Source organism: Bos grunniens, chromosome 4 (genome assembly GCF_055505025.1).
Source record: "Bos grunniens cultivar Pamir isolate PY7600 chromosome 4, Bosgru_T2T1.0, whole genome shotgun sequence".
NCBI lineage: Eukaryota > Metazoa > Chordata > Mammalia > Artiodactyla > Bovidae > Bos > Bos grunniens.
Window position 1 is genome coordinate 49,968,524 of NC_141168.1, and position 144,179 is coordinate 50,112,702.

At 41.5% G+C, this 144,179-nt stretch overlaps 1 long non-coding RNA gene and 1 other non-coding gene across 3 annotated transcripts; both read left to right on the plus strand.

Moving 5' to 3' along the window:
* The first annotated feature begins 15,100 nt into the window (after positions 1-15,100).
* Positions 15,101-87,372, plus strand: LOC147374089 (uncharacterized). 2 transcript variants are annotated; one of them, XR_015163183.1, is made up of 6 exons: positions 15,101-15,233; positions 71,970-72,079; positions 84,288-84,394; positions 84,570-84,611; positions 86,045-86,123; positions 86,965-87,372. It is a non-coding gene; the product is annotated as an uncharacterized LOC147374089 (long non-coding RNA). The 2 variants fall into 2 exon arrangements; XR_015163184.1 differs by lacking the exon at positions 15,101-15,233 and adding an exon at positions 71,679-71,809.
* Positions 87,373-142,571: 55,199 nt separating this feature from the next.
* Positions 142,572-142,678, plus strand: LOC147374090 (U6 spliceosomal RNA). The gene has a single exon (XR_015163333.1). It is a non-coding gene; the product is annotated as a U6 spliceosomal RNA (small nuclear RNA).
* The last annotated feature ends 1,501 nt before the right edge of the window (positions 142,679-144,179 follow it).

A 144,179-nucleotide genomic window follows, 5' to 3' on the forward strand; every position in this document is an offset into this window, starting at 1 on the left:
CCACATTGTAAGTTACTCAACGTGATTAGATACAATTTTCACTGAAAAGGGAAGGTTTTTTTAAAATTGGCATATAGTTGATTTACAATAGTAAATTAGTATGAGGCATTCTGCATAGTGATTCAGTATTTTTATAGATAATACTCCCTTAAAAGTTATTTCAAGATAATGGCTATAATTATCTATACTATATAATTTATCTTAGCTGCTTATCTATTTTATATGAAGTAGTTTGTGTCTCTTAATCCTATACCCATGTCTTGCCCCTCTATCCTTCTCTGTCCCCACTAGTAACCCCTAGTTTGTCTTCTATTTCTGAGTTTGTTTCTGTTTGGCTATGTACTTTCGTTTGTTTTATTTTTTAAAAGCCACATATATCACATATCATATGATATTTACCTTTCTCTGATTTACTTCACTTAGTATAATAATCTCTAGGTCCATCCATGTTGCTGCAAATGGCAATATCTCATTCTTTTTTATAGTTAAGTAGTCTTCCATTTCAGAGAAGGCAATGGCACCCCACTCCAGTACTCTTGCCTGGAAAATCCCATGGACAGAGGAGCCTGGTAGGCAGCAGTCCATGAGGTTGCGAAGAGTCGGACACGACTGAGTGACTTCACTTTCACTTTTCACTTTCATGCATTGGAGAAGGAAATGGCAACCCACTCCAGTGTTCTTGCCTGGAGAATCCCAGGGACGGGGGAGCCTGGTGGGCTGCCGTCTGTGAGATCACACAGAGTCAGACACGACTGAAGCGACTTAGCAGCAGCAGCAGTCTTCCATTTGGAGAAGGGACTGGCTGCCCACTGCAGTATTCTTGCCTGGGGATTTCTATAGGCAGAGGAGCCTGGCAGCCTACACAGGGGGTCACACAGAGTTGGACACGACTGAGCAACTAACACTACTAGATTTCATTGTATATATACCACATCTTCTTTATTCATTCATGTATCGATGTACACTTGCATTGCTTCCACATCTTGGGTATTGCAGATAGTGCTGCTATGAACGTTGGGGTACATGTACCTTTTCAAATTAGCGTTCTTATTTTTTCTGAATATATACCTAAGAGTAGAATTGCTGGGTCATATGATAGCTCTATTTTTAGCTTTTTGAGGAAGCTCCATACTGTTTTCCACAGTGGTTGTACCAGTTTAAATTCAAACACATGTAAAAGATCTACGTTTTTTTACTCTCCCCCCCTCCCATTTTGTGTTTTTTGATGTGCTATTTTACAATTTCATGTTTATCTCTTACTTATTTATTATAGTTGCTTTTATAATTTGCTTGTCATTTAATCTTCATGCTGGCTTAATTAAGTAATTGATCCTCAGTCCTTACTATCTAATTGCTTTTTCTAGTGGAATTCTCCCTTTCCTAGGATTCTAACTTCTTTTCCACTTAGAGAAGACCTATTAACATTTCTTTTAGGTTAGAAACAGTATTGCAGAACTTGCTTACTTTTTGCTTGTCTGAGAAATTCTTTATCTTTCCTTTGATTCTAAATGATGATATTGCTGGATATTGCATCCTAGATTTCAGGGTTTTCCCTTTCAGTACTTTGACTATATCACACCATTTGTTTCTGGCCTGCAGAGTTTCTGCAGAGAAATCAGCTGATAAGCTTATGGGAATTCCCTTGTATACTACTCTGTTCTTCTCTTGCTCCCTTTAGAATTCCTTCTTTAACTTCTGCCATTTTAATTATGATATGCCTTGGTGTGAGTCTGTTTGTGTTCATTTTGTTTGGGAACTTCTGTGTTTTCTGTACCTGGCTATCTGTTTTCTTCTTCAGGTTTGGGAAGTATCCAGTCATAATTTCCTCAACCACTTTTGATCCCATTCTCTCACTCTTCTCTTTCTGGGACCTCTATAATGTGAACATTTGTATGCTTAATGTTAGCCCAGAGATCTCTCAAACTGTTCGCATTTTTTTTTTAATTTGTTTTTCTTTTTGCTGTTATGATTGGGTGATTTTCTTTATTCTGTCTTCCAGATGACTTATGCATTCTTCTTTCTGTATCATTTAGTCTGCTATTCATTCCTTCTAGTATTTATTTTTTCCCAGCCATTGAATTCTTCATTTCCAATTGGGTCTTTTTTTATATATTCTGGTTCCTTGTTAAAAATTTCAGTGTGTATATTTATTCTTTTCTGTAATTCAGTTGACATTTTTATTATCAATGCTTTGAATTCTTTATCTGGTAAATTGTTTATTTCTGTTTTATTTTTTTTTCCCCAGGGTTTTTCTCTTGCTGTTTCAATTGAGAGCAGGTCCTCTGCTTTTTCATTTTGCTTAGCTTTCTCTGCCTCTATGAATTTAGGTTAAATAGTTAGCTATTGCACACTTAAAGAGGTGTTCTTATATGAGAGTGTTGTGGATTTGATGTGGATGCAAGTCACATTTTTTCCTCAGGGTGTGCTGGCAGCTATCACGATGGTAAGGGGTGGGGCTGGAACTAGTGGCTGGAGCAAGAGTTGGGTGTGAGTGGAACATCCCCTTTGCTCAGTGGTCATCACCACTGTATCAGGGCAGGGTCTGATCCCAAGTTGCTGGATCAGGTCCAAGCTGGCTCTGTTCCCTTTCAGTGTGTGTTTCTCCCTCTTCCCACAAGGGGACACTGCCCCATGGCAGGCAGTGCTGAAGCAAGGGGGCTCTTGTGTACAAATCTCCTGTGTCCTTCGTAGTCAATCACTGCCCCTAACCTCCACCGCCCCCATCCTGTTGTGGAGTTACAACACAGGGCAGGCAGGGGCCATATAGACTCAACATGTATTGGGGATGAACTAGTTTTGTGGCTGCTGCCAAAGATCTGCGCTGCTTTTGATAAGTTGACTTACTAAGTGGCAACACTGGTCACCACCACCCCCCACACACATTCCATCCAGGACCAGGTCATGTCTGCATCCCACAGTGGAGTTTTCTCCCTAGAGGTGGCAATCCTAGATGGGGTAAGCAGGGCTGGAGTGTTGGCTCGCTGGGGCTGGGGTGTCCATAAAGGTGGCTGTGGGCAAGCTAGAAGCCCTCTCTAGAACATAATGTTTCCACCCTGGCTCAGGTGCAAACCAACACAGATGCATTCCTGGATGAAATCCAGTCTTGCTAGTCTTTCCTGTTAGTCCCGCTGGCCCACTCACCAGCCAAGGGGGCTCATCTCCCCACATAAAGCCCCAGGACTGAGGCATCACATCTGTGGCTCTCACCACTTCCTCCCAGGTTGGGGCTCCCTTTTCCTCTGAGTCCTCTCCCAGGGGTCTAGGTCCCGATTCCGTTGCTTCTTCCCTTCCTACCCAATTATATGTGTAACTTTCTTACAGCCTTAATTGTACAGGAGTCCTTCTACCAGTGTCCAGTTAATTTTCTGTGAGAACTGTTCCACGTATAAATGTATTTTTGATGTATTCATGGGGCGAGTTGAGCTCCACATCCTCTTGCGCCACCATTTTAATTGATCTTCTGGAAGAGAATATCTTTAAAGGTGCTTGTGCATGCATGTTCAGTCTCTTAAGTCATGTCAGCTCTTTGTGACTCTATGAAATGCAGCCTGCCAGGCTCCTCTGTCTATAGGATTCTCCAGGCAAGAATACTGGAGTGGGTTGCCATGCCCTCCTCCAGGGGATCTTCCTGACCAGGGATTGAAGCAGAGTGTCTCCTACATTGCAGGCAGATTATTTACCCGCTGAGCCACCTGGGAAGCTCAAATGGTCAGTAGGCAATGTGAATATACTTAATGCCACTGAACAATATGCTTAAAAATGGTTTAAATGGCAATTTTTTAATGTTATGTGTATTTTACCACAATTTAGGGGAGGAAAAAAAGGTCATAAATTTCCAGGATTTTGGTCAGCAGAAGAGCCTACAAACATTACTAATCAACAGCTTTGGGCAGGAGTGGAGGATTCCACTCAATTAGACCTCAAGAAAAATCTGTTGATTGATTGGAATGGGAGAATTGCTTAAATACTGCCTCAAGGGGAAGAGAGAGAGGATTTTATAAAGGTGTTGAAAACCTGAAACAAAGCCAAAGTCCTGTAAACACCCTAGAGAATGGAGCAGACAGCCCTGTCTGGCTCATGAAGGAACAAGACCCATACGAGACCAGTTCCCATGAAAGATGGACAAGACTTTCACCAGGGAAAATTGGTAGATGTGCAAGTAGTGAGAAGTCCCTTTGGCTGAAACCTTGGGCTGGACCAGCTTATAAATGTTGGAGTTTGGGGATTGATTGTTTCAAACATAGGAGCCTAAACTACTGGACAAACTCGTCTTTATCAGAAATGGACTTTACCTTCATCCCACCACTACTCTCCATAGGTTGGGAACCATAATATAAGTAATTAACCTGAATTCATAGTCACTGGACACGGTCAATGGACATTAGCTGATTTCATTATCACATTTGTTAAAGTTCTAGTTAAAGAGCTTAATTATCTAGACTTTATTTTTATTGATATACAAATGATTTATATTATTTATTTCAGGTGTATGATATAGTAATTCAGTATTTTTATAGATTATACTCCATTGAAAGTTGTTACAAAACAATGGCTATATTTCTGATAATCCAGGTTTTAATAGGCTGCATTCTTTTTTTTTTTTCCTTTTGAACTTTTTATTTTGTATTGGGGTATAGCCGATTAACAATGTTGTGATAGGTTCAGGTGAACAGCAAAGGGACTCAGCCGTACATGGGGGAGAACGGATATACGTGTATATCCGTTCTCCCCCAAACTCTGCTCCCATTCAGGCTGCTGCTGCTGCTGTTGCTGCTGCTAAGTCGCTTCAGTCGTGTCCGACTCTGTGCAACCCCATAGACAGCAGCCCACCAGGCTTTGCCATCCCTGGGATTCTCCAGGCAAGAACACTGGAGTGGGCTGCCATTTCCTTCTCCAATGCATGAAAGTGAAAAGTGAAAGTGAAGTTGCTCAGTCGTGTCCCATTCTTAGTGACCCCAGGGCCTGCAGCACACCCAGGCTGAATGGTCTGCATTTCTTTACCTCTAAAGAAATGAAACTGAAGAAAAATTGAAAATACTACTGAAGAGTTTGATAATTTTTAATCCACATAAATTTAAGATAACTCAGGTGATTGTTGTATAGCTCTCTGATAGGAGAATGTGAAATCAGGAACACACAAAACCAGGCAATTCTCCCCGCCTTCATGAAACTTTCTTCTAAGTCTTCATCTTTATTTATTTCTTAATGGAAAAATGTTCTCCCTTAAGGCTTATTTGTAGTTCCTATTAATCACTGTAGAGTTTGAGAGTTTGGGAAAGTTGGAATTCAGGTTCCAGCACAGTTTATAACACCAACTGATACTGCATCAGCTCCTGTTCTCTTAGGTCCTTAAGTCTCCTAAGATCAAGAAGACTTTTACTCCTTCAATTCCTCTTCTTGTCATTACGAAAGTGCTTCTCTTGTTGTTGTTGTTGTTTTCTAAATTAAATCCCAAAGTGGGCTTTCCAAATATGTAATTAGTAATAACCGTAACAGCAATTTTAAAAAAGTTTACAAAAGGGTAGAAAATACAAGAAATCACACCAATGCAAAAAATAATGCCCCTCCCAATATAAATGCATAGGAAAAAAATACTCAAACATTTAAAGCAATTTTCCTAGGTCATGGGAGATTTTACAGTTTTCTCTCTATAGCAAATCAAAGTGAAATGCCACTTAAATTCACAGAGAGGGATAAATTTTTTTCCCATTATGAAAGCAAAGAATGGAAATTAATTAGAACAGAATTCTATTGAATTTAACTTTTCTACATGTGAGCATCAGTTCTTTTTATAACAAAAATTATTTTATAATTTACACATTTTAAATTCATGGGCATGCTTGTCACCTGGCCCAGTCATCTGTAGGAGAAAAGGGGACAGGATGTTATAAATGGAGTGTCCCCATGGTCCCTGATGCTCAGAGTCCAGGGAGACACTGGCGCTGGACACTGTGGCTCAACGTCAGCATTGAGCTACATAGTCTCAGAGGACTGAGTGATAAGAATTTTTTCTCTACCGTTTTTAAAAAGCCAAGTTCCTGATTTACACAAGGTGGGGGGTGGGTTGGGGGACGTTTACCACATTACATTTCACATTTTCATCTATCATAATTTAGATCTTTACATTTCTTGAGTTGGTGATTGATAGCCTCCAAACACATAAACACTCTCCACCTGTACAAAATGCACCAGGGGCTTCTGTCTCATAAAGGCAGGATCAAGGTGGAAGTGAATCAAATTCTAAAACCCAAGCCTTAGCAGAAGTAAGTCCCAGGACTGACTGTGGCCACAGAAGGTGACAGTTTCTGGATGCTGTTAGTATGTAGCAAATTGAAGTTTTGTAGTCTTATCTATTACCAGAAAAACCCTCAAAAAAAAAAAAAAAATGTAGCCGGTGGGGGAGAAAGCAGGAGCCCCACCGTCTCATTTTTAACTAGGACCAGCTGAAAAATGAAGGCAAGCACCACACAGACCATCTTATGTCTGCCAATTCATTTCCTGGCCCCAAAAGAAAAAAAAAGGGGAAAAAAAAAAAAAAAAAAACCTCGTGTTTCCTCTCATGCAGGCCAAACATGGCAAAGCACCAGGGGAATTCTGAATGGAATCAATTGCACTTGTTACTAACTGAGTTTTCTTTTATTCTTATATTACCAAGGGCTGGATACTCAGCTGCAAGCAATTATAACGAAGAGTTACTGAGTAATGGTTTCCAGATTGCTCCATGATGGGGCATTAATTGAAAGGGACAATTTAAGAGCTTAGGCCATGTAAATGCATTTCTTATTCTGTCAGATTGAGAACTTTCTGGATGCAAAAGGCTGAAATGCTCAAAACTGATAAAGACTTAATAATGCCCATTTAAACCAACATTTTCAAAATGAGTTTCATGTTTTTAAAAGAACAAATATAAAATGGTGAACCTGTGAGCTTGTTCATTCAATCAGAAAAATATTTGAAATAGCACATTTGCATGCAGCACTTATAGGCATGTATCTTATAAAAAATGTTACTTGATTAGTTGGATGCATTGCAAAGTTAAGCTTTCAGGTAAACTTATATTTTTCAGGTTGCATGCTGATATAATCTACACTAAGTGCTCTGTGCATGTGTGTATAAACTTAAAATTTTTAAATAGTATTTAAAACACACAAATGAGTTTTATATACACACACACACACACACACAGTTTAGCCTTTAAAACAGAATTTTAAACAGAATTGCATGCCTATGAAAGTGGACAAGCCATATCACAAAGCTTCATTTTATCCTTTTAAAGAGCTTTTATTTCCCTGGGTCCCATTAAACAGAAACATTTACAAAGAGGTTCCTTGATACATCATATTAAGGACAAGTATCAGAATAGAGAGAGTTAAAGCCAAACAAGGGAAAAAAACCTCACTCCTCTGAAATAAGAGTAGTACTAGCTTTTAAAGTCTAATTTCAGACTTCTGCGATAGTATGAGTTTTATTGCTGAAAAGGAAAGAAAGAAGGAGGAAGAGAAAGGGAGGAAGAGATAAGAAAATAGATGATAGGTTTGATAGATGACAGAAATAAATGCAGATACATTTTAAGAGTTAAATTCAAAGTTGAAGGTGAAAGAAGTCGTGAGATGGCTACCACCACTCTTTTTCATTCTGTTTTCTAAATCTGAACTGCCATCTGAGAATTGAACTTTTACCCTTGCTTCTGCCTAAGCATCTCTCTTTCTCTTGTCTGGATTCGTGCCTTGGATCTGTGGTGCTGATGGTGGACTTCCCTGGAGCCTTGACACAAACCATGACATGGAAGGTAAAGTAGGCAGAAGAGAGAAGTTGTCAACCTATGTAAATTGAGAACATCCTATCGAAAAGACTGACAAGGGAAGGCCTTGAAACTACTGCTATTATTATATTGCCCACTTTCCTCATTCATTCTACAAGCTATGGTGTAACTTTTCCCCATCTATCACTTCAAGTGCTACCTAAGCAAAAAACCAGAATGAGGATATCTTATGAATAAGGATCTTACCCATTTGTTGGCATCTCTTGGCCTGTTAAGGTAATTCCTTGTCTATAGCTGGGGTCAAAATCTTCTTTCTTATTGGATTAGTCATTCAAAGAATGAAAACATTAGATTAGTATCTGACTCTTCATTTTGGACTGTTATTTATTTGGTGGAAGTGAAAGGAAGTTCAGTCACTGGTAAAAAATCTAGTTCTGTTTCCTCTAAAGTCAAGTTCAAGCCCCATCAGAATGTCCCACAGAGCAATCGTACACTAAGATGCCTGAAATCAAATACAAAACCACTTGAAAAGGGGATGGTCAATTTAGGTCAGGGTTGAGTACTTTTATAAGTAACAAAGTCATCTAAATTAATTATTCAAACAGACTATCAAGAATCCAAGATGAGAAAGAGGAGAGCATTCTTTTCCACAAGATAAAATAGGAGTGTCTCGTGACTGTTACCAAATAACGTTGTCCAATATGGTCCCATTTTAGCCAAAAACATCTATACTATGTATCTGTCCTTTATTTTGCTTTGCTTTCCTCTTAAGTTTTTCTCAGTCTTTGTGAAATCTGAAGTTTTAACTACAAGTTTCAAAAATCCCATTATTTATTTCTAAGATTTGAGGGGAAAAGATTTCTTTTTAAACATCCTGAATTTAAAAATAAATAAACTTAACAGGAAGACATGGACAGTTTATTTCAATCGCTTTTGTGATTTTTCATTTTGTGGCGGGTACTGATAAATTATCCAAAGTCACATCATAATTTTGCCTAAGAAATGTAAGCATCGTGGGATGTTTCTAAAATATAAGGGGGGCAATCTTTCATCCAGCCAGTTACTGGCCTGCTGCTCTTCCTAATAGCAGCCAAACACCTGAACAAACCCATTGAATTCCGGGCCAAATGGTTCTGATAACAGCAGATCTGGGACAGGATTGATTGGTAAAATAAGTCTTTTAAAATACTGTTTAATAAGTGTCCTTATTTTCAGTACTTGTCTTAGCTCAGGTAAATAAAGTAAGGATACATTCTCTTTTCAAAAACAGTTTAGGCTGGAAAAAAGTTTGAGCAAGTACATACATGCATAATTGAATAATACAGACTCAAAAGACAATCATTTTAACCTTGGATCCTGAATATATACTTAATTTCTGCAGTTTACAGAAAAGAATTAAAACTGCATTTGTAGGTGTGCAGTGAAAGATGTAGAAACTGAATTAGAGTGTTTGATTTTTGTTAACAGTGTTAAAGTTGCTGAAATATAGATAGTATTCAGAAGGGACCAAGATTTTCTACAATGACCGAAAATTCAGTGTCAGCCACTTCATGCTTACGCTAAGCAGCTTTGCTTGAATCAGTACCTGGAAAAACTAAGATAATTCCTGTTTTACGTACTCCTTTCAAGCAGGCCAGGAGCAACATTTGAAAGGGATTAGCAATCAAAAATTGAGAATCTACCATCACTACACAAGCTTGCCTTTTGATTTTTGAACAGATCATAAAACACATAACACCATCCAGACTCTAGTCCAGCAAACGGTTTGAATGTTAATTTTTAAAAATAGCTTTTATATGCAATTGTGCTCTTTTCAATAAAACAAAGATTTGTTTATAGCTACAATTTAATTAAGAGCCTTTTCGAAGAGGAATATCTGGAAAACAGGGATTTTTTTTTTTTTCCACCAGGGTTGTTTGTTTATTGGTTTAATTTTCCCTGAAGTAAAAATACACTTTGAAATGTAACATGTCATTATGTAATTTGTAGTAACAAAGTGCAGGCCCTTGCACACGACAGCAAACAGGGCCGCTCCAGCTCACAGACAGTCCCCACATCCATTCCCCTCTCCTCATCTGATTAACAGGCTGTGTAAACATTCAGCCAACCAGAACCCCCGGCCAGTGCAGTTTGGTCAGCCATAAAACTGCCAGCCAAACACAGACACGGGGGTTTTATGCAGAAATCTTAATTTGAGGGAAATGATCAAAACCAAGACAACATGGCCCCAGTGGAGATGGAGAAGGGCTGACCTATATTTTCATTAATCCCTCCCTCCCTCCCCCCTGAACCAGTCAAGGATGAGATCACCACCAAGGGTGAAATGTTGAATATCATACCCCTAAATGCAGGCTTGTGGAGGGAGTTGAGTCAGAAACAAAACCCCCTAACAGGACATCTAGGAGAGAAACATAAGCTTCTGTTGCAAGGAGAAATTTTAAATTGTCTGAGTTGTTTGGAAAAGGTCCGATTTTGACATACCCAGGATGGGTTCGCTCCATCAACATGCTTTCTGTTGGTACAAGAACAGCTAGTATGTGTTCTGATTACATAGATATTAATGAAATTTATACAAAGGAGAGGGGAGGTTGACTTTTTTCTTCCCACGATTCTCATTGCTCTTGGCAAAAGACTTTAGACCCTTCACAAAATGGAAAATTTTAAATGTTCAATGTAAATAATAGTAATAATTAGCAAGAAAATTATTCAAGTTTTTAGAAGAATACTCTCACAAGATGGCTAACTTTTCTTTTTCTTTTTGGCTTAGGAAAGTATTTCATATCTCACTTTTGAAGTTGTATGACACTCTTTTTATAGAATTTTTGAGTTTTTTTAAAAATCTTGAAAAATACGCTGGTAGCAATGGGAGTGATAGAATTAACTACAACTAAGATCATGCCATCTGGTCCCATCACTTCATGGCAAATGGATGGGGAAACAGTGGAAACAGTGTCAGATTTTATTTTTGGGGGGCTCCAAAATCACTGCAGATGGTGATTGCAGCCATGAAATTAAAAGGCACTTACTCCTTGCAAGAAAAGTTTATGACCAACCTAGATAGCATATTGAAAAGCAGAGATATTACTTTGCCAACAAAGGTCCGTCTAGTCAAGGTTTTTCCAATGGTCATGTATGGATGCAAGAGTTGGACTGTGAAGAAAGCTGAGCACCGAAGAATTGATGCTTTTGAACTGTGGTGTTGGAGAAGACTCTTGAGAGTCCCTTGGACTGCAAGGAGATCCAACCAGTCCATCCTAAAGGAAATCAGTCCTGGGTGTTCATTGGAGGGACTGATGCTGAAGCTGAAAGTCCAATACTTTGGCCACCTCATGTGAAGAGCTGACTCATTGGAAAAGACCCTGATGCTGGGAGGGATTGGGGGCAGGAGGAGAAGGGGACGACAGAGGATGAGATGACTGGATGGCATCACCGACTCGATGGACATGAGTTCAAGTGAACTCCAGGAGTTGGTGATGGACAGGGAGGCCTGGCATGCTGCAATTCATGGGGTCGCAAAGAGTCGGACATGACTGAGCGACTGAACTGAACTGAACTGAAGACACATGGGCTTCCCAGGTAGCTCAGTGGTAAAAATCTGCCTACAATTACAAGAGACATATAGGAGATGTGGGTTCTATCCCTGGGTTGGGAAGATCCCCTGGAGGAGGAAATGGCAACTCACTCAAATGTTCTTGCTGGAAAATCCCACGGACAGAGGAGCCTGGCAGGCTACAGTCTGTGGGCCCTGGAGAGTAGGACACGACAGCACACATGGGACAGCAAGGCACGTGACTTAGTCCAGCTCCTCTCCTTAGAAGCGCTTCACTAACTGGTTACTAACAGGATACTGGGCTTCACGGCAATTGCTTATAATGTTCACCTTTGTTCTAGGCTCATTTCTTAATTTTTAACCTCTATTTTGTTTGAAAAAAATATGGTCAGCCATGTCATGATGCTCTCTAGGATTACCCATATCTTCTTTGTTGTATCTAATCATGCTCACAGATGTTCATTTTGCCTTTCATAAGAATCTCCGTGTTTTATTCTGGCAGGCATTATGCTAAAGAAATAACTAAACACAATTTAAGTTCCAAGTAGAATGAGGAAAGTTATACACATGTTGAACTTTTTTTCCCAGGCCCTGGGCAGACCCTTTCTATTTCACTTAATGCTCACGAAACCCTATGAATTGGGCATAAGTATTATACCCTTTATTAAGGAATCAGAAAAGTGATATCCAAAGAGCCCCAGTAATTTGTCCCAAGGCACACAGCTAGTAAACAGCAGGGCTGGAGTCCTAGTAGTCCAGGTAGCCTAATTCTAGACCCAGTTGACTTTGCCTCCTTGTTGTATCGTCATTGCCTTAGTCAGGAGGCAGCTTTGTCTCAGATCCTTAGAGGCATTGGCAAGAGGCAGATTGGAAACTTTCCATGATGATTGCTCCTAGGTAATGAGTAAGGTGCATGCTAAGTCGCTTCAGTCGTGTCCAACTCTATGTGACCCTAAGGACTGTAACCTACCAGGCTCCTCTGTCCATGGGATTCTCCAGGTATGAATACTTGAGTGGGTTGCCATGTGCTACTCCAGGGGGATCTTCCAAATCCAGGGATCAAACCCTCAGCTCTTATGTCTCCTGCACTTGCAGGTGGGTTCTTTACCACTAGCGCCACCTGGGAAGCCCAAGTAAGTGAGGTAGCCTGGTGAATTGGAAGAGCATTAGTTTCAAAGTTTGAAAGCCGTGATTCCATTTCAAGTTCACCACTGATTAGTTGTATCTTAGAAATGTTTACTCACATCTCTAAGCCTCTATTTCCTCGCCTATAAAAAGGAGAAAATTCTGTAAGATCTAAATGAAAGAACATTTTGTAAGGCTTAACACATTTCTATATGTTCCAGGTCTTCTTTTCTCCCTCCCAAGCTAATCTGTTTACATCACCTTGTGATAGGTTTTCATCTCTATAACTTTACTAAACAATGTCTAAAATTCTGTCATCTGGGTATAGTTTGATGGAAGGAGTTAAGTATCTTAAAAAATTTTTTAAGTTTAAAACTCCTTGGGTCACACTGAATTGCATGTGCTCTAATTCAGAAAAACAAGTTAGGTCTTCCATTCTAAGTACTGTTAAAAGGTAGGCACTTCTGTCTTTGCAAACCAGTAAGATAATTTCTAACATTCAGAATTCAAGCATATTCATTTCAAAAGCATGTAGTCACTGCATCTGGGCAACTGTTTAATCAAAAAGTTGAAGAGCAGAGATGTCAAAGACACTTTCTCTGATGGAACATTTACAACTTGTGGTTGTTGGGCCTTCATTATCATAGTCTGCCTTCGACCAATTCTCTTTCCTTTTTGGAATAAGGGCAAATGAGCATAAACTCTGACATGAAATACATCAGATAGCTACCCAAAATACTCTTCCGAATCTGTGAGTTATTTAACCTTAATCTATCTTGAAAACCACAATAGATTTCCATCTTCTTGAGAAGAAAGAAAGCAAGTGGATATTCTAAATGATCTTTTCAGGCTTACATATCTCTTTCAAAACATTTCACAGTTTTCCCCACTTCATTCCTAACCCCACCTCCATCTGCCCCGTGAGTACTTGCATAGAGTAGGGCCTTAAATGCTTTTGATGATAAATGAGTTGTCAGTGCACAGACAAATCCCCTTTTCCAAAGCCTCCTGGAGTAGGAGCATATTCTACTTCCTCCCAAAGACCCCAGAACTACCTGTGCACTGGCAGGCACAGAAGAAAACTTTTATTCACAAATTTAAGCTACATTAATCTGCTGAAAGGAGGATAGATACTTAAATGGAGTTTCAAATAACCCTCGCCTTTGAGATCATCTGTGCTCACAGCCCAATATTTGTACAAGATGAAATGATTTACAGAATCAAGCCTGGAAAAATTGGAGGGCAACTCCAAAAGGCAAGAACATGCTGCCGAGTCCATCACTCATCCTGCCAGGGAAACTTTTTGTAGTCTCCAAACTGTTATGAGACACTGCTCTCTCTCCAGGACAGAGAAATCATCGAAAAGGTGGGAGGTGTGTTGGCTGCACAGCCAGAGTAAAGAACTGGAGTTCTTGGCAGGGCACTTCCACCTCAAAAGCAGACAGAGTCCTGGAAGGACTCTCACGTAAACAAGGCAGGGAGACAGCTTCAGCTCTGCAGCGAGGCTCATCCTTTCCCAGATCAAAGCCTGCGCCAGAGAGACAGCCCTACAGAACACAGTGTCCTTTTTGGAACATCCAGCTCCAGGGGGAGGCTTGAACTGGAGCCACAACCTTGCCACCTGTATCCAATGGCTTAGATGCAAAGGCTTTCACAGGTTGGGGAGCCCACAGCTGCTCCAATGACACGATCAATGGAAAGATAAGACAAGGCAAGCAAGAGAAGCTCCTACCTTGCAAGCTCAGATCAGCTACTCTGAGAAAAATAAAATGCGTCAAGCCAACCCCGGCTCTCTCTACAGGGTCGAAAGCGGGTGGCAATCAGTACAGGCTCGTGGCCGAGCTGTTTGCCTGGCTCTCTGCCACTTACTTGCTAACTGGGTGAGCTAGGCAGGCTACTGGATGTTTCTATGCCTTGGTTTCCTCACCTGCAAAAGGAACCTAATAGTACCTGCTCCACAGGCTTTAATGAATGACTGGTACAGAAGAAAGCTCTAAAAATGTTGCAATGATCATTTGAAAGTCCCACTGTCCTGCATTTGAACAAGTTCTGCTAATTGGCAGTTTTGTGAACTTGGGGAAACAACAATATGGGATGACTTCCCCATCTGTAAAATGGAATTTCACCCAACCCTGGTGGGGTTGCCAGGGACATTTGACTTTATTTAGCACAGAGTAGGAATTCAGTAAATGCCACCTCTGTTTATTATCATTTTTCCTGACTTCGAAAGGAGAAAGCCCACAGGACTGGTAAGATGGGAAGAGATATAGCTAGTAAAACTGAGAATCCTCTTAAACCCCCAAACCTTCATCCATATGCAAAAGAGATACATCCCTGGGGATGATTGGGTCCTGGTGTTTTAAATACACAGCTAATTATATTTTAAGAGAGAAGAGGGAACCTGGAAGTATTCCCAAATTTAACATCTGCAAGCAGAGAGGATGACGAAATGCATTAGTACTGAGGAATAACTTTCTCCCATCTTCTCAGAAAACATCTGGGGTATTACCCTCCCCTCTACTCATTCCCTCACCTCCCACCCCAAAGCTGACTCTTGGCTGACAGTTTATCAGAGATAAATGGAAACACCTGGGAACCAGATAAGGCCAACTGAGCGTGCTCAGCTGAGGAGACCTTGGGAACTCATGCCACTCAATATTTCTCTTTCCACACCAGGCAGGGCTAGGAGTACCATCTAGCCTGTGATGGATGGCAAGGCTCACTTTCATATCCACTCTTTTCTTCATTCATTCCAAACAACCTCAAGAGGTCAGCTGGCCCAGGTTCCTGCCTGAGGTAGGTCAACACTGAAACCATCATGTAATTTAGATGGTTATTGACCCCGCTTTTAACCATGTCCACCAAAAGACTTTCAGGACTAACTGTATTTGTTCAAAATTTTAATCACCTTTTCCTTTTTCAAACCAAACCCATTCCAGCTAAAATTTCTCATCCCTAAGGAAATATAAGACCTAAGATTGTCTTTTGTACCCTGTGGTCAGGCAAAAAAAAAAATATATATATATATATATATTGCCATTACACTGTAATAACCTCCTCAACTTGAAAACTTTAAATTTCCTTTTCTTCCCATGTCCATTGCATTATCCCAAACTATTCTGTCTCTTTTAACCTTTCTTCAAAGGCCTTACTTGCCTTTCCTTTAATTAGCATGTTCCTTTTCTCTCAACTCACTCCAGCTTCTACACATTATTTAGAGACCAGAATTTAATAGCAGATCTAGCTGTTATTATAGTGAGATAATTCCAGTGTGTGTTTCAGCACACCTACTACCTGGATGCATGATCCCCATACAAGTTATATAACATTCCTGGGCATCAGTTTCCTTAGCTACAGAGTTGTTTCAACCATAAAGAACAAGAACTGTGAGCAGGTCAATAGGAAGACGTACCAGCAGCCAATTAGAGAGACATCACAATTAGATAATTCTAACCATCAGAATTAGCTAGTTGAAGAGGAGAAAAGAGCAATCCTACCAGATGGAACTGCATGTGCAAAGGTCCTAGGGCCCAGACTCCTGGACCAGTATAGCTAGATCTCAGAGAACAAGGGGAAGAGGATTGGAAATGAGGCTGGTGAGGGAGGTATGGGCCAGTAACATTATAATCCTTACAAGCCATGGTGAGGACTTTAGTCTTTATTCTAAAGGCATTGGGAAGGTGATACAGTTATAAACAGATTGGTTTATTTTTATGGAATACTGACCACAGAATGGATTGGACACGGAGTAGACCTGGGGAGAATAGAAGGCTTTGGAGGTAATCCAGGGATGGGACTGTGAGAACCTGGACGGTGGTGGCAGCTGTGAAGATGAATAGACATGGATAGAGTCGGAAATGAGAGTCAGCAACACTTCCTGACCCAATGAACCTGGTGGGAATGGAGAAAGAGGTGTCAGGGATGGCTGCCAACTGTCTGGCTCACTCGTCTTTGGATGTAGGTGCTATTTATTGAGGGGATGCTGGAGGAGGAAGGAGTTTGAGGGGAAAGCTATGAGTTCAGTTTTGGGACATGCAGAGTTTGAAGCACTGTGAGATGGCCAAGTTGAGATGTTGAAGAGGCAACTGGATTTATGATTGGGAGCTCTGAGGAGAGTCTAGCCTAGAGATATAAATTTAAGAGTCATCAACGTATAGATAATAATTAAAACCATAAGCATGGACGACATCACAGACGCAGGGTGTAGAATGTGAAGGAGAAGAGAGCCTTGCAATTTTCCAATATTTAATAGCTCAGAGAAAGAAGATGAGCCAGGAAAAAGACTGAAGAGAAGCCCCAGAGGTAGAAGAAAATTAGGAGAGTGTTAGGTCATGGAATTCAAAGGAGGAGGTGTTTTGAAAAGAGAATGTCAACAGCGAGGCTGTTACATATGCTTATCCTAATGACCTAGTCCAAGTGACATTCCTAGTGAATTTTCATGTTTGTGTGCAGTCCTGGGTTTTTCCAGCTTGGAATTTTGCCGTCTTCCTATGCACACAATGGCTTACTGATGGTTGTTGTAACCAAACTTTCTATCTAACGTGATTAGTATAAGAATACTGGGTTACGTCTCATTTGTCCAGATGCCTTGGCAATCCAGAATGCAGTCAAGAATTAAGTAGGAAAAAATAATCTGAAAAACTCAATGATTATTCAAAAGTCTGGTTACTAGTATTTATGTATTTACTAATACAAGCCCTTGTTTAGCTCTCATGGGTAAAACCTTTCTTTTGTAAGTTTTTAAAAAGTTGATATTTGGTTTCTCAATCCACAATACAATGGAAAAAGCCTTGAGGGGAGGGGCTAGGGTGGAGGAAGATCTCAGAGGCTACAGAAGCTGTTACAGTATTATTACTGGTTATTAGAAAGTAGATTAAAACCTACCCAAAGTAGGCAATGGAACAAAAACATAGAAATCAGAATCTATTTAGCAGGATATCCTATACCTTAGTCATCTTCGGGGAAAATATCACAGTATATCGCCTGACAAAAACATAGTAACCAAACAAATTTTAAATAAATGTTTGCTATATTAAAATAGAACAAAAAGGCTTAGCATGTGATTTTTCATGTTTTTCTGTCCCTTGTATTTTCTATACACTGGTAGCGAGAGCTGGGGGCTTAGGGGACTCCAGTATAATTTTTTGGTAGGAGTATATGATAGGAAGTGATGTGAATGTCAGATTATTCTGTTAGGACATATTGGTGGCTTCAAGTCCCATCAGTTTTTTCATCTATTATAAAGTTTCTAATTGGCCTTTAACCCAGTGGGTTCACAGCCATTGATTATCATTGCCTAGATTTATTATATCATTGTTGTTGTTTTTCAGTCACTAAGTTGTGTCAGACACTCTGTGACCCCATGGATTGCAGCATGCCAGGCTTCCCTGTCCTTCACTATCTCCCTGAGTTTGCTTAAACTCATGCCCATTGAGTTAGTGATACCATTCAATCATCTCATCCTCTGTTGCCCCCTTCTTCTCTTGTCCTCAATCTTTCCCAGCATCAGGGTCTTTTTCAATGAGTTGGCTCTTCACATCAAGTGGCCAAAGTATTGGAGCTTCAGCTTCAGCATCAGTCTTACCAATGAGTATTTAAAGTTGGTTTCCTTCACTGGTTTGATCTCCTTGCTGTCCAAGGGACTCGCAAGAGTCTTCTCCAGCACCACCATTTCAGAAGCATCAATTCTTCAGCACTCAGCCTTCTTTATGGGCTTCCCAGGTGATGGTAGTGGTAAAGAACCCTCCTGCCGGTGCAGGAGACATCAGAGATGTGGGTTCGATCTCTGGGTTGGGAAGATCCCCTGGAGGAGGGCGTGGCAACCCACTCCAATATTCTTGCCTGGAGAGTCCCAAGGACTGAGGAGCCTGGTAGGCTACAGTCCATAGGGTCACACAGATTTGGACACAACTGAAGTGACTTAGCATGAAATTATTTCATTAGGAGCTGGAAAACCAACTGGTGAACTCTACAGCAGAAACAACAGTTTCTTCAACAAATTGCTAGGAGAAAAGGCAAGGGGGAGCCCGCAGAATACAAGAGACTTATGACAAACAATAACCAAATGCAGTGTGGAGGCTTTGTCCTGTTTTTTTGTTTGTTGTGCTGAGTCACTCAGTCATATCTGGCTGTTTGTAACCCCACGGACTGTAGTCTGCCAGGCTTCCCTGGTAGCTCAGCTGGTAAAGAATCTGCCTGCAACGCAGGAGACTCTGGTTCAATTCCTGGGTCAGGAAGATCCCCTGGAGAAGGGAGGCTTTGTCCTACTTATTAGCAAAGAAACATTTATGAGTCAACTAGGGAAGTTTTAGCACTGACCCAAAACATGATTCAGTTAAGGAATTGTTATTTTCAGGTATGACAATGGGATTGTAATGGCATATTTTTAAAAGCCCTTATCTTACTGAGATAGTACTGAAATATTTGTGGATGAAATGATACGATGTCTGGGATTTGCTTCAAAATAATCCTGGAGATGGGGCCGTGGGCCATGGAGATGCTGAGGAAGTTCTGCCTGGGGAGAGATGAGACAAGACGTTATTACAGCAGGATGGTGAGAGCCTGAGGTTCATGTGCCATGTACTCTACTCTCTGTAAATGCTTGAAATGTTCCTTTTAAAGAGCTTTAAAATAGAGAGAAAAAAAAGTCATTTCTTTTCACCTTGTTGTTTTGGAAGAGAATACTTCTAAAATGCTTGCTGTATCAATGTGGACAAAGCAGATTATTTGGAAATTCTGACAGTGAACACAAAGGGAAATCAGAAGAGAGGTGTCACCAAGTCTGAGGGCATGACTTTTGGTGCCTGAGTTTTTGAAACACCAAACTGAAGCCAGAATCAGGGAGGAAATCACTCCCCATCAGACGGTCAGAACTTCAGCGCCTCAGCTAGAAACTAATTTCTAACTGAAGACACTCCTAGACTTCAGTTCAAGCTGCAAAACCCTATGAGCCTCAAACTCAGCTCCCTGTCTGAAGGAGGGCTTCTGGCCACCAGGTCTCCTAGTTTGAAACCTGAGGCTCTTATCCTTCTTCCTCCTTTGCTTCGTATTTCTCTGCTCCAGAGAACTCACTCGTTCATTTGCTAGCTCAGTGGTAGCCATGAGGATCTGGGACAGCTGGGTGTGGCCAGTTCAGGGAATCCCCAGCATCTGCTGAGGCTTTTGCACCCTCCTTATCTGTATTTTCACTCATGCTCTTCCCTGAGTTCAAGAAGCTGATCCACCAAAATCTTACTCATCTTTTAAAGGCCATTTTAAATGTCACCAAATACACAGGTCTTTTCCCAACCTGCTCCTCAGAGCTAAGGGACCCTTCCTCAAATTCCCCTCAATTCTTTGCTTGTAGACCTTTTATAAAATAGTTGAGTTCCTAGAGCCTCAACTGGGCAGTTCATCCCTTGAGGGCCGTATGTCTCTACCTCTGTGACCATCCCCTGAGCCACACACCCTTTCCTCGGCCTTCCCTTCCTGTGCAGAGCGGCCCTTGACCTTGCAACCCTCTTTGACCACTTGTCTCTGCCTTCCTATCCCCTCTGCCTCCTTCCTGCTACCTCGCCTTTTCCATATGGCCCATTCCCACACTGCCTCTGTCTCCCTCTAAGCCGAGAAGTGCATGCATCAGGGAAGAGAAGGGTCAGTTTCATGCCAGGGTCTCAGCCCTATCTTCGGGTTTTTCTGCAACAGGCCATTTGGCTGGTGACTGCTGAACTGGATGAGAAATCTCAGCCTGACACAGGAGTCCTCAGGCTCCCACTGCCTCGTGTGCCAATCACAGATTTCTGGATCAACAAACCCCTCCTTCAGTCAATAGAAGCTTTGTGAGCTGAACAACAGATGCCACAGGGCCTAGAAGGCAAATAAATATGGTTATTCAACATTCTATCGCACTGTGTATAATTCAGGAAATTCAATTATGGTTTCCCCAGCAACAGTAACTGAACTTCAGGCCTGGCACACAAGGGGTTGACCCTCACGCCTCCACATGTCAGGGACAGTGCAAATCTGGCAGACTTACAATTGCCATTGGAAATCTAACTGGAGCCTCCAAAAGCCTGGGCTTCCAAACTTAAAGCTGTTTTTCAGCAACTGGTATAAAGACTTGGGGGGAAAAAGTACTAACATGATCTCAGTCATGAATAGGTATGGGATGATTAAGCAGCATGGGCACAATTCCAGCATCAGGATACATTTGAGGCATAGAATGGCAGATCAGGACTTTATAATAGAATGTGAACTGTCAGGATGAGACCTACAAACTGCCTGGAGCAGGGTTTATAACCTGGAGTCTGTGAAGTCTGTAAAGAGACCTATGCCATGGATTTGGAGCATGGATTCTGAGGCCGGACTTTGCAGGTTCAAATCCTAGGTCTTCTGCATGACCTCAGGCAAGGTACTTTTCCGTGCCTTAGTTTCCCATCCATAAAATGGAGATGATGCCGTTGGTACATGATAGGGTTATTTGGTTAGTTTGCCTTTGAAGCAGAGAGTATTATTAGACCTCTTGGCGGGATTTACTCATGACAGCTCTGAGCTATTTTTCATGACCCCACTTGTGATTCTGTGCCTGAGCCAAGATCGCAATTGGGACATGTTGCATGTGTACTACCTTGAGTTGATTTTTTTTTATTTTCTTAGCAAACCATATTTCTTCTTGCACTCCTCACTCCTCCGTGAACTCAAATTAAGCCCTCTCCCATCTAGAGAGCAAGGCAAGGGTTAGGTTTTGTTTTTGAAAAGACTCACAAGCTCGCACGGCAGCAGGTTTTTCCACAGTTTGACAGTTCCAGTTCAGCTCAATGCTGCTGATTTATAAGACACTGAGCTCGCTGCCTTTCTCCCCTCTTCTCCCCCAGTCATTTCTCAATCGAGCTGCACTGGCTGGAAACATCTGAGAAAGAAATTTACTGAGAGATGCACAGCCAGCCTATTCACATTCCAGAATTTCCAGGAGCCTTCCCCAGAGGACCCAGTGGTAAACTGTTAACTCATGCACATCCCCTGGCCAGTGTCCCTGCCCCTCATCACCCGGCTGGCTGGTGCAGACAGCACCCAGGCTTCCTGCTTCCAAACTCGGCTTCCTCAACTCTAAGGCTACATGATGTAGCTAACACAGCACACACTGCTCTCAAGCCTTGCCCAGCCTTGCCTATGACAGCAAGATTAGACAGGAAACTGAGGACAGAAGGTACCCAATGGATTTAGTGAGTTAGTTGTCTGAGCACTTAAAAATTCTAAATTAATGCCACTGTACGTACGTGTGGTTGCTTCTTTCTCATTAGTGGGACTCTGCTTAAAATAACTCATTTGAATAAAGGCTTAATGGAGGCTCAGAACAATGTCCTTGCTTAACTCATGTACTTCCTCTTTCTTTCCCCTCTCCCCTAGCCAGCCTCTCTTCCACACCAATTTGGTCTTAACATAGAAAGTTCTAATCTGAAACTGGTGTTTCCCACTAAGCTCTCCATTTCTGCTTGAAGTAATTTTCAAGGGCCACTTTCTGCATCTTGTTCTCAGACGTGTCTTGGTCAATTAGTGCAATGTCTCAGCCGTGTATAGTTATTGTAACTCCAGCTGCGAGCTGTTAATAATAAATTTACCCACAGGACAATTGTGCCATATGGTCGATGGTCAATCAAGACTAAAATATGCATTAGGAAGAAAAAAACTGCTGTCAACAGTGAGATGGTGTAGGTCATTGATTAGGATGCTGGTTCCATAGAACGGAATTTGGGGTAGCAGCGTACAGGGGTATCTCTGCCTTGCCAGGGCCCTACCGTGTTTGTCCTGGGACACAAAAGCATGATAACAAAAGTGACACAGCTGGAACCAGAAGACAAGCAGACAAAACATGCTGCAATGTGTAATATGGGTTGGGGAATAGGGATTTGTTGAAAAGAAACATAGCTCAGATTCTTTGCTAGGAAAAGGAGACAGATCTACATTGTGGTCATGGGAAATGACTTGTGTGCTACTCGACGAATTTCATTTAATGGGAGTTTTGAGGCAAATAAAAATAAACTGATTTGTGGCTAATGAGTGAAGGAGGAGCTGTAACCCACTCAGGCAGTTTCAATTAACTTCTTGCCCAGGATCAAAGGACTTTTGGATTATTTTTATTTCCTTTTGAATTTTGAATGGGAGGTGGTGATTTGGGTGGAGGTGGGGCTCCTCTTCAAAGTAGGCTCTTCAAGCTACTTACTGCTCCTGGCAAGTAGCTGAAACTTGACTTTTGTTCCTAGTCATAGCTGCCCTGGTAGAAAAGCAAAAGGCAGGGCCAACAAAGCATCTACGCATTTCAGAGGCAAAACTAATGGTTCTACGTCAGTTTTACCGGAAATAGTAAAGAACCAGTGCAGAATGGTGTCCTGTAAAGTAAAAAAACCATGACAAATGTTTCATTCAGCCTGTGCTTTTTTGTCTGTTTTCTTGTTTGTTTAAATGACAAGTTCTTTATACAACATCTATCACGGATCTCTCTCAATCACACACCAGGGTCCAGACCCTCCGCACCATAGCAGTTATCTGTCAACATTTTCTAATTGGAAGTGGCAAGTTAAATTCCTTCCTGCAAACTTTCCTTTGAATTTAAATACTCCCTCCCACCTCCTAGGAAAGATCCTCTCTTTCTTTTTTTTCTACTTTTTTTTTTCCCTCCTGGTCAAAAAAAGGAATGATTCCATTCTTGCTGAGATTTCTTTTCCATCGAAATATTTTTTCTCCACTGAAAACAAAAGACCTTTTTCAGTGCCATTTAAAGGGTGATCACACAATAAAGGCCTTATTAAAAGCCCAGAGCCCTGTTTACTTGCTGTGGAACTTGACTTGATTACCTGATAATGAAAGTGCTCTGCTAACCATGGGACCAACCACAGGGTCGGCTATCCTGGGGTTGTGCACCCTTCAGAAGAAGTGGTATTTGTGATTACACTTTTGTCTTTGAGAAGGCAGACTATTCTCAGCCCTCCATGGAAGTCTCAGGAAGACTGCTGTACTGTCAGGAAACATGTACACACACACACGCGCACACACACACAAACTTCTCCTCTGTGCCAGTTAGTTGGTTGTTAAGGGTTTGCTGAATTTCCTATCATTCTGACTGTTTCACTAACTCAGTGGTCCTCAGCTAGGGGTCCACTTTGCCACCAGCAGACATCAGTAATGTCTGAAGAAGGTTTTGGGTGTCACAATATCACAACTGGGGTAGAAGAGGGCTCCCTCTGGCATCCAGTGTATGCTGCTAAAGATCCTACAATGCACAGGGCACCCTCCTACCCCCCACCCTCCCCACACACACACAAAGAATTATTTGGCCCAAAATGTCAGTAGTGCCAAGGTTGAGAAATACTACACTGACTTAACCAACATAATTTGAGGTGACTGGATAGATCGATGGATTTAGGCTCAGATTAACAGCAATGAGACAAAGGGCTACCAGATTCCTCTTTCACCATCGCCACTTTGCCCCACCAAAGAGCTAGGTAGGCCTGATCACATCAGTTCCGACTAAGTCAGTTTTCTTTGTGATGTAACAAAGCAGGGGTAAGCAAAACACAGTCTGATAGGGCTGCCATCTGTTTTTGTATAGACAACTGTCTTTTACATTTTTAAATGGTTGATTTAAAAAAAAAGAATAATAATATCTTATGACATGAAAATTATATGAAATTTATATTTCAGTGCACCCTGGCTCTGCTCATTTGTTTACAAGTTGTCCATGGCTGTTTTTACAAATACGGCAGCAGAGTAATTGCCACAGACAATATGGGCCTAAAGCCTAGAATATTTACTATCTGGCCCTTTACAAAAATAGTTTACTGATCCATAATATAAAACTTAAGACCAATTATATGGCCTTCACAGCAGAGTCAATGATTTCATGGAGGGAGTGGATCCCACAAGTCACTGAAATATGTACATAAATAATGATACATCATTTCTACACATTGTACACTCAGATATCATCAGGTTGGTAAGGGGCCACTTATATACAAGTTATTTTTCCAATTTTTCCATCCATAACTTTCTTACTCCTAATAAAACTTTCATCAATTGTGGCTTCAGAACTAGGCTCTCTTCTTAGTCTCTTTCCTCAGCTTTAACCTGAATTGGGGATAGGAAGCCAACAGGAGAAGACCAGAGGGTGTGGTTTATCCTCCAAGGGGATCCTTAGCCATGAGTGATGGAGAGAAAAACATATGAGCATGCCAACCACAAACTCCCATCGCTCCCCACTGAGACTGACATCCTCTTTCTCTGTCAAAAATGTTTCGGTGCCCAAACAACGCTATCCTGCTGCAACTCCAGCAAAAACGGGTCTTTAGGAGCGTTTGCATATACTCACACAGACATGAAGAGGTTAGCTGGGACAGGACTCCGCAGACAAAGGAGTTGTTGCTGCTTTTTTTTTTTTTTAAACTTTACAATATTGTATTAGTTTTGCCAAATATCGAAATGAATCCGCCACAGGTATACCCGCGTTCCCCATCCTGAACCCTCCTCCCTCCTCCCTCCCCTACCCTCCCTCTGGGTCGTCCCAGTGCACCAGCCCCAAGCATCCAGTACCGTGCATCGAACCTGAACTGGCGACTTGTGTCATACATGATATTATACATGTTTCAATGCTATTCTCCCAAATCTCCCCACCCTCTCCCTCTCCCACAGAGTCCATAAGACTGATCGGTGTTTCTTTTGCTGTCTCGTACACAGGGTTATTGTTATCATCTTTCTAAATTCCGTATATATGCGTTAGTATACTGTATTGGTGTTTTTCTTTCTGGCTTACTTCACTCTGTATAATAGGTTCCAGTTTCATCCATCTCATTAGAACTGATTCAAATGTATTCTTTTTAATGGCTGAGTAATACTCCATTGTGTATATGTACCACAGCTTTCTTATCCATTCATCTGCTGATGGGCATCTAGGTTGCTTCCATGTCCTGGCTATTATAAACAGTGCTGCGATGAACATTGGGGTACACGTGTCTCTTTCCCTTCTGGTTTCCTCAGTGTGTATGCCCAGCAGTGGGATTGCTGGATCATAAGGCAGTTCTATTTCCAGTTTTTTAAGGAATCTCCACACTGTTCTCCATAGTGGCTGTACTAGATTGCATTCCCACCAACAGTGTAAGAGAGTTCCCTTTTCTCCACACCCTCTCTAACATTTATTGCTTGTAGACTTTTGGATCACAGCCATTCTGACTGGCGTGAAATGGTACCTCATAGTGGTTTTGATTTGCATTTCTCTGATAATGAGTGATGTTGAGCATCTTTTCATGTGTTTGTTAGCCATCTGTATGTCTTCTTTGGAGAAATGTCTATTTAGTTCTTTGGCCCATTTTTTGATTGGGTCGTTTATTTTTCTGGAGTTGAGCTGTAGGAGTTGCTTGTATATTTTTGAGATTAGTTGTTTGTCAGTTGCTTCATTTGCTATTATTTTCTCCCATTCTGAAGGCTGTCTTTTCACCTTGCTAATAGTTTCCTTTGATGTGCAGAAGCTTTTAAGTTTAATTAGGTTCCATTTGTTTATTTTTGCTTTTATTTCCAATATTCTGGGAGGTGGGTCATAGAGGATCCTGCTGTGATGTATGTCAGAGAGTGTTTTGCCTATGTTCTCCTCTAGGAGTTTTATAGTTTCTGGTCTTACATTTAGATCTTTAATCCATTTTGAGTTTATTTTTGTGTATGGTGTTAGAAAGTGTTCTAGTTTCATTCTTTTACAAGTGGTTGACCAGATTTCCCAGCACCACTCATTAAAGAGATTGTCTTTAATCCATTGTATATTCTTGCCTCCTTTGTCAAAGATAAGGTGTCCATATGTGCGTGGATTTATCTCTGGGCTTTCTATTTTGTTCCATTGATCTATATTTCTGTCTTTGTGCCAGTACCATACTGTCTTGATGACTGTTGCTGCTTAAACTCACCAATTAAATATCAGAAAAGTGTGGTAGGGAGGAGGGATAGAGACTTACTGTTTCAAGGGACAGAGTTTCAGTTTAGGAAAGCGAAAAATTTGGGAAATGGATGATGGTGACAGTTGCACAGCAAGGAGCATGTAGTTAGTGCCACTGAACTGTACAGTTAAATATGGTTAAAGTAGTATGTTTTATAATATATGGTTTTTACCACAATTAAAAAAAATTAAAAAGAAATTCCTGTCCCTGCTCAAAGGGTTAAGTACTACCCCTCCTACCCACCGCTGCCCCCCACCCCCACCACCACATACACACACACTAGCTTGGAGACACGACATGCACACAAAAAGGAGGCTATGAGAACACAGAAGGATAAACCATTTTTGGATTTGGAGGTGATGATGTCAGTGATAAGAAGGAGAGGGAAGGCACCGTCATTTATTGATGTGTCAGGAAATATTCCAAGCACTTTACTTAAAACCTGAAATGTTGATAGTATTCAGTCCATTTTACAGATAGGAAAACTGAACTGTGAGAAGGTGAGTAACTTGCCTAAGGGCACATAGCTAGTAAGGTAGAAGAGCAGGATCCAAACCACTTCTCTCTGACTGCTCTTTTCTCCACGTCCAGGGAATATCTCATTGAAAAGGTAGGATGTGAAGGGGACTGCAAGGGTGAGTAAGATTCAGATTGTCAGACTGGAGGGAAGAAAGCACTCTAAATAGAATAAAGACATGGGAGGAAAAAAATAGACACTGGAATGGGCACATTATATTAAGGGTGCTTCAGAGATGGAAAAGACAGGTCTCTTGGAGGTACAGAGTTTGTACACAGCAGGTACTCCTGGAAGGGTCTGATTGGGCTTAAACATTGTCAAATGCAATCAATTTTAGGAATAGATCTTTCGAAGTCTTGACATTTGATGTTGAGTCCATATGGAAGAAATGTGCTGTAGTAAAAAGGTTGCTAATAGGACAGCTTTATTCATAACTGCCCAAACTTGCAGGCAACCAAGATGTCCTTCAATAAGTAAATGAATAAATAAACTTTGGTACATCTAGACAATGGAATATTTCAGCAATAAAGTGAACTATCAAGTCACCAAAAGAAATGGAGAACCCTTAAATGCATATTGCTAAGTGAAAGAAATAGATCTGAAAAGGCTACTACTCTATGATTCCAACTAGATGACATTCTCGAAAAGGCAAAACTATGGAAACAGGAAAAGGAAAGGGGTCTGGAGACAGGGAGGGAGGAATGAGTAGATGAAGCACAGGGGAACTTTGGGGCAGTGAAACTGTTCTGTATGATCCTATTAATATAATGCTGGCTACATGCCATTTTACATTTGTCAAAACCCATAGAATGTACAACACCAAGAACGAACCATAATATAAGCTATGGACATTCATTTCAGTTCAGTTGCTCAGTCGTGTCCAACTCTTTGTGACCCCATGGACTGCAGCACGCCAGGCCTCCCTGTCTATCGCCAACCCTAGAGTTTACTCAAACTCATGTCCATTGAGTCCGTGATGTTATCTAACCATCTCATCCTCTGTTATCCCCTTCTCCTCCTGCCTTCAATTTTTCCCAGCATCAGGGTCTTTTCAAATGAGTCAGTTCTTCGCATCAGGCAGCCAAAGTATTAGAGTTTCAGCTTCAACATCACTCCTTCCAATGAATATTCAGGGCTGATTTCCTTTAGGATGGACTGGTTGGATCTCCTTGCAGTCTAAGGGACTCTCAAGAGTCTTCTCCAACACCACAGTTCAAAAGCATCAATTCTTCAGTGATCAGTTTTCTTTATAGTCCAACTCTCACATCTATACATGACTAATGGAAAAACCATAGCTTTGACTAGATGGTCCTTTGTTGGCAAAGTTATGTCTCTGCTTTTTTAATATGCTGTGTAGGTTGGTCATAACTTTTCTTCCAAGGAGCAAGTGTCTTTTAATTTCATAGCTGCAGTCACCATCTGCAGTGATTTGGAGTCCAAAAAAATAAAGTCTGCCACTATTTCCCCATCTATTTGCTATGTGGGACCAGATGCCATGATCTTCGTTTTCTGAATGTTGAGCTTTAAGCCAACTTTTTCGCTCTCCACTTTCACTTTCATCAAGAGGCTCTTTAGTTCCTCTTCACTTTCTGCCATAAGGGTGGTATCATCTGCATATCTGAGGTTATTGATATTTCTCATGGCAATCTTGATTCCAGCTTGTGCTTCATCCATCCCAGTGTTTCTCATGATGTACTCTGCATATAAGTTAAATAAGCAGTGTGACAATATGCAGCCTTGATGTACTCCTTTACCTATTTGGAACCAGTCTGTTGTTCATGTCCAATTCTGATTGTTGCTTCTTGACCTGCATACAGATTTCTCAAGAGGCAGGTCAGGTGGTCTGCTAATCCCATCTCTTGAAGAATTTTCCACAGTTTGTTGTGGTCCACACAGTCAAAGGCTTTGGCATAGTCAATAAAGCAGAAGTAGATATTTTTTCTGGAACTCTCTTGCTTTTTTGATGATTCAACGGATGTTGGCAATTTGATCTCTGGTTTCTCTGCCCTTTCTACATCCAGCTTGAACATCTGGAAGTTCACGGTTCATGTACTATTGACCTGGCTTGGAGGATTTTGAGCATTACTTTACTAGCATGTGAGATGAGTGCAATTGTGCAGTAGTTCGAACATTCTTTGACATTGCCTTCCTTAGAAATTATAATGAAAACTGACCTTTTCCAGGCCTGTGGCCACTACTGAGTTTTCCAAATTTGCTGGCATATTGAGTGCAGCACTTTAAAAGCATCATCTTTTAGGATCTGAAATAGCTCAACTGGAATTCCATCACCTCCACTAGCTTTGTTTGCAGTGATGCTTCCTAAGTCCATTAGTTAATAATAATACATCAGTGTTGGCTCATTAATTGTAACAATTGTAGTACATTAATGCAAGATGGTAAAAAACTGAGGAAATAGGGGTGCACTTAGTTTCTTTTTGGTAAAACTAAAACTATTTGAAAAAAGTATTAAAAAAAAAAATGATTGCGGACTAGACCCAGATTCAAACCAGCACTTTGAGCAAATTGCAGCCTCTCTGAATCTTACAAACCAAGAAGTCACTACATGGCCCACCACCAGGGGACATCCCCTGATTCTGAGATAATGTACATGGGCTGGATTTTGTCCCTTTGTTGAAGAGTGAGAGAGAGATCCAATGTGCCTGGGCCTCAGGTTCATGAATGTTGGCCCTGAGAGGGTTTGGATATTTGAAGCCAGGGATCAGACTCATGACATCACTTCCCTCTTGCACATGAGGTCATCTTGCATTTATGGGCCCCAATTACCTAGATGGTTGTGGTTGTGATTGTTGTTTGTTTAGAGTAGTTACCAAATCCCAACTTCTTCAAGCGTTAAAAGAAGTGTGTTTTTCAATGCTAATTATTTTGCAGCATGATAGAAACTGGCACCCACAAAAGGCATTGACTTCAAAGGAGTAGACTGAGAATTAGAATGTCTTCCTTCTCCACCCAGCTTCTGACTTGTGCACTGCACTCTCTGACAGAAAGTTGGCCTGTGCCAGCCCCCCAGCTGCCGTGTGAATGACAGCACGATTGGCACCCCCCGGTGGCCTCTGAAGATGGACTAATATTTATAGGCAGCGGCACCCTTTAGTGGCACTGAATCATCACTCACCTCATTTCACCGGGGCGTCCCTGCCCACTTCACAGAGCTGCCCCAGGGTGAGGAGGGTAGAAGCCTGAGCTTCTATCACAGGTCTGGGTTTACTTTAATCCCTCAGTCATAATTATCAGCAGCAGGTTCCAGCAGGCACCATAGAAATAATAAAACCATCCTTTCAGAATACTACTCACGAAGGAGCTGAATGCAGGTGCCAAGTCGGATGGGTAATTTGATTTTATACAAAAATACATGTTGGAAATCTGTATTGTTTTTAGACTGTGCCTAATTTTTCTGCTCACATACACAGACATTTGTCTAACAGTTTGGCTAGAGTAAATAATATTACTAACTTTTACTCGTGTGTCAGCTTTGCATATACACAGCTTAAACAGATGTGCATGTTTATAATTTTAAAGACGCACATATGTAAAACATTTGATAGTGTATTTATTCATGTCGTTGATTTAACTGAAAGACCCTGTATTTACATCTTTTAATTGTGTTATGTGGGATAGTGCCACATACGTTGTTTACATATGTGACATGTGTGATGGAAAACCAATTGGCTAGTGGAAGTTCGTTCTTCATGGGTTTGGAGGGTATTCCAGACCTAAAAAATTTAGTGCCACTGAGCAAGGGGTGAGGAATGAGGTGGAGGCAGGGGGCAATGAACGTAGATTGATTCCAAAATATTTAAAGAGGGTAAAAAAATAAAAATAAAAAGTACCCCCCCCCCCGCACCTCGCGCTTCATATACATCACAAAATTTGAGACTATTTTTCCCAGCCAGGGAAAGAAAGAAGCTCTCTGTTTCTGGTGCCTGCCATGTGTGATGTTTGAAAGAGGGAGCAGCTTGGGCAGGGGAGGGGGGCTAGGCAGTCCTGTACGAGCCTCCATCCAATACTTCTCAACGAGGATTCCAGAAGGCCCGGCCTGTAAATGCCTATATTGTCTCCCTGCTCTGCAGCCTCCGGCAGCTGAACATTTTGCTCAGTCAGTCCACAAAAGTTTTCTTCTTGCATCCAAGATTTCAGGCTTTCATACCCACTGTTTGGAAAAATTCAAAAATCAAAAAGGATGTGGTCTGAAGTGTTGAAGTGTTGAGCCACATATGGAAGGCAAAACTCAGGGAAATGAAGAGGTACATTTATCAGGTCTCAATGGGAGATTCTCAGGTTTAGAGTCTGGGATACAGTTATTTAAGCTACACTGGCCAGAGTTTCCTGAACTTCCTCATCCCACTGACATGCATACATTGTGTTCTTTCTCCACCTTCTTGAGTATGTAGGTGCCTCTCCCCTTTGGCATAGATTATAAATGTCATTCTCAATTCTGCTATTTTTCCTCCTCCTTATCAGTAATTTAGGCTTGTGAATCTAGGAAAGAGCCACCTAGACTTAAATTATATATTGATGGATTCTCTTGTCTTTCTCTCTGCTAGTTTTCCACAGCTCTATGGCAAATGATCGGAGAAGGCAATGGCACCCCACTCCAGTACTCTTGCCTGGAAAATCCCATGGACGGAGGAGCCTGGTGGGCTGCAGTCCATGGGGTCGCAAAGAGTCAGACATGACTGAGCGACTTCACTTTCACTTTTCACTTTCATGCATTGGAGAAGGAAATGGCAACCCACTCCAGTGTTCTTGCCTGGAGAATCTCAGGGATGGGGGAGCCTGGTGAGCTGCCGTCTGTGGGGTCGCACAGAGTCGGACACAACTGAAATGACTTAGCAGCAGCAGCAGCAGCAGGGCAAATGATCTTCCCAAGTGAGACATGCTTGTACACAGAACAGTGTTCCTAGAGCAGTGCTGGTAACATTTCTTAGGTCGTATCAAGTCCTTCTAGAAATGCGTTTTGTAGGACTAATCTCCAAATATAGAAAGTAGAGACTCTCCAAAACTTACAGGTGCTCTCTACTCTAAACTCCAATGGACATGGAAACAAACAAGACTAGGGATGTTTCTGCTCCACGCTGCAGAGCAGCACCAAGTGACCGAACCAGCATGATGGGCAGAGGAAAGGAAGACTGTGTGACTTTGCCTTCACCTCTGACTTCCACATAGAACATACTTATTCCAATAAAATCAGGTTAAAATCATCATCAAGGGCAGCTTTCAGAAGCTTTGAGATAACTGGGAATGTTCCTATGCACAGGAACTTCATGCCTTGGCTGGTACCTCCTCCTCTTCTGGTCCTTCACCCTGACAAAAATGGGATTTGCAAAGAAAGAGACCTGCAGAAAATGTAGAGAAGTCCACACAGAGAAAAGAGGAAAACAGAAGAGACCAGTCCCTCTTCTCCATCACTTATATCACCACCACCACTAAATCACTACTATGGAAGCTTATTTTCCCTACACCTTTCAAGGGAAAAAGAAAGTTTTATGCAAATGTAAACTTTTTAATCTGGGGGAAAGATAATCCTATATATTTCTGGAGGACTACATTTCAGCTTATAAACTGTGTTGATGATGAGCCCTCATCAGAATAGCTAAGGCTTGTGGAAAGATGTGGCTAATGGTACTCTGTCTCCATCAGGCAGTTTTTTCCTCGTGCTTGTTATAGACGGAGTGAGCCCACTCTTGCAGGTTTGAACACGCTGCTGATCTTTGTTGAGGTGGGAACAATCAAGCCCTCTCTCTCTCTGCCATCCTGGAAAAACGATCAGGGTTCTTTCCACACCATTTTATCTGAGAGTTTCCACTTTAAAACTCATGCCTTTGCTACCTCATCCAGATTTCAAATAACTTTCTCCTTTTTCAACTTGAGCCTCAGCATCTTCTGGTCTTTGCTGCTGCACCAGATCTCCCCCTGTAGCACCAATCTGCTGCCACTCATGTTGTCAGGGATGGTGCCAGGAGATTCAGATGCAGGGTCCCTTGTCCTGCCTATCTCTGGGAATTTCACAGGCCAAGCTCCCCAGGATCCTGGAGATGCGCAGTGGGAAATGCTGTGTGGCTTCTTCTCTCGGAGTTCTACAGTATCATTAGTCCACACTACAGGTCTTGAGACGCCTCACTATAAAGAAGCCTGCTTAGTGTCTATAAATAAGCATTGATAAGCTTATTTTAGAACCCCATCTTTTGAATCATGCCTCTACCATTTTTCAGACTTGTTATTCTGAGGAGCATGTGTCAGGAGATATCGCTGATCCACATGGAGAGTCTACCCAGGATCCAACTGCTTGTTATGTGTCGTGCCTCAGAAAACAAGCTCGCTCGCGTGTGCTCGCTCTCTCTCTCTCTCTCTCTCTCTCTCTCTCTACCTTCTTTGCCTTCTCTTCAGCCCACAAGGAGACAACAGCTTCTGGTAATGCTTAAGATGCAGACCTAGGATAACCAGTCCCGAGACCTCAGCCTCAACTACTCATAGAACTCCAAGAAGTTCCTCCTATTTGCCTTAAAGTGTCAGAGACTGATAGCTGTCCTCCAAAATTACTTCTCCCTTTCTTCTGTAATAAAATTTTGGCTGGACATAAAGTCACTCTGAGTAAAACCACAGTTCTCAGCCTTCCTTGCAGCTAGGTATACAACTACAGATCAGATCAGATCAGTTGCTCAGTCGTGTCCGACTCTTTGCGACCCCATGAATCACAGCACGCCAGGCCTCACTGTCCATCACCAACTCCCGGAGTTCACTCAGACTCACGTCCATCGAGTCAGTGATGCCATCCAGCCATCTCATCCTCTGTCGTCCCCTCTTCCTCCTGTCCCCAATCCCTCCCAGCATCAGAGTCTTTTCCAATGAGTCAACTCTTCGCATGAGGTGGCCAAAGGACTGGAGTTTCAGCTTTAGCATCATTCCTTCCAAAGAAATCCCAGGGCTGATCTTCAGAATGGACTGGTTGGATCTCCTTGCAGTCCAAGGGACTCTCAAGAGTCTTCTCCAACACCACAGTTCAAAAGCATCAATTCTTCGGTGCTCAGCCTTCTTCACAGTCCAACTCTCACATCCATACATGACCACAGGAAAAACCATAGCCTTGACTAGACGAACCTTTGTTGGCAAAGTAATGTCTCTGCTTTTGAATATGCTATCTAGGTAGGTCATAACTTTCCTTCCAAGGAGTAAGCGTCTTTTAATTTCACGGTTGCAGTCACCATCTGTAGTGATTTTGGAGCCCAGAAAAATAAAGTCTGACACTGTTTCCACTGTTTCCCCATCTATTTCCCATGAAGTGGTGGGACCGGATGCCATGATCTTTGTTTTCTGAATGTTGAGCTTTAAGCCAACTTTTTCACTCTCCACTTTCACTTTCATCAAGAGGCTTTTGAGTTCCTCTTCACTTTCTGCCGTAAGGGTGGTGCCATCTGCATATCTGAGGTTATCGATATTTCTCCCGGCAATCTTGATTCCAGCTTGTGCTTCTTCCAGTCCAACATTTCTCATGATGTACTCTACATATAAGTTAAATAAGCAGGGTGACAATATACAGCCTTGACGTACTCCTTTTCCTATTTGGAACCAGTCTGTTGTTCCATGTCCAGTTCTAACTGTTGCTTCCTGACCTGCATACAAATTTCTCAAGAGGAAGGCCAGGTGGTCTGGTATTCCCATCTCTTTCAGAATTTTCCACAGTTTACTGTGATCCACACAGTCAAAGGCTTTGGCATAGTCAAGAAAGCAGAAATAGATGTTTTTCTGGAACTCTCTTGCTTTTTCCATGATCCAGTGGATGTTGGCAATTTGATCTCTGGTTCCTCTGCCTTTTCTAAAACCAGCTTGGACATCAGGAAGTTCACGGTTCACATATTGCTGAAGCCTGGCTTGGAGAATTTTGAGCATGACTTCATTAGCATGTGAGATGAGTGCAATTGTGTGGTAGTTTGAGCATTCTTTGGCATTGCCTTTATTTGTGATTGGAATGAAAACTGACCTTTTCCAGTCCTGTGGCCACTGCTGAGTTTTCCAAATTTGCTGGCATACTGAGTGCAGCACTTTCACAGCCTCATCTTTCAGGATTTGAAATAGCTCAACTGGAATTCCATCACCTCCACTAGCTTTGTTCGTAGTGATGCTTTCTAAGGCCCACTTGACTTCACATTCCAGGATGTCTGGCTTTAGGTCAGTGATCACACCATCATGATTATCTGGGTCATGAAGATCTTTTTTGTACAGTTCTTCTGTGTATTCTTGCCACCTCTTCTTAATATCTTCTGCTTCTGTTAGGTCCATACCATTTCTGTCCTTTATCAAGCTCATCTTTGCATGAAATGTTCCTTTGGTATCTCTGATTTTCTTGAAGAGATCCCTAGTCTTTCCCATTCTGTTGTTTTCCTCTATTTCTTTGCATTGATTGCTGAAGAAGGCTTTCTTATCTCTTCTTGCTATTCTTTGGAACTCTGCATTCAGATGTTTATATCTTTCCTTTTCTCCTTTGCTTTTTGCTTCTCTTCTTTTCACAGCTATTTGTAAGGCCTCCCCAGACAGCCATTTTGCTTTTTTGCATTTCTTTTCTATGGGAATGGTCTTGATCCCTGTCTCCTGTACAATGTCACGAACCTCAGTCCATAGTTCATCAGGCAATCTATCTATCAGATCTAGGCCCTTAAATCTATTTCTCACTTCCACTGTATAATCATAAGGGATTTGATTTAGGTCATACCTGAATGGTCTAGTGGTTTTCCCCACTTTCTTCAATTTAAGTCTGAATTTGGCAATAAGGAGTTCATGGTCTGAGCCACAGTCAGCTCCTGGTCTTGTTTTTGCTGACTGTATAGAGCTTCTCCATCTTTGGCTGCAAAGAATATAATCAATCTGATTTCGGTGTTGACCATCTGGTGATGTCCATGTGTAGAGTCTTCTCTTGTGTTGTTGGAAGAGGGTGTTTGTTATGACCAGTGCATTTTCTTGGCAAAACTCTATTAGTCTTTGAACAACTACAGGCAGTGCTATATGTAGCACCTAGAAACTGTGCTTACAATAAGCATGTCTTCTTCCCCCTTTTCTCCTCTCTCCTTCAGGAATAAGAATGTGATGGCAGGAGCTTGAGCAGCCACCTTGGGTCATGTAGTATAAGTCACATGTTCAGAAGAAGACTGGGTCCCTGACATTGTAGAATAAGATATCAGGTCAAGAATGGCACATCTGGGTTTCTTTGATGTGAAATAGTAATAGAGTTTGGCTTTTTTTTTTTTTTAGTCACTGTTATTTTGGGGGTTTTGCCACTTCATCAGAATGTAATTCTAATTCCTTGTCTCCTCTCTTCAGCCAACCCCTCAGAGCTCTCAAGGATAAACTAAAAGCCCAGATTATTTCCTAGAACAACCTCTCAGAAAGTCATCTTGACTGGGAACAAGTTAGCATCAGGCTCACCCCACTGGAGTGTCTCTCCTGATGGCTCTGTCTGGAGATAGAATCTCTCTGCCCCCTCTATCTGGACCCTCTCCCACCCAAGACTTTTTATAAGGAGAGCAGGAGGTGGGAGTTGGCTAGGCAAACATCCACACCACAGTGATTAGCACATCAGCCAACCCAGCCTGGGTGGTCTAGTCTAAGTGGCCATATGTTTCCCCATTCCTTGCCCCAAATAACCATTCCCAGAGTTTGCCAAACTTTTTGTTCTCATGTGTTCACTTGGCTAAATTCCCATTCACCCTTCATGCCTTTCCCACATGAACCATCTAGTTTACTTGTTTGAATATACACATCATCTATTCTGATGGGCTACAGCATGGTTTGGTTCAGATTTAACCTTAAACAACTTCTAAATTAACACACATACTACAATCCACCCACCACCGTGACCCCACCAGTCTACTCGAGGTTAAAATCTGTAATGCTAAAGGTAGTAATTCAAACAAAGGCAAAATTGGAAGTGTCACTCACAGACATTCCCTGAGCTGGGTGAGCCATATGCCAGTGATCATTGATTAGAATTTGGTTCACTGAGAGAAACCAAAATATGATAATGTGCGTGCAACCCAATGTATACACATGAAGTTGCAATAAGTCTATTTTCATGTCTGTTTATAAGATACATGGACAATAGAGGCTAATTATTCATATATTGAAAGGATAAAACTTTGAGTATACCCAAGTGTTGGTTATAAATCTTTTCATTTATACTTTTATTAGAGCAGTTATTCAACACCTGGGATTAGCCAGAGTTGAAGGTGCATGCTTATCCTTGGCCACTAGCCTGCAAATGCTTGCAGCATTGTTTGCATCCCCCGGATTCCCAGCTTAGTGCAGCAGTTCAGAAATTGCCACTGTTTTAGAGTCAGACAGCCTTGGTTTTGAACCTTGAGTAGTAGCTGTGCAACTCCAAAAGAATTTCTTAATCTCGCTGAGATTCAATTTCTGATTCAAAAAAAAGGGATAATAGTACATACCTCTTACATTGTGCTAAGGATTAGATAGTACACAAAACTGTCAGAAAATAGGATCTATGATTAAATCACAGTGACACACCATTAAGTGTTCAGGAAATATCTCATCAATGGAGTTTTTGAGAAGCAAAACCCAGTCTTCCTAGTCTATAAATTCTTCTGTATATCACTAGGTCCCCTCTCTAAGACATTCATAGATTTGTTATGTATTTAGCCTGAAAACATAAGCTCATACTCTCTACCAGGCACTGAAAGAGAAGCTAGGGATCCTGAGATATGTTTGACACGGCCTTTGTCCTCAAGGTGCTCGGAATCTAGTAAGGGGATGGACAGGGAAAACAAAGTGTTACAGAGTTATAGATGCCAGGCTAGAAGTGCTACAGAGTTCAATGAGTGCCCAAAGATGGGAGCATCAGCTCTACCTGGAGATCAGGATATGAAGATAGCAAAGACACAAAAGGTTTCAAGCAACAAGGGATTTCTGAATTGGACTTTGAGAAATAAGTCAGCATTTATCAGGCAGACCATCCTCAACACAAGCAGCAGAGGGAGCAAAGGCTTGGGGGAAAGTACATCAGTTTGGTTTTTGGAGGAAATAACAATAATTCCCCCCTGGCTGAGGGATGGTGGAGAAACAGAGACCAGGATGAGAATTGGAAATGGAGCACAGGCCAGTAGGGGAGCTTAGTCCTAATCCTATAAACAGGAAGGAACTCAATCCACAAACACTGTTCATCACCCAAGAGAAGGGCAGAGATACCCAGAGAAGGGACTGTAGCCCCAACAGCACCAGGTTACCTAGGGACAACAGAGCAGTTGTGCTCACGCACCCAGGTTGTAGGGTCCTTGCCTGGCACATCCTCTCAAATCCCCAGCAATATCCCGTCTTCTGGTCCAGCCTATCCCTCATCAAACATCACCCACTTGGGTTTCTGTTTCCTCAAGAGTCAGTTCTCTGTTAGATGATCGTTAGTGATCTAATTTTTTAATCCCAGATAGCATATCAGGACCTATAAGTTTGTTATTTATTCAAAGTTATATATTTACATTTAAACAGGGACTTTGTGGGTAATGCTTTAAACCAAATGAATAAAAACTCTAGTTGATTGCCAACAAAAAGGTTTTTGGGAAAAAAAAAATTGCCCATACAAAGGCTGAAAAAACACACGGTGATACTTATAAGCTCAATTACATATGCTTTTGTCTCTATCCCAGTGATTGGCAGGTGATAGCTGATTAATATATAATGAAAGGGAAGGAGGCAGAGAGGAAGTAAAGGGAAAAAGAAAGAGAAGAGATCTAATCCATAATCCTTTTTTACATGGCTTCTAGAATGGAATTTAGCTACTAAAAAGAGACACTTTTCTACTCCTAAGGGGGCAAAACAAGAAACATAAATATCAACTTTATTGCCACTAACCCTTTTATCCTAAAATCTGAAATATTTGAGCCTACCAAAAGCTTCATTTTTGATGCTCTTATTGGATGCATGGATCTATGTTTATAGAAAGTTTTAATGGTTGCAAAGTCAAATTGCAAAAATGATTTTTTTTTCAGAGATCTTGATATATCATGCTGCATTCTAATAAAATTTTCAATACTGGCTGTAATGCAGATTATAATACTAATGTTTCCCATGGGATTGAGTAATCAGAACTCCTCTGGTAAATGTCCTAGAGTTAAGGTTAGTGCATCAAAGAGCTGTAACTCACTGACATTTAATACTGGCTGATGCAACATGAAAAATTCAGTAGCAAAAACAGACTGCTGAGAAACTTTTCTTTAAGTTTTGGAGCCCAAGCAATTCACAGAATATTTCCTCCTCATTCTCTGAGATCAATGTGGTTCTGACACCTTCCTCACAGATACACCATGATTTTGAAAAGACAACCAAAACCAGTCATGGGAATAATAGTATTATTGTTTAATGGGTCCTTTGGATGGTAATGTTATAACAAGAAATGAAACTTGAACTCTTTGAACTGACTTTTTCAGGAAAGCACTTTCAAACCCTTGAAAAGGAAACATCAAAGTTTGAAGGGCAGATATTAAAAAGACTCCCCCTCTTACACCAGTGTGACACAAATTCAACCTGACATACATTTATAGTGAGTTTTGTGCACCAACGAAGATGAAAAGGGAAAAGACACATGCTTGTCCTCAAGGAACTTATTACATAAAAGTATCTTTCAGCTGATTGAGAACTTTGTTTCTGAATTATTATTCCCTTCCAGCCTCTGCCTATTCCAAGAGGGACTGGATGGTACATGATTTTTAGAGGTATTCTCTTAAGATACCTCTTTCAGGATAATAGGAAACATAAATTGTAGATATCATGAGAAAACATTTTTTTACCAATCAGTTTGGCAAACACCAAGAAGTTTAAAAACAGAATGTGTTGGTAAGAACATGGCACCCTCATACATTTCTAGTGCCAATGCAATGCAAAGAGGTATGACCTTTATAGAAAGAAACTTGCTAGTATTTACCTGAATTTCAATGAATATACAAGTTGATGAAACGGACATCTTTTTTGGGTGTTAGTTCTAGAAGGTTTTGTAGGTCTTCACAGAGCCATTCAACTTCAGCTTCTTTAGCATTACTGGTCAGGGCGTAGACTTGGATTACTGTGATATTGAATGGTTTGCCTTGGAAATGAACAGAGATTATTCTGTCGTTTTTGAGATTGCATCCAAGTACTACAATTCAGACTCTTTTGTTGACTGTGATTGTGACTCCACTTCTTCTAAGGGATTCTTGCCCACAGTAGTAGATATAATGGTCATCTGAGTTAAATTCACCCATTCCAGTCCATTTTAGTTCACTGATTCCTAAAATGTTGATATTCACTCTTGCCATCTCCTATTTGACTACTTCCAATTTTCCTTGATTTATGGACCTAACAATATTGCTCTTTACAGCATCAGACTTTACTTCCATCACCAGTCACATCCACAACTGGTTGTTGTGTTTGCTTTGGCTCTGTTTCTTTATTCTTTCTGGAGCTATTTCTCCACTTTTCTCCAGTAGCATATTGGGCACCTTCCAACCTAGGGAGTTCATCTTTCAGTGTCCTATCTTTTTGCATTTTCATGCTATTCATGAGATTCTCAAGGCAAGAATACTGAAGTGGTTTGCCATTCCATTCTCCAGTAGACCACGTTTTGTCAGAACTCTCCACCATGACCCGTCTGTCCTGGGTGACCTACATGGCATGGCTCATAGTTTCATTGAGTTAGACAAGGCTGTGGTCCATGTGATCTGTTTGGTTAGTTTTCTGCGATTGTGGTTTTCATTCTGTCTACCCTCTGATGGAGAAGGATAAGAGGCTTATGGAAGCTTCCTGGTGGGAGAGACTGACTGAGGGGGAAACTGGGTCTTGTTTTGATCAGCAGGGCCATGCTCAGTAAATCTTTAATTAAATTTTCTGTTGATGGCGGGGGTGAAGGGGGGTTTGGGGGGCTGGTGGGCTGTGTTCCCTCCCTGTTGTTTGACCTGAGGCCAAACTATGGTGGAGGTAATGAAGATAATGGCGACCTCTTTCAAAAGGTCACATGCGCACACTGCTGCATTCAGTGTCCCTGACCCTGCAGCAGACCACCATCAGCTCATGCCTCCACCAGAGACTCCTGGACACTTACAGGCAAGTCTGGGTCAGTCTCTTGTGCAGTCACTGCTCCTTTCTCCTGAGTCCTGGTGCACACAAGGTTATGTTTGTGCCCTCTAAGAGTCTGTTTTCCCAGTCCTATGTAAGTTCTGGTGGCTCTATAGTGGGGTTAACGGTGACCACCTCCAAGAGGGCTTATGCCATACCCAGGTCTGCTGCACCCAGAGCCCCTGCCCCTGCGGCAGGCCGCTGCTGACCTGTACCTCTGCAGGAGACACTCAAACACAGTTCTGGCTCAGTCTCTGACTCTGTGGGGTCTCTGGGTCCCGGTGCATACAAGGTTTGTTTGAGCCCTCCAAGCATCTCTGGCAGGTATGGGGTTTTATTCTAAATGTGGTTTCACCACTCCTACCATCTTGCTGGGGCTACTCCTTTGCTCTTGGATATGGGGTATCTTTTTTTGGTGGGATCCAACATTCCCCTGTCAATGGTTGTTCAGCAGCGAGTTATAATTTTGGAGTTCTCACAGAAGATGAGCACAGGTCCTTCTACTCTGCCACCTTGTTGTCCAAAAAAAGATGTCCTTTTCATTATAGGGGACTGGAATGTAAAAGTAGGAAGTCAAGAGATACCTGGAGTAACAGGCAAATTTGGCCTTGGAGTACAGAATGAAGCAGGACAAAGGCTAACAGAATTTTGTCAAGAGAACACACTGGTCATAGAAAACACTCTCTTCCAACAACACAGGAAAAGACTCTACAAACGGACATCACCAGATGGCCAACACCGAAATCAGATTGATTATATCCTTTGCAGCCAAAAATGGAGAAGCTCGATACAGTCAGCAAAAGCATAACCAGGAGCTGACTGTAGCTCAGATCATGAACACCTTATTGCCAAATTCAGACTTAAATTGACGAAAGTATGGAAAACCGCTAAACCATTCAGGTATGACCTAAATCAAATCTCTTACAGTTATACAGTGGAAGTGACAAATAGATTCAAGGGATTAGATCTGATAGACAGAGTACCTGAAGAACTCTGGATGGAGGTTCATGACATTGTATAGGAGGCAGTGATCAAGACCATCCCCAAGAAAAAGAAATGCAAAAAGGCAAAATGGTTGTCTGAGGAGGCCTTACAAATAGCTGAGAAAAGAAGAGAAGCTAAAAGCAAAGGAGAAAAGGAAAGATATACCAATTTGAAAGCAGAGTTCCAAAGAATAGCAAGGAGAGATAAGAAAGCCTTCCTCAATGATCAATGCAAAGAAATAGAGGAAAACAATAGAACAGGAAAGACTAGGTATCTCTTCAAGAAAATGGGAGATACCAAGGGAACATTTCATGCAAAGATGGGCTCAATAAAGGACAGAAATAGTATGGACCTAACAGAAGCAGAAGATATTAAGAAAGGTGGTGAGAATACACAGAAAACTATACAAAAAAGATGACCCAGATAACCACGATGGTGTGATCACTCACCTAGAGCCAGACATCCTGGAATGTGAAGTCAAGTGGGCCTTAGGAAGCATCACTACAAACAAAGCTAGTGGAGGTGATAGAATTCCAGTTGAGCTATTTCAAATCCTAAAAGATGGTGCTGTGAAAGTGCTTCACTCAATATGCCAGCAAATTTGGAAAACTCACCAGTGGCCACAGGACTGGGAAAGGTCAGTTTGCATTCCAATCTCAAAGGAAGGCAATGCCAAAGAACATTCAAACTACTGCACAATTGAGCTCAACTCACACACTAGTAAAGTAATGTTCAAAATTCTCCAAGCCAGGCTTCAACAGTTCATGAACCGTGAACTTCCAGACATTCAAGCCAGATTTAGAAAAGGCAGAGGAATCAGAGATCAAATTGCAAACATTCGTTGGATCATCAAAAAAGCAAGAGAGTTCTAGAAAAACATCTACTTCTTTATTGACTACGCCAAAGCCTTTGACTGTGTAGATCAAAACAAACTGGAAAATTCTTAAAGAGATAGGAATACCAGACCATCTGACCTGCCTCCTGAGAAATCTGTATGAAGGTCAAGAAGCAACAATCAGAATTGGACATGAACAACAGACTGGTTCCAAATAGGGAAAGGAGTACATCAAGGCTGCATATTGTCACCCTGCTTATTTAACTTATATGCAGAGTACATCATGAGAAACGCTGGGCTGGATGAAGCACAAGCTGGAATCAAGATTGCCATGAGAAATAACAATAACCTCAGATATGCAGATGACACCACCCTTATGGCAGAAAGTGCAGAAGACCTAAAGAGCCTCTTGATGAAAGTGAAAGAGGAGAGTGAAAAAGTTGGCTTAAAGCTCAGCATTCAGAAAACGAAGATCATGGCATCCGGTCCCATCACTTCATGGCAAATAGAAGGAGAAACAGTGGAAACAGTGACAGACTTTATTTTTGGGGGGAGGTGGGCTCCAAAATCACTGCAGATGGTGACTGCAGCCATGAAATTAAAAGACACTTGCTCCTTGGAAGAAAAGTTATGACCAACCTAGACAGCATATTAAAAAGCAGAGACATTACTTTGCCAACAAAGGTCCATCTAGTCAAGGTTATGGTTTTTCCTGTGGTCATGTATGGATGTGAGAGTTGGACTATAAAGAAAGCTAAGCACTAAAGAATTGATGCTTTTGAACTGTGGTGTTGGAGAAGACTCTTGAGAGTCCCTTGGACTGCAAGGAGATCCAACCAGTCCATCCTAAAGGAAATCAGCCCTGAATATTCATTGGAAGGACTGATGTTGAAGCGGAAACTCCAATACTTTGGCCACCTGATGCAAAGAACTGATTTATTTGAAAAAACCCTGATGCTGGGAAAGATCGAAGGTAGGAGAAGAAGGGGATGACAGAGGATGAGGTGGTTGGACGGCATCACCGACTCAATAGACATGAGTCTGAGTGAACTCTGGGAGTTGGTGGTGGACAGGGAGGCCTGGCATGCTGCAGTCCATGGGGTCACAAAGAGTCGGACACAACTGAGTGACTGAACTGAACTGAACAAACATCAACATGAATCAGCTATAGGTTTACTTACATATAATTTTTGATTGAAGTATAGTTGATTTACAATGTTTCAGGTATACAGTAAAGTATTTCAGTTACATATATATATATATATATATATATATATATATTCTTTTTCAGATTCTTTTCATTTTAAGTTATTATAAGATACTGAATATGGTTCCCTGGGATACATAGTAGGTCCTTGTTGCTTATCTATCCTAATCAGAGCAGTGCATATCTATTATTAATATTCCCAAATTCCAAATTTATCCCTCCCCACCCCACTGCATCCAGTAACCATAAGCTTGTCTTCTATGTCTGTGAAAATATTTCTATGAAACTAGAAATATTTACAGAGAGTATTGGGGTGGCTTTACCCAGGGGTCTTCAGGACTTAGCTCTCATGTCAATGTTTTGGTGAGCACATGTCTCACCCCTGCCTTAACCGTGGCCCACTTTGAAACAAGACTCTTGCTTTGGATTCCTGCTTCCATCAGCACTCTTAGCAATGCTTCCTGCTCACTAGGCATTTGCGTGCCCCACTGCTTTTCCTCACCCATGCTTTGTCCCTTTTCCACATACTCAACTCCCTCATCCACCCAGAGGATCCTCAGGCCAGCATCACTGCCTGGCCACTCAGAATGTTGTTACTTTCTGTCTCCTGCTACTGCGGCTGCTGAATGTCTCTCTGTGTTATAGGATATCTCAGCTGTAGCATTTTCAACACCTTTATTGAGATATGGTTGATATACAAAAAAACAATGCACACTTAATGTATATTATTCAACAAACGTGGACATATACACCCCCATGACACTGTCATCACAATCAAGTTACCTCCCAAAGTTTCCTTGTGTTCCTCTTTTGTCATAAGAATGCTTATCAGCATGAGAACTACCCTCTTAACAAAATGCACAACACCATGTTGCTAGCTATAGGCACTGTGGTGGACAGATCTCTAGAACATGCTTATCTTGTATAATTGACACCTTTTACCCACAGAACAACTCCCTACCCCCTCCCCCAGCCCTGGCAACCACCATTCCATTTTCTGCTTCAGTCAATTTGACCACTTTTGATCCCTCATATACAGAGTCGTTCAGAATCAGTCCTTCTGAGACTGGCTTATTTCACTTGGTACAATGTCTTCCAGGTTCATCCATGTTGTTGTAAATTCCGTCAGAAGATGAATGGGATAAAGAAAATGTGGTATATGTATTCAATGGCATATAACACAGGAACCTTTAAAAAAGAAGGAAATTCTATCACAGTAATGTTTAATTGCAGTTATTTACATGTTTGTCTCAAGTGGAGTATGAGCTCTGTGGAGAGAGATCTGTTTATCTTTGTTTCTCCACAAATGGCCATTCAGTAGAGGTGTTTAATAACTAACCATTGGTTGAAGAGCCCCTTCAGAGCAGGTGCTCCTGAGTCCACAGGTCCAAACCATCAGCTCCCACTGCTCAGCAGGGCTCAATCTTCACCTTTTGTTTGGAGAGCTTAATCTAATTACATTTAAAATAATTAGTATAAGGAAGGACTTCTGCCTTTTTATTTGTGTTCTTTATACCTTCTACCTTTCTGGTCTCTAGTTTTCTCTATTACTGCCTTCTTTAGTGTTAAGTTGATTTTTTGTAGTGAATCATTTTGATTTCCTTCTCATTTTCTTTTGTGTGTATTAAATATTTTATGGTTACTATGGGAATTACATTTAACATCCTAAATTTATAACAATCTTGTTTGAATGGATACCAGCTTAACTTCCATAGCATACAAAATCACTACTTCTGTAAAACTCTGTTCTCCCTTTATGTTATTAATACCACAAATTATATCTTTATATATTGTGTGCCCAATAACATAGATTTATAATTATTCTGGGTCTATTTGTTTTTTAAATCATGTAGGACAGGTTGAAGGCAGGAGAAGGGGACAACAGAGGATGAGATGGTTGGATGGCATCACTGACTCAACAGACATGAGTCTGAGCAAGCTCTGGGAGATAGTGAAGGACAGGAAAGCCTGGCTTGCTGCAGTCTGTGGGGTCTCAAAGAGTTGGATGTGACTGAGCGACTGAACAACAACAACAGGAAGTAAAAAGGTGAAATTACAAACCAAAAAACAAAACAAAAACTCTCTTTTCAAGCTGCTGTCTCTCTCTCTCCCTGCCACATGAGGACACAGCAAGAGGCAGCCGTCTGCAAGGCAGGAGGAGAGCAGGGACCAGGACCTGGCCATGCTAGCACCCTGATCTCAGATGCCCAACTTCAAAAACTGTATGAAAATACGTTCCTGTTGTTTAAGCCACTCAGTCTATGATACTTTGTTCTGCCAGCTGGAGCTGGTGAAGACAGAGTTACGTGGTCCTCTGAACTAGCCTTCTAATTTTACATAGAGATCCAAAGGGCCACAGAGCAGGCAGGCATCAAAAACCCAGCCAGTCCCCGAACCCACAGCCATCAACTGTAGCAAGTGTAACAAGCTTGCCAAATATTGCAGAATGAAAGAAAAGGCCCAAAGCAACGGGCGCATTTTTCTAAAACATACCTGTACATTTAAACTCTTTTTATCCCAGCTTTGAAATAACAAAATAAAGGTCCAAGGGGACCACTAGCAAGGTATGAAATTGAAAATTTGGCTTCAAAGCCTTCCAGAGATGAGGAGAGAAAGAGGGGTCCACCTATTTGGTTATAACAATGCCATAATGACAGAGTTGTGAATTACACAAAAGAGAATGGACAGCAGGATTCACAATTTTACGAGATTTCTAGGACCTGTACCCAAAACTGCACGAACTAAAGCATTTCAGAGCTTCTTTTTAAAATACTGTTTTACACTGGTCTGGGGTTTTACACCTCAGAATGGGTTTCCATATACATGTAGTTCTTCTTGTTGTTTAGTTGCCAAGTTGTATCTGACTCTTTGGCAGCCTGCCCGGTTCCTCTGTCCATGGTATTTTCTAGGCAAGAATACCAGAGAGTTGCAATTTCCTTTTCCAGAGGATCTTCCTGACCCAGGGATCAAACCTGCCTCTTCTGCATTAGCAGGTGGATTTTTTTTTATCACTGAGCCACCTGGGAAACCCTCCACATAACATGCTCTCATCAAATCTGTTCAACAGCACAGGAATTAGGATCTCTGTGGAGCCCATTGCCCACCCCTTCCCCCCGACCCCCCGAGTCTTAGATTCCATAAGTGGTCCACTGCTGAGTCACAAGTCTGCTAAGTGTTGGAGAAAAACTTGAATTGTGTGTGTATATGTGTGATAGACATAGACAGACAGATAGACCAAAGAGAGACAGAGACTGAATGAGTTGGGGTAGGGTTGATCCTACTTCACTATATGTTCCAAGACCACTCGAAGAAGTTCTGCAAATATTCTCCATTAACTGGTAGCTGAATGAGAACTAAACTGTTAATGAGAGACCTGAGTTTTTAGCTCTGTCACTAATTCACGGTTGACTTGGGTATGTCACTTAGCCTCTAGTTCTCTGTTTCTTCAACTATGAAAGTAGTGTAGATAGTCTTGTCTTTGATTTTCTTTCTATTCAGACAATCTATGATTTTTCATAATTAATCATGGCTGGATAAAAGATCAAGCTAAGTCAAGTACAAAAAAATTCTGATACCTGAATTAGATCCCCAGGAAGAGGGCATTATTCATAATGAATCTTCTCCAGCCTCTTCAGTGGGGAGGCAGACGCAAGACCCATATCTGGTCTGAATGCTGCAGGAACTTAAGCCTGTCCTGTCCTTCTTGTTGAGACTCAGTTTAGTTGTACACCAAAGCTGTCAACACAGCTCCAGAGGTAAATCAAAACCAATTATGCAGACGATCAAAAGCTTTACTCCATGGAGACCCACAAAAGCACATTTCCCAGACTCTCTTCCCTAGGGAATTTAAGATCTGAAATCCTGCCTAGTTTAGACCCCAAGCAATAGTAAATTCAGGCTGGTGACTGCCCCTAGATTAATAAATATCCAAATCACAGTAAATCAGAAAACAACATTTACAGCACTGAAGATCCCTTTATCATGGCAACATCTATATTTATTAACATTATTTATTACTAATAAAATATGGAGAGTGTGAGAGGATTAATGTGTCATTCCATGAGTTTTTGTCTTTAACACAAACAATTTTTAATCAAGCTCAAAAAATTTCCTCAATGGCTCTTTTGTCTTTAAAGAAACTAAGAACATCCATCAGAAGAAAGATTTTAAAGCATGTTTTCAACAAGTGAGAAATTAACTGATTGTCAAAAACAGATGAGGTTTTAAAAAACAGTTATTAGGATATATTAGCACTGGTTTTCAAGCCCCATATTATTTAATTCTTATATTCTATATCAATTCGTATTTGAATATAATATGGAAATTTCAAGGACTCTCAGCCAATAGTCTTCTCCTTATCAGGAGATGTACAAAAGGAGGAAAGCAGGAAAATTTACTTGTCAGTGGAAATGCAATTTGAGACTAAAATAAAACTTTCCAATTTTAGCATTAAAGTACCACCATCACAGTTTTTGCCTTTCCAATATACTCACTGCAATATTATTTACTTAACATTTACTTGATGCTCATACTAAACCATGAAATCTGTGAGATGACAAGTTCAATGTGTAGGTTATTTCTTCCCAAACATATTAACTATAGAACAGCTATTAAAAACACCCATTTCAGAGCCCCTTAAAATTATACATTATGCACTTACACAATGAGTTAATCTGTAACTTTCTAAGTTTGTTGTCTACCATCTGGGTTTTACTCATCATCCACTTAATAAATACCAAGTTGATATAGATACAAAATTAACATATATACACACGTATACACATACACTACTACTACTACTACTAAGTAGCTTCAGTCGTGTCCGACTCTGTGTAACCCCATAGATGGCAGCCCACCAGGCTCCCCCGTCCCTGGGATTCTCCAGGCAAGAACACTGGAGTGGGTTGCTATTTCCTTCTCTAATGCGTGAAAGTGAAAAGTGAAAGTGAAGTCGCTCAGTCGTGTCCAACTCCTAGCGACCCCATGGACTGCAGCCTATCAGGCTCCTCCATCCATGGGATTTTCCAGGCAAAAGTACTGGAGTGGGGTGCCATTGCCTTCTCCGATAAACACACATGTATACAAAATGAGTGTTACACAGTTCCTTCCTATCGTAAGAGAGGAAGGCAAACATTAGAATTAAATATTATCATAATGCAGTTAGTGACACAATAGAGATACGTATAAAGCACTAAGTGGAGTGGAAGAGAAAGCATTTACTTCTTTTAGGGAAGCTTCCAGGAAGAGATGGCACCTGAGTTCTGTTACTCGTTAGCTGCAGAATGTTGAAAAAAATCACTCAACCTCTCTGAACCATACAGAGTGATGTGTTCAGTGATTCAGTGTATCTAGAACAGGGGCCCTCAAATGTTTTGGTTTCAGGGCCCCTTTATATTCTGAAAAATTATTGAAAATCCCAAAGAGTTATGTGGGTTAGATCTATCTGTCTTTATTGTGTTGGAATTTATTTCTTGTTCATTAAAATATCAGTAATATATACATGCTAACATAAATTACAACTCTATGAAAATGACTATATTTCCCCCCCAAGACAAAGTTTATTAAGTGAAATAAGCCAATCATATTAAAAAAAATACTGTATAATCCCACTTATGTAAGGCACCTAGAGTAGTTAAATTCATAGAGAAGAAAGTAGAATGGTGGTGGCTGGGGCTAGGGAGGAGGAGGGGAGTGGGGGTTTTTGTATACAGTTTTAGTTATGCAAGATGAAAAGAGTTCTAGAGATTGATTGCACAAAAATGTCAGTGTACTTAACACTACTGAACTGTACACTTAAAAAAAGTGATGATGGTAAATTTTTATTTTGTATATTTTATCACAATTAATTTTTTTTACTTCTAAATTTATGAATTTATAAATTTACAGTTCTGCACATCTATTTTTTTTGTTCTAATTTAATAGAACACAGCTGGGTTTTCATATCTACTCCTACATTCAGTCTGTTGCAGTATGTTGCTTTGATTGAAGTATGTAAAGAATACCCAGCATCATGGTTAAATGTTAGAAGAATAAAGAGCATTTTGATAACTTTACCAAATAATTTTGGATCTTCTTTGATATTACACCAAAACTCAATAAGTGGTAGTTTCTTAAAGGTTCATTGTGATGTGGAATCTGCAACTATAAAAATTAACTTTATTCTGTTACATTAAAATCCATTTTCTAATTGCACTTTGAATGAATCTTTTACTCATAACTTTTTTAACATCAAGCATAGGGTATTAGGGAAATATGGGTTTACTAAGTTATACCCTCTTGCAAATGTTGATACATTTAATTTTACAATATGTAAAATTACATGTTATTAACACCTCTGATATTGTCAGAAAAGTCTTTAAGTATTCTGAAGCTATTGAGCTGAGAGTGGTGAATATTTTCCAAAATTCTAATTTTCTCTTGAAAGCTCAAGTTCAGTATTAGCGATAAATACTATCATTTGATTCTTCAACACAATAAGCTTACCTTGCTTATTCTTGTAAAAAAATCTACTAAATATGCCAATGCGAAATATCCATAATGTGTCTATTATTCTTTCAAGTGAAAATGGGGCTTTGTGAAAGTAGTACCTCTTCAACTCACTTCTCAAACTAGAGTGCAAGAGCTTTTCCTCAAGACAGTCGCTGTCATCTGGCATGCAAGAGAGCTTTATGTGCATGTCCCTGTCTGTCCTACAGAATATTAGAGAGATGTGTACTTAAAGCTCAAGGTTTAATAAAGGTAATAATTTTTTTACTTCTTCATTAAGGATGTTCTTAAGTGAAACTGGCTTTTTCCCCCTGGGAGTGTGTGGCACTGAAGAACAAATGACCACCAGTACCAGTTTGATGCCAAAGTCTTGATTCTTGCTAAGGAGGTTGTAGGCTGACCTGCCATTGTTTTTGCACCTTCAGTGTAAATGTCAGGACAGTGAAAAAAGGCAAATAACATCTTACTGTTAACATGAAAAACCTTTCATCTTGTGGGTCCCCAAAAAACAATCTGTGAATCATGTTTTGAGGGCATCTGATCTGTGGGTCTCCACTGAAAAAGCGCTGAAATGATGGCTTTAGAACAGATTTTCTGGGATTGTGTCTTGGCTTTGTCACTGACTATGTGGTGGTAAGCAAATTACTAAACTTAGGGAACATCTGTTTCTTCTTCTCTATATGGGAATAGTATGATACCTACCTCAAAAGAGGGCTTGAGGAAGAAATAAGCCAAAATAAGCATGTTTACACTAGTGCCTGGCCCACTGCATGCAACAAATGTTAGCTCTCAGAGTTAACATATATGAAATGTACGTATGAAGTAAGTCTGTTGTTGTAATTAATGTTGTTATTAACTTCTGCACCTTTGCAAAATATTATACATATTGTGTCCAATAAGTGCTTCTAAAAGAGGAGTTCAGTTCAGTTCAGTCGCTCAGTCATGTCCGACTCTTTGCGACCCCATGAATCACAGCACGCCAGGCCTCCCTGTCCATCACCAACTCCCGGAGTTCACTCAGACTCACGTCCATCAAGTCAGTGATGCCATCCAGCCATCTCATCCTCTCTCGTCCCCTTCTCCTCCTGCCCCCAATCCCTCCCAGCATCAGAGTCTTTTCCAATGAGTCAACTCTTCACATGAGGTGGCCAAAGTACTGGAGTTTCAGCTTTAGCATCATTCCTTCCAAAGAAATCCCAGGGCTGATCTCCTTCAGAATGGACTGGTTGGATCTCCTTGCAGTCCAAGGGACTCTCAAGAGTCTTCTCCAACACCACAGTTCAAAAGCATCAATTCTTCGGTGCTCAGCCTTCTTCACAGTCCAACTCTCACATCCATACATGACCACAGGAAAAACCATAGCCTTGACTGGACGGACCTTTGTTGGCAAAGTAATGTCTCTGCTTTTGAATATGTTATCTAGGTTGGTCATAACTTTCCTTCCAAGGAGTAAGCATCTTTTAATTTCATGGCTGCAGTCACCATCTGCAGTGATTTTGGAGCCCAGAAAAATAAAGTCTGACACTGTTTCCACTGTTTCCCCATCTATTTCCCATGAAGTGATGGGACCGGATGCCATGATCTTCGTTTTCTGAATGTTGAGCTTTAGCCAACTTTTTCACTCTCCACTTTCACCTTCATCAAGAGGCTTTTTAGTTCCTCTTCACTTTCTGCCATAAGGGTGGTGTCATCTGCATATCTGAGGTTATTGATATTTCTCCCGGCAATTCCAACCCAGCATTCCTCATGATGTACTCTGCATATAAGTTAAATAAGCAGGGTGACGATATACAGCCTTGACGTACTCCTTTTCCTATTTGGAACCAGTCTGTTGTTCCATGTCTAGTTCTAACTGTTGCTTCCTGACCTGCATACAAATTTCTCAAGAGGCAGGTCAGGTGGTCTGGTATTCCCATCTCTTTCAGAATTTCCCACAGTTTATTGTGATCCACAGTCAAAGGCTTTGGCATAGTCAATAAAGCAGAAATAGAAGTTTTTCTGGAACTCTCTTGCTTTTTCCATGATCCAGCAGATGTTGGCAAGTTGATCTCTGATTCCTCTGCCTTTTCTAAAACCAGCTTGAACATCAGGAAGTTCACAATTCACGTATTGCTGAAGCCTGGCTTGGAGAATTTTGAGCATTACTTTACTAGCATATGAGATGAGTGCAATTGCGCGGTAGTTTGAGCATTCTTTGACATTGCCTTTCTTTGGGATTGGAATGCAAACTGACCTTTTCCAGTCCTGTGGCCACTGCTGAGTTTTCCAAATTTGCTGGCATATTGAGTGCAGCACTTTCATGGCATCATCTTTCAGGATTTGGAATAGCTCAACTGGAATTCCATCACCTCCACTAGCTTTGTTCATAGTGATGCTTTCTAAGGCCCACTTGACTTCACATTCCAGGATGTCTGGCTCTAGGTGAGTGATCACATCATCATAATTATCTTGGTCATGAAGATCTTTTTTGTACAGTTCTTCTGTGTATTCTTGCCACCTCTTCTTAATATCTTCTGCTTCTGTTAGGTCCATACCATTTCTGTCCTTTATCGAGCCCATCTTTGCATGAAATGTTCCCTTGGTATCTCTGATTTTCTTGAAGAGATCTCTAGTCTTTCCCATTCTGTTGTTTTCCTCTATTTCTCAGGTGATAAATTTCTGTTTTTGAAAGCTCTAAGTTAACAACCAATCAGCAAAGACACCTTCAATAAATGCTTGTTGACTGAAGAGTGAGGTATAGAAAGAGATCACTGCATATGTGTCTCTATTTTTAGATTATCATAAAAGAAACGCTTCTGCCACTAAGTATAAATGAAGATTATAAAAATAAAGACCAGAGTGTTTTAATGCTTGAATGTAACTATTCTGAAAGGGATTCTAGACCTGAGACAAACCTAGCATAGAACCTTCAGTACTAAAGAGAAAATTAAAGCAGGTGGCATATCAGACATAGAACAATAAAACAAATATTATCCAGGCTGGTTACTGGGCATCTCTAAGAGAGTGTTGCAGTTTTTAAATATTCAAAGAAGGAAATTTTTGTCAAGAAAAATGTTATCTATAGGAATGAATCCCAGGTTGTTATTCATATTATTTCTTAATTTGGGTAAGAGTCATGACCTTCACAACCAACCACAACAAAAATTTTTATTCAAATAGCACAGAATTTTCAACTTCCAAATCTATAAGGACTGTTAGATTTCAAGGAACAGAATCATTGGAAAGTTACTACTTTTATCATATTTCAAGCTAAGCATGTAAATAATAAAGGCTGAACTCAGAAATAAGGCTGATAATTTCATGGTGACCAGCCAGACTCCTGTTCCCATCATTTATTCCTCTGTTGATAGACTTCCCCAGGAAGCCTGGGAAAATAACAGAAAGGAACTCAACTTCCCCCAAGAGAAAAGGCTTCATTTTTTTCTTGGCAGATTCATTCCTAATCACATAGCAGGGAACCATTATTAACATCTGGTTATTCAAAAAGAGCCACTGAATTATTATAAAAATGTTTCAAATCATCAGCTGAAAACTCAGATGATCTACAATGTGTATGATGCTTTTTTTCTCCCTTTAGTCAAGAAGATAAATGGAGAATTTTTTATATTTCAACTTCTATTACACATTTGTTTCTAATCTGGGAAAATTCTTGTCTGCCTACTGTACTTCCATATCAAAGACCGATATGTCAGCCTTTGCTTCTGTTCCTCTTACCCTGGGTTTCTTTTAAGAGGAAAATTTTATAAAGAGTGAGATTACTGCAAAAATGAGTTGCAAAAATGGTCACAAGTCAGGTGCTGAGTTCAATTCTCATTTAGTGAAGTCACATGCTTGTTAGATTGACAGCAATTCAGTTCAGTTCAGTTCAGTCACTCAGTCGTGTCCGACTCTTTGCAACCCCATGAATCGCAGCACACCAGGCCTCCCTGTCCATCACCAACTCCCGGAGTTCACTCAGACTCACGTCCATCGAGTCAGTGATGCCATCCAGCCATCTCATCCTCTGTCGTCCCCTTCTCCTCCTGCCCCCAATCCCTCCCAGCATCAGAGTCTTTTCCAATGAGTCAACTCTTCGCATGAGGTGGCCAAAGTACTGGAGTTTCAGCTTTAGCATCATTCCTTCCAAAGAAATCCCAGGGCTGATCTCCTTCAGAATGGACTGGTTGGATCTCCTTGCAGTCCAAGGGACTCTCAAGAGTCTTCTCCAACACCACAGTTCAAAAGCATCAATTCTTCGGTGCTCAGCCTTCTTCACAGTCCAACTCTCACATCCTACATGACCACAGGAAAAACCATAGCCTTGACTAGACAGCAATTAGGCAGATCTAATGTCTTCATGCTTAACTAGCCTCTTTATCCTTTAAACAGTTTCTAAAACTTAACTGTCATGATTTGTTACAAACACACCCCCACCTGAGATCTCAACATTAGGAGAGACCACTTACTCTATTGGCTTAAGACAGTAGTTTAGCTGGTGGCATTTAATAAACAGAAGGCACTTCTCTGTCTAAACCCTTCTTGTGGCTTCCAACTGCTTGCTCTCAGGACATAATATAGAGTCTCATCATAGCCCACGAAGCTTTGCTTGCTCACCCCAGCTGAAAAAAATGGTTTTGGACTTACCCAACATGGATGAACAGGTTAAGATCTTAACAAGCAATGTTTATTTAGCCAAGGCCCATTCCAATCTTCTTGCCCTAATAATGGATATTGACTTTCCAACTCTCCATCCTTCCTGCCTGCCTGCACAACTAGCCCCACCCCCAACCCTCCACCTGCTCCAGCCCTCTCCAGCACACTGCCCAACCCCAGCCTTCCTGAACTAAGGCTCTGCCAAAATGGTCTTCAAGTTTCAAGTAAATCCTACTCAATTTCGGCATGAGTCAGTGCCTCAAAAAGACTAGGCAGCTCTGCCTCAAACATACTCAGACTCTGTCAGCCTCTTCTGTCACACTGACCACATGGTAGATAACTAGCTATGAAGTAGTCTGTTTTTTTTTTAATGTCTGTCTCCCCACTAAGCCTCATAAATGCAGAAACTGGGTCCATTTGGCTAGTATAGCCTCCCAAAAGCTAGGAAAGAATCTATAAATAGGCCCCTGGAAAGCATTTCTTTCTTGTGCCAGAAAATCCATAATAAGGAGAAACCCCTCCTAACCAAACTTTACACTGGGGTGAAAGTCAATGGAATGAACATCTAGGCAGGTGTCAGAGGGCAAAAATTCTTGGTGATACACTAGATGTAAAGAAGAGAAAGTGAAGAGGCTGAGAGTTTTAGGGTGATTGCAGATATATGAGAGCAGATCCTCCCCTAGCGGTTGTATGGCCTGGTTGAACAGTGCAGATGGTGGCTCCCAAACCCCTTGTCTAAACACTTATAAGCTCGAAATCAAACTAATGAACAGTCACATGAAATATCTTCTATCTGATCTTGAAAAATATGCCTTCAAAGTAAACTGGAAGTCGGGTCATCAAACAGTGAAATATAGAGACTTTAATCAATTTGGGTTTGCGACACAAACCACATCTGACAATTCTTCAGTAGGAAGTAATTATGTTCTTCATCCTTTAAATGCGCACACACACACACACACACAAACCCCCCCAGAGATTATAGTTATCCCTATTCATTAGGAAAAATAATTTCTACTGTTTTAAAAAAAATACTAAGATATATATGGGAAGCTCAGAATCCAATTATACTGAACTTGTGAAACCTACACGTGTACAATGGGAAGTTCCTGCCTATAAAGAAACGGCCACTCTCACTTAGTTGTCTCTCCCCTTTTATATCCATCACAAGAACAAAGTCATGCTCTATTCTTTCTTCGTACATCTTCCAACTCAATATTCCATCCTTGGGGTCTCCCGATGACTGAAGGGTCTTCAAGTATCAGCCAGCAACTAACAGTACCCAGTCTTGTGATTACCGCAAGCATTTTGCAGGTTATCATGTGTGTGGGATCCAAACAGTGAGGAAAAACATTTACATGTCACATGGGTAGACCTTGCTTTACAATGTGTATGTGATCTGGAAAGCATTGTGCTCCCCAGTGCTCCAGCTTCCTTGGTTTTACCTTGTCTGTGCAGAGAGGTTGTTTATCTTCATTTCTGGCTGGTGACTTTCACAAGCATCTTTAATTTTATCCCTTTTCATCCTCTCTGTTGAGTAATTACCATAATTTTCATTCAGATACTCTGTAAGGAACTTTAATATGTGATTTATAATTAAATATGATCTGTGAATCCCTTTAAAAATGTAACAACCTACTGTCATATGAATAAAATGATTTCACGGTACTTTCCTATACAATTCCTATTTTACTGGTTGTGATACAACATAGTTCAGTGAAAGAATTGCTCGGGCATCTTGCTTACCTGATATTGCACCTACTACTTTTCTTAGGAAGACAAGAACACACCAGGAAATGAACTTGGAAGAATGAGATATTCCAATCGTTTGATAGTAATGATGGTGGTGTGACTAGCCATTGCTTTCTGGGCCAGTCCACCTCTGATGTGTTCTCCCAATAAGACACTTGTTATTTCTTCTTTCTCCATAATTTCCCATCTCTTTAAATGCTTCTAAAGTGGCTTCCCAGGCTGAAACCTACTGTATACGAGTGGTAGGAGAAAGAAGGATACAAGTCCAAGGTGAAATGTATTAAATACAGACTTATTTTTCAGCGTCTCCTCTGGGCTCCACCCCCTGCAGGACTAATGCCTAATGATTCCAGGAAGTGAAAGCAATTAAATCTCACTTGGTGTAAAGTTGAAGAAATTGTCCCATGTGAAAAGAATGTTTCTTTGCCACATTCCATAGGTGGCAATAAACAGGCAAATTCCACTGGTTTTGATATAGTAGTATGAGCTTTCACAGGGCTCAGGTTGATTTCATTTTTAAAAGTTGAATTTATGGGACAGAGGACTGAAAGGTTTGTACTGACATGTTTAAAACCCTCTTTTAAAAAGTGGCATATTGCATCGTTCCATTTAAGTGTTCACACCGCAGACTGAAACATAATCTGTTTACTGAAAAAACAACTTTTTATTGCCCTGTGAATAATTTCCCATTGAAAAAGAAAACAATGTACAATATTTTAGTGCTTTGTGAAACATCTGGAAATTTTTCTCCAGTTGCAGAATCTATTAGGAATTTGCATCCACATTCAAACTACTGATTTTTTAATTTAAAGCAGAATAACTTCAAACATACTATTGAACAAATCTCAAAGCAACAGCTTCCAAAGGCCCACCGAGGGCACTCAAAGACACAGCAGCAAACCCACCGAAAGGCACATCTGGTCTCACCGGGAGCCCATGAGGGATGTTTTACATCTTCATCCTCACTTTCCTTCACACAGTGTAAAGTGGAATGTATTAGTTAAGGTTATGCCAACTGCTCTAACAAATAAACCCCAAATCTCAGTGGCTTAACATAGGGGAAGTTTTTTTTCCTGTTCACCTAACAGTTCAACGTGGGTGTGCTGAGTAGGCGAGCAGCTTCCACATCAAGGTGTGGGAACTCTAACTGCTTCCATCTCTGACTCTGCACCTTCCATGGGGAGCTCTGCAGCAAAGAGAAAGAAGATGGAGACTGAAGTGGTACCCACAAGGCCCGCTTACATCCATGAGCTGGAACTCAATCACGTGACCAGACTAACCACCAGGAGGTGAGAACAGCAGACCAGTCCCAGGAAGGCCAAGGAAAGAGCTTGGCCAACAAGTAGGCAGTCTGTAGGTCCCAGTCAGTACATTACAAGGCTAACATTTCTTTCCAAATTGCAGCACATTCTGAATTCATTACTCACTACTCTAGCCCTACTGTGGGGTCTATGTAAGTCACTGTACGGAAGGGCCTGGGAGATTTGAGGACATTAGCAGACAGGAAAGCCACTAGCTTTAGGCATTTTTTTCCTGAGCTCAGCTTCAAAGCCTTTATTTGTGAGAGCTGTGAAGTGGGCTTAGTGGTAGAGACAGGAGATGCACAGTAATCAATTCCAGCTCTGGAAAAGATTATAAGCTTTGGAGTCAAAAATTCTTTTTGCATTTTATTCTGTTTTACTTTTCTCCCAAAGCTGCCATTTCTCCACAAGAGACCTTTATGCAAACTTAAGACTCAGGAACTCTACAAAAATACCTTTCCACAGTTGTTTAAGTGCTGATGTGCAGGGACAATACCCAGAGCTAAGGTGATGCAGTGATGTGAACCAGTTTCCCTCAAGAGTATGTCCAGCTTGAAAAGGTAAATTAAAATATGAATAATTGAGGGTCATCTGAGGGTCCCTCCTTCCCTACCCTGTGCCTCCTTTTTCTGCCCAGCTCTTGTGAGCAGCTCTTCTCTGAGGTACCACCAAATAGGATCCAACTTCATTATCTTATGGTACTTGCACATTTACTTATCAGCCTCTTCCCTGAGATGATAAAATCCATCAGGAAAGAGACCCTGTTTATCTTGTTTGTCCACAGCACACACCGTGGACTCTGGCTCCAAATAGGTGTTTCTTATACACTTGTGGGGGCTTCCCAAGTGGCACAGTGACAAAGAATCTGCTTGCCAATTCAGGAGATGCAGCAGACACAGGTTCAATCGCTGGGTCAGGAAGGTCCGTTGGAGTGGGAAATGGCAACCCATTCCAGCTTTCTTGCCTGGAAAATCCCAAGGACAGAGGAGACTGGCAGGCTACAGTCCATGGGGTAGCAAAGAATCAGACACAACTGAGTGACTGAGCACACACACACTTGTGGAATGGGATTGATCTGAGTGCAAGTTAGAGAAAGATAAATTCCGTAAGACAGTTAGAGAATCAAAGAGCAACTAGTGTTCAAAAGAGAGGACCACGCATCTGGCTCCGGAAGGGTAGGGAGAAGGGGGGGGAAGATTTCCTGAAGCATTTGAAGTGGACTTTAAAGGGAGGATAGAGTTTCAACTGCAGTGTTTCAACAACGGCCCTACAGGCAGAGGAACAGCATCTGCAATGCTCAGAGGTGAAAAGGCGAACATGCATTCGAGGAATAGCTAGTACTCTTGTTTATCTTACACGTAAAGTGACTAAAGGGAGGGGTAAGCAATAGGAATGGAAAGCGAGATTATGACTATATTCTACAAAGGGCTTTGAGTCTCAGGCTGACAAGTTTCCATTTAATTCTGGAGGTGCTAAGGAGCTGGGGGAGGTCTGGTACCAGGAGGACCAATCTGCCAAGTGGGCAGATAACGCAGAGTATATGAGAGAGGTTGGAGGAGGAGAGGCCTCTGCCAGGCCTGATATCAATGCAGGTGGATGGCATCAGGGCCCTACCTGAGGCAACGGACAGGGCAGGAGAAGGTGGAGCACAAGGCAGAGGAAAAGCCTACATCTCTTGATAACCGGTCAGATTTTTAAGGAACGATGACCAAGGAGGTGGGCTAGGAGGGCTACTGCTCCCATTCCTGGGAAGAGGAACTTTGGGAAGAAGAACTCATTTGTTGATTGAGGGAAAGCTGGAAAGTTGAGTTTGAGACCAGACTCACAGACTTAGAGAATAAACTTATGGTTGCCAGGGGAGAAGGATGGGGGGATGGGATAGTTAGGGAGTTTGGGATCCACATGTACAATCTGCTATATTTAAAATGGATAACAAACAAGAACCTACTGTGTAGCACAAGAACTTTGCTCAATGTTACGTGGCAGCCTGGATGGGAGGGGAGTTTGAGAGAGAATGGATACTTGTATATGTATGGCTGAATCCCTTTGCTATCCCCCTGAAACTATCACAACAGTGTTGATCAGCTATACTCCAATACAAAATAAAATGTTTTTTTTTTTTTAAGTCAAAACAAAAAGTAAAACAAAATGTGGTTTGAGATGTTTTGAGCTTGCAGTTCTTGGAAAAGGCAGGGTAGAGGGTTGGGAATGTGGGACATCTAAATGGTTTGAACAGGGAGCAGGGAATGCAGAGCTGTTAGGGCGGGTGGAGAGAGTGGGGAGGGAAGGAAGGAGGACCACGGGGATGGCATAGGATTAGAATCTCAGTAAGTCGGCCTGACCTCTGACAGAGACAAAGGCAACTTCATAAACATTTGAGGAGGGCTGGTGAGGAGAAGGGAAGTCATCTATATCAAAGTAATAACTACAGACATCAAAGTGGAAAAAGACCATATAGAAGAAAGAAATTCTCTTTCAAAAATTGCAACAACACAGTCTTGCAGCATTAGCAACCTTACATAATATCTGGCAGTTCTTGAACTCAAACCAGCTCCGTCTTCTGTGTGCAGCTTCCTGACGTGGAAGTTCTGTTCAATTCAGTATTGAGATGCAGGGTGAAGAGATGGGAAGACGAGGGGGATTCTGCCCCAGTTCTTTTTAACAACTCGAATCCCATTTTTGAACACCATACAAACTTCTGCCAAGAATCTCTCTAACCAGCTTTTCTATTCCTCACTCCCTTTGGCTCCTGAGAGAAAATGGTTGGAGAGAGTCACATGAGGTCAAGATGTGAGTGACTGAAACAAATTTGAAGATGAGGGACAGAAGATCCTGGCCTTTTTCCTTCCCCTTAAGTCCTAGGAAGACAGTTTCAAGAAAAAAGAAAACACATCGCCCAATTATTATAAGAATATACTTCTGATACACCTGTTTTACTTCCCAAAGCCAACTTTGACGACCTTAATTTTACCTACGCTACGGTATAAATTTTCAGTGAGATCTTTATCTCATCCTGACACCAATTAGCACATGAGTTTCAGCAGAAGAATCCACAGCAATTTAATACACACCTTCAAAGAAAAGGAAACACTAATCGAAATGAAGACAGTCTCAGAACCAATTGAGCAGGTGTGCATTTCCATAATGGCTGCACAATTCAGCCCCATCCTCATGTTTGCTCCTTTCGCTTGTGAACTGAATTAGTAATCTTCACATGCGCTGTCCAAGTGATTGAAATAAATTACTTTGTTAAATTGCGAAGCAGGTTGACCCATCTGTTGGCCCACGAATGTTCAGATTCTCAGAGGGTTTATTATTCCAAATAATGACTGCCATATGCAGCGGTAAACAGTTCCTTTAAAACTGACTGAAGGATTTGGTGCGACTTTTGAAGGCAATTTATAAAGCTGTTCGTGTTCTCCTAAAGGATCTGCCCTTCAACTAACTTCCAGAAAAGTTGTCTTGATTGGTTAATCCTGGCAAGACACCTTGTTCTCTTTGGAGAGGAAAGAGGAAGGAAAGAGCAGAAACATATGTTCTGAGAGGACCTACTATGCGTCAGGCACCAGCACAAACGTGAGCCCTGCTCCATGGTGTCTCCCACAGTCCTGTGCAGTGGAAATTAACAACCCAGAGAAATTGGAAGGCCAGAGAGGGCAAGTGGCTCATCCAGAGACAAATGCTAAGGTGCAAGTGGAGACTCGAACCCAGTCCACTGACTCAGAGACACACTGTGCTATTTTCACCAGGCCTGAGCATCTGATAGAAGGGATCTACATGGAGCATTACGGCAAGAATTGTGTACCCTCACAACTGAGACCCGTGGGAGAGAAAAAAAATAAAAGAATGTTAGTGCCACTGTTGAGATTCAGCAAACAACACCATTCTGACAAGCTTATGCCCTCTTTCCAAAAAAAAAAAAAAAAAAATGAGCCTCAGACTTCACTAGAGGGGTGAGGACCGGGCTTTGAACTCCCATTGGCAAGAATCTAATACAAAGGTTTTAAAGACAAAAATCTGTGGGTCCTCTTTTCATATGTGGCTTTCCTTCCTTTAGATCATCCTCTTGTTCAAATCCCAAGGGAAAATGCATGCTCTGCTCACATGAGGTCTGTAAACTACTCTGACCATGGAGCAGCCATGATTTGTTCATGATGTTCACAGTGACTCACTGTGGCTAGATTACAGATGCTAAATTGCTGATGGATGGCCCAAAGCCAGCACATGGTCGGCTCCTCTGGTATTCAACGGCAGTATTAATCATGTGTGGAAAGGCTTTTTTTCCCTTCTGTGAAAAATGAAATGGCTAATACACACGATGGAATGAGTGCCCTGGAACAATTCCTTTCTTAACAGGAAAAGAATAAAGCTATTAAAAGAATAAACTCCTGTATGTGACATGATGACAGTGGGATTTTTCTGACGAGCTAAATGAATAAGTTCCCTCGCCTTTGATTTATGCCAGTGCAAAGAGTCTCTCCAAGCTTCAAAAGGCAGAGAGAGCATTTGGAGATGCCGACAGTCTCCACTCCCTTTATTATAAAGGGAATGAGAGGGTGAGACCAGGCCAAAGGCAAGCGTCTGACAGGCAGAGACCTGAAGAGGTCGGCACCTAAGGGCTGGCAACAGAAGGGAGAAAGGGTGCTTGGGTGGGTGTGCCAGAACCTTGGGTTGAGGAGGCTGCCCTCATTTCAACAACCCTGGAGGCACATTTGCATGGGTCACAGAGAGGCCCTGCCACTCCAGGTGCTCTCCTCCCACACCGAGGGAAGCAACCTGCTCCTGTGCTGTCAGCTTGAATCCTGTGAAAGGGACTAGACTTAAAATGGTTCTTCATTTCCACCAAAGATGGAACCAAAAAAAACACAAAGCCCACATTCAGAGCCTTAGAAAAGGCTTAATATATAAAAATTAATTCCTGACAAAGGAGTGTGTTTAACGTCAGAAAACACAGCCCAGGTGTTGTCCATGGAGAAAATATTTTTATTTGAATTATGCGTTTTTTTTGTTTACAACAAGAGCAATGTCTATATGATCAGAAAAGCATAAAACATCAGATAAAATCAAATTCAGAAAAATCCAAATCCAGAAATATTCTACAAAATAACCTGCCAGTACTCTTCAAAAGTCATAAAAGACAGGAAAGACTGTGGAAGTGTCACGGAGGAAAGTTCCCATTTGTCCTTCACCCAGCTTCTCTTAATGTCAATATCTTACATAACCATGGCACAATTATCAAAACTCGGACATTGGCCTTGGTACAATACTATCAGGGGCTAGTGGCAAAGAGCCGGCCTGCCAATGCAGGAGATGTAAGAAACACCAGGGTTGGATCCCTGGGTTGGGAAGATCCCCTTGGAGAAGGGCATGGAAAGCCACTCCAGTATTCTTGTCTGGAGAATCCCATGGACAGAGGAGCCTGGCGGGCTACAGTTCATAGGGCCACAAAGCATAGGACACAAATGAAGCAACTTAGCAGGCACACACAGAACTACTAACTAAACTGTAGTCTTTATTGAGATTTCTCTGGTCTTTGCCCCTTTTCAGTTCCAGGATCCCATCCAGAGAACCACATTATTGTAGTTATCTTCTCTGGTGTTTGATGGTCTCTCAGTCTTTCCTCGTATTCCAAGACCTTGACATGTTCGAATAGGACAAGTCAGACATTTTGTTGTGAGTCCATCAATTTTGAGTTTGCCTGATGCTTTCTCAGGATTCGGCTGAGTTAGAGGTTTTTGGAAGGAAGAGCACAGGGGTGATGTGTCCCCTGCACATGTCTTATCAGTGGTAATGTTGACCTTGATCACTTGATTAAAGTAGTGTTAACACTTCAAGGAAATGTTACTAATTTTCCCTTCTCATTAGAGGCAGTTCACTAAGTCCAGACAACATTCAAGGGGAAACAAATTAAATTCCAGTTCCTGGAGGGGAGAGAATCTAAGAATTTGCAAACACATGTTAAAACTGCCACAGAAATAAACAAACATTTTGAAGAATATACTTTGAGGCTACGCAAAATTCTCTGTGAAGTCTCATCCACTATTTTTAGAATTCCTCAATGGATGTTGCCTGCAACAGCTATTCCTGTGGTGTTCTAATGGGATTTTCTTTTTCTCTCATTCCTTCTGTATTTATTATTTGGAATTCCTCACTGAGGAAGAGTTTTCCCCTCATTCTCATGTATTTATTGATTTAATCATGTATTTATATCAATGTGAAATCTTGGGTATTTTATCCCTTGGGTTATAATCCTATCATTATCATACATATCAGAAGTCAAAACTGAGATATATACATATATATTTTATATATGCATATTTATACATATATTTGTATATATAAAATTTTATATATATATATATATGTAAATTAGTGTTCAGACTAGATTCTGTCCTTTCCTGAAGGGTTTGGGAACTGCTAACTCTGGCAAAGCCTAAGCTGTCTTCTTCCTACTGTATAATTGGAACAAATTTGGCCAAGGTCTTTCTGGATCACCTATTATATTATTATGTTGACAGTAATGTCCACTGCATTGTCCTGAGAGTTACTAATTAAAATGTGAAGTTTAATCAAAAGAAAAGGCATGCATTTCTTATTAATATGCTGACTTTTTTGTTGTTAGATGAAGTTTTAGCTACACCTTCAGAATAAGCTAGGGATGAGTACACAAGAAACACAATGAAATGGGTGCCTGCGATCCTAGAATAAAAGTCAGAAAATATTGTCCTGAAAATACTGGCTGTTAATAAATATTTGTTGAATGAATATATGTACGTAAAACTTATACTTTGGGGATGATTTTCCAAGCATAATGCTACTCATACTTTTAGTATTCTCTATTTGTTGTCGTTTTTGTTCAGTTGGTAAACAGTGTCCAACTGTTTGCGATTCCATGAATTGCAGCACACCAATCCTCTGTCCTCCACTATCTCCCAGAGTTTGTGCGAATTTATGTCCACTGAGTCAATAATTCTATCTAACCATCTCATCCTCTGCCGCCACAACTCCTTTTGCCTTCAACTCCTTTTACCCAGCATCAGGGTCTTTTCCAATTAGTTGGCTCTTCCCATCAGGTGGCCAAAGTATTAAAGCTTCAGCATCAGTCCTTCCAATTTCTATTTAGCAAACCAAAATGTGAAATTTTCATAAAAGTCTCATTTTCTTTGACTTTCTACCCATTTGTGTCCTAGAAGAAAACACCCTGTAAGTTTCTGTTTCTTCATACTTAATCCTACATGCTGTCTGTCCAATGTCCAAAGTGATGTTTTATTTGTACTTTATTTGACTTTATTTGCCAAGAGACAGCATACTGCCAGTGCCCAAGAGCGAATGAGATTAGAGTTTGCCTATTTAGGACAAGAGGCTTCTCAGTCCATGAGTGTGCACTCTTTCCTGAGACCAATCCACAATGACAGTTTGGTCTGGGAATCTTATGCGGTGAGACTAAAATATCTGCATATAAATAATAGGCATGTTTGTTTGCCTTGTGCCAGGCACTATGCTACAACTTTTATATATTTATCATACTTAATCCTCTCAACCAGCTAAGTGATTGTTGTCAATAGCCATCATTCTCCCTTTTTTAAAACTGAGAAGACTTCATCTCAGACCAGGAGGTGGTGGGCACCTGGGATAATATATTCCACATATGACGCCTCAGATCTCTAGCCTTAACAAAGTTTTTATCATTGAGCTCAATCACGAGCCAAATTGATTGCTGAGATTTGCTTTTTTGAGCTTATATGTGTGTTGGTGGTTGGGGTATGCGTGGCTAAGGAAGGAGAGAGCTAGAAAGTGGCATTCATTGCAAGCCAATATCAGGTACTGTGCTGGAAACTTTATATTATCTCATTTAATTTGCTCAAAAATGCAGGTAGATATTATCCCCACTTTACAGAGGAGAAAACTAAGGTTTAAGATTAAGAACAGCCTTCACACCCAAGTTTGCCTGACTCCAACACTTAAGCTCCTTTCATATACACAATGTGCTGCCATGGAATTTTCTCCTTGATCAAGAAAATGAGCCAATGGCTTAGATCACCATTCCAATTTCCTATGTTATCCACCTGTTGAACCCTGAAAATTAGGTTCCAGATTTAGAGTGGTGAAAACTTTGGTGGCCAAGTGGAATCCTTCTTCCAAACATCTGGTGTTTGTTGTGCCCAGAAAAAGGTTACAATAGGTGTATCTCATGTCTTTCCAGGATTATCTGTTGAAATCTCTATCAAGTTTGACATTGATAACCCTTTGCTAAGAGTCTGTAAAATCCATGAGCCCAGGGACTTTATTTTATTTTCTGTTTGTCTCCAGTACCTAAAATATCGCTTAACATAGAACAGGAACACAATAATTATTATTGGGAAAATAAACGTTTTGAGGTACAATAACCCAACATTTAGCTCACAAACACCATCCGTGATGTGGCAATAAAGAGCCTCTCCCCTGTGAATATGTCTTCTTTCAACCCTAAAGTCATAGCCTAAAGAGGGAACTCTTTCCCCAAACGTTAGGACTAGCTCACAGTAGAAGATACCCTGGCAAAAAGTTCACAGCACAAAGACTGAAACATAGTAAACAGATGTTCAAAAAATATACTGGAATAATAATTATTATTTTTTTCCTCCACGTGCCTAGGTTAACCATGTGTTAACTCTGCCTACTCTTCTAGGCCATTGACTACAATTTTACAAGTCCTTGCATTATTATTTCACCTATTGACTTGAAATTCATTTTCACATATATTGTCCCCTCCAGAACCTTGTTTTTTTGTAGACAGGCTAATTAATATTAGTCTCATTTTACAGAAAACCCTCCCAGGGTTTTGTAATTACTCAATTTAAAATTCTTTCTCACTATTTTTCCCGGTTTCATTAAGATACAATTGACATATAACATTGTATTAGTCTAGGATATACAACATAATAATTTTTTTCAGCATAATGATTTGATATATGTATATATTGTGAAATGGTCATCACAATGAGTTTAGTTAACATCCATCATTTCATATAGCTATATTTTTTTGTGTGTGATGAGAACTTTTAAGATCTTTCTTAGTAATCTTTGTATAAATTATATGTATTGTTAACTATAGTCACCACGCTGCACATTACACCAGGACTTAATTCATTTAAACTGAAAGGTTTTACCTTTTTATCACCTTTACCCATGTTACCCACTTCCCATCCCACCCCACCCTGACCTGGGGTAAATAACCAGTCTGTTTCTATGAGTTTTTTTCAATTCCACATATAAGTAAGATCATACAGTATTTGTCTTTCTCTACCTGATTTATTTCACTTAGCATAATATCCTTAAGATCCATCCATGTTATCAGTAGGATTTCCTTCTTTTTAATGGGTGGATAATATTCTAGTAAATACATACACCACATTTTCTTGATCCATCCATCTATTGATGGACACTCAGGTTGCTTTCATGTCTTAGTTATTATAAACACTGCTACAGTGAACATCAAGGTGCAGACATATTTTCAAGATAATGATTTCATTTCCTTTGGATATATACCCAGAAGTGGCATTTCGAGATCCTATGGTAGTTCTATTTTTGATTTTTTGAGGAATCTCTATAATGGTTTCCATAGTGGCTGCACAAATAGTAGATTCTCAGTAAAATTCTGTTGAACCAATTATTAAAGAAGAGCTATTGAACTGTGGTGTTGGAGAAAACTCTTGAGAGTCCCTTGGACTGCAAGGAGATCCAACCAGTCTATCCTAAAGGAGATCAGTCCTGGGTGTTCACTGGAAGGACTGATGCTGAAGCTGAAACTCCAATACTTTGGCCACCTCATGCGAAGAGCTGACTCATTGGAAAAGACCCTGATGCTGAGAGGGATTAGGGGCAGGACGAGAAGGGGATGACAGAGGATGAGATGGCTGGATGGCATCACCAACTCGATGGACGTGAGTTTGGGTAAACTCTAGGAGTTGGTGATGGACAGGGAGGCCTGGCGTGCTGCGATTCATGGGGTCGCAAAGAGTCGGACACAACTGAGCGACTGAACTGAACTGAACTGATGCTTATTTAAGCTCACTGTTAGTCAGATATTCTACTAGTTTTATCCTATAAGAAACATCGTGTGGTAGATTGTATAATATTCCCATTTTGTAGAGAAAAGAAAAGTTTAGAGAGGTGAAGTCACATGCCCAAAATCATATAGTGTGTATGTAGTGAAACTGGGATCAAATTAGGACAGGCTCTTTCAGAACTCTCAGAAATCTTGAGAGCCTGAATCACCCCACAGCACCCAGTGAACCTGCCAATCCCACTCCTTCCTAAAAGTCTTTGTTCTTCCCTCCCTCTGGATCTTGGAGGCATGGTTGCCTCCTTCTCATTCAAGTCTGCCCAGTGTCCCTTTCGTAGAGACACCTCACCCTACCCTTCCCTGTAGAGTAATTCTCGGTTTTTTGACCCTGTTAAATTGCCTTATGGCATCAACCACCATCTTACATTCTTTCGCTTAATTTGATTATTGTCAAATCCTCCAATCAGAACTTGAGCTTCATGAGAGCAGAGACCTGTTTCTGTCTTGTTGTTCACTATGCCCCACAGTCTAGTGCTGAGCATTTCCTAAATACTCACTGAATTCCAGAGTGAGCCCCAGAGGCCAGATAACTGGTGGTGTCTTAGAGTGGACAGTATTTGCCTCCATTCTTTAGGGAGCACCTGGTGCGTGACTGGTGTGTATCTCTCCAAACCTATGAAGTTCAGTTCTCATCTCAGTGTTTCTTTGCCATCTCAGGCAAGAAAACTGATTTATACATGGGCCATGCAAGCACATTTTTCCATCCAAAGAGGAAGGCTCAGTGACTTCACGTTTGCAGCAGGCTTTACAATCTCTCCAACAAAGATATGCCGCTGAAAAAAATCTATCCCCCTCAGATTGTAGCCATACATACTCAGTTACTCCAAGACCAAAATGTCAGTTGCTTCTAGTCTACAGAATGTTTCTCAACAGACAGCTCAAAACATTATTATACAGACTGAAGTCCAAGGGAAAAGAAAACTTACTACAGAAAACTCTGTCTGGCCTGGATCCCACGTTTGATGGAGAATATTAACAATATTACTTGAACTTAAGTCTCTCGGTTTCCCCCTACATGTGTCTGAATGAGCTCGAGGTATGTGACATGCATCTTATTTTTGACCCTTATGAGTACGTTTATTGTCAGAAGAATTGTTGTACGCATCTCCAAGCAGACTGAGACCTCACACATCGCTGCCATATTTGTTTCTTCAGAAAGTTTGGTGCCTCTGATGACATCACCTTCCTACATCCTCTCCAACTTTGCATTTTCTAGCCCAGTCCCTTGGAGCTGCTCTGATTTTGCTCACTTTGAGATGCTTTTCTCTCTGTTTAGAATCACTCTCCTTCTGTCTGCGTCTTAACTCTTAATTCTTCTTAAAGACTTGGACATAGTATCTCACCTCCCCTTGCCTAACATCATCCCTCAGGTTCACTCACTTGCTCAGACAACCCAGGTTAAGCCAGGTGCCCCCGCTCTGAATTCTGAAAGCACTTTATGAAGACCGTGTAATTAATGCATATGGGTTCCCTGCCTGTCTACTTTATTCACTTTGTATCCCCAGCACATCACTGTGGTCTGCACATGATAGCACCTCATAAAGGATTGGGAACTGAATTTGTGCCAAATTTATACTGGTTCCCACCACCCTTGCCTCCATGTTGTATTAAGTTGCCTCAGAGGAGAAAAGTCATTTTCTTCTACTCATTCTTCAGAAAGCTGATTTCAATCAGAAAATAATTAAGTCCAAGTTTTTAGTTTCTGGTGTCAGGCTCCCAAATATGTCTGATGATTCACACTCACCCATAGTGATGAGTGGAAGTGATGGTCTTGGAACTACAATTACTTTGTAATTCTCCTAAACAAATGGTTTGCTTGCAGCGGGGAGGAGGGGGATCGGCATCCTCGTGTGGGTAATTGACGAGATTTCTCTTTCATATGTTCCTCTGTTAGAAAACACAGAGCCCAAGTCAGGGCCAATCCATAATGGAGGTAGATTCTGGCATACGCTTTGAGCCTTTATTCTTGGCTCCAAATGACCTCACTCTTGCTTTTCTTAATCCTTTTAACCTCTCTTTTTTAAGTTATACTGTTTTGCCCTACTTTGTTTCAAATTCTTTTGGAAAAAGCTTTAGTATGTGTACCATCTTACTTGATACAGTAGCCGCTAGGTGCATCTGGCTATTTCAATTTAAACTGTAATTCATTATAATTAAATTAAATTAAAAGATCTAGCAATCTTATTCCTTGGCTTTTGCCCAAAGGAATTGAAAATTTATGTCCACACAGAAACTTGCACTCAGATATTATAGCAGCTTTATTCATAACTGCCTAAACTTGGAAGCAACCAAAATCCTTCAGTAGGTAAATAGATACACTGGCACATCCAGACAATGGAGTATTATTCAGCACCAAAAGGAAATGAGCTATCAAGCCATGAATAGACATGGAGGAAACTTAAATGCACCTTACAAGCCAATTTGGAGAGGCTGCATACCATATGGCTCCAAATCTATGAGATTCCAGAAAAGGCAAGACAATGGAAATTGTAAGGAAATCAGTGGCTGCTGGAGGCTGTGGTGAGTAGATGGTGGAAGTGGTGGAGGCAGACCAGGTGAGAAGGCAGGACACAGAGAATTGTTTAGGGTAGTGAAAATATTCTATAGGATACCATTAGTGATGGATATTTCCTATACATTTCTCCCAACCTACAGAATGTATAAGACCAAGAGTGAACTCTAATGTAAACCATGTACTTGGGGCACTGATGATGTGTCACGGGAGGTTTATCAGTTGTAACAAATGAACCACTCTGGTGGTAGATGTTGAGAATGGGGGAGGCTGTGCATGAGTTGGGGCAGAGGGTACATGAGAAGTCTTTATACCTCTTCTCAATTTTGCTGTAAACTTTAAGCTGCTGAAGAAAAAAGAAGTTCTAAAAAAAATAATCAATTTAAAATTTAGTTCCACAGTCACACTAGCCACATTTCAAGTGCTCCATAACCACATGTAGCTGCCTATTACATAGAACAGATATAAAACATTCTCATCATCACAGAAAGTTTCATTGGATAGCACTGATATAAGCTATAGTACAGTATAGTATAATATCATTTAATATAGTGTATTTTTTGTTCTGTTGCCTTGCATAATTTGTCAAAGACTGAGGTCTCCTTAGGGACCTGCAATGGCAAGGGTTCTAGAATGCTATATTTAACACAAAGCACATACTGGAGCTGAAGTGGAAGGCTTATCACCTCTGGCATTATTAAAGACTCTTCCCATGTCTCAGGATGAGGGATACTTGCATGATGATGTGCTCTGAAAAGAGATCTTCAAGATGCCATCTCCAAAGAGTGAACACTAAGGCGGTGAGAACTGTGTCCTAAGCCTGTCTGGGCATGATATGGGCACTTAGAACGTACAGGGGGGGAAAGAGAGGAGCTCAGAAACTGCCTCTTTGGTCTGCACGGCACAGTGCTTTTTCTGAAGGCAAAGAAAACATTCTAGTAACCTCTAACAGAAACAAAAGGTTGCAGTTTGCTAATTTAATAGAAGTAAGCAATTATTGCTTTACAATATCATCTCTTAGAAAGCAAGCTGAGGTTTCTATATCAAAATGGAAAAACAACTCATTTTCCCCCAACAATTAATATTATATGTCTTCTTTATTAAGCAAAATGCACACAAAATTCTTATTATCTCCATTGCTTCCAGGTCAGCAAGACTGGGAACTGATTAGGAAGAGCAAGCAGTGTCTTTCAGACAGAGGAAGACAAGCCAGGCGGGAGCAAAGATTTTTCAAAACAGCTGATTTTCTTCCACTGGTGAGCTTTGGGCAAGAGAAGGGAGCTCGTGGGATGACTATCAACTTAGTAGCCTAGTGGTTTCCTTCTTCTCCTCTGGGGAGCTATTTTCTCTGCAAAACTACTGTAATTTTAATGAGCTGCCATTTGCTTATTAAATTCATCGGGAATTTAGTCGGCATATGGGCCACAAAATAGGACTCTTGTATGTTTAGGATTTTGTCATTTAATAAAACACTCTATAAGCACAGTGCATACTTATTAACTAATAAGTGCCCTTCTCAGGGCCCAGCAGCCTATCCCATGGCCAACAGGGCACTAACTGCTACAGGTGAGTTATAGAGAGATCGTCTCCCAAGTTCTCATTCATCTTTATTATAACATTAAAATAGCCGATGATGAGTAATCAGTCACTGTTAAATTCCATCCTTGGGAATTTGACCAGGCCTGGCTTCTTATCATTCAAAATCTTCTTGAGGGCTGTCTCCTTTGGAAAAGGGAGGCCCTGAGCTTCTGATCCTGTGGAGGGATTTATTATCTGCTGGAAAGCAGGACAGAGAGAGAGACAGACAGAGACAAAGTGTGTGTGTGTGTGTATAATTGAAAAAGCAGTTCCTAAACACGGGTCTATGAACTGACCCCATCAGAATCTTCCAGGAGGGGTGATGAAAATAGGTTTCCCTAGGCTCCACCCTAGATCCAGTGAATTATCCTCAAGGGCAAGGTCTATAATTGTTTGACCAACCCGGCTCCCAGCTTTTTCTGATAAACCGCTTTGGGAGGCACTGGGAAAACAGAATACTCCCTAGATTGAAAGGCATGCACTGTATCTTTACAGTGGAATAATTAGCTCAAAACAGGAAAAACAAAAATGAAGCATCATACAAGCTCTGTTTCATAGCCCCAGAATGCATCTGGGAGCCTAACCATGTATTTAGCAAGTGTTGCTCACAAAGGTGAAAATGTGGCAGATGCAGCACAGTCTATCACCATGCTTGGAAGATTCAAAAAAGGCACCACTTATTGACAGGCTTCATTTTTTTACTTTTATTAAGACTTTTAAGCACCTTCACCTCATTTTACCTTCATTTCCTATGACTATGGGAGAGGGGGCTCACATAGCCCTAGGTTCCAAATAAAGCATGACTCAACCCTGAGAAGAGCCTGGGGAGGAAAGGGGACCTGAGACCCCAGTACCTGGAGGCAGAGGACAGACGAGTTCCTGTAACTGCGTGAGTGAGGGGGTGGGGAGAGGCAAGGACCCACAGCACAGGTAGGTGAGAGAGTGAATATGTAAGAAAGCCTTCACCCTCTGACTGCTTTGATTGTGTTCCAGTGACATATTTCTCACGGCTTTGTCCAATATCTTTTCATCATAAATAGAACAAATCTCAAGTCATCATATATTAAAATGTGTTGAAAAGACACCACTTTAGGAAGTTTGTGCTTACTGGGAGCAGCAATTTCTTTTATCACCAACCCTAGTTTGGCTTCTGATTGAGGTGGGGGCTGGGGGAACATGCCCCTACAAGTTCCTAAGGGCAGAAAACTGTGACAGAAGGAAATTCACTGGTCCCAAGCTCAGAAATCAGCCACATAAGCTGTGAGATGCCAAGCTTCTTTGCACTTGTCTGGCAACACTCACGGTATCGACAGACGTTTTCTTGGGGCTGACTCCTCCATTGCCATGCCCACTATTCTGCAAGTGTTGTCATGTTTGTTCTTCACAAACACCCTATAAGCTAGGTATTATTATTATCCCCATTTGAAAGATGGGGAAAATAAAGCTTAGGGGAGTTATTATTTGGAAGTAATTTTTCAAGTTATAGCCTCAATATTCCAGTTAACCCTTGTTTCTAGATTCAAACAATACCATATGGAACACTGCTGGTGGCGGAGAGTTCTTTCCCAGTGATAGGAACAGCCAAGAAAGGAGAGATTGTTATCTGCAGCAAAAAATGGGTTTCTCCCCTTAACCAAAAACTCCCCAACAAAGATCAAGTCAGTTCTGATGGAAAAAAATAAAATAAATTAATATTTGTTTAGAACGTGAGACATGAAACCTGCTTTAACCCAGTAGATTTGCAAAGGAGTTTTGAGTGCTTCTGTGACCTATTCCATCTTTCCCGGACCCCACCCTGTCCCTCAACAAAAACAAAATCAGAATAAAAATAAAAATATCTTCACTTTTTTCCTCAAGCAACAAACTTTTTTCTGGAACCTGTCTTCTCTGAAAGTTAAGCCCTCCCAAGGAGCATCTAAGATCTTGGACCCCTTCACAAAAAGCAATTGATGATTCAATTCCCACCCACACCCCCACCACCCTCTCCCCTTACCCCCACTCCCAGCTGCATTCCGTGGGCAGCTTTTTCTGTGGGGAGTCCCACCCACACTTGTGCTTTCTCTCAACTTCTCCCTCTTAGATGCCCTGCCTCAGAAAACCTCAACATTCAGCAGAAGGCAAATTTGAGTCCGGAGGGTTTTCTGAGAAGCTAACTATGACCCAGAAGCACATCAAAGAATCTGACATTTGCCCTCCACAGACCCTTCGTGCCCTTTCCAAAGAGCATCCACCCACTTTCTCTGATGATTAGTATTGATACTTAGTGAGCAGTCACAATGCAGCCCAAACAATGACAAACACAAAGGCTTCTTTACCTTCCACCCAGCGCCCAGTGTCCTGCAGATAAAAATAACAATGGCTGCCATTCACTGCACCCTTACCATGGTCCAGACCCTGTGCAAACCAACTGACATTCAATCTTCACAACAACTTAAATAAGTAAGAAGACATAGGCATCCCCACTTTGCAGATGGGCAAACCGACACTCAGAATCTTATCAAACTATTATAAGGATATGCTAAGAGCAGCAGGCTACAAACCCCAAGCTCTTATCTAGCATACAATAATTCCTCCTACTGCTTGGTAACTGTGCTTGGCAGAGAGAGAGGAAAATATGGCTTCAAGTGGCACTCATTTCCTGTTCAAGTTATCTCCCACCGTGTTTTGGTTGGACTGATAAATATTTTTTAAGGAGAATCAACAACACGGAAAAATCTTATGTGACTCTAAAAACTGTGTTGATAGTATGGTACTTGAAATTATTCTGCCTTTAGGCAAGCTTTGCAAACACTCTAGAAAGGGAAATGGAGAAGGCAGAGGCAGGGAGCACCAAGAAATGAATCATCAATGAAAATGCAGGTTTTTTCACAAAGTCATAACTATCTTTATAAAGTATAATAAAATAATTAAACAGCATGCAAGGTGGAATTCAAGGGAAGTTTTATTTTTCTTCTCTGTACTACAAATGCCTTCCAACATGCCATATTTCCAGGTCTGGGTAAGAGTGAGAAAAAGACCTTGCAGTGATCATTATAAGGCTAGATCTGCTCACTTTAAGTAAGTAGATTATTCTTCATTTTGACCTTGTTTCCTCCTTTTTTCCTAAGAAGGATGATGATAGAAAACGTTCATTTTCTTTTTCCCTTTTTAAAAATTGTCTTTATTTCACTAAGTAAAGAGTAGTTTGGTGAAATGAAGTTTATTTTCAAAAAAAAAAAAAACTTTAAAAAAACTTTGTCACTTAAGAAAGTCTTGGGCTAACTTTTTAATTTTTCTAATTTTTCATCTTAGCATGAACTGGTTTGTAAAACCTAATAAAAAGTTATTTTAAAAAAATAAGTTATAAATTTTTAGGGGAACCTCATATACATATCTCTCCTCTTTAGTATAACCTTATTTTTAATTTTGTTTTAATCTGTCCATTTCTGATTCTTTGTATCACTTACCATCACTGAAGAAGAGCATAGAAAAGCAAAGTGGTTTCTTGACAATGTTGAGAAATTCTAATGACAAGGGAATAATTAGATGCATCAATAGGTCAGATGAAATTTAACAAAGTAATATTTTAAAATTATTTTTATGAGGCCATAAAGACATTTATTTATTGGACAACAAAGGATTTTTTCCTCTGGTGCAGACCTGAAAATTTAAAAATATATACATGTATAATGCTACCAAAGTTTAGGCTACAGCAAATGATGCTATATATTTGATAAAAAAAAAAAAAAAATTTAAGCAGAGTATCTGGCCTCATGGAAGACAGCCTGACACTCAAGGAACAAAAGCTCTATTGTGAACAGACTCTATTTCAAGAGCAGACTGAGGGGGGGATTTGGCAAAATGTAGTTTAGGCTTAGACTAATTTCACATTCTAATGAGAATCTCCAGATAAAGCTGCTTTATAATGGCTACTAAGCAGTTGGCAGATTAACAAGATTCAGACCATACAGAGCAGGAATTAGTCATGTTTGTCATAAGACCATATGGCTAGAAAGAGACTGAGAGAGTTTGGTTTAGCCTGTCCTGGAGGTTTTCGGGAGGACAGCATACATAATTAAGAGCCCCAGACAAATCAGAATATTCCACAGCCTAGCAACCTTTGCACAGCGAAATCATGCAAGGTTCACAGGTAACCAACTTCCTGTAATTCCTTTTGGTGCTGGAAAAGTTTTGTAGCCAAAGAATTGGATCCTAGAGTTTGTGCTCATTCTCTCCTTCAGTCTTCAGAATTTATGCATTAAATGGAGGAAATATGGCAAAGAAAAGAACAGGACAGATTTTAGAGATGGTCTGTGTAATATGGGAGCCCCTAGCCACTTAAAATTCAGTGATGTTAGCCCCATTTTTAGTGCTCAATGGCCACATATGGCTGGTGGTGACCATACTGAACAGCACAGGTAGAGAACATTTCCATTATCATAAAAAGATCAGACAGCTCTGCTCTAGAGTCAAAGATCCTTCCCCCATAGACTTGAAATCCTCTCAACTTCTTTATCTGCACAATTAGGAGGCTATCTGTCTCACAAGAATGTTAGAATCCAACTGGAAGAATTCTCTGCAAGATATAAAACAAATAAATGTTAGCTATTTTGATAAGGATGATGATGATGAATGACTTCTATATAGGAAGCCATCATATAGTTAGAAATTATAGCAATCTCAGTCTTCACTCAGAGTGTACAGAATCTCAGGTTGTGAGATGTTTCCTCCAATCATATACTCTCTTTTTCCTCAAAGCTTCTTCTTCACTCCATAACTGGTGACAAAGAATTAAATCATGTAGAAGTGAAAAGTCCCCAGAATCCTATTTGAACTCTTAAGCTTAAAAAAAAAATCACACCAGACAGAATTCATATTTTACACCTAATTTATTTACCATTTCCTAAGCAATGGCACCCCACTCCAGTACTCTTGCCTGGAAAATCCCATGCACGGAGGAGCCTGGTAGGCTGCAGTCCATGCTAAGGGTCGGACACGACTGAGCAACTTCACTTTCATTTTTCACTTTCATGCATTGGAGAAGGAAATGGCAACCCACTCCAGTGTTCTTGCCTGGAGAATCCCAGGGACAGGGGAGCCTGGTGGGCTGCCGTCTATGGGGTCGCACAGAGTCGGACACGACTGAAGTGACTTAGCAGCAAGCTAATGTCCGCATCTCCGAGGAGCCTGTGGAAGTCTGAGGGTTGGGCAGAGCAGGGCAGATGGGGTAAGGGGGTATGTGGAGGGAAAGTGATGTTGAGTTATTACCATTATTATAAAAGTCTTCCAGGAAGACTTGTGTGTGTTTTACAGAATAAATCTTCTAGGCCACATATAAAGCATTGGTTCAGTCAAAAATTATATTAATTAAACTAATAATATTGTTTGGTGGAACTATACATGACTGCCATTTTTTGTAGGTCAAAAACAGTAAAATGCTGGCAACTGCATGTAGTACAATCTAATGCTTATCTCAGTTTGACCCATAGCATGGGGGTCAAGAGTTCCAGTGTTGGCAAACACACCTGGATTCAAATCTCCCTCTGCCACTTAACAACTGTGTCCCCGGAGAATTAATAGAATAATGGGAAAAATAAATGGAATTTGCAGATCAAATCTTCCAAATTCCTGGATCTATGAGAAAAGAAAAAGTGAAGACTTTTTTGCCTCAGAGTAGAAATGACAACCTACTCCAGTACTCTTCCCTGGAAAATTCCATGGACAGAGAAACCTGGTAGGCCACAGTCCATGGGGTCTCAGAGTCGGACACGACTAGGCAACTTCACTTCACTTTACTTCAGTGCTTTTAATTGGTCGATACCACCCCCTTCAGGCAATATTAATCTTGTAGGACAGAGACTAACAAAGGTAAGTAAGCAAAGGAGTTGGTGTAAGTAAGCAAAGGAGTTGTTGTACAGTAGCTAAGTCCTGTCCAACTCTGTGTGACCCCATGGACTGCAGTATGCCAGGCTTTCCTGTCCTTCACCATCTTACAGATTTTGCTCAAGCTCATATCCGTTGAGTCAGGCTCTTCAGTCCATGGAATTCTCCAGGCAAGAATACTGGAGTGGGTAGTCATTCTCCTCTCCAAAAGCTCTTTCCAACCCAGGATTGAACCCGTGTCTCCTGCATTGTAGGCGTATTCTTTACTGTCTCAGCCACCAGGGAAGCCCTATCCCCCACCCCACTCAAGGGAAGGAGAGCTCCTTAAAAAACAGACTTTTCCAAAAGCCTGTGCCCTTCATGCCATAGGCATGATAAAAACCTCAGGGTTGACTGAGACAATTGTGCATAAAAAGGTTCGTTGATAGTAGAAAGAAACAGCCTTAACTGCTGCAAAAGCCAGAAACAAAGGTACATAAAAAAATAAAACAGCAGAACTGTTAAGAGACTTTGGTTTTGACTTTCTCAGTGGCCTGACAGCTTCATCTTATTACAATAATGTTTCGAATTATTAGTTGAGAAAACAACAACATGGATGTATTGCATCATCAGGGTATTTCTGTTTAAACAACAATCAAACTAGCTATAGTACAGGCCTTTATCTGACCAAGGAGGCCAGGCTGCTGCCTCCAGTTCCCCTTGCCCATTACAGCCACAAAGGAGACCTGGGAGCAGATGCCAGGGTAAGTGGCAGCACCAGGAGGGGAAGGTCAAGCCAGGCTGTTGCAATGAGGGTAGAAAGAACAGTAGTGAAGACACGGAAGCCAAATAACCAAAAGGAGAAACTGAAGAACCAAAAAAAAAACAAAGAACCTGAGAGCAAAAAGAGCAGAGCAGACCATCAAAAAAGGGGCTAGAGGAATTCTGAAGACAAAATTCCTGGGGTGGGTTTTACACAAGTGAGCATGGGTCTATGCAGACAAGCAGGATGCACTTAAAGGGACCAGAGAGGAACTTCTTTGTCCAGAAAACTCTCCCATATAGAATAGTTGTTGTTCAGTCGCTAAGTCATGTCCAACTCTTTGTGACCCCATGAACTGCAGCATGCCAGGCTTCCCTCTGCTTCACTATCTCCTGGAATTTGCCCAAACTCATATCCATTGACTCCAGCAGGGCATTTGCCCTGGCCCCCAGGCGGCACCTTGACTGACACCTGGCAGCAGGTAAAAGTTCACATGCTCAACGAGGATCAGCGGTGGGACAGCCAGGGCGCCAGGCATGTCGTCCAGCTACATGGAGCAGCTGAAGGGCATGTTCCTGCGAATCAGGCCTGACAAAACATGGTTCTCTGGAGAAGGGAATGGCAAACCGCTTCAGTATTCTTGCCGGGAGAACCCCATGTAGGATGCCGCTCCTCAAATCATAAGTGAATTCCAGTTTACTACAAGAAATGAAAACATATTCTCAATTTTGAACAATAGCCTAATTGTACCTTGAAACAGCATTACTGTGACGGTATAAGGAAAAGAGCATAAGACTGAGATTTGACAAATGAGTCATTTGGCTCAGCGGCTATTAGCTCTGTGCCCAAGGACATGTGGGCACAAATCTCTGTGAACTAGTTTCCTCGTCTTAAAAGAGGAACAATAATGGCGCCTTCACAGTGTGTGGTGAAGGAGTGTGGTGAGATCGAAAGAGCGCGGTCAGTATCTGGTACTTAGTGCGCATGCGTGCTCGTCTCTCAGTTGTGTCTGACTCTTTGAGACCCACGAACCATAGCCTCCCAGTCTCCTTTGTCTGTGGCATTTTCCAGGCAAAAATACTGCAGAAGGTTGCCATTTCCTACTCTAGGGGATCTTCCTGACCCAGGGATGGAACTGTGTCTCTTGCATCTCCTGCATTGGCTGGTGGATTCTTTACTACGGCACCATCTGAGAAGACCACCTGGTACTTAGAAGGCACTCAAATATTAGATGGCTTCTCTGTAGCGATAACGATTTACTAGCAGCAAAATCAATGGTTTCTGGATTTATTTTCTCTCTTATGCTTGGTCAGTTACACCCCCTTTATACCTGCTGGACAAATGTTCTTTCCTGAGAAGCCTGCTGTTTATTCTTCCAAAGCAATGTGAATGGCAGTCTCCACTTGGAGACTTAGAATGAATGCATGCGTGCTAACTCACTTCAGTTGTGTCCGACTCTTTTGAGACCCTAAAGACTCTAGCCTGCCAGGATCCTCTCGGATTCTCCAGGCAAGAATACTGGAGTGAGTTGCCATGCCCTCCTTCAGGGGATCTTTCCCACTTAGAATGAATGCTGCTGCTGCTCTTAAGTCACTTCAGTTGTGTCCGACTCTATGCGACCCCATAGACAGCAGCCCACCAGGCTCCCCTGTCCCTGGGATTCTCCAGGCAAGAACACTGGAGTGGGTTGCCATTTCCTTCTCCAATGCATGAAAATGAAAAGTGAAAGTGAAGTCGCTCAGTCGTGTCCGACTCTTAGCGACCCCATGGACTGCAGCCTACCAGGCTCCTCCGTGCATGGGATTTTCCAGGCAAGAGTACTGGAGTACTGCCATTGCCCGAGCCTTAATCTGAGTCTTAGTTCTGGTAATATCCTATAGCAGAATGTCAACACTGGAAGGTTTCATTGTCAGCTGATCGTGGCAAGAGAAAAAGAATCTTCAAAAAGCAAGCGGAACCTCCCCCACACCTGCCATGAAAACAAAACACTGAAGCCCAAAGCCCTGTCTCCCAGCATGAGCAGCTGCTCGGGGCCCGGCACTTGGCCTGGCAGCTACTTAACCTTCCAGCAGAGCTCATGATGGGTCCCTTCCCGCCCCTGGTCTCCAAACTTATCAGGCGCAGACATCTGCAGCCTGGTCTTTGGGGACCACCCAGAGGGCAGACAGAGAGCCCTGGGGCTCCCCGAGAATTTGCAGAAAGGTCAAGAGTCACTTGCTCTGACCAGTTCACTGAAAGCATCTCAGGGAGACCCGGAGGAAAGGTCACCTTACGATAGTGACAGGGCACAGCTTGAGGGGGAAAAAGAGGAGAAGGCAGAAGAATTTCTTTCTTAAGTAGCAAAAAGTCCATCTGTTTCTGGCTCAGCTTAGACTTTCGAGTCTGATTTTTATTTCAATGGCATTTCCTTGGCTTTTCCAATTCATGTCTAAATCACAAAATGTGTCCATTGTGCACTTCTGGGCTTGCGTATATGTGCCACGGAGCACAACGCTGGAAATACTTTTTCTCACTTCATTAAACATTGCTTTAAAACAGCATCCAAATGTCTGCTCCCCTCCGCAAGTTGAGAGGGGATTGTGTTACTCCCCCCACCCCAATGGGAACAGAAGGAACGCCAAAGTCACAAGCTGTGATGTTTAATATTTTTCAATTTTGCATGTTAGACTTTTCGATTTAATCATGGAGACAGGCTGGTCAGCCCAGCCTCTAGGTAGAAGTGCCCACATCGTGTTGGGGACATGCCATTCACTTTGCAATGCTTCCAGCCTCACTGTAGCAGCTGAAACTGGCCTAACTACCCCCCCAACCCCCACCCCACCCTACCCCCGGACCCCCCAGGAGCCCTCTCTACTTCACTGAGTGAGGTGCTGACTCCATCTCCCACAGGCAGGCCAGGACACATTCTGCTGACTTAAGAAGATGCCACGTAAATTAGAACTCATGTAACCATATGGTTCAAACCTGCGGGTCATATTTTATACACGAATGACTATGACAGGCGGTATTTTTGTGCTGACAAGTTGTATTTCATCCATGTTTACTTAGAATTCCATGCTATCATTAAAAGCTGAGCAACAGAACTTTATCATATTTGTATGCAAAAGTTTGATTGAGTTTCCTTCTTATTAAAAAGAAGAAAAAGTAATCGCCCAGGCAGCTTTTGCTTCCTCCTTAACTTACTATCCATGTGTTGGGTGGTGGGTTCAGATGTCCTGACAACAGGAATTTAAAAGGAGTCCTAGAGTCCTGCCTTCCAGATTGACCAGTCTTGAATGTGCCAAACAGTCATCTTATTTGGGTTCTCAAAATAGAAATTGCATCAGTGTACCAACCACCCAATGCTGGACAACCTCTGGATGTTTGCACACACAGAACCAGTTGACACAACCTTCTTGCTTCTACTTCCTCTAAAGTGGTAAATAAGAGAATCTTCAATGCAGTGATTAGTAAACTCCAAAGCCCTTTCATTGAGAAAGGAAACAATAAAATACCAGTTGGATCATCCTACAGCCTCCGCTTCTTAGAAGACAAGACCTAGAAAAATACCTCTCAAGTTTACTAGAATTCTGATTCAGTAATTTTCTTTCAATGGACATGTGTCCTTCCATTTGAAAGATAATATTTATTACTACCCAAAAGAGAAAGATGCAAAAAATACAAAGCATAATTTCCTATCATCCCATACTCAAGGACAAGCACCATTAACATTATGTTGTATTTCCTTATAGTCTTTTCTGCATGCCTATTTATTGTAACGTGTGTGTGTGTTAAAAGGGATGATTGATAGCTGTGTTCAGTTCTAACTTAGAACAGATTCAAATACAGCTTTACATATACAAATTCTCATTTAACATTTTAACCCAGGGAGCATTTCTACATGATTATAAACTTCTCATAAATACTTATTTTTAATGGCTGCAAAATAAGGAATGCATTTTAAACATACAATTTCTAACTCTATTAGGTGCTGTGGGCCATAAATGTAGGAAACAAAAACTAAATGTACATTCTTCTGAGGGCAGTGACTTTTGTCTCTTTGTATTCTGGGCAGTAACCCTGGTACTTAGACTAATGCCTGTTCCATGATACGGGTCCTTTACTGAATAAGAAGAAGCATGGGGGACTTTGTGGAGTCCTAGAGACCACAAGGACCCTCTCTCTCAGCACTGTGCCCTGCTTTGCCATTAACTCACTCTTTATGGTGGTTGACAAGTAGCTACTCTGTTTGTACTTTGATTACTTCTATGATATGTTGCTAAGACACAAGTAAGAGTAAATACATGATTCATAAAAATAGCAATAGTTTTTTTTTAAGCACCTGTTTCTCATTTAACTCCCTCACAAGCATATTTTGATAACTACAAGGAAATCTAAGAATGCTTCAAATTGTTTCTCAAGTTCTTTTAAAAATTAGGAAATATGTAAGTTACAATAAAGCCGTCTCTGTGTGTCTCTGATCCCCAAATATCGAAATATGTTGGACACTGGGTAAACAAATAAGAAATGAATTTAGTTTAACACAAAAATAAATTATAAAAGATATATTACTTTGTTTAGCTAAAAGTTTTGATGCCCAAGAAAGCAAGTCAAGTCCTGCCCTGGAAGTAGTTGTGTAATGTTCTGGTAAAAGTGGTGTCTAGCTAGGATCTAGGGTCTCATCCCCAAGAATGAAGGCAAGATCAGTGATTCAACCCAAGAGCCAGAATGGGATTCATGGAAAATTTCAAATATCAGTTGGGCAGAGTTGAAAGGATATTTTCTGAAATGCTTATATTTAGTGGAAGGACCCCATGAGCAAAAATACCCCTATTTTGTTTATCTGGGCTTCCCTGGTGGCTCAGATGGTAAAGAATCCACCTGCAATGCAGGAGACTTGGGATTGATCCCTGGGTCTGATCCCTGGATCAGGAAGATCCCCTGGAGAAGGGAATGGCTATCTATTCTAGTATTCTTGCAGGAGAATTCCATGGACAGAGGAGCCTGGCGCTAGGAGCCACCATTGAACTTAGCCTTGTATTATACAGAGTAATTCTTAGTATATTGTATGAATGTACTGTCCTACTTTTTTTCTTTTTTGGCTCTTCCAAAACCTAAAGATATATATACCCTTATTAATGTCCATAGACCTACTGTATGAGCTCAATTTGACTTTTAAAACAAATATAATATGGGCAAGGAAATATAATATATAATTTAAACACAAAAAATATAATATAATGTGGGCAAGAAAAATATTAAAATTTTAAAACATTGTCATTACCATTAACCTCTTCTATCAGCTCTGTTCCAGGGAAAGATGTGAGGACATACATTGCCAGTCTCTCTTCTCTCCCAGCCCAGAGCAAGACTTCCCACAGCAGAGGGAGTTTCTGAGGCTACAGCAAAGGTGAATAAGAGGTTGAAAGATGGAACCCCTCCAGGAAGGCTGAAGAAGTGGGGAGATGTGATGTGATAAAGAAAAGGAGACAGAAAAATTTTTGAGTTTAAAAATTTATCTTTAATTATGTGGAAGGATGTTGATGTAAGAGAGTGACCTCTTTTTCCCATCTCTTTTGGGGCAGGTCAAAAGAAAATGGACTTAAGCTGCAGCAGAGCGGGTTTAGGTAAGACAGAAAAAGGAATTTCCTGAATGTGGAGATCGTTAAAAACTGGAATGAGTTACTAAGGGAGTCTGTGGACACTCTTCCTCTGGGGAACATTTAAAAATAAGATAAATTTTCATCTGTCAGGGAGGGTTTAGAAGTAATCCAACCAGAAGGCCTCTCAAAGCATTTTCCAGCCCTATAACCTGAAGGCCAAATTCCCTCCAATTTTATTTCTACAGTTAACTAGACATGAGATGGATGCCTGAAGCGGAATTCAGAGTTTCAGATACAGCAACTAAAGCCTATTGCCTTTTGTTCTATAATAAGACACCACTTTGCATAAAAGACTAAAGTCGTAATCCTTCCTGGAAACCATATCAAGAAAAACATTCACAATCCAAAACTTGGCAAATTAGCTATTGCTTAGACACCTTCACTCTCATTCTCAAGAATACAAAATACCGTGCCCTCCTCTATGCCCTTTTGTTCCCTTTGGTCTTCCGAGCACACCTCTCCAGCTTTTAAGTTTATCTTTCCCAGACAGTCATTCCAAATATTCCATTTTACAACTAGTCAGTTTCTCCAAACAGTCTTTCGAAACCTAACCAAATATTTTCCCAGCAATTATTTGGCTAAGTTTCAATCTGAGATATACCAAGCTAAAAAACAAGTTTGCATTGTGAAAAATTCTACTCAGGCGCATTCCTTTCTTTTCATTTTTCCCGAGTTTTTAATCAAGCAAATCGGTGGATTTACACATGCCCTCTGAAGATGGAATATCCTGACACTGCCGAGTGCTCATATAACACTCTCTCCTGTGATTTTCCAACTTTGATTGAGTTCCATGGTTTGCCTTTCTTTTAAATGCTTCAAGTCTCCTTTGTTTCAGGGATTTTAAAGGGAACTGATCACCAAGCCCTCCTCCTGTGATCACTGGTACTCCCTCCTCTTCATTCTTAGCTTCACCTTTTTTTTCCCTTCAGTTTTTCCCACCTCTTTCTTATCCCCTTATGCCAAAGCACTTGTCAAAAGTTCCCTGGAGTTCTGCAGTCCCTTTGTGCAGCATGATCTCTCTGAAATCAAGTGAAGAAATGTAATTCAGTTTAGGTAAGAAAAGGAGAGAATGGACAGTGGAAAAGGAGAAGAGAGAGGGTTTCAGCCACTCTGAACATCTAGACCAGAAGCTTTCTCGTAGTCATCTCTTAAGTAGAGAGAGAAAGGTTCTCAAAGAACACATTTGGTATGTGTCATGGCAGGATTGGGGCCAAAAGAGATATATGACCTTCTAAAAAGACAACATGAATTTATTCATAGGTTGTGAATTAAAGTAGATATCATATAACTCACAATATTCATGACACCATCAAATGTCTGCTTCACTTCTGGTTCTAAATTAAGGTGACCATATTATAATAATCAAAATAAAATCATCATTATTTTCACTTCTACAGAATCTTGCTGGAGAACTTGGAGTCTTGGTGGGGAGTGGCATCACTTTAGTCTTTACACACCATGAGGAAAGTAAAAGAGGTGTGTTCTTTTCTTGTATTTATGTGGGGGGAACCAGGAACAGCCTGATGACATAATCCACCAAGGGTGGCCAAAGTCATCACAAGGTATATAAGTATCCGTACATAATATATTCTTCACCAGGGTCCCTGTTAGAATAAAATTTATTTGTATAGCTAAATAGGTGGTAAGGTTTTTTTTTTTTTAATGTGTTCATAAAAACATACTAAATTGAGCTGATGAGTAACATCCTTCAAATAATGAAATGCATCATTAAATATTTAACACACTGAGAGAAGCTTGATCAATAGCAGCCTGTCTTCTTGGCAATAGTTGCTTTCATCAGCCTCTCCAAGTCTACAAGCCCAAGGCTCTATCCAAGTTTACCTGGAGAGCTAACCACACACCACCTCTCTGCTCCCCCACCCTACCATCCTCTTCAAACTACTCAGAGTTCAACCCTCCCTTCTCAGATGGAGATGCCAATGGGGTTAGGGATAGGGGTAGAAATGGGAAAATCATAAAGGATCCTTTGGATTCATTCCACCTCCAGGGACCTACACCCTTCTGGACACTCTTTACTGGACACTCAGGGGGAAAATAAACTGTACTAGAATATTGCATGTTGGATGGTGAACACAGCTCAGTTAAGTGGCAGTCCAGTCCTTCATGGAACAACCCCTGGACTAACCATAGCTTTGCCCCCTGAATCGCTGAGAAATTAACATGAACACAGTTCCTCCTTCTGGCGCACCACTTCCTTGCCCCCATTCGTCCAACCACCACATTCACTATTTTAGACAAGAATCTTTCTTTTCACACGTGATTTGATCTTTGCCTTAAACCTTTTGCCTTATGACAGCCACCTGGTTCTGTCTTGGTCCTGCTACACCCCGAGATGGGAAGAGTCCAGCATCCCTGCCCACAGAAGCATGCAGATAGATGGGTCACGGAGATTCTCCCAAAGCTTGGGTACCACAGAGCATCAGGTTCTCTGCTAAAACTTCCAGCAACAGAATGAAACAAATCACCCCTTTGAACAAAAAGCTCCAAAACTAGAGGGAAGAGAAAATGAAAGCTGCAGATCTCTGTAAATTATATATTATCTGTGCCTGGAATGCCCACAGGGGTCATGAATTCAGAGACCCCAACAGCAACAACAAACCAATATCTGACACCTTATGTTCCTAACTCGTTACAGCTCTGGGAGTGAAAGGATGGAGAGAAAACCAACAAACAAGCTGCAAATAAATTATTCAAAAGAGGGAAAGCTTTCATTATTTTCTTGAGTTTTTCTTGAGGTTTTCCCAATAGTTTCAAAACTGGCAGAAAGAGAAGTCCTGTCTCCTAAATTATCCATTGAATTCTAATTATCTCTGGTCTGGGATTGAAAGGGTTCTTTGTGCTTTTATGAACTGGACTGAAAAGCACAGACTCTCTCAATCTTAACCTTTCTTTTCTTTCTGAAATGTTATAAAGAAAAACAATATGAAGATTTAAATCACATATCAACTGATTAAGAAAGAGATTAGCTGTTTTATTTTAACTTAGCCTTTCAAATTAATGAAAACTCTGTTCTTTACATTGAATTGGGAAAATGTTTTGGGAAAAAGTGTTGGCCCTTCTCTCATACCTAAAATCTGACTATATTCTCTCACACTTTATTCAAAGACGGTTGCCATTGTGCTATATTGAACTGTGTTGTGCTGTGCTTAGTCACTCAGTAATGTCCAACTCTTTGCGACCCCATGGACTGGGGCCTGCCAGGCTCCTCTGTCCATGGGATTCTCCAGGCAAGAATACTGGAGTGAGTTGCCATGTCCCCTCCAAAGGATCTTCCCAACCCAGGGATCAAACCCAGGTCTCCTGCATTGCGGGCAGATTCTTTACTGTCTGAGCCACCAGAGAATCCCATATTGAACTGAGCTGGTGCTGGACCAATTCTAGGTCTATAATGAATGTGTAGATCTACCACATTAGCTATGAACTCAGTAAGACGCCATGCTCATCCTCATACCCACACCTTCTCATTTATAGTGAGTGTTCAATAAAGCCTGGTGGTCTGTGTGAACAAATGAATGGACAATCATGTCTAAGTCACTAAGGTTTTCTCCCTCTCCCCCCACTCCATATCAGTCTTCACTGAGAATTACTCCTCGTCCATTTTCTTCCCCTAAGACATGTTAGTAATCAAAGGAATGCACCGTACTTTGAGAGTCCTACACATTCTGTTTCTTATTTTATCTGAGAAAGAATGTACTAAAGAATCCTCCCCACCGCATGTGGATTGAATTTCCATTCTCTTCTCCTCATTTCCACCTTTCTTTTATTTCTGTCTCCATCAGAGCACAGCACTCAATATGCTACAGAAATAATTTTCTGCTGAATGAGGTTCGGCCATAAGTCAAGGGCAGATTTATTAAGGCCCCGGCACAGCCTGTTCCCCAGCTTACCGTCAACATGACAGTTTAAATCTTTGATCACTCTTACACGTAACCCCTTCAGTGCTGAGCAGTCCACTACATAAGCAATAGCCACTCCTGGCATGTGAATGGTGTTGAAAATGGTTTTGAGCCCCACAGACAGGATGTCATCATCAGGACCCAGGGGGTCGGGACCTTCCACAGATGGTCAAGGTATCTCCCCTCCAATGCTCTCTACCACCTGTCTCTGCTTCCAGAAGTTCACTTCATTGTCACTGCAGCCAGGCCCTATCATCTACTGCTTCCTAGGGAGCCAGGAACACTCCACTGAGGTTCATGTCCCCTGAATAGCAGTTATATTTAGTGCATTAGTTGGGGGTCCTATGAGAGACCCTGTTTGGTTTTCGTTTCTGCTTTTTAATTTTACTTTTCTGTGACTTATCAAACATCTGGCACCACATCAACCAGTCGTTTAAAAAAAGACGCTTGGTTTCCCTGATGGCTCAGAGGTTAAAGCATCTGCCTGCAATGCAGGAGACCTGGGTTCGATCCCTGGATCAGGAAGATCCCTTGGAGAAGGAAATGGCAACCCACTCCGGTATTCTTGCCTGGAGAATCCCATGGACGGATAAGCCTGGTGGGCTACAGTTCATGGGGTTGCAAAGAGTCAGACACGACTGAGTGACTTAACTTTAACTAACTTAACTTGGATCAGTCAGGTGGTGAGGTTATATGGTGCTCCAATGCTTACTTTTGTATGTAGTTGAATGTCTTCACATATTACATTTTGAGCACTTTGGTTACACACACACATACTTTCCCTTCACAAAACAGCCCTGGAAGGGACCACTAAGAAATTAAGCTACTTGCACAAGTTCAAAGGCTCCTGGGAAAGGCTCCTCCATTCATGCTAACCTGAATGTCAGGTCATCAGGTATACATACCCTTGTTTCAGATCTTTGATCTACATTTGCCCCATGGATTCTTCCCAAACAGAGGAGGGGTATTGTTATTCCTCTCACGTGGGTAGCCCTTCACACATATCAACATTTTATTCATGCTTATCTCAGTAGAGTCTCACCTTAATTTCTACAAGTGGAGGTTACTGTCATCATTTTACACATGAGAAAATCTGAGTTATTCTGAGTGACATACAAATGTAGGTAGCAGACTAAGACCTTACACACAGATCTTCATTGGAGGCATAATCTCCTCATAAATAACATATTAAGAAATTACCACAATGCCAAATAGCTTTGAGGGAAGGTTAGGAATAAAATGGCTTCCCTGCTAGCTCAGCTGGTAAAGAATCCACCTGCAATGCAGGAGACCCCAGTTCAATCCCTGGGTTGGGACTATCCACTGGAGAAGGGATAGGCTGCCCACTCCTGTATTCTTGGGCCTTCCTTATAGCTCAGATTGTAAAGAATTCTGCCTGCAATGTGGGAGACATGGGTTCGAGCCCTGGATTGGGAAGATTTCCCTGGCGAAGGGAATGACTATCCACTCCTGTATTCCTGCCTGGAGAATTCTGTCCCAAAGAGTTGGACACGACTGAGTGACTTTAGCTTTTATGAATAAAATATCCTATTTTAAAATATATGCACAAATTCACACTACACAAAAAGGTATGAAAAGGATAGGAAAAAATGATGCAAATATCCCAAAGCTAATCGTGCTGTCATTTGGGTGTATGTATCCTTCCAGCCTCTTTTCTACAAAAAGATGTTGTTTTTTCAAGATCAGATGCTGGTCCATATTATTGAAATCATCTCACAAAGCCTCCTTGAGTGTATACCAACAGGAAGGATGGATTCAACACTAAGTAAAGGGGGGTTGTTTTGGCGAATGCATAAACTCAACCATTATGTTTCTTTCTTAAAAAGCAGTTTACCAACGTAGTCTTGAGTTAACATTCAAGATTTCTCTTCCCTCTTTTAACTGTTAATACAGAGGGCAGAGCCTGGCAAACCCCTTTTGAATGATGCAGGAAATGTTTGCAGGCAAAATGTAAGATGTGGAATAAAGACATAAATTACATGTAGAAAATATACATTATAGGTGATGGAAAGATTCAGTCAGGGCACAATGGTCCGTCAATGTTTTCGCAGGAAGGGGTAGGCCCTCCAAGTCTCTGTTAAAGGGCTCCCTAACTTCCCTTGGTGGGAAATAAAGAGTGGCAGGAATTGAGGTGGGGAACAGGCAGGGAGGAAGAGATAATATCTAAAGGAAGCTTCCAGGAATGGAGAGACTCTTATGAAGAGAAGCAGAAAACTGTGTTCAAACAGAACAAACACAATCATCATGCACTCATCAACCACAGTATGAGGTTATGTTCCTATAAACTTGCAGTGATTTCTAGAAAAATAAAAATTCTCAGAAACCTGCCATGGAGTGGCATGATCAGAAAGGAGCTGGCCAGCAAAGCTTAGATAGGTGATACACGTTCTGTTTTTGTTTAGATAAACAGAGTTCCTGCCCACGCCCCAGTTGTTGCCAGAGACAAGAGAAATAAGAATCCATTTTTCTTTCAGCAGAAGATTAACTGTGCATCCACTGACTTGAGGGTTAGTATGGTCCTTGGGGCCTCACAAACTCTGCTCCAAAGAAGAAAAAGAAAACAATACAGAAAGTACACAAAGAGCTGAGCAGAGTGAAATCTGCAGGAACCAGCTCGGTGTGGTCAGGAGATATAATGAAACATTTATCAATACCCAGAAAGTTGAGTGCTCTTGAAAGATCTTAAGTGTTTCCTCCCCAGGGTGACTCCCATAAGACAATGTGCTCCTGTTGGGATCTCATACTGACCCTGAGGAAACAGCCCCAGTCCCTTCACTCTCTCCTCACGCTAACACTTAGGTGTGTCAAGGGCTGCCTTGGTCTCCTGGCAAGTCCTCGGTGGTTACTAACAATTGCACTACAACACCATCCACCCAGCTCACTTATGGGAATATGGAATATTTTCATTTTCCACTAAGTAAGCTGGCAGATCTTCCTAGCAGAGACATGTACATGCCTCCCTTATTGATAACATCTATTCATCTTCTTGGATCATTTTACTTAGATGTAGCAATGATTTCAGGCAGGCATTTCTCTTGGAATTATGGGATATTTGTTCATATCTACTAACATAGACAACATTTTTTAATCTACATGCTTTAATGTGTCATTATAATAGTATTGGTCTGCTGCTGCTGCTGCTAAGTCGCTTCAGTCATGTCCAACTCTGTGCGACCCCACAGACGGCAGCCCACCAGGCTCCTCTGTCCCTGGGACCCTCCAAAGGCAAGAATACTGGGGTGGGTTGCCATTTCCTTCTCCAATGCATGCATGCATGCTAAGTCACTTCAGTCGTGTCCGACTCTGTGCGACCCTATGGACAGCAGCCCACCAGGCTCCTCTGTCCACGGGATTCTCCAGGCAAGAATACTGGAGTGGGTTGCCATTTCCTTCTCCAAGTATTGGTCTACTATTCCTTAAAGTTAAGTATTTCAAAAAAATATTTGTGATTGAATTTGGGCCCATGAACTCTTATTTATGAAAAGAAGTTGGCTATAAATGATACACTTGAAAAGCCACTTTCTCAACATTTCCTCCAAAACACCTTAAGAGCCACAGTCAAAGTATGACAGCCACATTGAAACACTGAGGATAACTGACAGGTTTTTGTGCACGTGTATTTTTTTCCTCCCAGGCTCCAAAGTCTCTGAGCCTTTGGAGCCTCCAGGGACAATGACTCTGGTTTAATAACTGTGAAAAGCTATTGAACTAGCAATAAAAAATATTCTCCACAATGGAACAATATGATACTTAACAACAGCCAGCATTCCTGCCAATCACAGGACATTCACGAAAAAGTGACTAGAGTTCCTTTAGCAACAGGACTGCCCCCTTGTAAAATCTGAGTGCACAAGCAAGAGGGTTTGGCAAAGCCAAAGGGCTCCACAGCTGCATACCATGATTTAGACTGCATTCAACTGCTGTATTTATGTAAGCCCAGAAGAAAAACATCTCTCCTGTTTGAAGAAGATAAGTTAAAGCATTAGAGTTGCATGTTAGTGACCATGGCCTCTACCACGTGCATTTTTACTTTTAAGTCCATCAGACATAAATTAGAGCACATATTCTATAGGTCCACTAAGACATCCCCAGCGTTCTTTATGTTGATGGGCAGGTTTGGCAAAATAGTCACTCTGAAAGAAGGTGATTTTTTTCTTTTAAGTAAAAGGAAGAAGCAGGACAAAAACGATGCCTCATCTTAAACAAATAAGAAAAGAAGGTAAATGCTGTTTGCTCAGAACTGGGAAGTGCTCCCTTTCCGGGAAGTCATTAGGCTCCAGCGAGTAGCCAAAGGCAGGTGAACCTAATGACCACTCCAAGAAGGTGAAGAACCATGCTCTCTCAACAAGGAATCCTTTTTCTACATGAGATCAGCTGACAGCCTGATTTTGGCAAACTGCCAGGCTCTGGCTCTGTTTTTTTAAGTGCACATTACATGGAGGAGAACTGGTGAGCAAATACCCCAAAGTTAAGATATTTAGGAAAAATCACCATACCAGACTGCTGCACCACATCTAGAAACCTAAATCAAAACAAATGGACAGAAGAAGCATGAACAGTCATTTCAAATGCCACCAAATGGGAGAACCCAGTTACACGGAGGTAGAAGTCATAACAAAACTTTTGTTACTTTTTGGCTGTGTCGCATTACTTATTCTTCAGCCTCTGCTTAGTATGAGTTTGGATTTGATGAAACACAGATAAAATTTTAAGTTGGTTGTTTTCCAAACAAAGGGGATGAAAAGAGAAAATTCTCCTGGGGACAGGGTGAACTGGCATAAGACATTGAAAAGGCATAATGTGTTCAATATTTTCCTTGACCTTTGACTCTTTGAGCTGAAGTAGGACAGTTCCACAAGGGTTCTGAGAAAGTTTGCCAAAGGAGGGATTCTAGGAACCATAGTGACAGAGCTCTTCTCTGAATGTGACACTATCCAGGTTATTCATAGATTGTACATGGTGTGCTTCACTGATGAAATCTTCCCCGCAAATGACTAATCTCTTCGCTAGTTTGTGGAGTGAGGCCCACACTCTAGCAATGGTTTCTTTGTAAGCTGTAAGTCCCTCGTGAGTCTCTAGTCTCCCCAAGAAGCCTCCTGTTTCCTCCATCCTAACTTCCTCACAGCACCCTCATACCTGCATAGAGCAGAGTCTCAATAAACGGTGACTGACAGTCCAGCTCTCCTTCTCAATAGCTGAAGATGCTGTTGCCTTAATCACATGAAATCACTTTTTTCATAGGTCAAAATAATCAAACATTGGCAACTTCATAGCTAAACCCAATACTTACTATCCCTGTAGTATTAGCTACTTCATTTATTCCATGAACATTTCCTAAGAGGCACTGTGTACTCACCATGTAGCTAAACTTTGCTTAAAAATGAGGGAAGAACTGCGTGCATTAAAGAGATTGCCAAAGCCAAGTAGTTAGTTGAAGAATAGTTAAACCTAGTCGGTTAGTCAGTCACCACTCCATTGTAAGAGAAAGAAACCCAGCATAAACAACCAGAAGCATAATGTAGCTCACAAGCTGGGAAGATAAAGAGGGAATTATTTTTAGGCATAGGTACTCAAGTAATAGCAACATTCTTTTTGTCTGTATTTCTCTTTCCTTCCCTCCCCCCAACCTCCTCCACTTCTTCCCCTTCCCTCCTTCTCCTTCTTCTTCCTCCTCCTCCTTCTCCCCCCTCCCCATCTCTCTACCTGTCTCTCTCTTTTTATATGTTGCCCTCATTCTTTCTTATCATAGGATACCTTTATATACAAAAGCAAGAGGCCCTAAATCTGTCCGAGGGCCACAAACTATCTTGGAAAGACATGACTGACATTAGTTAGGTCACCTGCTCAAGCCTTGGCCCAATCCCAGTGGAAAGGAAAACTGGATTCAGCCAGGTTTAGGTCATGGGCTTACCTCTCAGGTCCTATGTTATAGGCTGAATATCCATGTCCTTTGAAAATACATGTGTTGAAACCCTACCCCAATCTGACACTGTTAGCAGGTGGGCCTTGGGGAGGTAATTAGGATTAGATGAGGTCATGGGGGTGGAGCCCTCCAATTGGGATTAGTGCTCTAAAAGAGTCAGGAGAGAGCTTCCTCTTTCTGTTCTCCACTGTGTGAGGACACAAGAAGTAAGTCAGCAGCCAGCAGCCCACACTCTACTGTGCTGGCATCCTGATCTCAGACTCCCCCGCTTCAGAACTGTGAGAAAAAAAATTCTGCTGTTTATAAGTCACCCAGTTCTGTGCCCTTTTATTACAGTAGCCTGAATAGACTGCGATAGCCAAGGATGAGGTTCAGTGATTAACAACCCACCAGAGCCATCTAGGATAAAGAAGCAATTTCCCAACGGAAAGAGAAAGGGAGCAGACAAGACCACTGATGCCTAATATTACCTTTCCAGTCCATCCCCATGTGCCCACCATCCTATCTGAGAACGCTAAAACAATTCACTTGCTGATTTACAACTATGTCCTCACTACTTCTTGAGACTGAAAGACCAAACCACTGCTTACTCTAATTTGAACCCCACCCTCCCCCACCCCCAGCAACAGGTTGTTTGGGCAGAGCGCTTCCTGTCAGGGGTGGAAGTTAGTGCTATGAGAGTTAGTGCATCCTTTGGCTATGCCAAATGGCTTTGGTCTCCACACGAGCCAGTTAGTTCTGACCTGCATCATGCCTGTGGACTATTCTGCGGCCAGGTCAAACACAGTCAAGGTTCAAAATCAGGCATTCCTTATTCCACATTTGCCAAACACAGGTGGGGAGGGGAGCATCCATGCAAACCCACCACACCCAGGCAAACCTGCAAGAGGTGAGAGCCAGACAGCAGGCTGGGCTGATTTCTAAAACAAGACAAAAATGATAGATGCTTCAAAATTGACTTGTGGAGGACAAAAGTTATCAGAAATTGAAGTTAAAATAGTTTGATTCTGCTGGTTTTCTTGTTTCACATTAATAGGTACACAGGAGATTCTTTATAGGAAAGAAGACCAATGATTAAAGGCATACATAGATGATTAACGAATACTAACTCAGTTAAACTGAATTAAATTAAGGGTTGTCTGACCTATCACTGAATTGGCTAGTATGCAGAGCTGGTGAACCTTGCTGAAAGAAAAATGGCAGATCTGGCAGCAATTAGAAAGCAGTGGGCACAGCATCCCAGCAGAATCTGACTGTGGTTGATACCCTGAGGCTATGACTGCATCCACCATATGAGATGGCCTGAGAACACCCCAGGCTGGGCCGCGGGAGGGGGTCTGGGTTTTAAGAATGCCCTCACTGAGCAGTCATACTCTTGAGTGCCCTGCTAAGAGGCCTTCTCCAGTTTCAAGACTATTTTCTTAACAGATGAGGCCACTTTAATATCCTGCCATGGCACTTAGCAGTGAAGATCAAGAGCAGCCTGGGGGAGACCCAAGACAGGTTTAATGAGACCAGTGCCAAACATCTTGAAAGAATACAACCCTTAAAGTTCAGGCCCAGCACTTTGGAGATTGCAGAGCAAGAAGAATCCACAAGGGGCCTTCCCTGGCGGTCCAGTGGTTAAGAATACTCTAGTTCAATCCCTGGTCAGGGAACTAAGAGCCCACAAGCCACAACTAGAGAGTCTGTGCACTTCAATGAAAGACCCTGCATGACACAATGAAGACCTGATGCAGCCAAATAAATAATAAATAAAATTTTTAAAAAAGAAGAAGAATGCACAGGGATTCAGAGGGCAAGGTGCCATCCTGGAATCCTCAGGAATCCTTCCCTTCCAGGTGAGTTGCTCACCAGAGAGCTTTTTCTGGAAGGTTTTAAAAACCCACTCACTTACCAGAAATTCACTGCTGCCAGCCTTGTTGTTGCTAATCAGTCACTAAGTTGTGTCCAACTCTTGTGACCCCGTGGACTATAGCACGCCATGCTTCTCTGTCCTTTACTATCCCCTGGAGTTTACTCAGACTCATGTCCAGTGAGTCAGTGGTGCCATCCAACTATCTTATCCTCTGTTGTCCCCTTGTCCTACTGCCTTCAATCTTTCCCAGCATTAGGGTTTTTTCCAATGAGTTGGTTCTTTGCATCAGACGGCCAAAATATTGGAGCTTCAGCATCAGTCCTTCCAATGAATATTCAGGGTTGATTTCCTTTAGGATTGACTGGTTTGATCACCTTGTTCTCCAAGGCACTCTCAAGAGTCTTCTCCAGCACCACAATTCAAAAGCATCAATTCTTTGACACTCAGTCTTCTTTATCTCACATCCTTACATGACTACTGGAAAAACCATAGCCTTGGGCCACTTTACATACCAACAGAACAACGAATTGGATGAATGGTGGTGGGAGGACATGCAGGATGCTACTGTTAATGATGAAGAATGCTCTTCCTAACTGGTTGAAACTACCCCTTGAATTATTAACATAGGCTGCAAACAGTAGAACAAAATAATAATAAGTCATAACCTTACATGGGACTTATGATGTGCCAGATGCAGTTCTAAGGGCTTTCTGTACATGGACTTCACCCTATGAAGTGTGTACTATTATCACCCCTATTTTATAGACAAGGATCACACTTAGTAAGTGGCAGGACCAACTTTTGAAAACAGGCAGTTCATCACCAGAGGCCATACTCTTAATTGCTATAACCACTACCCCATTCAGGGGATTTTTGTCTTTTTAAACAAGCATATGCATAGAAAAGGCTTCCCAGGTGGCTCAGTGGTTTAAAAAATCCACCTGCCAATGCAGGAGAGGTGGTTTTGATCCCTGTGTCGGGAAGATCCCCTGGAGAAGGAAATGGTAATCCAATCCAGTATTCTCACCTGGGAAATCCCATGAATAGAGGAGCCTGGTTGGCTATAGTCCATGGGGTCGCAAAGAGTTGGACAAGACTTAGCAACTAAACAACAATGTATATAGAAGGTATGTGAAATGCACCTAGCATATACTGTTCTTATTATACCAATAATATATCTAGTCAGCATGCTATAATCAATAATTATCATTACTGGGATTATAATTTTAAATCACTAACGGGAAAGGTGATCTGATTTGACTAAAAATCATATAAGAACTGATGACAAAGGAATTGGACCTGAAGGTTGCCAAGGTTCTGAGCCTGTTTCCAGCCTTGAGTCACTGATGGACTGATTCACAAACTCATGCCTTGTTTCCCCCAGCCCTGCCTGTACAGACAACTCCACCGGCTTTTTGGTAATCTTGTTTTGAGATCTTCAAATGAAACTCCAGGAGTGCTTTATTGCAGAATTGGCACTTAAGTTGCTGAATGTTAAAACAGTAAAACTTTTTTCAAAGGAATTTCAAACCTAAATCAGTCAAAAAAAAAAAAAATTAGAATGAATTTAGCATTATTAATCAGACTTTCAAATGTGGCTTTTGGTTGCTTCTGTATACAACTCTAGGAAGGAAATTGTGTCCCTTATAGCATCCATCCAAGATAAAAAGTTTAGCAGTCGTCTGAATGAAAACCCAGCTGGATATATGTTTAACAAGCAGCATTTTAAGTATGAAGGCTGAGAGATGTATTACGACCAATATGTGAATGTCGTATCCACCCACCATCAAACCACAGGACTGACTGCAATTGGAACTGAGTAGACATGAGGTTTTGGTTAGATGTGGGCACAAGCAAACCAACTCTGAGGTGTCAGCACTGGGTGACAGGAGCAGGACTTATCAACAAGCTGCTATCTCCCTCTCATCACCCACCAACTAGAAAATGTGCAGGAAAGATAAAAACTGTTTGCTCCTAATTGTGCTTTAATAGACTAAATTTGGGGACTACTGGAGCAACAAGTAGGATTTGGTTCATTTTTGGTTTGAGGCTTGTGTATGTATTTATTTGCTTTTTTTTTTTTTTGGCATGCAGGATCCTAGTTCCCCAACCAGGAATTGAACCTGAACCCCCTTCACTGGAAGTGCATAGCCTTAATCACTGGACCACTAAGGAAGAGCAACTTTCTGAGTGTCACCTATGGAGAATTTGAAGGAATGGAGTCTTCCCTAAAAAATTGTCAAAAATGGTAAGCCTTTGCTTGCAAGTTTTCCTGTAGCCGTTAATTTTAAAAACAGAAGCCATGGCCTCTTTTTTCAGTCTCAGGCATAAAGAAAAAACTGTTTCCCTTGTGTAGACACCTCCTGTGTTCCCAGCAGTACCCCAGACGTGATGTTTGTCTTAGGCTGAGGGAAGGGAAGCCAGGCAGAAAGTTAGCTGAGAAGTGGCTTTTTTTCTAAGTGTGGCAGATCATTAATAATCAGTGAAGGATGGACTCAGGAAGCCTCCAAGCACATATTTCTAGGATTGAAGTTGAAGACTTCATTAATATTCTAGTGGGATATTGTTCCCATGAAGTTTTCTGAGGGCCGAAAATCTCACCCAGAGTCCCCTGTTGGCAACGAGAGGAGCAGTGAGCTCTCAGGCAGCTCAGGGACCTGATCAGTGAAGATAAGACAACTGTGTTCTCTGCCCCAAAGTAGGAATGAGCTGTTTTGCCTGGTCGCTGCTAACTGGTTCTGATTGAGTCTCCTTGACTCGCTAATCTCCCATATTGTGGCAAAATGCTGAAAATCCATTTCTTTGGAAAATGTTTAGCTTTGCGAACACAGAGTGTGCCAGTTTATCTTACCATATTCTGAACTTCTTCATCTTGACAGAGTATATCAGTCTGTGCCAAAGGTCTTCTGAATTTTAGTTTAGTTTGTCTGCATGCACGCATGCTAAGTTGCTTCAGTTTGTCCAACTCTTTGTAACCCTATGAACTGTAGCCCACCAAGCTCCTCTGTTCATGAAATTCTCAGGCAAGAATACTGAAGTGGGTTGCATTTCCTCCTCGAGGGTTCCTGACCCAGGGCTCCAACACACGTCTCTTTACATCTCCTGCATTGGCTGGCAGGTTCTTTACCACTAGCGCCACATGGGAAGCCCTGTTTGTCTAAAACCAGCTTATCCCTACGGGCCCAACACACAGATAAGAGAAAACGGTGTCTGAAAGTGAAAGTGAAAGTGTTAGTTGCTCAGTCATGTTCGACTCTGTGACCCCATGGACTGTAGCCTGCCCGTCTCCTCTGTCTAAGCCATTCTCCAGGCAAGAATACTGGAGTAGGTAGCCATTTCCTCCTTCAAGAGATCTTCCCAACCCAGGACACAGATAGGAGAAAACAGTTGTCTACATTTTGGCTAAAGAAAGAAGGAAGGAGAGAAGAGGGGAGACTTTCTTATTAACTAAAGTACCAGTGTACAGACACTAAGTGTCATGAGTGGTCCCAGGAACAGTTAGGAAATGGATACCTCAATATCTAAATCTGACCTTGGGGTGAATAGGGGGAAAAGAGGAAGACAGAATCAGTGCTAATCTCTGCCTGTCTTGGGAATAGTGTGTTAGGAGGTGGAAAGCAGCCCATCAAAGAAAAACAAACAGCAACAAAAAATACTGGGGAGGAGGCAGAAATCCCTTTATTTTATGCAAAATCTCCCAAAGAGAGGAAAGAAAGCAAGTAAGTAATAAATAACACACTCATGTTTAACCTGGAGCCAAAACAACCCTCAGAGTTGAGACCCCGCAGAATTCCTCTCCTGCCAGCCCCGGGGCCATTAGCAGGCCACCCATCCAGGTCAGTGGGTGACTCTCCCACCTGGACACCTGGAAGTTCAGCCCCAGGTAAAACTATCTTTTGTAGCGCTCCGATGAGCACAAGCCCTGCTTGTTTAAATCAACATCTCCATGCCCTCCATCTCATTTCATCCCATTCTCATCCTTCTTGTTTTTTTTTTTTTTTTAAAGCCCTTACAGGAAACGTCACCAAAACATAAAAGATCAATAGATCCTTAGGTTGTCTAATGGTGGACATTTTCCATGTGAAGCTCTGAATCAACAGCGAACAAAAGCAACTGTTCAGAACCCTCCAAAAAAAAAAAAATTGCCCAGTAATTTTAAGTTAATGGGCAAGATTAATGGATTGTCATATAATATGAAGGGAAAGTATTAGAAAAAAAAAAAAAACCCAAGTGGCTCTACAAAATTGGTTTGGAATTGGAGTCTACCTGAAGACCTTTCAGCCAGAGGATTACTGTCGGTGGTGCTTGCAGCTAAGCTGTGTATTAATTTGAAAGCCATGCCTTGTATGGATACCCAGCACTTAGTGGTTGGTTTTATGTTAAAAATGCTTAGTATGAAACCTGTGCTGAAAGTTTGCCCAAACATCTCATAGTTGATTGCAAACCCGAGTGCCTGGGGGCTGTGAGCCCACACCTCAAGAATGCTGGTGATTGGGTGACAGTTTGGCTCCACACCTGGGTTTGTTGAGGCCTCTTAGCGGCTGCTGGGAATTCGCCCCGCCTGGGGCCCACCGGTCTCCCCGTCACCCCTCTGACAGATGAAAACACAACGGGGTCTGTTGCCTGACTGACACATTCCTCTCCTGTCTGCCTCTGAAAGGACTTTATTTAACTGTCCTGGAGTCGGGCTTTTGAGTGACAGATTGTGAAGGGTAAAAGTCATTCAGTTCCATTAAGCTCTGTAACTGCTCTGGAACAAAACACCTTTAAAAAAAAGTGTCGGGGGAGAGGGGGAAAATAGAGCTGAGGAGAGTAGGGGCATGAGCTTTAGGGAGAGAAAAAGGGGATTCTTTTCAGGTTCAGAAACAATCCTTCTCTTTGCCTCTGTCTATCAATTAGGGCTGCATTCCCAGAGGGAATATGGGCCTGGCCTCATTGGTGTCATTCAGCTGCCAATCTCCTGACAGGGACACCAAAGGGCCTCATGTAGCGCTGCGGAAACTGTCTGTCAGGCCATCAGCAGCTGCTATGACGACATCACCTCCATTTTTCTATGTCTATTATAGAGAAAGGGGGGTTGGGGTGGGGGCTCACCCAACAGAGTCTGAGAGTCTCGGCTCCAAAGCTCATATTTTCCTTTTCCAACCCCCACATTGCCTCCATCCCAGGGTGAATTTCTTCACAAAAACAACGCCAGATTTCCTTGCCTGGTTGGGCAATGGGGGTAAATAATAATTCACCAGCTGAGGACATGGGCTTGGGTGTGAGAACGGGGTTCTGTTTCTGGGAAGACTGAAGTCCTGACTGAATACATTCAATGACTCTGGTTCAAATGAGTCCAAAGAAACTGGTGAAAGGTGGCTCAAGCCCCTGAAAGACCTCAGGCCGAGCTGTGTGAAAAGCCATGTGGCCTCCCCAGTGGTTTCCTGCCAAGCTTTAACCTTGTTTGGGTTCCTGTGGGTTTCATTCCCCTGTGAGTTCTGCTTGGAGACTGAAAGCTTCAGTGGAGCTCTAAACTCTAAGCCAAACTCAGCACCAAGCAACCACTTCCCACTTGTCTGTTTTTCTGCCTCATTCGTTGCTTTCCCCCAAGGCCAGACTCATAGGCTGACTTGGACTGGCCCCAAAGACTCCTGGCCACAGTTGATCACTCTGAAGACCCAAGACTATGAAAGAGGGGTCCCCAAGCTTTGTGGCTTGACTGGGAAAAAATCCCCCTCCTCCCTCCTCTGACTCTCTCTCTGCTCTCCCCTCTCCCGATTCTGCATGAGAGCAGGAAGTGAATCAGAGCCTCAGTGGCGACCTGCAAAGATGCCTGATGGCCTTTCTGTGGCTTGGGATGGCTGCTGTTTCCCTGGGAGCCTTTTCACATCACAGGGAGCTACTTCCAAAGAGTAACAACAGAACAGCACTTCGTACCAAGCACAGCTGCCAAGTGTCACAGCCGGGCCTTCTGTGTTTCGATACTTCTGCTTCACGTCAGGAAGGAGACGACAGTACTTCACGGGTTCCACATGAACCGTACAAAATGTTTAGCCAAACCCTGTAAGAACATGTACATAAACCTGTCTCCGTGTTCCCAGGGCTGTGATGTCTCTTTTCTGTCGCTTCTTCTGTCATTCTGAAAGCTCCACTGGGGTCCTGCACTTCCTGATCATAAACTCCACTAGGGTGGCTAAAACCTGTTCACACAGCAGTACACTGGTCTCTGGCATCTAGATGCTAGACCTCAGATATCTGCCACCTCCATGAGGACCATACCTGGAGAAATTCAAAATTAGCCAGACTTTTAACACCAAGCATATTTGCAGAGGAGCAAATGGACAGGATAATGAGAGAGAGAAGGAGACTAACTTGATCATAATCTTCCTGCTCGGCAGCCTCAAGAAGACATGTTCAGGAGTCAGCCCTTTGCCATCTGCAGCAGTAGAAGAGCAGCAGCCAAGGGAAGCACTAACAGTTCACTAATGAGTGAATATTTCCAAATTGCTTTGCATGCCCTTCATTGTGGCTGCTGCACATTTTCATTACTGAAGAAGAAAGGAAACCAAGCTAAGGGATTGGATGGGGAGGTAGAGATACACACATCCTGCAGGCATCCCCCAAAAGCAACTTCAGTTATTGGATCCAAAGATGTTGGAGCATTTTGCTCAGGTTGAATTATCTTGAAAATACTACTTGGAGCAGCCTCCAGCGAGCAGACGCCTGGAGCTCCTGGGTGCTGGATGGTAGTGTGGATTCCCATCCAGGGGCTCCACCTCACAATCCAAGGTCCTGAAAACCCATCCCTTCTCTTCATGATTTTTCACAAGGACCTCAGATCCAATACTGTAAGATGCTTACATTTTTGGCTCTACCATAGACAGTGGTTTCCAAACATTTCTCAATCGAACACCCGATTGCATAAGATCTAAATATGGAATTGTCTGTGCTGGAAAGACAGCTGTCTTTGTTCACCACCTTCGCAAGGAATCCCTGACTGTTTGCACGCACCCTGGATTCTACATAGTACTCTCCGGCCTCATGCTCCAACATCTATTATATTAGCCACTGTGCACTTGTTGATTTTCTTTACATTGTGCTAGCAAAAACTAAATGATCCTTTGGGCCTTCAACAGCAGTGAGGCTGCCTTCCTTGCATATGATATCCATTGACTAGTACCATCTTTGAATTGTTTATTCTTATATTTTCCCATGACTAGTTATACTGGGGATAACCTTAAACCAAATCTGGTACAATTCAATTTCAATGGAATAAATATTTGGAATCTAAAGCCTATTAAGTCTTTATCTATAAGTTCAGACAATTCACTCTCACCAATAGGAGGGAACTGCCCCAATTATGAATTAGTACTCCTTTTATGTCTCCTTTTATAAACATAAAAGAACAATCAAACCCATCACAAATGCCACTCATCCATCTTTCATTTTTACTTTCATGAAAACCATGAGGGCTTTATATGTAGGAGGCACTTGACATATCTTTATGTAACAAGCACTTGACAAAAAATACCTAATTCCTTTCCCACATCCCAACTTGGAAAAATTCTAAAACAAGAAATATAAATGCATATCATGTCACCTTGTGCTGATGGTTACTTCTGTTAGTCTCTGTCCAGAAGTGAATAGGAAGTGGGGATTTGAATGACCACCCATAATCTTCACTGATGCCAAGCTGGTGAGCATGGCTCCAACACATTGCCTGGGATGTCGCAAAGTTCTAAAAGATCACATAGACCCATATTCAAAGGTATATAAAACTCCATTATTGTGAAAATTATCTACCAGTTTCTCAGCTACACATCCAGCTCTCCTGATACAAAAGATAACTTTGAAGGAATTAGGATACAAAAGTGTTAGAATAACCAAAAATAATTGACTGAAAAAATCTAATATATCAGCTTTAAGTAACAAACTTACATATGAGAAGTGTATTCTTAGCACTTCAAAGAAACCTTTTGGAAAAGCTCATTTGAAAAAATGAATAGAACTTCTCTATTAAAAGTTCAGAGACAGCTGTCAGATCCCAAAATAGTAGTAAGGCTAAATTTTTCCAAGTTGAAATCTTGCTCCTGAAAGGTTGTTGCTGCGTTGTGAAAGACGCCGGGATTCTTGGCATCCGGAGGAGAGGAATTCAATCCAGGGCCAGTGATGAGGCTTGATCGCTCAGAGCTTTTGTGTAATAAAGTTTTATTAAAGTATGAAAGAGATAGAGAAAGCTGACATAGACATCAGAAGGGGGCAGAAAGAATGTTCCCCTGCTAGCTTTTAGCAGTATGTTATATACCTATCTGCAAGCTGTTAATTAGAGAAAGAAGGTGTCTTAAAACTCAGAGTGGCACCAGGCCCCTCACCCACAACGTGCATTTCGAGGTAACATTGGCACAAGGTGAGTCACCTGGGGCCATAAAACAATTGACATGAATCTTGAAGTAAGGCAGGTTTCCAAGTAAAGATATAGTTTCATTAACGCAGATTAGGAGAACAATATATGAGTAAAACATACTGGTTTGTTGAGCCTTTCTCGATTCTGAGTCTTAAGCTGAATGGACTTGAGAAAAAAACAGAGTCTAGGGTAAATACACAGTTCATTAACATAGCTTAAGAAAAGCATTTCCATAAGAAAAACACATTGGTTAGCTCAAGGTTTGAGAAAAGTTAAGTTCTGGTGGAACCAGGTGTCATCATGGCAACACAGAATTTTAAGAGAAACCTTTAAAATTTGTATAGATACATAAATAGTGAAGTCGCTGAGTCGTGTCCGACTCTGCAACCCCATGGACAGTAGCCAACCAGGCTCCTGGGATTTTCCAGGCAAGAATACTGGAGTGGGTTACCATTTTCTTCTCCAGAGGATCTTCCTGACCCAGGGATCGAACCTGGGTCTCCCGCATTGTAGGCAGATGCTTTACCATCTGAGCCACCAAGGAAGTCAAAATTTGTATAGAGAACAGAAAAATCTTCTAACACTTGCAGCCTATTTTCTCCATTTGGAGACCCCCTAGCCTTCCTGCTTGTTACCCTCTCACTCCTCAACAGTGATCTTAGACTAAGGATTAAAGATACACAGATACACTAATTTTTTTTTACTCTCCTAGACCCTCTGGACTATAATATAAAATGACTTAACTAGAATAACCATTATCTAGGAGAAAACTGTTTTTTTAAAAAAAGGAACTTAGCTAAGAAAAGTCAATCTAAAAGTAAAATTAACCCAAGTTGAGAGAACTGAGCATTGCATGGACTATAAATTTAATCAAAATATTTAGGGTTTGTCTTGTTTCTTTTATATGATAGACTACTTTTTTAAAAAAGTATGCCCTTTAACTTTCAACACCTGTTTTTTCTTAGAGACAGAAGGAGAAGGAATGGGAAAAAATCGGATAGAACAAAGGAAGAGGTAAGCAAGAAAGATGGTTGAACGTGTTACTAAGTTTAATAATGACTCACCCCCGAAATGTCCATTCATCAGCTGCGTTAAAAAAGCCACAGAGCCCAAAAGATGAATGCGAGCTGTAGGAAAGCAAGCCAGTCACAGATGACTTTCTTCAATCTGTTGACATTTGATTAACATTTGAACTAAGTAACGAGAAAAGGTTGATCTTGCTCCAAAGTGAAGTTGGGCATCATGGTGCTCCATTGCCTGAAGGAACTTGTCACCAAACAACTCCTGTCCCATCATCTTTTTTTCTAACTTGTAGCCTTTATTGCTTTTTATGTGTTTAGAAACTGAAGCACTTTGTACTAAAATGCTGTTTAATCACTTGTAAAAAGAAAAGAAAGCAAATTCTCACAAAGCACAATGCCTTCTGCTGTCCTGGGAAAGCATGCCTTTAATTGGAACCAAAAGTCCAGCATTTTTGTATGTTGAAAATGAATGTATTTCATTCCATTTCACACTTTTTTATTATAATTTTATAGGGAGTAATATTAAAGAAGTTTTGGCAGAAGATTTTTGTTTTAAAATGTGGTTCCAAGAGCCAAAACTCAGTTTTCTTGTCCTTCCCCATTTGTTTCTCTCTGATGGCATTGACAAATTCACAGTGCAAAGCAGCCAATTCTTATTCCTTGCTGGAACCTTTTTGTCTTTCCAGGGAAAGGAGAACTTTTTCTTCTAAGACTGTGAAGATGAAAGAATCAAAAGAAGCTGCTTCATCTTGGTTTTCATTTGTTCAATACACTTGTTCAGAATATTTTAAATGCCCACTTTTCCAAAAGAATTGGATCTGATCTATTTCATAGTCATTTTACAGGTGAAGAGAGAACATGGAACTCAACCAGAAGGTTAGGTGAGACTGGTATAAGCCACAGACTAAATCATGATACTAAAAGATGTCATTCCTTTCTTTTTAAGGGTCTGTCTCACCAAGGACAACATGGTTAAGCCACTGTCTCTCTCTGATTCTTAACTACACAACATAAGTAATATTTCATATCAGCCGTGCCATGACAGAATATACTTGTGGCCTTTCTGTAAATTCCTGATAAAGATCTTCCATCTTTGGTTTTGATTTATCTCCTGGTTTCTTCCATGACCCAGGCCACCAGGAAAATCAAAATCCAAGCTGAGAGCCAACCAAGAATTTAAAACCAACTTCTTCAACTGGACAAGTTTACGAACATCAAGCAAATTAAAACTTGTATTCAATTCTTTTAGATGTACATTTCATTAAAACTGAGTTTCTTCTACTTTACATTGTTGAAATGCTTTTATAATTGGCCATTTTTCAACAACAGTCACACTCATGTACTTTTGAATAAGTGTCAGAAAACACTACTGTGCTCTTAACATTGGTTTGACATTTACAATCCAGGCTTCTAATGTGCAGAAATGGCTTTCATGCTAGACTGATGCACTGCCTTTTCTAGATGAATGTACACTGTGGTATCTGAAAACGGTAACATGGTTAATCAGTTGCATTCTGAGCACCAGTACTTAGGTGGTGCTTTCACAATATCTGAAATAGAGTAGGATCCCTGGTATAACACAGCTGATCTCTTTGGTCACTGAGCCAATGTGTTCAGTCATTTCAGTCGTGTCCAACTCTTTGCAACCCTATGGACTGTAACCCCGCCAGGCTCCTCTGTCCATGAGATTCTCCGCAAGAATACTGGAGTGGGTTGCCATGCCCTCCTCCAGGGGGATCTTCCCCACCCAGGGATCAAACACACATCTCTTATGTAGTACATTGGCAGGCAGGTTCTTCACCACGAGCACCACCTGGGAATCCCAGGCGGGATTTACTGAGCCAATAAAGTCTTTTTTGCTTAAAGTAGTTTGAGTTTCCTATCTGAAGTGATAAAGGAAGACAGATAATGTACGTAATCACAATGCAGTGTGATAAATCTTAAGGTGAAGAAAAAAATGAAGTGCTTAGGAAGCACTGGACAGACAGTATTCTTTTGGGGACTCTGGGTAAAATGACTAGGTCTGCATAGTAATCTTTAAAGAGCCTCCACCTGGACTCCACCCCCATATTCTATGATTCAGGGACATGTCAGTTCCTTAGGGCATCTCTCCCATTGTCCACAATGGCTCCACCGGGCATTGGTGTGCTCATGGCCATCTGGTCACTGGGAAAGCCCTGTTACCTTTCTCTGCCTACTTAAAGATTCCATCAGATGATTAACATGGTGGGTCATAGTTTGGAAATGCAAACCCATAGCCAGTCAGTGGAAGAGGAGGTGAACCTGCCAATCTATAATCACACCACCTGAGACACTTCCAAAACTTACCTCAGGACATCCCTGGGTCCTTAGGTAAACCCTTAGATTTGAGGCTTCAGAAAATTAATCCCATATGTGTCTTCCTCCTCGATGAGATGTACATTGATCTGGGTGAAGCATCATAGCTGTTCTATGTAAATATGAAAAGCATTTGAATATGTGCTGGTATGGGTATCATAGGAGGGGGAATAAGAATCAGAGAACGTTCCAGGTATTTTCATCATTCTAACAGTAGATGACAGTCTGAATTTCCTTTCCTGTAGTGCCTACAATTAGGTCATTACATATAGGTACTGAATGAACCCAGAAAATGGCTTAGTCTTCTTTCCTCAACACACAGATCCTTCAGCCAGAGAAGTATGTGGGGCCCTCCATACATCTGGACAAAAGAGGCTATTCCTTCCTCCCTCTCTCCAGGCCAACTGTACATTTTAGATGCAGTGGAAATAAAAACATGTTATCCATTGCTGATGGTCCTGACACCAGAGCCGTCTCAACAGAGGTATGGCTTCTCACCATCCGTATATTCAGTCCTTCAGTGCACCATCACTCATATTAGATATGTGTCTAATATTAGTGTCACAGTGCTTTTGAACTGTGGTGTTGGAGAAGACTCTTGAGAGTCCCTTGGACTGCAAGGAGATCCAACCAGTCCATTCTGAAGGAGATCAGTCCTAGGTGTTCATTGGAAGGACAGATGTTGAAGCTGAAACTCCAATACTTTGGCCACCTCATGCGAAGAGCTGACTCATTTGAAAAGACCCTGATGCTGGGAAAGATTGAGGGCAGGAGGAGAAGGGGACGACAGAGGATGAGATGGCTGGATGGCATCACCGACTCAATGGCCATGAGTTTGGGTAAACTCTGGGAGTTGGTGATGGACAGGGACGCCTGGAGTGTTGCAGTTCATGGGGTCAGAAAGAGCTGGACACAACTGAGCGACTGAACTGAACTGAACTGAATATTAGATAGTGACAATATTAGCCAGGGAACTACAAAGTGAAAAAGCATTCTTTAATGCATCCCAGTATTGACCCACCCAGTATGACTGGCCATCCTGAAGAAAAACCATGCCCTTATTTATGTCACAGCCTCTGTGACTGTGTTGAGAGATGGCAAAGTGGGTGGCTGGCTGGCTGGGAGGATGGGGTATACCTATTAGGTACTATGTTAGGTTCTTGCATCCACCGTGTTTTGTTTCCATGGCTGTCCTACCATGAGAAAACTGTTTTCTCTGTCTCGCAAGGGAACTGAGGCTCAGAGACATTTGTTAACTTGTCCGAGATCTCACATCTAAGAAGCAGTGGAACCTGACTTCAAATGTGGAGGCTGTATTCTTGTCCATTATGCTCGACCACTTCCCCCAGCTTTTGCTCTTTTCCCAGACAGGAGGCAATTCAGTCCCACAGTCCACCCAATATCTTTTGCTTGACAGATTTTTCTTCAGGTCATCAGATAACACACACAAGGTGCTTGTAACTTAAGCTAACAATATCATTCCCAAAGTGGTGTTGGAAATTTACAAAAGTCTTGTATGTGTATTTTTAGCAGATATTACATACATGAACTCAAGCTCTGAGAGTGCATGACTGTATATCAGGGTAAATCCCCATACATACCATCCTCTCCAAAAAAAAAAAAACCTTGGGAGAACATTTACCTGTCCAACAAATGTTTCTTGCTTATCTCCTACATGATACTGGAAGAATAATAAATGGTTAGGTTAATCTTTGCATTACTTTGGCAGAAACATTAACAAGCAACTCCAAACAGAGGGGAGAATAAACAAACTTCTATGACAGTACTATCAGCCAAATCCTTTGAGTGTGAAGTGGAAGAATCATAAGTACAGGAAAGAGTTTGAAAGGAAGTAGCATTTTAATTAAGGCTTGGAGATTAAGAAGAATGTTGACGACTGCAGAGGAAGAAGAAAATTCCAGGAACAGTGAACACAAAGAAAACAAGGTGTTAGGGCAAAGGCAAGTTTTCACACAGGTGATAGTCCAATGTGATTAGTAGGTAAGAGATAAGAGCCTATAGAAAACTCTTAGGAGGAGCTGACAGGTGGAAGGGCCAAACCATAGAAGACCTCAGAGAGGACACCTGGTGTTTTTTTCTGTCCACCACCCCCGCTGCCTTTACACAGCTGCTTTTCCTTCACTGCGTGTGGTCCTGGTGAGGTTGTCATCACTGAGTTCAGGCACACACATTCATGGGGGTGGGCACAGCGTTCAGGAGGCGCTAGTCAGGCCAGCAGTAATGACTGACCCGGGGGTGAGCACAAGATCCCAGCAGGATTCATGTAACTATATCAGAAGAAAGAAATGCCTGTCTCCTCCACTTCTGGATGTGGGCAGCCCATTTCCCTGTTACCTGGAAAGAGAGTGTCTATAAAAGGAAGCCACAATAATGAGAGACCTGGAGCAAGGAGGTGACAGAGGGAGACAGAGCCTACAAGGCACTGATTGAGCATCTGGATTCACCCACGCCGGAAGCTCTGTCTGAATGAGCTGCTCAGTTATCTGACTCTAATGTCCCTTTTTGCTTGAGTTAGTTTGAGTTAAGAGTCCTGACTAGTACAGCTGTGAGTGCCATGCTAAAGAGTTTGAGTTTATTGAAATAAGAAAACCACTGAAAACCTTTACTTTTAAATGCTTGGAGAACAGAGACTTACACTATAGACAAAAGACTGTGGAGAGGGCTTCCCTGGCGGCTCAGTGGTAAAGAATCCACCTGAGGATGCAGAAGACACAGGTTTGATTGCTGGACCAGGAAGACCCCACATACCGTGAGGAAACTAAGCCCATGCTCCACAACTACCGAGCGTGTGCTCTAGAGCCCAGGAGCCCCAACTACCGAGCCCACGTGCCAAAACTACTGAAGCCTGAACATTTTAGAGCTCATGCTGCGCAGTAAGAGAAGCCACCACAGTGAGAAGCCCATGCACTGCGAATAGAGGAAAGCCCTCAAAGAAACAAAGAGCCAGAACAGCCAAATAAATAAATAATTAAAAAAAAAAAAAAAGACTGTGGAGGGATTAAATAATCTTTCAGGAGTCAGGGGCAATAATCCACAGAACCTTCTAATTCACTATGGGAATGGAAGAAGTGAAACCAATACTACAGCCATAACAGGATGGTAAACTTTGCTATCCAGAGTGATCCAAGGATCCACACTAACTGATGACATAAGTTTGAACTATACATTTTCCTCAATATTATTAGTAAATCTGGATAGTAGCTATCTCAGCCCACAGGGTAACGATATCTCAAGGGGAACAGGTGACTTGTAAGGTCAAGGAATAGGGCCTGAAACAGCATTAGTGTAGCAAATGTGAAGCGTCTGGTTACCTCTCTGTCTGAAACCCAAGACGTCTGAAAGAAAAGAGGTGCTGAAATATCTGCAGTTGGCAGTGACATCTGAGAAAGTGGTGCCCACCCCCCATCCCACGTATGAGCACAGGGATCGTGACTTTCCTGTAAATAGCTTTGAACCTTCTTCTCACCTCCAACACTGACTTCTCTCTTGGAGAAAGAGTAAAGCTACTTTGCTCTTGGGCCTAGGCCTACAGCTTATTGTCCCCGATAAGGGATGTTTGGCAGGTCCACATCACAAGATGAACCCTCACCAAATAGGAGCTACTCAGGGCTGGGGGAAAACCCCAAGTGGGCACTTGATCTTCTGGAGCTTCTGGCTAAGAGAACCTATAAGCCCAGCAACGTGCCTCCTCAGAACTAGGAGGGTCCGCCTCTGGGGCAACTCCTTACCGTGATGATTTAAAATAGCAGCAAGAGATTTGAGGAGGTGACGCTGCCAAGTCTAAGCAAGAAGCTTCCCAGGATCCTGGGCTTTGCACTCACCTCTCCTTAGCCTCCGCAGGCTCCTCCTCCCACTGCTGGAGGAGAAGCAGAAGGCCGGCCAGTTGTAACTCAGGTAGGGGAACTTTGCAGTGGAGGTCTGCAATGGAGGCTGTGGCAGGGGAGGGTGCAGGTAGACCCACTGGGGCTGAGGCTCAGAGACTCCAAGCTGCCTCTTGCTGCAACAGCCCCACTGTATCTGATTAATTCCCAGACACTCATATTTCACATTTGCACAACACTAAAGTAGGGGTGCATCGTATAATCAATGATGTGTCATACTTTGAAACGGGTGTCACTTTTTCCTTTCTTGATGATTTTTGAAATAATGGTGTATTTTATAATTGATGGTGTTTTAGGTTCAATAAAATGCTGTATGGGGAATTCCCTGGTGGTCCAGTGGTTAGGACCCAACATTCTCACTGCTAGGGCCCCAGGTTCTATCCATGGTCAGGGAACTAAGATTCTGCAAACAGCACGGCGCAGTCATAAAAAAATAAAATGTTGTATATCAGGACCACCTACTCACCATGTAAACTAAGATTTCCTGCCCATTCCCCAAAGACATTTTACAGTCTATTGCAGCAGTGGGAACAGGAGTCACGAAAAGTGTTCCCAATACAGCAAGAGAAAGAAATGATCTAGGCATTCAGTTCCTCAGAAGTTACAACATACAAAAGAAGGATGACCTGTGAACTATACACATTTGGCAAATGGCATACTGCTGCCTCCTATAAGAAGCCCCCAGCTCCATGTGGTGCTTCTCATCTTTTTTTTGGTGGGGGGGGGTGCAAAAAAACAGGTGCAAAGTTTATTATTAGAGACACAGCCAAACAAGTCGGAGAGCACAAAGACAGTTTGTTAAGACAGAAGCAAGGTAGAGATGCACACTTGGGAAGAAAGGGTGGGCACCCCCACCCACCTAGTGAAGAGGAGCCTGGGTGTTTCTCATCTTGACACCTGGTTTGAGAGCAGATGGTGGCAAAGGTGGTAAAGTGATGGAGATGATAAAATGACAGTGACAATGATGAGACCTAACATTTAGATAGAACTGAACAGCATTCAGAATATTTTTTCAAACATCACATAATCTCAGACCCTGCTGGTATTGTTGTCTTTATAGGCGACGACACTGAAGCACACACCTGGGTGCCTTCCCCGAGGTTGCACAGTGAATGGTAGAGAAATGACTAGATTCCTGAGACATATGATCTTTCCTATGACACTTAACCTATTCTATGAGGGGAAGGGGAAGATTTAGCCATAGGAAGACCTTTCTTCAACCCTTTCAAACTCAAGAAGTAGAATAATGATCATGATAAATCTATTTTTTACCAACATTCCAGAAAAAAAATTGTTAATAAAGACAGCGAAAAGGGGCAAAATGCCTGTTTTAAATCATGGTGTTTAAAATGATGTTTACATTAATATTGATCATTGAAATTTAATATGGTAATTTGTGCCTCAAAGGCACACTTTTCTAATTGTTAAAGTGATATAAATTTAGAAAATAATAATACGTCCAAAACTTTGAAAGTATTTGCACCACCAATCAGCCCAGCGTTGATGAGTGCCTTCAGCAAGCAATCAACATGCACATGTGAACAGAAAGGCTGGGACAGAATTCTTCCCTCCTGGGAACAGACAACACAATTACAATGGAATTAGGGGGATGAGATCAACATTTTAAAATATATCAATACTGAATAGCACAGGGAATTATATTCAATATCCTGGGATAAACCATAATAGAAAAGAATATTAAAAATAATATATACATATATATGTACAATATAACTGAGTCACTTTGCTATACAGCAGAAATTAACACAGCATTATAAATCAACTATACTTCAATAAAAAATAAAATTAAATCAATACAAAATCATAGATGATTAGCTCAAATTAGGGGGGTGGCAAGAACTATGACTGGGGTTGTCAAAGCAGGTGATTTGGAGAAAGAAGGGGTTGAGATGGGCCTTAAAGCCTGATTAAGATAAATGGCAACCCACTCCAGTATTCTTGCCTGGAAAATTCTATGGACAGAGGAGCCTGGAGGGCTATAGTACATGAGATCGAAAGAGGTGGCCACGACTGAGTGACTGAGCACAAGATCGAGCTCAGCTTGGAGGAGGAAGGGCACATTCCTCTGTCTGGTAAACAGGTGAAGAAACAGATGAAACCTTATCTAGGGCTCAGAACTTAGCATGGTGTTCGGTGAAGGTCACTAGGGGAAATGGAGACAAACAGCAGTCTGTCCCGAGTACATGAGTACAAGCCTGGCTAGAGCAGAGGGTCTTATAGAGTAGTAAGAGAGAGATCTTTGGGCAGGTTGTGAAGTTCCTTGACAAGAAACTAAGGTATTTTAATTTTAACCTAGAAATAATGAGGAGCCACCGAAACTTGTTGAGCAGGAACTGGTGTGCACAGTCAGTGGAGGATCCCATGGAAAATTTCTTCATGTAACCATGGGAGAGGATCATTGCAATAGACAAGACTTCATCTAAAGTGGTTTATCTAGAGATGGAGACAGTCAACTTCAATGATGGATCGATGATGGACCAGCCCTGAAGAGCAAATGGCAGAGTTTAGGCTATAAGTGGATATACAAGTAGAAATGTCCAATAGCAGGTAAACTGTGGGTCTTAAACCCGGGAGAAAGGTGAAAAGCAGAAGGTAATAGATAGACAGTGCATGCTAAGTCACTTCAGTCGTGTCTGACTCTTTACGACCCCATGGACGGTAGCCAGCCAAGCTCCTCAGTCCATGGGATTCTCCAGGCAAGAATACTGGAGTGTGTTGCCATGCCATCTTCCCAACCCAGGGATGGAACCCACGTGTCTTACATCTCCTGCATCAGCAGGCGGGTTCTTTACCATTAGCACCACTTGGGAAGCCCAAATAGATAGCAGATAGAAAGAAATATAAATTTTTAAAGTTTTCCACATTGATTAATAAATTTCAACAGCTAGTTTTATGTGTGTATAGATATGAATAGATTAGACAGATGGATGGATAGATGATAGATAAGTAGATCGACAGATAGATATGTTTGGTGTCTGTATTTTGTATTCTCTCCTTTCTCACTCTACTCATCTATCTCTCCTCTCTTGTCTATAGTCCAGAACCTTATCTCATTAAGTTAAGACACTGATTTTTCAAACAATGACAATATGCCACTCTAGCAACCAAAAAGATTCCAATGTAGCCTGGCTTCTGGTATACAGGAGAGGAGTACTGAAGATAGAAACACCTGGGGAAACTGATCTGCACCACTCGTTCATTTATTTATTCATCCCTCAGGATGTACTGAGTACTTCCCACATGCTGGCACGAGGCTCAGAGCTGGAGAGACGCAGTGAGCGGGACAGTCCTCATTTCATGTAACAAATGTTTGCCCAACACTTTCTACCTATAAAGCCCTGTGCAAAGAGCTATGTAAGTCGTGGTTCCTGACTTCAAAGGATCACAGCCTCACAAGAAAGAAAATAAACCCCTACTGGCAATATCAATATACATGAAGTCATCACCTTGCAGGGAGTACATTCACGACTCCAGTCTCAAATAAAGTGCTCCACTCCACACGCCCGGGGGGAAGCAAGGTCTGGGGAGGAAATGAAACCTTTATAACTGTCCGGAGCTTGTGGGATTAACAAGTGCTCTTGTAAAAGTAAATGCCAATGGCGGAACTGCCTATTGGCCAGCTGCCTCCTCAAAGGCATGTATGTTTATTTATTTATTTGTTTATTTATTTGTAGATTTATCACATTTGCAGCCTGTGCCATTTGGCCTCTGGGTCAAATAAATCTCTTTTAAAACTTTACCATCACTCTTCAGCATTATGTGTCCCTGTGTGCCCCTGACATTCCTTTCTAAAGGCTTTACAAGGACGGAATTAAATCCATTTTACAAATAAATACACTGGGAACAATAGAGTTTAAATGCACCATGGAAGGGAAAGATAAATTCCAGGAAAAACCTGGAGATAGGATGAAAGCATTCTGCAGTCCCTTTCAGAATCTTCAAAATTCCTTAAGAAAGAAAGGTAGAGGGTAGAATTCTGTCTCTCTTCTTGGCACCTGTCCCTGTGTAGAAGGCATTTGCTCCATGAGGATTTGTCACAAGGTGCAGAGAGACAGCCAAGGATCATAACAAAGTGCGTAATGGAATGGACTAGAAATACATTTTTAAGAAAGCTGGCCACATCATTTGGAAATTCAGCCCATGCAGAATCTCTCATCGCCCAAGGCCTAGGGCTGTCTCTGGGAGACAGTTAAACATGTAGAAAGGAGAGCTGATTCTTCAGGTCTCAGATTTAGGCTATTATTCAGCTAGCATCACTAAAACTGTGTTAAATTATCCTTTCATTCATTTGTCAAACATTTATCCAGCACTATGTACTCAGTGCAGGATTAGCTGCCAGGGAGTACAAAAAATAAGGCAGGGCCCCTGGGCTTTTATATATATAATATTATATATATGTTATATATTTTAAATGTATAGTTTTATTTATTTATTTTGGCTGTGCTGGGTCTCCATTGCTGTTTGGACTTTTCTCTAGTTGCGGCAAGTGGGGGCTACTCTTCTTTGTGTTGCACGGGCTTCTCATTGAGGTGGCTTCTCTTGTTGTGGAGCGTGGACTCTAGAGTGCGTGGGCTGAAGGACATGCCATTACCAGGCTCTAGAGCACAGGTTCAACAGTTGTGGAGCATCGGCTTAGTTGCTCCATGGCATGTGGGATCTTCCCAGACCAGGGATCAAACCCGTGTCTCCTGCATTGGAAAGTGGATTCTTTACCAGTGAGCCACCAGCAAGGCCATATTCATGCAAATTAAAAATTAGAGGACAATAAATCCTACAGAAGTTGCTATCACAGAAGGTGCTCAATTTTAGCAGATGACTGTTTCATTGTCACCTCAGTCTAGCAATTCCTCATTTTTTGTCCAATGCCTTCTGAAAATACTAAGATATATATTTATCCTACTATAAAACAACTTGCTTTTTCTTCTATTTCCCAAAGGCACTGACTTATTTTGGTTAAACTAGTTTACTTAGACATTGTGATATTTGATATTTAAGACATGCATTTTTTTTTGTTCTAGTTATTACGTTAAACCATGATCTTGGATTAATCAGTAGATTTCCAGGCCGAGCTACATTAAATAAGGGACCTTCTACTCTACAAATTTTACCACTTCAACAACTAATAAAGACCAGAAGCCATGCTTTAAATAGCTATGAGTCTCTACACTCTCCACCCCAAGAAAACACAGGTATGAAAGTAAGAGTTCAATAAATATTTAACGGTTTAGACAAGTACTTGCAAGATCCTGTCACCTTATAACCCACCTCTCCTCCCAAAACTCTATCAAAATGTGTCAACATTTCTATGCTTTTGACATCGTAAAGATAACTCTAGTTTATCAATAATCCATTCATTTATATTGTACCTTTATTTAAAAACAAAAAAAAAAGTTTTGACAAACACTGTGTGTTCTTGGACAAGTCAGTTTGCTTCTCTGAGCTTCAGTTTCCTCATGGGCACTGACCTCACAGGATGGTTTTGAGGCTTCAGTCAGATAATGGATCCCAAAGTGCCTTATAACCTGTCAAGGATGTGAGAGACCAGGAATCTAGCAAGGCTGATACAAGTTTTAAATAGAGTCGAAATTTAAACTTTCTAGTCAATGTTACTATTTTACTATTTTTCAAACCAAAAAGTACTAATATTATAATTGCATTGTTAATTTAATAAATATTAGCTCTATTCAGCTACAGTTTGTGTTAACTAAGTCTTGGAGAACTTGCCTAGAGACCCAATAAGATTGTTATTTCTAGGGAATTATACAATCTGTGGTCCAAACAACTGACTTAAAAATGAATTTCTGGAATATGATGCATTTACAAGTAGGGGTATGCAGCAAATAGGATAGTGAAGCTGATACATAAAAATACTTATGAGAATAATTCCAACACCAAAATGGTACATTCTGCCAAAGTCAAAAACCATATACCCCACGGACATACCAAACAGTGATTTTAAGAATTTAGCAAGTTTAGGAGTAACAAACTGCAGTTATTCTCTTTCTGATCTTCACAAAGTATTCTGTTAAACAGAACAGTAAATCCCTCATTGGTGGGGGTTGGGGAGGTAGGATCAACAGAGTAGCCACCAATGAAAGACCCAATGTCAACTCCAAGATTAACTATTCAGCTATGGAATAAGCTTGCTCCAAAAATGCCTGACGTCCTCCGTACATGGAAAGACCTGGACAAGATTACTGAACTCTCTAAAGCTCACAGAAGTGCTAATTTAACAGAACCAGCTTGTCTCCCCAAAGTGAACAGTTCTGCTCACTGCCTGCCCTAGTGACCTTCCAGTCTCAGACATCACCAGTCCATCACATGAACCGTTGGCCTCACGGCCCGGTAAATGCCCACAAATCCCTGGATACCCTACAGCCTTGTAAGACCTGGTTTTGGACATGCTATTCCTATCTGGCACATCTTCTCCATTCACTTGTTATGTAGCCTCCTATTTATCTATCAAAATCCAGGTTCGCCGCCTCTGTGAAGCCTTCCCTTTATCTTCCAGAAACAACTGCTTCTTCCTCAGTAGGCCATGTCAGAGCACTGACCACTTGTGTGCTGACTCTCTTCTGTGACATGTCTACAGATCCTAAGACTTGAGGAGTAGAAATCTTGCCCGATCACCCCTATAGCTTCAGCTCCATGCATGGGGTCATGCACACAGCAATAACAACAGCAACCATTTGATAGAGTGTCCCAGGCACACTTCTAAATGCTGTGTTTATGTGTGTGTTAGTTGCTCAGTTGTGTCTGACCCTTTGCAGTCCTGTGGACTGTAGCTTGCCAGGCTTCTCTGTCCATAGAATTTTCCAAGGAAAAATACTAGAGTGGGTTGTATTTTCTCCTCCAGAGGATCTTCCCAACCCAGGGATCAAATCTGAGTATCCTGCATTATACACAGATTCTTTACCATCTGAGCCACCATGGAAGCCCTCTAAATGTTTTACTATATATTAACTAAATTAATACTCATAAGAGTCTCATGACTATGATGCTACTTTCATTATCCCCACTTTAGAGATGAGGAAACTGAGACTCATAAAGATTAAGTGACTTGCTCAAGGTTACACACCCATTAAAATGGCAGAGCTGAGATCTGAAAGCAAGAGAACAGACTTAAAGCAGACTAAAAGCTCTACACTTTTGTTCCTGATGCCATTCGCACTCCCAATAATTTTCTAGAGGAGAGAAGTAAAGGCTCAGAGGCCTGCCTGCCATTTGACCAGCACTGTCTTTCTTCAGGAGGAAGATGAGATCCAAAGGCAGCCCAGGCATTTCCTAGGGTGCAAGTCTGTCTTCAGAACTGCTTCTAACAGAAGGGGTAGGAAAATTCTCATTTTGTGGCTATTTATATTAATGCCTCCATCTCAAATGTAATGTAATTCAAAGCCATTTTATTAGTCCTCTTGGGACTCTTTAAAAAATTTTTTTCTCTGCTATATTACATTAGCCCCCCCCGCCATGATTGCCCTGTTTATAAAATAAGGTCAGGCTCTTTTGGGGTATTTCTTTGTCACTCCTACCTACACCAGGGCACAGGAAAGTCACTTTGTTGTCTTTAGTTTCCCTTCCAAACACACCAGGAAGAGCTCAGCACATCTTCTAAACACCAGATTCAAACTGATCCTCCATCTACTACAAGCTCTCAGTGGCTAGCTCTGTGTACTTTCAAATGTGTCATGAAAGCACTGCTTAACACACCTCAGGATGACAGAAGTGACCTGTTTTAGAGGAAATTGCCTTTGCCCCTGACCAATGCCACCCCAGATATACGCACAAACTTTGAAAAACAGGGCTGTGCTCTAAAAGTTCTTCTCAGGACACTATGGTACCCCATTTCTTAAACATGTGACTTAGAATAAAGTCACAAAGCTTCCTTCCCTTCCTCCAACTTGTTACAAGTCCTCAGGCTGCAGAGAACATCAAGGAGGGGCTTTTTGTGGTTGCAAATCAGTCTTTCCAGGGTTATATTCTCACAGACAGCTACAGTTTATGGACTGCTTGCTCTGTGTGCCTGGCAGTGTACTAAGCACTTATACCCAGGGAGTGAATGTTGACCACTGACTCCCTGTGTTGCATAGTAAAAACGTGGGTTCCAGAACCAGGCTCCATGAGCTTGAAGTGTGTGAACTGTGTGAACTCCACCTCTGCTAACTGTGTGACCTTATCTAAGTTATTTAACTTCTCTACCTCACTTTTCTCTTCTAGACAATGGGGTTAATAGTAAAGATGTCTAACTCATACAGTTACTGTGAAAGTCACCATGTGTTAATATATGTAAAGTTTATAAACCAATGCTTGGCCCCTGATAAATCCTATAGAAGAGCTTTCAATCTGTATTTCTCCTCAACATTGATGTCTCCTCTCTCCCAAAGCCCATCTCCAACATTTACCCTGATTAGCCCAAGTTAATGTTCCTCAACATTTTTATTTTCATGAACCAAGTTCATGAAATAAGTTTCTTTTTATCACAACCAAGTACATTCACAAATACATGTAAAATTTAAACAAAAGTTTCATGAAACATTATTTACCTGTACCATAGCAACATGCTCTGAGATTCTTGATTCACTAAGGTTCTATTTTGTTTCTTTCCTCTATGTTTTCAAGCTAGCCACAATTCACTAAATTTATTTCATAATTACCAATAGGTTGCTATGGATGGTCTGAAAATATATATACTGATCTCAAGTAACCATCATTTATTAAATCCTAACACCACCGCTATTAAGTAGGTACTACCATGAAGTCCATGACAGATAAGGAAACTTAGACACAGAGAGGTTGAGCTACTTGTAAAAGGTCACACAGCTTTTTAGAAGCTCATACAGGAACCCATGATAATTGTCCCTGACTCAGAAGCAGGCTCTGGCCTATGTTAGCCCAACTAAAGTGGAAGTGAATGAGGACATATGGACACTGACATGATGCTACAAACACAAGTGGAATAGGTCTGGGAAAGCTCCCACTGTGGACAGTAGAATAGAGAAGGGTCGAGCTGCTCCTCCCCAAGATGGTTCAACCCTGAAGACACTCCACTCTTAAGTGCCCTTTCACAAGCTAGCAAGTTTCCTGTTTGGCCAATTTGGTTTGGGTTTTCTGTTACTTGTACACAAAAGTATCTGCATATCCCAGCTGCTGCCCTTTTGTACCCCAATAACAATTAAGTGAGGGAAGCAATATAATCGCCATTTGTAGACAAACAAGCTCAGAAAATTTGCCAGAGGAATCCTAGCCAGTAAAAGGTGAAGCCAAGATTCAGACTGAGGTCTCTCTGACTTCTTCTGTATACTGAAGAGCCCACAGTAGATGATGTCTTAAATGATAAAGGGCAAAGAGGAGGGGCCAGTATATGCTGTCCTGCTGTCCTCTAATGAAAAGCCATCACTAACACGACACCCCTTCCCCCCGCCAAGCACAGATGCTCTTACCCTCTTTTTACTTTATCTTAGTTATTTATGAGTCATCATGAGTTATTTACACTCGTCCTAGGTTCTCTGCTGGATTCTAAGCTCTTAGAGGATGGGGCCATGTGACATGGCTTTACAACTCTGTGTCTTGCACAGAAAGCACATAAGGAATACACAAGGCATTGATTGTCCTTGAATCACTTTTTGTCCCACTTAGAAGTTTACCGGGTGGAGTTGGTGGCGGGGTGGGGCGGGGGGGGGGGCGGTGGCAGGAAATGCTGCAACATTTAGTGGCAAGTTTTATACAGACGTCACCCAGCATGGTTCTGTCTTAGGTGTGCGCTGTGTGCAGGCGCTCCTTTGTCTCCATCACACAGACAAACAGGCAAGAGCAGGACAGGTGGGATCACTTTAAAAACAGATAAAATATTGGCACTGCCCTTGATGCAGGGACCAGACCAGCTAAATCTGGCCCCTGTGAGTTTTTAGGTCTGATCTAATCCTCATTCTTTAAGCCAAATTCACATCCACTTTGGACTGTGTCCTGGCTCTGAGTTCATTTTAAATCCCAGGACCGAGGGCCTTGCCAATATTTTATGTGTTCCCCGGGTAACTCTTGGAGCACCACTACATTCAAGAAACAAACAGGATTAACCATGGCGTTCACCACTTACACTCCTCCAGTGGTTTCCTTGCCTACCGGATGCAGCCTGAACTCTTTGAAGACATTTGAGGTGCTACCCAATATGACCCACCTCATTCTCAGTCTTGACTTAGATGTTTCTCCACCCTTAGCCAACTGACCTCATCACAGTTGTCCCCGGCATGCCTCACACTCTCCTGCTCCCATGTCCTGGCCCCAGCCCTGGTCCCATCCTTGCTGCCGACTGCGCTTGCATACATTTGAGCCACACATCCTCTCTGGAAGGCCCAGCTTCTAAATGTACTCTCTCCCCTTTCTGAACCCTCATAACCTTTTGCTTATATCTCTCTTAGAGCAGCTATTAAACTCACTCGGGGAACTGGCTTCTAGAAACCAATTAAAATGTAATATTTATTACAATTGCTGCTAACATTTACTGAGGTCTCCAATTGTCAGACATTGTGTTAAGGGCTTTATATTCATTTACTCCTCAAGGAAATGGCAACCCACTCCAGTGTTCTTGCCTGGGAAATTCCATGGGGGGATACAGTCCACTAGGTCACAAAGGAGCTAGACACGACTCAACACAACATATCCTATGAAGGAAGTAGAAGTGCAGATAACAGAGATAATAGCTACCTACCTTATTATCATGTTATTGTGAGCACTGGGTAAGGAATACACGAAAAGCTCTAACAACTGAGCTCACTGGGAGCTGAGCACGTGGTAAGTTCTCAATACACGTCTGTCATCACCACATCATCACCATTATCATCATCTTCATCAACCCATTTTACAGATGAGGAAACAGAGTCTTAAAGTAATTTGTGCATAGTAAACTAGTAACACGTGGAACTTGTGTACTAAATTCATCACTGTACAGCACTTTAAAACAAATCCTTTTAAGGTTGACATTAGATAAACACATCTTTAAACCTGGTCAGAGTTTAGCAGAGTCCTAACCCAGAGACTGGCAATAAGTATACAATGAAAATGAATGATTCCATCTGAAACCATCAAGAGTTTCATGATCCTGCAGGTGGTTTCCACTGGCGGCCATTGAAGTTTTATTTTCCTGAATGAAATACTACTTGCATTTCCCGTATAAGCTTTTCTGAATGTAGGCTTGTTTCCTATTCTTATCCTGTCCAATGAAGCACTTTCCTTAAGCTATTAAAAATGCCCTCTTACAATGCATCATGTAAACAAAGCCAACACTTTTTCCACATTTTTAAGGTGAGCAGAGCGTGTCGCTAATGAACCAAACAGTGAAGTCATGCTGCCCAGGCTCACTGCACGTGAAAGGAAGGGATGTTAACCACATTATCCATGCCCATGCTTCTCTCCCATCACCCTCCTCTTTGTAGTTTTGGTCCAAGCAGCTCAAGTTTGTTTATGTTGCCATAAATTAAAGGACACGCTTTTTACATGTTCTGAATCCATTTCACTCAGGATGATGGAGTAAGGGAAAAGTGGTTTCCCATAACCCTCTCAAATGTCGCGGGTGAAATGCATTCAGACAGGAGGGCATGCTTCCCAGTCCGAAGGGGCGCATGGCCACCAGAAACAGCACCATCACCTCAAGCTGCTGACTGCTAGCTGCCCGCTGCGCCAGAGCTGGAGGGGGATCATTTTCACCAGCGCATGAGCTGAAGCCTCTCACTCCAGGTTAACTGTGGGCCTCTCAGCTAACCATGAAAATCGCTCACATATGTTTCCTGGACTCTTCCACAGGGTCTGATTTGACCACAGTATTTCTAATTTGTTTCACCAACACTTGCAAAGTGACCTATGACTTCATCCAAAGTCCCAGATCGTCCCCATGCGTGGAGCCCCCACACAGACAGTCCAAGTCAATGAGGACTGCTGAACCTTGAACATCCAGGCTCCTACCCATCCTGACTTAGGCCCTGCTGTATGGCCAGATACAGGCCAGATACAGGGCTCTCAGCCACACTAGGCAAACTGCAAAGACTGAGCAAATTGTCAGGGGAATGGGCCAAAGGTTAGTGTCTGAGAATGTAAAAGAAAAAAAAGAAAAAAAAAAACCCACCCAATTTACAGAAGCACATATTTGGTTCAATATAGTATTTACAAAAGTCACAGGCATACAATACACTCATTCACTCCTAGCTAATGAAAAGGAAAATATTGTACGTTTTCATGTCTCATTTCACTTGATATCTCACCATCTTCGCAACAACCTGATGGCCTTGGTGTTATTTTCTCTTCTTCATAGCGAAGAATCCTGAGCCTCAGAAAGTTTGAATTACGTGACTAACGTTATTCACCAATTAATGGCAAAGTTAGGACTCCAATGACACTGATGTGATTGGACCAGAGCCTGTGTTATCTGGGAGGGGAAGAGAGTGGTTTTGGCAGTAGCCCTCAATGCTGATCACCTGAGAATCACCTGGAGATCCTTGTAAAATAACTCTGTCCTGGCCCACTGCAGGCCAACTGCATCAGGATGACTGGGGGAAAGGACTCAGATGTGGGAGTTGTACTAGTGAGGGTTCTTCAGAGAAGTTGAGCCATCAGGATGTGTACATATAAAGAGAAAAAATTAAGTTTAAGGAACTAGTTCATGTCATTATGGAGACTGGCAATTGCAATATCTACAGTCATCAGATGGGAGACCCAGAAAGAGCCAGTGTTGCATGTGATGTTCAAAGGCCATCTGCTGGCAGAATTTCCTTGCTAGTGGGAAGGTCAGTCTTGTGTTCTCTTGGGGCCTTTAGCTGATTTGATGAGGTCCACACACATTATGGAGGGCAATCTGCTTTACTGTCAAAATCTACCGATTTAAATATCAAACTCATCCAGAAAGGCCTTCACGGAAACATTCAGAATAATATTTAACCAAATGGCTGGGCATAATGGCCCAGTCAAGCTGACACATAAAATTAACCATCACAGATCATTTTAAAGCCACACAGTTAATTCCACTGTGTAGCCAGGGTGGAGAACCACTAGTCTGTTATTTCACATACTCACAACTGCATACAACTGCCTCAAAACCAAAAACTGCCTATTAACAAATTGTCCAGGATACAGACAGATAAGGTGCTTGTCTAAACCAAGTACTGCTTCTTTCAGGAAAAGAAAGTTTCTGCAGGTACAGAAATAGGTGGAGCTGAAAGGTGCATTTATCGATTTTACAGAATGTATGTAAGGCAATCACATTCTGCATAAATCTTTCTGACTGCAGGTTCCAAATCATTTCCAGTGAATAGCCAATGTTTTTTCTATTTATTCTATTCATTTTCTTCCCAAGCCCTCTCAAATTAGAATTCTCTTAGAGAGAAGGTTTAATTTTTAAAACTTGGGAAAATCCAGAATGAAATGGTTCATTTGCACATGACCTATGGTTTGACATGAGATACTGGAGGCTTGTGTTGAGAGCCAATAAATCTCACCAAGATGGCAGGAAAATTTGTAGCCGAGCTGGGCAGAGCATTTTCTATAGCAGGTAATTCAGGAAAGCTGATAGTACTAGCTGATAATATATTTGCAAAATTTCTCTGCTTGTTGGCTGAGAAAATTTGAAAACACAAAGAAATCTGAAGCTGAGGCAGCAAGAGGCAGTATGCCTGTGTTGTTTGGTTTAGTTTTAAGCATCAAAACTTTGGTGTTTTTGTGGTGTGTTGACTTGAAAACATTTAGATGCATTTTATACATGTTTATAATGAACAAACTCAGAATTAGAGGAGTGTTTATCTTTGTAGTTCAGGCAAAAAAAAATCATTGGCTGGAGGATGGAACTTAGGGACAGGACCCCTGGAAAGTACAGGAATGCCTCCCAGGAATCTGAGCCTTCTTTCTTGGGGCCACACCCCTCCCAACCGGCCCCCAGGAAAGCCAGTGCTGCCACTAAGTCCAGGCTCAGGGACAACAGCTGAGTGGGCAGAGGTGGTCTTTGACCCCTCCCCTCCCTGCAGATTTCCCTCTCTTCTTCTCCCTTCTTATGGCTCAGTCATCTTTTTCTTCACTTTAGCTTTTAACAAAGGTAGTAGCTAATAATAATTTATATCCTGGCCTCAACATCCCAAGGGGACATTTATGAGGGGATTTTTTCCCCTGTGGGAAAATGACAGACCATAGGAATAATACAAGTGAGTTCGGAGGAGAGATTTGGGAAGGAGATGTATTAAAAGGCTGCCAATAAGTCACACCAGATAAATGACTCTCATGCCTTTCAGGGGTAACTTGAGATGATTTTCCCACCTGTTCTGGCTGAATTGTGTGGCCCCCCACCCCCCCCAAAAAAAAAGATACGTTGAAATCCTAACCCTCAGTATGTCAGAATGTGACCTTATTTGGAAACAAGGTCTTTAGGGATGTAATAAAGTTGAAATGAAGCCATTAGGATGGGGCCCTAATCCAATACGACTGGTGCCCTTATAAAAAGGGCAAATTGAGACATAGATAGAGACACACACAGAAGGAAGATGATGTGAAGACACCAGGAGAACACCATGTTAGGACAAGGCGGTGAAGTGGGGCAGCTACAAGCGCAGGAATGCCTAAGGCTACCTACCAGAAGCCCAGAGAGAGGCAGGGAACACCTCCCTTGCACCTTCAGAGGGAGCATGGCCATGCCAACACCTTGATTTCAGACTTACAAAACTGGCAGAAAACAAATTTCTATTGTTCCAAGCCACTAACTTATGGTACTTTGTTACAGCAATGCTAGAAAACTAATAAATCACCTTTTTTAACCTGTTAGCCTAAAGGCTCTTGTGTCAGTTTTCTCATGGCCGATAAAGCTGGTTCTCTCCCAGCAACATCTGGTCCCCTCTGAGTAACAGGAGCTTGGGGCCACCCCCAGGCAGTCATTTCTACTGAGTTCTCGATTCCTCTCCAGGGCTCGCCCCAGAAGCAAGGTCCCCCTGCTCCCAGGTCATCCTAACCTGGTCTGGACTTCCTGTTGTCCCCCAAAGAGCAAGGAGGACAATAGATACCACCTGTATTAGGAAGCAGAAAGTTATGTGGGTTGGGAGCTCTTTGGGAGGTGGGGCTGAGCTGAAGACAGGGGAGGATTCCAAGGAGAACAAGCAAGGAGAAAGGCATTGCAACGGGGAAGACACAGACAGAGGGTAAAAATGAGCAGAGTGTGTGGCATGGGAACTAGGAAATCGAGTGCTTCAAGATGAGGGTAGGCGGCGGGGGGACCGAACCTTTGGTGCTGGAGAAGCTAAGACCTACACCCTTTATTTGATAGACCCAGGCTTCTCAGCTTTGCACCCTAGGAAACAACTTTTGGCAAAGCCTGGACACATTTTTGATGGTCATGGTGAGAGTGGCTGCTAGTGGGTAGAGGCCACAGATGCTGTTAAACATCCTCCAATGCCCAGGATAGCATCCCACAACAAAGGATTATCCTTGTATCAGAATAAGAGGTTGAGAAACCTTGCAGGAGACACTGGAGATTTTTGAGCAGGGATGCGACAAATTAATGTTGGTGCAGATGCCTTCGTATACCTGAGAGGAAGTCAGCCAGCACAAGGAACTCTCACTCTGTGCAAGAGAGAGAGTCCTAAAAAAACTTTGCAACAATCAATGTTTCAGAAATTAAATCCTATTTTAAATGTACGGAAGCAACTTAGTAAATTATATCCAGAGATGAATACTCTTCTAAAGTGAAGAATGTCTTTCCTAATGCAAGTATCATTCCTACCCAGCATCCATTCTGATATATACAAATAGTTGTGCTTTCAAGTTTCTTAATCTGATTTTCTCTTCAGATACAGGAGGGCAATGCAGGCTCCCCATCCCAAGAAATGGAAGATGAGAAGCTAAAGATGAGAAGCCAGGTCCCTGACTCTTGCCCACTGTCTGACCCCAAAGCAACTCCATATTAGATCACTGATTGGTTCCAGGTCCCCAGTTTCTTTCTTTCCATGATTCATCAACTCTTAAATGCAACTATTTCTTCACCCTGTCATTGTGGGACACTTAATCCAAAATTTTATTAAAATCAAGAGATATTTTCCTTGCTCTTGTGTTGGAAGCAGAATATGATTCCTTTGAAAACTTCAGCAGTTCATTTTTGTTTCTTGGTGACTGCTTTCAAGTCTTCAAACAATGAAATAAAGGATTTTATTTTCCTCTGGATAAATGCTTGTTTTTACCCAGTCTTGATTTTCTTTCCTTTCCTTTAAAACCTCTTAATACATCGAAGTACGCTAAATATTTATGAATGTAATTTATGAGCCTTGGATGTTTACTTCTTGCCAAAACTAAAAAGTATGCCTGTGTGTGGCCTAAAAAATCCCAACTATGATAAAACCAAAACAGAGAAATGAGCAACTACTTCATATTTTTAAGAGAAGGGGGAAAAGAAAGTCAAACTTCAAAAAATCCTGATGTTCCTCATTCAGCATATTCAGACAGCAAATAAACAGGTAAATAAATGATCTTCTCTAAAGGCATACTCCTGTTTGTCCTTCCTCAGATGGTTGGTTATTGGTGGGCATCTATTAACAGCATCAGGATAAAAAATAGTCCAGGCATCCAAAGTTTGGAGAATGGTTGCTTGCTCAGCAGATAGTGCTAAAGGTGCCCACCAGTTCCCCAAAGGCCTCCTCAGCTGCCTGCCTTGAACTCTTAATTGCCCTGGGAGGGAAGTCAGCAAATCTCTGATGGATTCCCGATCCTGCTGCCAGCCTCCCTGCCTTGCACACACTGCTTTGGAGACTCAAAACCCAACATCTGGAATTTGGCTTTTCACTGTCACAGGATATCTCAAATGTTGGCTGTTCTTTCTAGAGTTACATAATTTTTCCCAAGGAGTTTTTTTTTTTAATCGCTTCAACAAAGGAATTAGAAAGATTTCAAAGGAAATGCCTGTGATATTAAAAAGTAATATCTGTGATAATGAAAAGGCAGTGGCACTGGGCGTCCACAGATTCTGAGTGTTAACTAAGAACTTGAGGGAACAGGTCCTGGGGGAACTGACCAGAAACAAGCAAAAATAAAGAATGTGAGGGAAAGAGGCAAATGCCTCGTGGTGTGTGAGCATTGGAGTGATGATTTGAACACCTCCAGGAAGAATTAGAGAATTGGTGGCTTGAGGTGCATCTAGTTAACTCGGAACATCTCGCCTAGATAATTTCCCCAACCTTTTATCAATTGTTGGCTTAAAGTGTTTAAGTCTTGCTTTGACACCTTGGTCCTACCATAGAAGGGCCGCCTTGGAAGCATACACCATGCCTTCAAGGAAGAATCCAAGGGAACCCAAGGGCTTGTCTTCAGTGACCATACCCCACGCTGGCAACCCTCTGGGCAGACTCTGGCTCTTTACCCAAGGTTCTACCAGCCCTGTTGAGTGGAAGTGAGCTTTGAAAACCATCGCTTGTCCTCTTGAAAGAGGCAATTGACCTAATGGCTGATTACTTTCTTGAAATGACCCACTGAACTGGATTCCCATTCTCCCTGTTCAAGGAGAACAGGGATAAATACAATCCAAGAATTGTCATACAGGAGTTTCACTCTCCTTCCTGCCAAAATCTTTACCACCAGTCTTAAGAGTCTGAGTACAGAAGATTCCAGGAAAACTAGGCGATCCTTAAATTCTCAAATATTTTAATCTCAAGAGAAATGTAGGTCCTCTGCCCAACCCAAGAATCAGACCTGAGAACTGCTGTGTACACATGTATGCGTGTGTGGCGTTGCGTAGGTGAGGTGCTACTGTCTCACTGGGGTGGACAACCCCCAAGGATTTCACCCTCTTCAAGGGGACCAGTGCAGGGAAGCACATTAGGCTGAATTTCTCTGGAATGGCAAAAGCTCTTTCCATCCCAGGTGCTTAAAAATAAAATAAGATGTCTAAAGTTGTCATGAAATTATCAAATTTAAAATTTAATATTATATGCCTAGTACTTGGAATTCTATAGTTAACAGATATAATCCCTACCCTTAAGAAGTCAGAACAGACTTGTGGTTGCCAAGGCAGAAAGGAGGTGGGGAAGGGAAAGATTGGGAGCTGGGATTAGCAGTGCAAATGATTATATACAAAAGGAATAAGCAACAAGGTCCTACTGCATAGCACAGGGAACTATATGCAATATTCTATGATAAACCATAATGGAGAAGAAGATGAAAAAGAATATATGTATGTATAACTGGATCACTTTGCCATATAGGAGAAATTAACGCAACACTGTACATCAACTACACTCCAATACACTTTTTAAGGAATCTATGATGGAATGGGTGATCCAGATGAAAAAATAGGCAATTACACTTCAGAGTAATTAGTGTTGCAATGGGAAGTTTCAGACTCTCTGGGTGAAATGAGAGTTACCTAGCTCAGTTTGGGAAGGTCAAGCAAGGCATAATAGAAGAAATGACATCTGAGCTGAGATGAGATGACAAGGTAAGAGATAATGAAGAGAAGGGATAGAACATCAAAGGAGAGCTCACATCATTTGCAAAGCCCTAGAAATATAAGTCTGTGGCATTTGGCTGAAATGTGAGTGATGAGAAACAGAAACAGGATTCTATAAACCAGGGCTCACCAAACTTTTCTATAAAGGACAGATAGTAAATATTTTAGGCTTTGTGGTCCATACAATCTTTGTCAAAGCTGTTAAATTCTTCCACTGCATCCAGGAAAATACCTGCAGACAATATATAAATGAATGTGTTGTAATAAAACTCTGTTTATGGGGCTTCCCTGGTGGTCCAGTGGTTAAGAATCCACCTGCCAATGCAGGGCACGTGAGTTTGATCCCTGGTCTGGGAAGATCCCACACCTAAGCTCATGTGCCACCATTATTGAGCCCATGCTCTAGAGTCTGAGAGCCACAATTACTGAAGCCCAAATGCCCTAGAGCCGGTGTTCCACAAGAGAAGCCACCACGGTGAGAAGCCCGTGCACCACGATGAAGTCCCTGCTTGCCACAACTAGAGAAAACCTGCAGCAATGAAGACCCAGCACAGCCAAAAATAAATAAATGAAAATGTTTTTTAAAAACCCAACTTGATGTACAAGAACAGATAGACAGGTGGCAGGTCAGATATGGCTCCCAGCCTTGCTTTCCTGGTACCTGAACCCTCACTGTTCTAAGTATGGCTCCCAGATCAGTAGTCCCTGCATCACTGGGGAGTTTGTTAGAAATGCAGAATTTTGGGACCTATCTATGAGGTACTATACCTAGAGTCCACATCCGATGCTCAAGGGCTCCCCGGGTGGTTTGCAGGCACATGGAAGTGGGGGAAGAACGGCTGGAAGTCTTATGAAGACCTTTGGATTCCATCTTTAGGCCACTTACATGTGCATAATTGGCAGATTCCTTTGGCTGTAGAACTGCAAGTATCAAAGAGTGAATCTCCTTAAATTTTGCCCCCTAAGTTCCTCATCTGCCTCCCTGTAGTCCTGATCCCAGTGAGGAAAATGGACAACAGAGGTAAGACTGTGGGCCGATCTCTCTCTTCTCCCAGCCTGGGCTAACCCACTTCTACCCTACCTCCCAACCCAACAAAGGCTGGTCTTCAAAAACTATAGGGAGTTTACTTCCATTAAACTTCCTAAGGTAACCCCTTGGGTGTACTTTCAAGTCTCAGATGAAGCCATGTTTCTAGGGATCGTTTCTCCAGACCAGAGCTGGGCATCATGTTCCTCTGTTTCTATACAGATTCTGTAACACCCCAGGGGTTCAGCCTTCTGTGCCCACTCCACCTCTCAAGGCATTTCTGGCCACATGGGTTTGATGTCAGCTCGCAGACCAGCACACAGGCAGCAGCTCTGAGTGAGAGTGGAATAAGGCCCCTTAATTAGGAAAGAGAAAGACTCTCGACCAGCTATCATACTCTGAAGGAAGGCATCAATCAAAGAGTGCATCTCGCTTCCCTCATTTTATTTATACTTTAGAAAATCCAATTAAAGCAAAGCCTGGCACCTCCTAATTTTTCAGCCATTTAACACATACAACAGAGTTTCTGGTCATGAATTTAAACACACACACACACACTCTTGCATGTACACAAAAAGAACACGCACACATCCAGTTTCTTCCTTATCAGCTTCAAGGACTTTGGGATGTGGGCTGTGCCTGTCGACCTTGTATCCAAAAGGATGCCAAAAAGTCAGTAAGGCACTGTCCTTCAGCAAGCTTTGCGATTTCTCTCATCTTTTCCCCTGCCTCTGATTATATTTCATCCACATGCCTCTCCTGCTCGTTATGGCTTGTCCTTGGGGATGGTTCACTCAGATTATGCTGATGTGAGCAAACCCGGTGAATAATTTTGCCTTGCAGTTTCACTGGTTTAAGGTTAGACTGATGCTTTATAGTCGAACCTTCACTATCTTAGCAGAGCCTTGATAATGTATGGCCTCAGGAAGGACACCTGTGAAAATTTTGCAATGACCACCTTGGGTGAAATGGAGCCTGGGTATTTCCTGGTTTAATACTCTCTAAGCTCCTCATGTCCATAAATGCATCTCGAGAGGTCAACTGCAAGGCCCTTGTGTAAGGTGATGGGCAGTACATCCATGCGCGCACCGGGATCCCTGAGGGTATCACAATCTAAAATCCAATGAGCGTTTTGTTGGCCCTCTGTGTACTGTAGACATAATAAAGTTCAACATTTTTTAAATGGAATCTTTTTTATTTTTTATTTTTTTTTCTTTTTTTAATTTAATTTAATTTTATTTTTAAACTTTACATAATTGTATTAGTTTTGCCAAATATCAAAATGAATCTGCCACAGGTATACATGTGTTCCCCATCCTGAACCCTCCTCCCTCCTCCCTCCCCTACCATCCCTCTGGGTCGTCCCAGTGCACTAGCCCCAAGCATCCAGTATCGTGCATCGAACCTGGACTGGCATCTCGTTTCTTACATGATATTTTCCATGTTTCAATGTCATTCTCCCAAATCTTCCCACCCTCTCCCTCTCCCACAGAGTCCATAAGACTGTTCTATACATCAGTGTCTCTTTTGCTGTCTCGTACACCGGGTTATTGTTACCATCTTTCTAAATTCCATATATATGCGTTAGTATACTGTATTTATGTTTTTCCTTCTGGCTTACTTCACTCTGTATAATAGGCTCCAGTTTCATCCACCTCATTAGAACTGATTCAAATGTATTCTTTTTAATGGCTGAGTAATACTCCATTGTGTATATGTACCACAGCTTTCTTATCCATTCATCTGCTGATGGACATCTAGGTTGCTTCCATGTCCTGGCTATTATAAACAGTGCTGCAATGAACATTGGGGTACACGTGTCTCTTTCCCTTCTGGTTTCCTCAGTGTGTATGCCCAGCAGTGGGATTGCTGGATCATAAGGCAGTTCTATTTCCAGTTTTTTAAGGAATCTCCACACTGTTCTCCATAGTGGCTGTACTAGATTGCATTCCCACCAACAGTGTAAGAGAGTTCCCTTTTCTCCACACCCTCTCCAGCATTTATTATTTGTAGACTTTTGGATCGCAGCCATTCTGACTGGTGTGAAATGGTACCTCATAGTGGTTTTGATTTGCATTTCTCTGATAATGAGTGATGTTGAGCATCTTTTCATGTGTTTGTTAGCCATCTGTATGTCTTCTTTGGAGAAATGTCTATTTAGTTCTTTGGCCCATTTTTTGATTGGGTTGTTTATTTTTCTGGAGTTGAGCTGTAGGAGTTGCTTGTATATTTTTGAGATTAGTTGTTTGTCAGTTGCTTCATTTGCTATTATTTTCTCCCATTCTGAAGGCTGTCTTTTCACCTTGCTAATAGTTTCCTTTGATGTGCAGAAGCTTTTAAGGTTAATTAGGTCCCATTTGTTTATTTTTTATTTTATTTCCAATATTCTGGGAGGTGGGTCATAGAGGATCCTGCTGTGATGTACGTCAGAGAGTGTTTTGCCTATGTTCTCCTCTAGGAGTTTTATAGTTTCTGGTCTTACATTTAGATCTTTAATCCATTTTGAGTTTATTTTTGTGTATGGTGTTAGAAAGTGGTCTAGTTTCATGGAATGGAATGGAATGGAATCTTTTTTAATGAAATTATGTCTAAGTGTATAGTGTTTGGAAACTTGGATTCTGGAGTCAGTCAACCTCAGCAGGAATCTAGTTCTACTTAGTAGCTGTGTGAACTTGAATGCATTTCCTAACCTCTGTAACTCCATTTCCTCATATTTTAAAATGAGGAAAATGATAATACCTAGGTCACAGAGCTGCCATGTGCAAACGCTATAGGAGAGGTCACATGACAGGGTTAGGCGTGTCCTGGTATGGGGTCACACACAGAGACAGCAGCCATCATGCCTATTGTTTATCGTTATTAAGGGTTTCCCTTGTTTTTGCTAATCCATGAGTGTTTCCTCCCTGACAGCTCAACTTAACTCACCTCGTCACAAGGCTTCCCTAGCTAAACCCAGACAGCCCCAGGCATGACTTCAGTCCCTGTTTCCCAGCAAGTATGAATAAGGCTTCCAGGGGGCTTTGATTTTACTGTTTTTTGTTTCCCGTTTGCATGTTTTATCTCCTCAAATAGAATTATAAATTCCTCTCAAGAAAGAACCAGGTCCTCCTATGTTGCTGACAACCCAGCCAACCTTAAGACACCTACCATAACACTAACTACACAGAGACATTTTAGTCTTTGATGAATCAACTTTATTTCAGAATAAAGAGTGTCATGTGTGTTACAAGTAACATGAACTTCACTGAGTGGTCATCTGTAGCACTGTGACACAAACTGAGTTGAAATTTCCTTTTGTCATTAGATACTCAGGGTATAAGCTCTGCAGCCAGACTGTCCAGGTTTGATCTGAGTTCTTCTAATTACTAGCTATGTGGTTGGAGAAAGTTACTTACCTTTCCCAGCCTCAGGTTATGCCTCTGTAAAATGGAGATAGTAAGAGTTCCTATCTCATATGCTTTGGGTGAAGACTAAATGGGTAAGGTATGTTATGTGCTTAGACTAGTGTTTGACACATAATACTTGCTTAAGAACATTTTTATTTATTATTGTCTGTAACTGTATTATCTTGGTATGAAATTAATTAGAATAAAGACATTTTCAGAGAAGAGTGTTCACTCTAACTGAAAAAATCGATAAAAACATTGACTGTGCTAGCATAGCCAATAATCATTTATCAAATAAATTATGTAAATGATACAATTGCTTTTTTCCTAAACAGTATCCTTTTTTGATATCAACTCTTGACTTTTCTAGAGAATCACCCCTTTCCTTCCTCATGGTCATGGTAAGACTGCCTACCTCAGCAACCACCTCAACCCTGTGCTGTGTTCTCACCATATGTGTGAGTACATGACCAAAGTGACTCAATCAGAGCCTTCTCGGAGATGTGATTTATGGATCTTGGGAAAGAAAAGTTCCTCTTCCCTGGGGATTGAGAGCTGTAAGGATAACACAAGCTAGAGATGCAAGATGGCTATTTTGAACACCTTTGAAAATTGGAAGACACTACAAATTGAAGTCCATGCAGACCTGAGTGATGGCAAGAGAAAGAGAAAAATCTAACAATATTTTATAAGGTCCAGCATCATAACTTTGTGGAGACATCTCAACTTCTGTGAGCCAGTAAAATTCCTCTTTGCCTAAAAATTCCTCTTTGCTAGTTTGTGGTATCTTTCCATCCCTTGCGACTAGAGAAGCCCAGATTGAAACACTTCTAACTGTGTCAGTCATGTGTCTGTTAAAGCAAATCCACCAAGAGAGGAGAGTTTACTTTCAATTAGCATTATATGAAACTAAGAAAAGGGGTTTTTTTAGAAAATTCTATAATTTGTATTTTTAATTTGGAAGGAAATTTTACTAAAAGGAATTGTTTTTACTGTTTTGAATTTTAATTTTCAGATCAGATCAGTCGCTCAGTTGTGTCCAACTCTCCGAGATCCTGTGGAATCGCAGCACACCAGGCCTCCCTGTCCATCACCAACTCCCAGAGTTCACTCAGACTCATGTCCATCAAGTCAGTGATGCTATCCAGCCATCTCATCCTCTGTCGTCCCCTTCACCTCTTGCCCCCAATCCCTCCCAGCATCAGAGTCTTTTCCAATGAGTCAACTCTTCACATGAGGTGGCCCAAGTACTGGAGTTTCAGCTTTAGCATCATTCCTTCCAAAGAAATCCCAGGGCTGATCTGCTTCAGAATGGACTGGTTGGATCTCCTTGCAGTCCAAGGGACTCTCAAGAGTCTTCTCCAACACCACAGTTCAAAAGCATCAATTCTTCGGCGCTCAGCCTTCTTCACAGTCCAACTCTCACATCCATACATGACCACAGGAAAAACCATAGCCTTGACTAGACGAACCTTTGTTGGCAAAGTAATGTCTCTGCTTTTGAATATGCTATCTAGGTTGCTCATAACTTTCCTTCCAAGGAGTAAGCGTCTTTTAATTTCATGGCTGCAGTCACCATCTGCAGTGATTTTGGAGCCCAGAAAAATAGTCTAACACTGTTTATACAGTTTCCCCATCTATTTCCCATGAAGTGATGGGACCGGATGCCATGATCTTCGATTTCTGAATGTTGAGCTTTAAGCCAACTTTTTCACTCTCCACTTTCACTTTCATCAAGAGGCTTTTGAGTTCCTCTTCACTTTCTGCCATAAGGGTGGTGTCATCTGCATATCTGAGGTTATTGATATTTCTCCCGGCAATCTTGATTCCAGCTTATGTTTCTTCCAGTCAAGCGTTTCTCATGATGTACTCTTCATATAAGTTAAATAAACAGGGTAACAATGTACAGCCTTGACGTACTCCTTTTCCTATTTGGAACCAGTCTGTTGTTCCATGTCCAGTTCTAACTGTTGCTTCCTGACCTGCATACAAATTTCTCAAGAGGCAGATCAGGTGGTCTGGTATTCTCATCTCTTTCAGAATTTTCCACAGTTTATTGTGATCCACACAGTCAAAGGCTTTGGCATAGTCAATAAAGCAGAAATAGATGTTTTTCTGGAACTCTCTTGCTTTTTCCATGATCCAGCGGATGTTGGCAAGTTGATCTCTGGTTCCTCTGCCTTTTCTAAAACCAGCTTGAACATTAGGAAGTTCACAGTTCACATATTGCTGAAGCCTGGCTTGGAGAATTTTGAGCATTACTTTACTAGCATGTGAGATGAGTGCAATTGTGCAGTAGTTTGAGCATTCTTTGGCATTGCCTTTCTTTAAGATTGGAATGAAAACTGAGCTTTTCCAGTCCCGTGGCCACTGCTGAGTTTTCCAAATTTGCTGGCATATTGAGTGCAGCACTTTCACAGCATCATCTTTCAGGATTTGGAATAGCTCAACTGGAATTCTATCACCTCCACTAGCTTTGTTTAGTTATAAGTAGCAGTTTAAGTACAAAGGCTAGATAATTTTTAGATAAACACAGTAGTGAATATGCCAAATGGAAGTCAATTTATTGTCCATTTATCAATAAAATGTAAAATATTATATTTGGACATATGTACACAAATACCTGGGCTTCCCTTGTGGCTCAGTGGTGAAGAACCTGCCTCCCAATGCAGGAAACAAGAGACCCAGGTTCGATCCCTGGGTCAGGCAGATCCCCTGGAGGAGGGCTTGCCAACTCACTCCAGTATTCCTGCCTGGAGAATCCCATGGACAGAGGATCCTGGCAGGCTACAGTCCATGGGGTCGCAAAGAGTCAGACATGACTGAAGCAACTTTTCACACATGCACACACATACATATACAAATACAGTGTGTATATATGTATAACTGAGAAAGATCGTGTGAATTTACTGTGTCCCTTCTATGTGCCAGGTGTTTCAGTGTGTTCTGTTTGTATGTTATTGCATTGAGTCTTCACACCAACTTCCCTTCCAGATAAGCATGGTTATCCCTGCACTGCCTGAAAACAGACCCAAAGAGGTTATGTAATATTCCCAAGGTCACACAGCTGCCAGTGGCAGAGGCTGGATTAAAATCTGAGCTCTCTCGTTTCAACAGCTGCCATGTCTTTCTGTTACACCACACTGGCTCCCTTAGAAACTACTGGCACTGCCACCCATTCTCCCAGCGTCAGGAATGAATCCAAGAGTGACTGAATAAGTGCATTCCAAGTACATTTGTAGGGAACAAGTATCTCCAACACTGTGCTCACATCCACAGAGTGAAAACACAAAATGCCACATCACCAAATCAGAAGAGGCAGCTGCTTAGAAGGTCAGCATCTGCAAAGGGACCCCAGTTGGAAGACCGTCACATCTCACCTACAGGATCCTCTCTGCCTCTAGGTGACTTACAGACTTGCTATAAAATAAATGGGGATGCCTGGAATAAAGTAACTGTTCTACTAGATCTGAACATAAATAACTCAGATCTAAGTGTGTTATTTAGAAATATTAAGGTAAAATATTCTTTTAATGATAAGATAATTGATAATTTGGAACATGGATATATGATGATACTAAGGAGACCATGGTATGTGGTTATGTTAAAAACAAGATTCCTTATATACTTGGAGAGTCACACTAAATTATTTACAGGTTAAGTGTTTCAGGGACTTGAATTTGCTTTGAAATAATCTGAGAATGGGAACTTCCCAGGTCGGTCAGTGGATAAATAATCTGACTGGAATGCGGGAGATGCAGGAGATGAGGGTTCGATCCCTGGGTCAGGAATATCCCCTGGAGGAGGACATGGCAACCCACTCCAGTATTCTTGCCTGGAGAATCCCATGGACAGAGGAGTCGGGCAGGCTACAGTCCATGGGGTCGCAAAGAGTCAGACATGACTGAAGCAATTTAGTATACACACAATCTGAGAGTGGTGAGAGAGAAATGAAATAAGACTGGCTGGGCGAGGATTGTGATTGAAGGCAGGTGATGGAGTATGGGGTTTCTCACACTATTCTCCAAACTTTTGTGTAGGTTTGAAAGCATCATTCATAAAAGAAAAAGAGAACTATGAACATAGGAATCTGTAGCTTTTAAAAATGGAGAGAGTTTGCCTTTGGGGTATTGGGAGAGGTGAGACCAAGAGCTGCTATTTTCACGAAAGCTCTGTAGTATCACTGCTTTTTCCCATTATGTAAATATATTCCTTTGAGGAAAAATTAAAATTAAATTTTAAAAGAAGTCAGAAAAGAAAGAGCCTATGGGTCAACCAGTCCTTCTCAGCTCCATGGCAGACATTACTAATCAACTTCAGTGTGATCTCCCACTGATCCAGAAGGAGTCTCTGGATCCTCAAGACAGCCTGCCGGAGAGGAAGCCCATCCTGGGAGAAAATCTCTGACTTGTTCTCACAGTTTAGATAGGCTCTGCCCAGATGCAGGTCTTCCATTATTCCAGGTCAACCTGAATACCCTCCCAGAACCTCCCACGGGGCCCTGGGAGTTAGGTCATCTCTCCTGACCCGCCCTCTGTCAGCCTGGCTGATGCTTCCCCTTCTGGTGGATTCCCTGCTGAGCCCAGACTACCAACCTTCCTTCAGTGACTGGCAGTAACATTTGCCTATGATGTGCTTTAATGCAAATCTCAGAAAGTGATGAGTACTAACAGTTCCCAGTCCTGTGCAAAATGAACATGTCAGCATTATATTTGGGTCAGCCTCGGATGTGTGACGGGCTTTCCCACGTTTGGACAGAAGTTGAAATGCCTGTCATGTCTTTCCTGACTGGTTTGCAATTCTCCTGGGATGCGTAACTGCGTCAGAATGCAGCTATGAACTGGTCCTCATTCCTTGTGTGAGAAAACTTTGCTGTTGTTCAGTAGACCCTGGGACCTGCAGACCCCGATTCTCCCTATTCTCAGTCTTATCCCAGTACTAAGGTCCTCAGCCAACCCCACTCTCAGTCTCTGACACTAAACCCAAAAGGAGAGTTTGATTCTTTCACTTGAGAGACTGGGAAAGAAGGAGGAGGGATTAGCATGTGTTGATTGTCTCTAGAACCAGGCACAGTGCCAGGAGCTTCCTACCTATTTCATCCAAACCACAAATTCTATGAATCAGGTTTTACAAATAAAAACTCTGTAGCTCAGACAGGTTGTGATTTTGCCCTTGCCACATAGCTACAAAGTGCAAGAATCGGATTCTATTCTAGGTTTCTGAATTCAAAAACATTTGTTCCCCAATCCAATGCTCGTAAGAAGTTGATGCTCATCTATAAACCCCTCACTAGTGCCAAGCCCAGATCCATAGTAATTTAGAGTCAGTGCATATTCCCATCTGGAAAAAGTTTGCTACTTAGATATGGGTTTGAGGGGATGTTTGAACCTATATATCCGGTCGTGTCAAATGGACTCCTCAGAAATTGCTGAGGAGGCAAATCTTAGAGATAAAGGGTACTTACCACGCACCACCCCCCACTCCCAGCACTTGTGTTATCCTTTTTCACGTCCAAATTCCTCAGAGTTTTCACAGAGCTTGGCTGAGACCTTAGGGTATGCTCTATAGGCTGGAAAAAGAGAGCATTTTTATGATCTCACTTAAAGAAGAAGAACTAGCAGATCAGAGAAATTTAAATTTGTACCAGAAATCAATTATGTAACTGACAGCTTGATTTTTTTCATTCAAATATAGTACTAAGTTTTCAACACAGCCCTCGGGTTCATCTTACGGTTGCCTAGTCTATTTAGGCCCAAGTCCTAGGGTTGACTGGCTTCCCTGATGGCTCGGTGGTAAAGAACCTGCCTGCAATGCAGGAGACATGGGTTCTATCCCTGAGTCAGGAAGATCCCCTGGAAGAGAAGATAGCAACCCTCTCCAGCATTCTAGCCTAAAAAATACCACACACAAAGGAACCTGGTAGGCTACAGTCCAAAGGGTCACAAAGAGTTGGACACAACTGAGCACAAATACACTTAAGGTTGTCATTCATTTTCAGCATAAGTTCCTATTCCAGAGGGTGCCAGTCACACATTCTGAAATAACAGGACTGGCCTCTGCAGCTGTACCGGGAAGCCCTGCCCATATTCTCCAGCCAGACTAGTACCAACTGTGACAAACCTCTCCCAGGAACTGACAGAGCATGCAGATAGAAAGATCAATAAAAAACAATCTGAAACAACATGAGTGACCAACTTGACCTAATTCTCATATTTAGAATACTTTACCCCATATCTGTGGAATATACAGTCTTTCTAAGTGAATGCGAAGCATTTACCAAAATAAACTATAAACTCAACCACGAAATAAGTCTCAACTTTTTTTGTTGTTTTGTTTTGGGCTGTGCTGGGTCTTCATTGCTGCTTGGGCTTTTCTCTACTTGCGGCAAGAAGAGGCTACTCTCTAGTTGCGGTGCACAGACTTCTCATTGTGATGGTGGAGCACAGGCTCGAGGGCGCGAGGGCTTCAGTAGTGAGTACGTGGGCTCAGTAGTTGTAGCTCCTGGGCTCTAGAGCACAGGCTCAATAGTTGTGGCATGTGGGCTTAGTTACTCCACGGCATGTGGGATCTTCCCAGAGCGGGGATTGAACCCGTTTCTCCCGCATTGGCAGTCAAATTCTTTATCACTGAATCATCATGGAAGCTCTCACAAACTTTTAAAAGACCAAAATCAAAATAGTTTCTTTGATCAGAGTAGCATTACATGAGAAACAAATACCAGAAACATAAATAGAAAACCATCAAATGTTTGGAAATTAAGCAGCACATGTTTAAATAACCCACAGATCATAGAAGAAATCAAAATGGAAACTAAATATTTTGAACCAAGAGAAAATACGATGTATCAAAATTTGTAGAATGCAGCTACAGCAATGCTAAAAGGGATAGCTGCGGAACTAAATGCACATATTAAAATATAAATGAATATAATAAGTAATGACATGTATTTTAAGAACAGAAAGGTTGAAAATCAATGACACGTTTTCATCTCAAGAAGCTTGAGAAAAAAACAAGTTAAGCCCAAGAAAAATAAAAGGAAAGCTATATTAATGATCAACACAGAAAACAGTGAATATAAAATAGATATACAATGGAGAAAAATCAACAAACACAAAAGTTGGCAGTTTGAAAGGATTAATAAAATTCATAAGCACTTAACAAAACTGATTTATAAAAAAAGAGACGAAACACAAGTAACGCATTCCAAGCATTAAAAAGGGAACATCACTACAAATTCTACAGATATTAACAAAATAATGACTGTATTTATTGCATGACAATAAATTTGAAAATTTAGTGGAATAAACTCCAGAGGGAAAAAAGACAACAGTTTACCAAAACTGACATAAGAATAGAAAATCTGAGTACTCTTATGTCCATTCAATCTAAAATTTAAAAACTTCCCACAATAAAAATCACATACATGATTTCAATCATGATTTCTTACACAAACATTTTCAGAGAGTAGAAAAAGAAGAAATCTTTTTTTCAACTTTTCTATGAAGACCTTAACTTTGATATCAGAACCTGGTATAAGAATATTACGATGCAAAACTCCTAAGCAAGATATTAATGAATCAAATCTAATAATAGAGCAAAAAGATAATATATCATGACCAAGTGGGATTTTCTTCAGGAATGTAAAATTGGCTTATTCTAAAATCAAGTAATTCATGCTCGCTTCAGCAGCACATATACTAAAATTGGAACAATACAAAGAAGATTAGCATGGCCCCTGCGCAAGGATGACATGCAAATTCATGAAGCGTTCCATATTTTTTGGGGAAAACATGTACCTCCATGGCGGATTCATGTTGATGTATGGCAAAACCAATACAATACTGTAAAGTAATTAGCCTCCAATTAAAATAAATAAATAAAATCAAGTAATTCATCATATTAACAGAATAAAGGAGAAGGAAATATGTGCATCTCAAATACACTCTATATCTCAAGTATGCTCACAAACAAAGCATTTCACACATTAAAAAAAAAAGGCCCTTGGCAAATTCAATTGTTCATGATCTTAAAAAAAGAAGAAAACTATCAGCAAACAAGGAACAGCAGAGAAAGTCCTTAATCTGATAAAGGATATAAACAAAACTCTACATTTAAAACTAGCCTTTCTATTCATTTTTATACTAGAGCATGTAAAAGTGATAAAGAATCCACCTGCCAATGCAGGAGACATGAGTTCAATCCCTGGATCTGGAAGATCTCCTAAAGGAGGGCATGGCAACCCACTCCAGTATTCTTGCCTGGAGAATTCCATGGAAAGAGGAGCCTGGTGGGCTACAGTCCATGGGGTCACAAAAGAGTCAGACACAACTGAGCTACTAAACAACAGTGTAAAAGTACAATAAGGCGAGAGAAAGAAAAGTAAAGACCAGAAAGAAAAAAGTAAAACATCAGGGTTCATGGAGGACATGATTAAGTATACAAAGAGAATCAAGCGAAACTTCAGTTTATTAATTTAGCAAGATTGTTGGATATAAAAAATGATTATATAGTTATGTAATATTAAAATTTTTTAATGTCAACTACAATAGCACCAAAAATCATAAAATACCAAGGAATAAGTATAACAAAAAATTTGCAATATCTATATACCAAAATGACAAAACACTGCAAAGGGAAAATTTTGAAAGACTTAGATTAAGAGATAGACAGTTTTCATGGATTAGAAGGCTCAATTTTGTTAGAATGGTTATTCTCCCTAATTAACTTGTAAAATTGATGCAAACCGTATCAAAACCTCAGCAGGCTTTCTGTGGCAACCAAATTTCTGAACTCAAAGTTTAACGAATTACCTGAAACAATGAAAACAATCTTAAAACAATGGCTGGATTTTTCTAGAGTGGCTTAAACCTCTGTGAAATTTTATTGTTTGTTCTTTTTGTGAAAGGTAGCTTTTACACGGAGAAGGCGATGGCACCCCACTCCAGTACTCTTGCCTGGAAAATCCCATGGACGGAGGAGCCTGGTGGGCTGCAGTCCATGGGGTCGCTTAGAGTCGGATACGACTGAGCGACTTCGCTTTCACTTTTCACTTTAATGCATTGAAGAAGGAAATGGCAACCCACTCCAGTGTTCTTGCCTGGAGAATCCCAGGGACAGGGAAGCCTGGTGGGCTGCCGTCTATGGGGTTGCACAGAGTCGGACACGACTGAAGCGACTTAGCACAGCACAGCTTTTACACACACACACACAAAATAGCAACCTTTCCTGCAGAGAAAGAGAGAGGTGTAGGTGTAATTGTGTATGTGTGTCCCATGAGTATG